The 111,302-nt window shown below is 28.5% G+C and overlaps 10 protein-coding genes and 1 long non-coding RNA gene across 11 annotated transcripts; 9 read left to right on the forward strand and 2 right to left on the reverse strand.

Moving 5' to 3' along the window:
• The first annotated feature begins 398 nt into the window (after window positions 1-398).
• On the forward strand, window positions 399-4,086 carry LOC109798496 (beta-glucosidase 24). The gene is made up of 13 exons (XM_020358812.3): window positions 399-633; window positions 727-796; window positions 889-947; window positions 1,359-1,434; window positions 1,524-1,601; window positions 1,821-1,908; window positions 1,997-2,252; window positions 2,426-2,541; window positions 2,862-3,079; window positions 3,188-3,219; window positions 3,315-3,417; window positions 3,625-3,733; window positions 3,828-4,086. The coding sequence occupies exons 1-13, from the start codon at window positions 412-414 to the stop codon at window positions 4,015-4,017; spliced, it is 1,617 nt and encodes a 538-aa protein (XP_020214401.2). The 5' UTR covers window positions 399-411; the 3' UTR covers window positions 4,018-4,086.
• A 7,927-nt stretch (window positions 4,087-12,013) lies between these two features.
• LOC109798510 (cyanogenic beta-glucosidase) lies at window positions 12,014-16,481 on the forward strand. The gene is made up of 13 exons (XM_020358829.3): window positions 12,014-12,377; window positions 12,505-12,574; window positions 12,852-12,910; window positions 13,506-13,581; window positions 13,690-13,767; window positions 13,882-13,969; window positions 14,057-14,312; window positions 14,488-14,603; window positions 14,873-15,090; window positions 15,199-15,230; window positions 15,322-15,424; window positions 15,915-16,023; window positions 16,135-16,481. The coding sequence occupies exons 1-13, from the start codon at window positions 12,201-12,203 to the stop codon at window positions 16,325-16,327; spliced, it is 1,575 nt and encodes a 524-aa protein (XP_020214418.2). The 5' UTR covers window positions 12,014-12,200; the 3' UTR covers window positions 16,328-16,481.
• Window positions 16,482-23,767: 7,286 nt separating this feature from the next.
• LOC109799161 (cyanogenic beta-glucosidase) lies at window positions 23,768-27,160 on the forward strand. Its single transcript, XM_083062356.1, has 13 exons — window positions 23,768-23,988; window positions 24,119-24,188; window positions 24,299-24,357; window positions 24,489-24,564; window positions 24,659-24,736; window positions 24,839-24,926; window positions 25,022-25,277; window positions 25,434-25,549; window positions 25,844-26,061; window positions 26,175-26,206; window positions 26,299-26,401; window positions 26,536-26,644; window positions 26,742-27,160. The coding sequence occupies exons 1-13, from the start codon at window positions 23,818-23,820 to the stop codon at window positions 26,935-26,937; spliced, it is 1,572 nt and encodes a 523-aa protein (XP_082918482.1). The 5' UTR covers window positions 23,768-23,817; the 3' UTR covers window positions 26,938-27,160.
• Window positions 27,161-32,104: 4,944 nt separating this feature from the next.
• LOC109799160 (cyanogenic beta-glucosidase) lies at window positions 32,105-35,389 on the forward strand. The gene is made up of 12 exons (XM_020359691.3): window positions 32,105-32,313; window positions 32,439-32,508; window positions 32,594-32,652; window positions 32,776-32,851; window positions 32,946-33,023; window positions 33,137-33,224; window positions 33,331-33,586; window positions 33,740-33,855; window positions 34,215-34,432; window positions 34,546-34,680; window positions 34,820-34,928; window positions 35,019-35,389. Exons 1-12 carry the CDS (start codon window positions 32,143-32,145, stop codon window positions 35,236-35,238), a joined length of 1,596 nt encoding a protein of 531 aa, XP_020215280.1. The 5' UTR covers window positions 32,105-32,142; the 3' UTR covers window positions 35,239-35,389.
• Window positions 35,390-39,615: 4,226 nt separating this feature from the next.
• On the forward strand, window positions 39,616-42,008 carry LOC145950742 (uncharacterized). The gene is made up of 2 exons (XR_014428603.1): window positions 39,616-40,763; window positions 41,759-42,008. It is a non-coding gene; the product is annotated as an uncharacterized LOC145950742 (long non-coding RNA).
• Window positions 42,009-45,359: 3,351 nt separating this feature from the next.
• On the forward strand, window positions 45,360-49,675 carry LOC109798497 (cyanogenic beta-glucosidase). Its single transcript, XM_020358813.3, has 13 exons — window positions 45,360-45,527; window positions 45,611-45,680; window positions 46,450-46,508; window positions 46,616-46,691; window positions 46,784-46,861; window positions 46,961-47,048; window positions 47,173-47,428; window positions 47,661-47,776; window positions 48,266-48,483; window positions 48,620-48,651; window positions 48,775-48,877; window positions 48,972-49,080; window positions 49,336-49,675. Exons 1-13 carry the CDS (start codon window positions 45,360-45,362, stop codon window positions 49,505-49,507), a joined length of 1,545 nt encoding a protein of 514 aa, XP_020214402.1. The 3' UTR covers window positions 49,508-49,675.
• Window positions 49,676-56,204: 6,529 nt separating this feature from the next.
• Window positions 56,205-60,429, forward strand: LOC145949156 (cyanogenic beta-glucosidase-like). Its single transcript, XM_029271286.2, has 13 exons — window positions 56,205-56,397; window positions 56,764-56,833; window positions 57,136-57,194; window positions 57,299-57,374; window positions 57,454-57,531; window positions 57,615-57,702; window positions 57,834-58,089; window positions 58,439-58,554; window positions 58,742-58,959; window positions 59,106-59,137; window positions 59,404-59,506; window positions 59,620-59,728; window positions 59,871-60,429. Exons 1-13 carry the CDS (start codon window positions 56,242-56,244, stop codon window positions 60,040-60,042), a joined length of 1,533 nt encoding a protein of 510 aa, XP_029127119.1. The 5' UTR covers window positions 56,205-56,241; the 3' UTR covers window positions 60,043-60,429.
• Window positions 60,430-63,300: 2,871 nt separating this feature from the next.
• LOC109798565 (beta-glucosidase 12) lies at window positions 63,301-68,370 on the forward strand. Its single transcript, XM_029271288.2, has 13 exons — window positions 63,301-64,531; window positions 64,609-64,678; window positions 65,306-65,364; window positions 65,678-65,753; window positions 65,844-65,921; window positions 66,007-66,094; window positions 66,217-66,394; window positions 66,518-66,633; window positions 66,976-67,199; window positions 67,473-67,504; window positions 67,616-67,718; window positions 67,805-67,913; window positions 68,000-68,370. Exons 1-13 carry the CDS (start codon window positions 64,361-64,363, stop codon window positions 68,169-68,171), a joined length of 1,476 nt encoding a protein of 491 aa, XP_029127121.1. The 5' UTR covers window positions 63,301-64,360; the 3' UTR covers window positions 68,172-68,370.
• A 409-nt stretch (window positions 68,371-68,779) lies between these two features.
• Window positions 68,780-78,234, reverse strand: LOC109798367 (linoleate 13S-lipoxygenase 2-1, chloroplastic). The gene is made up of 9 exons (XM_020358601.3): window positions 77,834-78,234; window positions 72,882-73,150; window positions 72,566-72,803; window positions 71,887-72,213; window positions 71,369-71,454; window positions 71,113-71,223; window positions 70,668-70,969; window positions 69,989-70,255; window positions 68,780-69,690 (listed from the first exon to the last, which is right to left on the reverse strand). The coding sequence occupies exons 1-9, from the start codon at window positions 78,189-78,191 to the stop codon at window positions 68,931-68,933; spliced, it is 2,718 nt and encodes a 905-aa protein (XP_020214190.1). The 5' UTR covers window positions 78,192-78,234; the 3' UTR covers window positions 68,780-68,930.
• Window positions 78,235-78,937: 703 nt separating this feature from the next.
• LOC145950775 (uncharacterized) lies at window positions 78,938-82,345 on the forward strand. The gene is made up of 5 exons (XM_083062492.1): window positions 78,938-79,050; window positions 80,641-80,702; window positions 80,806-81,213; window positions 81,286-81,960; window positions 82,053-82,345. The coding sequence occupies exons 1-5, from the start codon at window positions 78,938-78,940 to the stop codon at window positions 82,343-82,345; spliced, it is 1,551 nt and encodes a 516-aa protein (XP_082918618.1).
• Window positions 82,346-91,018: 8,673 nt separating this feature from the next.
• Window positions 91,019-99,536, reverse strand: LOC109798417 (linoleate 13S-lipoxygenase 2-1, chloroplastic). Its single transcript, XM_020358681.3, has 8 exons — window positions 99,080-99,536; window positions 96,420-96,688; window positions 96,103-96,340; window positions 93,109-93,429; window positions 92,944-93,029; window positions 92,744-92,854; window positions 92,368-92,669; window positions 91,019-92,236 (listed from the first exon to the last, which is right to left on the reverse strand). The coding sequence occupies exons 1-8, from the start codon at window positions 99,438-99,440 to the stop codon at window positions 91,210-91,212; spliced, it is 2,715 nt and encodes a 904-aa protein (XP_020214270.1). The 5' UTR covers window positions 99,441-99,536; the 3' UTR covers window positions 91,019-91,209.
• Window positions 99,537-111,302: the final 11,766 nt, after the last annotated feature.

The raw sequence follows: 111,302 nt of genomic DNA on the forward strand, positions 1-111,302 counted from the left end.
CAAATAATTTGAGCTCGAGGAAACTATTTTGGACGTCTTTTAGACATGTTAGGTGAGTTTTGTCCGTTATAAATATTTAGCAATTGTTATATAAAACATTTCATGTCTATACATACGTAATTAAACTAATGCTTGGTAACACATCACCTATGCTTATTGACTTTGCGGTTAAAATGTGTGTGTAACTGTTTTTTCACAGGAAAGTTGCTCTCTCTTTTGAATCTTGAATCTTGAATCTTGAATCTTGAGTCCTCTTCCTTGCTTGAAACATCTATCACATTTAGAAGCAACAAAAATATATACTTTCAAACATTGACCCTTCATGAGAAGCTATTAGTAATCCATGGGACATTTGTTTACCGCCAAAAAAAATAAAAAATAAAAAAAAGGTGGAGGTAGTAACAAGTTATTATGATCCTCTATAAAAGGAACTCATTTGGTGAGAAAGGGAAATGCAATCAAGCAGATATGGCACATAACGTATATATACTTTTACGTCTCTTTCTCGTTGCTCTAGTTACCTCATTGATCACCATAGCAGAAGCCGTTACCCCTACTGAGGAACTAGCTTCGCTGAATCGGAACAATTTTCCATCTGGCTTCATCTTTGGTACAGCATCCTCGGCGTACCAGGTATACATATATACATAGCATAATGTTTCACTTCTTTAATTTTTTAACTTTATTTTGTGGCGTTTGATCATGATTATGCATGTATATATGTAGTACGAAGGTGCAGCAAATGAAGGTGGCAGAGGACCAAGTATTTGGGATACCTTCACCCATAAATATCCAGGTATATATACATATATCTGTTATATACGTGACACCCTTGTCCAAACTTTTTTATACAATTACTGTTACGTTCATATGCGAATTGAAATGCAGGTAAGATAAAGGACAGGGCCAGTGGAGATGTTGCCGTTGACTCATATCATCGCTACAAGGTAAATATATTGTCGATTCTAATTTTCTGCTTTTGTTTCTGCTAAAGTAATATATATATATTATCAATCATTAGTTAAAAAAGTAAAACTTTAAATTCATAAACTATGTTTATTTGCATAATAAAATGTATATATATGGATTTCAGTAAAGATATAGACTACTTAACTAATTTTCTTGTCACGGCACTAAAGGCCCACATCTATCAAATGATTATCGGTTGTAACTTTAGATGTTATATAAAATATATTATAACCAAATTAACTAATTAACAAATTAATTAGACCCTTGGAAATTCAACTAAGAAAGAATTTTTAAACCACGCCCCCACCCCAAAAAAACATGTTAGCATTTTTTGTTTTTCATTGTTTTCAAGTAAAGCCTGTGATGTCTTGTTGCATATTATGCTGTAGGAAGATGTTGGGATTATGAAAGACATGAATTTGGATGCTTACAGATTTTCTATATCTTGGTCTAGAATACTCCCGAGTAAGTCAAGCATTGATCAATGGTTATTTTGGACTTGAATTTATCTGTTAGGATTTTAACAATTTCTCTTCTTTATAATATAACTACAGAGGGAAAGCTAAGTGGAGGTATAAATCAAGAAGGAGTGGACTATTATAACAATCTTATCAATGAGCTAGTGGCAAATGGTTAGGCAAAAACATTTTTATTATTATTGATTTTTTTTTTATATTATGCTTTTTATTTTATTGATTTCTCATATCGATGAGCTAGTGGCAAATGGTTAGGACAAAAACATTTTTATTATTGACTTTTTTTATATTATGCTTTGTATTTTCTTGATTTCTCATGTTAATGATTATGATAATAAATTGAATACTAATTATAATATATCAAACTAATGGTAGGTTTACAACCATTTGTGACTCTTTTTCATTGGGATCTTCCTCAATTTTTAGAAGATGAATATGGTGGTTTCTTAAGTCCTCTAATTGTGTAAGTAATACAATTTAAAATTTCTACTTGAAAGCTCAGCTAAAATATTTATGGAGATAATTTTAAAGATTACACATGTTGAATGCAGGAAAGATTTTCAAAACTATGCTGAACTTTGCTTTAAAGAATTTGGTGATAGGGTAAAACATTGGATAACTTTTAATGAACCATGGAGTTATAGCCAACATGGTTATGCAACGGGGAAAATGGCACCAGGTCGATGTTCTGCTTGGTTGAATCAAAATTGCAATGGTGGTGATTCTGCCATAGAACCCTATTTGACCACACATCACCAACTCCTTGCTCATGCATCAGCTGTTCATGTGTACAAGACCAAATATCAGGTTAATTAATTATTAATTGACAACCTTGTAGCTCTAAAGTTTCTTGAACCGTAACATATTTAATTAATGTTTTAAGATAAGTGTGGAGGCATAAAAAATTAAGGAATATTACAAAAGGGAAATTATTGATAGCTAATTTTTAAATAGTTTTAATAAAAAAATTATTATTGCAGACATTTCAAAATGGTTTGATAGGCATAACCTTGAATTCTAATTGGTTCGTGCCTCTCTCGGATAACAAACTTGATCAAAAGGCTACGCAACGAGCTACTGACTTCATGTATGGATGGTAAGTACTTCTCTCTCAGATCCTCGTGCACAAATCTTACCTCTTCCTCAAAATAGACATTAAATAGTTAAAGTGGTGTTAGATCATTCTTATCAATGTTCAAAGTGTTTTGAAATTGAAGTGCATTGGAAATCTATGCGAAAAAAATTTAATAAAGTAAAAACCATATGTAATAGGCAGGTTTATTTGTGTTTCATTGATTATACTTCTCCAATGGGACACAATTAATAAATCGATAAAGATGCACTCAAACAATGGAGTTACCAAAATTACTACCCAAATATACTGATGGTTTATTTCATTTATTTATTTTATTATAGGTTTATGGATCCATTAACAATGGGAGATTATCCAAAAAGTATGCGATCTTTGGTGAGAACACGATTACCAAAGTTTACAAAGGAACAATCAAGATTACTTATTGGTTCATTTGATTTTATTGGTTTAAACTACTACACCTCTAATTATGTCTCTGATGCATCTCACCAAAGCAATGTCAAATTCAACTATGTAACAGATTCTCTTGTTAATCATTCATGTAAGAACAATTGTCTAATATCTATATATTTATATAAATATTATATATATATATATATGTTGAATTTGATAATTATATAATGACATTTTTTTAATTTTGTGATTGTAGTTGTGCGTGATGGAAAATCTATTGGTCTAAATGTACGTCTGTGGCAATATAAAATTGTGAATATTTTACTAGTTTGGATTTTTTTTCTTCTTAAAAATAAAGATATTTACTTTACATGTTTATGCAGGTTGCTTCAGAATGGTTATACGTTTATCCAAAAGGAATTCGAAACCTTTTACTATACACTAAAGAGAAATACAACAATCCTTTAATTTATATCACTGAAAATGGTAAATGATTGCAAATATCACATTTATTTTCCTTTTAGTGATATTGAAAACTAGTTAAAAATAAATTAATGAGAAAGTAGTAAAAAAAACTTAGTCTATGTTTATAATATATATATATATATATATATATATATATATATATATATATTCAATACATTGAAAAAATAATTATGTAACATAATTTACACTTTTCATATTATTATATAGGTATAAATGAGTATGACGATCCATCACTGTCACTTGAAGAATCTCTCTTGGATACTTATAGAATTGACTATCATTATCGTCATCTCTTTTATCTTCAAGATGCAATTAAGTAAGTAATTTCTTTACATATCTAAAGAGATTATTTTATTCTCTTGCATGGAGCTTAAGATTTTTCTATTTGTTTTATTTCCATGTAAATACAGGAATGGCGTGAATGTAAAAGGATATTTTGCATGGTCTCTATTAGACAACTTCGAATGGCAATCAGGCTACACTATGCGATTTGGAATGAATTTTGTAAATTATAAAAATGGCTTAGAAAGATACCCGAAACTTTCTGCATTATGGTTCAAAAATTTTCTTAAAAACGAAATCAAACTTCAAGAAGATTGAATGTAATAACTTTGCTGTATGACATTCTTAAAAACTTGTATTTGTAAATATATGATAGTTGTTAAGATTTTTTTAATTCTTATATTAGACATTTTCTTATGAATTTGTAGTTCTCATAAATATTCTTATGGATTTATAGTTTTTGGAATTAAATCTAAATACAACATGTTGCAAACTTGTTATCAAAGAAGTTATTGAAATTTATTAAAGTTAAGATATCCTAAGAATGAAATACACTCCAATTTTACGACTATGTAAATATTTATTTTATAATTTGATTTAAAATAAAAAAGAAGTTATTACACTCACTGTGTATGATATATTATGAACCTTAAAAAAATGCAATATTTGTAATATTTGTAATGAACCTTAAAATAAAAATATTTGTAATTTTAAGAATATGAAAATATTTATTTTAAAATTTAATTTAAAAGAAAAAAAGTTATTACATTTATGTGTGTATAATTTATTACAAAGACAATAAATGTTTGAAATTAAAATACAATATTTGTAATGAACCTTAAAATAAAGAATACATTTTATTTTTGAAAAAAGAAAAATTAACTTATTATAACAAAAACAAATCAAAATATTTTTATATTAGTATGAGATTGTTTATTATTGTGTGTCAAAAGTCTTCATATACACATCTTCATATTGGTATATCATATTGTCTATTTTTAGTTAAAATCATTTTTGAATTTATTTTTAATCATCACTTAAAAGATGTCTTATTAATAAAGAAAATTGTATGTTTATAAACTCATTTCCTCCTCTTATAATTAATTTGATTGTATCATAGCAGAATTATATCAATTACAACAACAAAATGATTGTCACAATCATAACATTACTCAATAAAAATTACCCTAAAACTCAATCCAACATCAGAACCAAAGGCTCAGTCTCCACTACTTTGCATACGAGCACCATAATTCTTAGTGTTTTTTGCATATAAGCACAATCCAAAGAATATTACCATGCATATTTTTAGGTTTAGGTTTAATTGAAAATTGCAGAATCTATAAGCGTAAAGAATTAAAATGATTAATGGCTTATATGATAAATTACATTCACTTAATTAAGCATAAAAAGACTTACCCGAATTAACAAAAGTTAATATTGCACAAATTACTTTTGCAACTCAAAGTTACAATTCCATAGTGAAGGTAAAAGTTTCCATACTTCTTATTTGATTTAAGAATCATACCCTTCATTGCCCCTCCTTGAATATAAATGAATTGTAATCCACTAGAAAGAATAAACTAACAAATAAGTTCTGTTTTAAAACACACTTTGTCATTATTTACCCTGCATTCATAATCATTAAGGTACAAACTTCATCACTTATTTATATTCTCCCACACGCATCTTGCTTATTCCCCGCGTTGCTGCGTTTCCATTGTTGTTGATGCTAAACGTGTAAAAGGACTCATAAACCATATAGAAATGGGACAAATTAAATAGGCCCTTTTGAATTTATAATAATTCAATTCTCTGTCTGTAATTTTGCAACCTCTACTATGCCTGCCGCCATGACACACCTTATTTGAAACACTGCCTTGTTTAAAGCTTAATGAATTAATTGACATAACATGTTTATTAGCTAAAACTGAATCATATATATCAATCATAAAAAGTTACTTAGCTAATCATTTGCGTGATGTTAATTAATATGCATTTTTTTTTGTAATACTCTAGCTTTATCAAAACTATATAAGGGGGTGTATTGGTTTAAGATTTCGTAGGATTTTAAAAGATTTTTTTTGAGTGAAAAAAGTCTATTGGTATTCAATCAGGATTTTATGTCACTTAAAAACAATCTAGTAGTATTCAATCTGGATTTTCAAGATTTTTTAAAAAGTCCATTAAAATCCATTGATATTCATTTGAGAATTTTTACAACTTAAAAATAATTCATTGGTATTAAAAAATATAAGGATTTTAAAGGATTGTTGTGTGAGAGGGATTTTGAAGGACTTTTTAGTGCTATCTATAAATACCAAATTCATAAAACAATCTCATCCAAACCCATCGAATTTTGAAGGATTGTTTGAAGTGACTTTTCAAGTGCTTCAAGAATTTTCAAGTGCTTCAAGAATTTTCAAGTGAGTTTTTCATCTTTTTTTTTCATCTTTTTTTTCTATGCTTCTATCTTATCCATTTTTTCTCTGCTAATAATATTGCACTATTATTCATTACTCATATATAATATTGTAGTACTGTTCCCATTCCATTCCCGTATTTTATGAAACTCCGATATGTAAATGATAGTGTTATTGACTTGCTCTATTTTTCTATTCGTTCTCTTTAATTGACTTGCTCTATTTTATTCTATTTAGTTGAATTTGTTCCTTTATATAGCACAAAAAATGCTTGAAATTTCAACTTTTAAGTGGTGATTTTTTTTATAACACACATCAAGAAAAAGAAAAGGTGAAAGATGAAATTGATATCATGATCTCTACAATATATATATATATATATATATATATATATATATATATATATATATATAAAAGATGAATTTGAGTTAGGTTTCTGTTAGTAGAATGAGATGAAAATAGATCTTAGTCGGGGAAGAACCCTCTCAGCATAAAAACTACGATCTCTCTCATTCCCTTAAGTTTGTTATTCTTATCCCTCCTCCTTTTATGACTCAACAATCACTTTATTTTATTTACTATGAAATTTTCTTTTTATTTTTATATTGTGAAATTAGAATTTTTTTATATTTTAAAAAAGAAAATTAACATAAAATATTACAGTATCTAATTTTTTAGGATTTATGGTTTATGCCTTCATTAGCTTTTTTTTTTAAAGGAAATATTATTAAAATATTTGTTAAAATAATTTACATTTATAAATATCATGAAAAAAGTATCATATAATATATAACTAAAATAATATATATATATATATATATATATATATATATATATATATATTCTCTATATCTAAATACTTCCGTTTATAGAAAAAAAATTATATATCTAAATATTTTCTCAATATCGAATATACTGATTTTTTTTATATAAAAAAAAATATATTTTATGTTTCTATATTTCTGTTTTTACATGTTTTTTATAATGGCTGAGGTATTTGATTCATTTGGATAACCAAGATATATTCGATCTTGTATGATTGATGTGCTTTTAAAAATAATAATATAATTTTATTGATTTTCTCTCTTATCCATAATTATTTATATAACAAGTTTTCAACATATGTTGTTTTAGTAATTCAAATGGGAGATTCACAAGGAAATAATAAAAGAAAAGGAAAAAAAGAAAGAAAACTATGAAGCTTAGATCAATGAGGATTATGATGAATTGTTACAATTGATAGTAGACGCTATAAAAAGTGGACTGTGAGAAGACGCTAATGCTTGGAGAACTAGTATATCTATGGATATGTGGGTGAATGCTATTTAAGAGGATAAGATATTATGGAAAATTATTATTATTATTATTTATCTAGACATTGTTATTTTTTTTTTATTTATAATTTTTGTCTTTGAGTCTTTAAATTTGAAAGTATGAAATATTTTTTGAAATCTTATCAAATGTCAAAAATCAACGAAGATTCTACAAAATTCCACAGAATCCATTAAAATCCTAATTTAAAAGTCTTGCAGAATCCATTAAAATCCTGATTTTAAGTTTTGTAGAATCCTACAAAATCTTAAAAGTCATGAAAATCCTGCAAATCTTTTAAAATTCGTAGGATTTTTTTTAACTAAAAAAGTTCTTTAAAATCTTAATCCAATACACCCCCTAAGTTTTAGCTTATAACATAATTAAGTTTAACTAATAACAACAAAATTTAAATTCATTACAACAACAAGTTTCTAGTCCACAGCATAATCGAAACAAACTTTGAGTGCAACAAAATTACATGGTTTTAGCTCATAAAATAGCTAATAACTTTTTGATAAGCTAAAAAATATATAGCTTAAATAAATTTTGTCCTTATACTTTTTCTTAATATATATTTTTAACTTTATATGGATATTTTTTAAAATAATTTTTATAAAATTCTCTCTCTCTATTTTTTTTTATTTCCATCATTGTTATTATGTTATATTTCTTATAGTATATTATTTTTCGTTTATATCCTTATAATAAGTAATATGAATAATTTATTTATAGTTCCTACCATTTTTTTTAATAAAAGGACTAATTCAAAATGAACAAGGTATTACAAAGACTAATTAATGAAAATAGATACATTATAAGGATTAAAATAAAATAATAAGGAGACCACTAGGGTTAGCCTAGTAGTTGAGTTGGGAGGGATTGGGATAATTAGAAGCATGAAGACCTAGGTTCAATCTTTATTACAACTATCTTTGTAATCTTTCCTATCTTTACAAAAAAAAAAAAAATCATTAAAAGAGCACTTTAATTTCTTCTTACAATAATCAAAATTAAATTTGATATATTATAGAGAAAATTATATTTAAACCAAATTTTATTGATGTAAAGAAATAATCTTAAAAGTAACATTATTCTTTAACAACACATAAAACACCATATGTGATATATCAATTGAAGTAAAAACATATCACAACAGATAGAACACCATATATGATATATCAATCGAAGTAAAAAAAAAAAATCACAATAAATAACTTTATTTTATAAATATGTGGTTAGAAGTTTCATTCCGATTAATATCTATATAGAGATTAGAGAGATCGTTCTCTAACTTTAGATTATGTTAATTTACTAATAATAAAAAAAAACTCACACACATCATTCACAATCAATTCACAGTAACAAAATGCGCAGCTATAGGGAGGCGTGGAAAGTAAAAAGTACAAACTGAATTTGGGCCTTTATTCGACGTCGCGTGGAAGAATTTACAACAGGCCCATTTTTTATTTTAAAAATTTGATCTTATTCGTGCTTTATTTTAAGTAATTTTTCCTCATAAAAGTACGATAATATAATATGTGTTCTGTAAAAGGTCAAATGTGACATGGTGAAACTTTTATGATTTTATTAGCCAATAGGTTTTGATTCAAATAAAATCCATTAACAGGTTTTTTACTTTTATTTTTATTTTTATTTTATTTTATTGCTAATGCTGACTTTCAATTCCACATCAAGTATTCTAACCATTTGAAGTACATAGTCAATTAAAATACGCGTAGCTTTTTACATTGATAATAATTTTTTTAATGACGTGTATTAAGAAAGTAAAATTTGATTATTAAAACATGAGATTTTTTTTACACATTCAATAAATTTCAAGAGTTTTTTTTTTTCAATCCATTTTAAAACTCTTGGGGGCATATAAATCAGAATTTAGTTTCTTTTTTTAATTCATTAGTCAACTTTGTGTCTGATCGCACCAAAAAAAAAATATAAAATAGTTGGGTATCTTAGCTTGAATTAATATTGTCCGTTGATATTCTTGTTAGTCACCTACCACTCAAATACACGTATTCAATTATCTTTTATTTAATTGCTGCAAATCACCAAGAAATTTTCAAACATTTTTAAAATTGCATACAATTTCTAATTAGAACGCAACTTTCAGGGGCAGTAGACAATAAATTGAGACAAGGTTTGGTCGTGACTTTCTGCCTACCTAGCTTGAGAATCTATGCAATTGGTGTATTAATCATATACATGGCCTGCACTAGACAATGTTTTAAGAAAATCGTATGCACCGTTGACTAGAAACAACAAAGAAAAATAAATCCATATACATGCATGTATATATATTTGTATCCAAAAACATATATATACATGCATGTATGTTGATTGTATATGGATTGAAATGCTCCTTTACATTATTTGATAAGAATTTGCTTATCAAAATAAATAAATGAAAACCATGCATTAATTTCGTAAGAATTTCCATTACCCAAACTACAATAATTTCATAATAATCAATAATGTAGATGGAAAACTCTAGTTATAAAATTGGCTTTCTATTTTTTTAGTTGATTATGAATCTGAAACCACAAGATATGGAAGTGTTTGACCATTCACAATTTGCGTTGGTCAATTCTGACTTGCTAATATCATCGCAATGGGTTGAGTGAGAAAAAATATTTGGGTTTTTTTTTTTGGTAATTACTTAATATTTGGGTTGCTTGAGACAACGTGAAAACTAAAAAGTTAAAGCAATGAAATCGTTGATGTGGTGATCACGTGGTTGAATTTTAAAATACATGTTTTTATTGGAAAATATTATCACAAGATTCACAAGCTTTCAAACAAGATCAATTCTACGTAGGGTGTATTTAATTGGTATTTTAAAAATGACTATTGTGATAAAAAAAATAAATTGTGTAATATTCAATTGGGATTCGAAAAGATTATATACCTTCTTACTTTTGTATTTTAAAAACTATTTTTTCAAAAAAAAAAAAATCACACTGCTCAATAATTGATTTCTCATCCGTAGTCTATTAATTTTTAAAAATCATTTATATAACAAGTACTATAAAAAACACACAAACAACTGACCAGGAAATAATTTCTCCTTTCTTCAAATCTGTTCTTTTCAAGTGCTCATGGAATACTTTATATATATATATATATATATATATATATATATATATATATATATAGAAAACAAAAATATGCATAGAAGATAAATACTTTAAAATATAGACACGAGACAAATAAGATTTAGAAAATAAAATCCTATTTCCAAAAGCAGTAAATAGATAAGAGTTAAATAAGTCTTATGATATTTAATTAGTACTTTTCAAGGAAATTTTTAAAGATCATGACTAAATCTCAGGTATTCAACCATATGACTTTATAGAAGTAACAAAATGTTTTGGTATTGCCTTCTTGTATTACACAGTATGGACATTCAAATTCTTTAAGTTCATTGGATTGACGAATTTCTGGAAAATATTAACGAAAGAGATAAACATGGAATTAATTGTTGTTGTGTGTTACAGTCTGATTACGTTTGGATATAGTGAATGGTAAAGAAATTTCTCAGATGAATAATTTTGAAAGTTCAATTAATTAGATTGTAACATCGCATTCACGTTGTACCCTTCTGCACTTTTTCCATTTAGTTTTGGATAAGATTTTCTTTAACATCCACAAAATTAGGTTAACCCGGTCAACGAGTTACAGTGGACCTCATCCACAAAGATTTTGACATTTCGTAGTCATGAAGTTTATTTCAAATTTAGCATACCATGATGCTAATGATAAAATTTATTCAATGCTCTTAAATGCTTTATACCTAAAGACCAATGTCAATAAAATTATAAATTTAGTTTGAAATTCTCATTATTTGAAAAATACTTTGAATCCAATTAATTTAGTATATCTATTAAAAAGTACAAAGCTCTGTTAAAGTTTGTTTTCTCTGCTTACAAAATTTAGATTTGACACCTTATATTTAGAATCAGGTGTATATGTTTTGCTACTTAATTAATTGAATTAAACCGAAGTTTTTATTAATATATTAAAAATATTAAATTATTCATTAAAAATTTATAGTAATATCACATAGGACAAGCTTATTAGTTATGTTTTCATGAATAGTTCTTAAAAAATAATAGGCTGTAGGACATCTATATTAATTAGTAATTAATTAAACGCAACTATCAATGAAAAAGTAATTAAACTTAACAAACACACTAACAACCACAAACACATTAACAACTATAACACCAAACCAACAAGTTGCTACCAAATGGTAACTTGTAGGGTTCATCACGTTCAGCACGTTTTTATCAGTCATCAATCATATTATTGACACGGTTTGATTAGGGAAAACGATTGATGATTCTTTCGGTTATAAATATTAAACTATTCTTAATTAGTATTTACTAGCTTAGAAATTAATAATAAAAATGATGAATCTTTATGCAAACGAAATGGGGCATTTTGCATAACATAAAAAACTGCCGCCATATTCGTTCTCAGATTGAATATGTCAAAGGAGACGAACTCGAACCTTTAATATAATTATTTTTTTTCCCACTCTGAACACATGGGATTCCGTGTCTCCTAATCTCAATCTCCAGTCTCCACTGGTAATATAATATTATATTATAATTAATGTTGTTAGCTGGCTAGTCTCACTGTATATATATATAACACATCATTTGTGCCAATCGTGAAGCAATTAACTAATCAGAATCATTGACAGCGAAAAGAAAGAAAATTAAAGGTTAAGCATAATCATAGAAAATGGAATGCAAGTGCAACACCTTTCGCATTGCAGTTGCTTTGGTTCTTTTGATTAGCACGTGGAATGTTGATTGCACAGAAACTGTTGAAGTTGATCCCATTATTGATGTTGCTTCGCTGAATCGAGATAGTTTCCCTCCAGGTTTCATCTTTGGGGGAGGATCCTCATCATACCAGGTATATATTATATATAGACCCTTCTTACATTAATGTGATAAAGTTATTAATATTATAATGTCTATCTCTTCATTTTGCTCATTAGAAATGATCTTGATTGTTGTGCTTGTGATATGTATATATATAGTTCGAAGGTGCAGCAAAGGAAGGTGGTAGAGGACCGAGTATATGGGATACCTTCACCCATCAATATCCAGGTATGCGATGATTATTTGCGATTTTTCTGCACAACTCCAAATTTTGAACTTAAAAATATGCACTTTCTCTATATATTTTTTTAATTTTTATTTTAAAGATACACTGAAGAATTCTTCGAAGAGTATGAAAAAGATATATGGGAATGAGATGCTTGATATGAAAGAGATATATGGGAATGAGATGCTAGATATGTTATCTTTATATGAACTTTGGTTAATATGTTTGTAAGCATATATGATTTAATTTACAATATGTGCATCTTGAATTGATTTGCAGAAAAGATAATGGATGGAAGCAATGGAGACGTGGCCATTGATGCATATCACCGTTACAAGGTATAGTCGCTTCAAATTAAAGTATTATTTTGTCTCTTCTAAAGTACTAAAGAACATATGATGTACATTTAAAAATTGTCAAAGTCATAATTGTTAAGATTATAAGTAGTTGGATTAAAAATGAATTTTCTAACTTTTGAGATTAGTGGTTACTACTTAATTGCACTATTTTAATAACTAATTATTTTATGAACTATAAAATTAAACAGTACCCTCTTGCTTTAGAGTTTAATTTATATACATTATACCGACATTTAATATTTGACTACTTTACTATATGCCATTCTATATATTAAAATATGATGTTATGATAAAGTAATTTTTTATTAAATGTTTATGAAAAAAATATTTTATGGTGATAATATATGAATTAATCCCATAAAACAAACTAATTACTTAAAGAGCAAATTAGATCTTAATTATGTTACGGATTTCGATTAGGTAAACAAGTTTTGGATTCTAATTGAAAGTAAAATAAATGAAAAAAAAAAAAAAAAAGGCTATACCTACAGTCGTGTATTTTATTTTATTTTTATTTAATTTTAATTATTTTGATGCAATATAATAAAATATATGTTATCCATATATATTACAGGAAGATGTTAATATTATGAAGGATATGAATTTGGATTCATACAGATTCTCGATTTCTTGGTCCAGAATACTGCCAAGTAAGTCAAATGTTTATCGACGATTGTTTTATACTAACTTTAACCTACTTGGATTACTGTAATCATATAATTTGATTTGAATTTTTCAATTGATATATACAACCATAGAAGGAAAGCTAAGTGGAGGTATAAATCAAGAAGGAATCGACTATTACAACAACCTCATTAACGAGTTAATAGCTAATGGTAAGGTTTAAACTCAATGGACACAACTTCTAGTTTATTGTTTTTCCTTTTACAATATTCTTTTATTATTAATGATAATCATATACTAATTATAAATATAAACAATATTTGTAGATATACAACCATTTGTAACTCTTTTTCATTGGGATCTTCCCCAATCCCTAGAAGATGAATATGGTGGCTTCCTAAGTCCTCTCATAGTGTGAGTTTTAATTCAAAAGTATTATTACACTTAGAAAATTCAATAACTATGAATATAATTTTGTTGAACATCTATGTCGATCTTCAGTAAAGATTTTCAAGATTATGCGGAACTTTGCTTTAAAGAATTTGGAGATAGAGTTAAGTATTGGGTTACAATAAATGAGCCATGGAGTTACACTAATAATGGCTATGCAAATGGAAAAATGGCACCTGGACGTTGTTCTAGTTGGATAAATCCAAATTGCACTGGGGGTGATTCTAGTACTGAGCCCTATTTGGTTACACATTACCAACTGCTTGCTCATGCAGCAGCAGTCCGTGTATACAAGACCAAGTACCAGGTTTGTTACTTTATTAACATTGTAAATTTGATTTTTTTAGACTTTACATATTCATTATTTTGGATCAATTTGGGTTTTAAAAAACAAAGAAATTATCCAAAATGGTGTTGCTTAATTTTTCTAAATATAAGGAAATGGATAATAATAATAATAGTATTTAATTATTTGTGTGCAGGTATTTCAAAAGGGTTTAATAGGAATAACCTTGGTTGCTAATTGGTACTTACCATTCTCAAATACCAAAGCTGATCAAAAAGCTACTGAAAGAGCAATTGACTTTATGTATGGATGGTAAGAAATCCTTTTTGTCCTTTTCCTTCTTCCTTTTTCATTTTAGTTATATCTACAAAATACACATCATATATTATGCAAAAATCAAAATAATACACATATACTGGGTTTTATATTGCTAAAGATTTTGGTTGAAAATAGTTAGGTCAAGGACTTTAAATGTTTATACAATAAGGCTTTTATAATTGGGCAACTTGTTTTTGCTTCAGGGTGATAAAATTTGTGTGACTTGTTGAATGGAAATTAAGTAAAAAGTTTATTGATTTCAGGTTTATGGATCCATTAACATTAGGAGATTATCCAAAAAGCATGCGAGCTCTTGTGAGAACACGATTACCAAAGTTCACTCCAGAGCAAGCTAGGTTACTCATTGGTTCATTTGATTTTATTGGACTAAACTATTATTCTTCAACCTATGCCTCTGATGCACCTTATCTAAGCAATGCTAGACCTAGCTATTTAACAGATGCTTTATTCAATCCTGCATGTAAGTACTCGATCTACAACATTTTATGGACTCTCTAAACTAATTGTTTATGCATGTTGAGTTTGATCATTGTTAACAATGGCTTGTCTTATATGTGATTGATTGCAGTTGAGCGAGATGGGAAACCGATAGGCATAAAGGTATATGTGTATCCCCACTTTTGTAAATGTTATATATAATTTTAATCCATTTAATAAAATATGAAGCTAACCTTAATTTATATCCATGTAGATTGCTTCTGATTGGTTGTATGTTTGTCCAAGAGGAATTCGTGATCTTTTATTATATACTAAGGAAAAGTATAATAATCCTTTGATTTACATCACTGAAAATGGTAAGTAAAACATATTTATATATGATATTTGAGGAGGGATCCGTTTATTGTAAGAGTAAGTCTATCTAAACCTACTTTGTTCGATAATTCATATTTTATGTCAAATTTCAATAATGCAGCCGTTATTTTAAAATTCTTAATGTATAAATTAAGTTTATAATTTTTTTTAAAAATTTGAAAATTGTTTGATACTTTATTTCATTAATTCAAATCAACCTATAAAATGCTTTTATGATTATTCATCAATTTGAATTAATGAAACGAAGTATCAAATTTTTTAAAAATTTGTAAACTTGATTTATGTATTAAGAACTTTAAATTCAACAGTTGAATCGTTAAAATTTGATGTAAAATATGAGTTGTTGAACCAAATAAGTTTAGATAGCTCTTAGAGTAAACAAATCCCTCCTTATGATATTTAGTTTTCTTGATAGCAATATAGCATATATATTGATGTTTATTAACAATTTGCATCATACGCTTCTTACAGGCATAAATGAATTTAATGACCCAACACTATCAATTGAAGAATCTCTTTTAGATACTTTTAGAATTGATTATCATTATCGTCATCTCTTTTATCTTCGATCAGCAATTGAGTAAGTAGTATTTTACAACTACAAAATGTTTCGTATATGTGTTTTTTCATTCCATAAGTTATATACATATTTCTCTCTTTTAATTTGTTTCCTTCTAATTATATATGACAGGCATGGTGTGAATGTTAAGGGATACTACGTATGGTCTTTGTTCGACAATTTTGAATGGTCATCAGGTTATACCGTACGATTTGGGATGACCTTTATTGATTACAAAAATGGCTTGAAAAGATATAAGAAACTCTCTGCAATATGGTTCAAGAATTTTCTCAAGAAAAAAGCTAGACTTTTTTATTCTAGTTAATATTAAATAATATTGTTATTAGGAGATTCATTTGTTAAATAATTATATTGGTAAATATTTTTTAATTCTTTATTAATTGTATTATATGTGTCATGAGGTCTTATTCGACCTGAAATGAAAAATGAATATATAAATTTGTTGATTTTGTATTTGATTATATCATGTTAAATTATTAATGCGTCGTGTTTCTGTTTTCTCCCTATAAATTTTTATAAGTTGATGAAATTAAAACTCTTTATTTTTTTTGGTTAAATCATAGTATTCCCTAAGCGAAAATTAAGGAATAAAACTTCATCCACTCCTTGAAAAAGGAACTAAGCTACAAATTAATTCGAAAAGGGTACAAATTTTTTTTGCTAGTAATTAAGAAGGCTTAATTATCGCGTCGATTAAAATATTTTATATGAAATCAATTTTATGAAAATCTTTGTTATTTCAAATGCAGTTAAGATATAAAAAAATATATAAATAGGGATGATTCAAATAAAAATACTTGTTTAACCAGAATAATTAATAATAATTTTTAAATTAAAATAAATAACTTAAATTAAAAGATTATAAATAAAATTATTATGTATCGTTTTCATTGTAATTATTTTTATAATTGTTATTATTGTCATTGTCATTACAGCTATCGTCATCACTATCTTTACTATTATTATCACTAATACTATTATCATCATCTCAATCTATTATTATCATTATTGTTGTCACCATTCGTTGAAGTAATAATAATGATAATGAAAGTGATGGGGATAACAACATTAACTTTTGTATTATACGAATTATTTTTAAATATTTTTGTCCAATTTTTAATTTGTAAAGGAGCTTTGCAACGTAAATAAATCGTTGCCTTGGATTTAAATCCAAGTATTTTGCATGTTTCTCACACAGCTTAAATATATGGCAAGGAATTTGGATATCAAGATTCCCCATATGACTTTGGCCCTTTTCTTTTGAAGCTTTGTGTTAATTGTATACTAATGTCCCTTCTTAATTAATGACATGTTTGTTTAAAATAAATAAGTAAAATAATTATTAGCAATTTCAGTAACACTGTTTTATTTTTTATTTTTAGGAAATGATGCTACAAATTTACGAGCATTAGCTTCAAGTTGTTCATCATTTTGTTAATTATGAGGCATTGAGTTGAGATTTATGCACTTGTTTCTTGAGAGACAGAAGTATAACTTGATCATTTGAGAATGTTAGAATTTAATCTTAATGAATTCTCCATCAAACAATTATAAGAATGAACCATAAAAGTTAAATATAATATGAATTAAATTAATAAATGAGTAGTTACATAACTAATAACTTGTATTTTTCAATTATTTTGAACAAATAACATTCTAGTTCTACTACACCAATAAACAATATGTACATGTCTAATGGCACACTCGTAATCTTCTAGTAGTCTGAAGGCCGAATGAGAGTTTTGGACGGATGCTTCAAAGGGGAAGGGTACCTACAAAAGGCACTTCAATGCTCAAGTAAGGACAAACACGAATCTCGATGATAATAAATGAACAGTAACATACCTCGTTTTACGTGACCTAGCTATTTATACTAGTTATAATAGGTCCTGACCGTGGTGAGCCTCCTCTACATTTAGTAAATTAGGTAATACGGTGTTAAATGGCTAATTACGCCTTAATCATGTGTTTGTCCTTATTAACCATGATTGTCGCCTTAATTTTTGTATTTAGTCGTCTCGGCCGTTGGCCGAGCCAAGAGGTGTAGGACCGAAGCTGCTCTTTCGGGTCTCGGCCTCTGACCGAGCCAAGACGTTATCAGGTCGACTAGTTAGGTTACTAACATGGTCGAGTCTTTGATGTCTTGGGCGCAATGTGCCTTCTAGGTTCGGCCATCTCGACTACTGATGTGTCCGAGAGTAGTGGCAAACTAGCTAATGTAGAAGCTCTTGTATTCGTCCATCTCGGTGGCCGAGATGACCAAGACTACTGCATGGAGAATGCCCTTTGTCTCGGCCATCTTGATGGTCGACAGGGCGTCACGTGCCGTTTCACGTAGTCGATGTGATTTTCCCAGTACACAATATAAATAAGGTATAAAGTATCTCTTATTTTCTATAGACAAAAAACCTTTTAAAAATGAAGTTGTGAAAAACTGAACTAAAAATTTAAAATTATAACTTAAAAAAAATTTCATTGAAATATTTTTGCTTGGCAATTTCCTTTTACATGATCGGTAATCATTTTCAATCAGGAATGTGTCATTTTTGTTGTATTACTATTCATCATGTTCACTTGAAGATTTTGATTGAGGTTCTCCCATTACTTCAGCTATCACTAGTGGAAAATCAATATTTACGTCACTATTTTCTCGTCGATCATAAAAACACCCAACGTAAAAAATACGCGGTGACATTTTTGAAATTAATCTAAACTTTTTTATGTTGGACCAAAGGGGATTCAACGTAAAAATTAAAATCTACGTCGGATATGAAGTACAGTCCAACATAGATTTAAATTTTTATGTCAGACCCCTTTTGGTCCGACGTAAAAAAGTTGTTTTATTCCCCCAATACCTTCATCTTTTTCGTGCACGTAAGTGCTTTTACATGTTTTCCTCTAGGGTTTTTTGCTGGCGATTTCTGGCGACAACAACAACAACGGCGACGAAAACGATGGTGAGCAGCAACGACAACGGCGACGACAATAATGGTGAGCGACGATGACAACGACGGTGAGTGGCGACGACAACGGCGGCAAAACCCATTTTTGATTATGAACCTATCTCTTCAATTGGGTTGAAGCATTTAGGAATTTTCACGGATTGAGGTTAGTGCTTTCATGTGTGTGTTGATCTTTTTGTGTAAAAATGTTATTTTACTCCTGCACGCGAGTGTTTTGACATTATTTTCCTCTCCAATGGTTTTCAGCGATAGCGATGATAGAACTTTGGGCGTTTTTCATTCACGGTGCACGACGACAAGTCTCATTTTTTTATTATGGACCTATCCCTCCGATTAGATTGAAGCATTTGAGTATTTTTTGGACACGTTTACGGATTGAGATTATTTTTTTATTTATCTGTCAACCATTTTACGTTGGACGTGGAGATTTTCGACATAATTTTACATCGGCTAAAATACCCGACGTAAATTTACGTCTCTCGCATTAACGTCAAACTTTTTTTTGACATAAAAAATTTAAAATAATAGACGTAAAATGTCTCTTTTGTACTAGTGTATACTCATCATCATCATTATCATCTTCAATCTTTCTTTTTTCTTTGTTCTGTGCAATTCTTTTTAGTCTCTATTCCTCGTACCATGACAAGCTTCACCACAATCCCAAATATAAAAATTACTTCAAAACTATAAAAAGATAATTAAATAAAAATGTGTCAAAAGAATAAAAATAGATATATTTGTTCACGTGTTTTCTCTTAAGTAATTTATATTGCTACTGCATTTAACTCATCAACGTAATAATATAGTTCATTTTTATTAACATTTTTAAATTGCTAAAGATGATTTTCAGATTACATTAGTATTCACATATTTAGCAAACCGTTAATAACTTTTTTATGATTGCTAATAATTTTTTTTTTCCTGCAACTAGATCTTGATTTCCAACTTTTTTTTGGCTTATAAGTTGGAATACTTTAGTAGTGCCCAACTTCTCTCGTAAAAGTTACTTTAAAATTAAAGTTTAAAATTAAAACAAATAAAATTATGTAGTTCAATAATTCTCATTTATTTCCAAAAAATTACTTCAATAATATTCAATATCTCTAACAAATATTAATATTATGGTGCCAAGAAAAATTAAATATTAATATTTGTGTGACTTTGATCACGATTGAAAAAAGCGATCGCCTAAATTTTTTAAAGGAACATCAAAGAAAATTTATTTAGTCAAATAAAAAAATAAATATTTATATAATTAAAATTGTATAAAAAATTATTATAAAAAAATCTACCAACAATCTTAAAAAAAATGAACATATGACCATAGTATAATTCATGCATAATGTTAAATAGAAGAGAGTATGGTATATTATTTTAAATGATTGGAGTCTCAATTTTATTGTTTTGTTAATATAAATTAGAAGTGATTTTGAGAATTTTATTAATAAAATAAAGAATATTTTTTTAAGGGAAAAACACTCTAAAATCCGTTGCTAATTTATATTCAAATGAACTTTTACTCAGTCGCAATATATTAAAGTGTTTATATATTAAAGTATGGTGTTGTGTGAGTGATGATAATAGATTTTGTGAGCCTGCTGGTGTAAATGTTAGGGTGTCAATTTAGATTGGGCTTGTGTGCATGAAATGGGCTCTGTGGCCACTTGCGGTGTAAATTTTCTAATTTGTACCCCTGCGTGTAAATTTGGAAAAATTTCATTTTCGGTTATAGTTAATTGTTTTTTTCTTTGGTAACATTATACTTAATTGTTTTTAATAATAATAAATAAATACTAATTATTCTCCAAAAAACTTAATTAGTCCTGTAAAACAACTTAATTAGTAAGATTGAATAATAAAATATCCTTAGTCCATTTGTTTGTTTACTCTTTTTCTTTTTTTGTAAAAATAATTAAAGATTATATTTTTTTAAAAATTAAAAAAAATATGTTTTTAATAATTATATCAGAAAATATTAAAATTTTAACCAATAAAAACTTTAAAAAATATTATAATACTTTTTAAATTTTTCATTAATCTAAAATTTAAATTATTATTTTTAGTCCTTATTATTAATTAATTACATTTAGAAATAGGTATTATTCATGATTAATGATACTACGTTAGTATATGATATCTATAAAATTTTGCATAAATTATTAAAATAAATGTTGTTTATCTAACTTAAAATTATTGATAGACAAAAAATAAAGATTTTAAGATTTTAGAGGATTAAAAATAAGTAAAAGATATACATGCACTAAAATCAAAATTTACTTACTTTATTAAGGTCAAAATATTTTACAAAAATAAAAAATAATATTTATAAAGAAAAACATAAATGTTTTTTTTATAAAAAAAATAAAATAAAAATTTATCAATTTTATAGTGATTAAAAACATATTTAACTTTTTCGTAATTATAATTTTCTTTCATAATTATTGTTTGTTGCATTTTATTCCCATTAGATAAATATGATTCTGTAGCTAATTGAAAAAACAAATACGAGAATTCTATACATACGTATGACTTGCGTGTTTTGATGCATCATACATTGACCGTTAGTTGAGAACAAATGAAGGTTGGATCTTACCGAACAATATCATTATGGGAAATTTTATGATACCCATTTTATTTGAGAGGGTACCGGTACAGTTTTTTATTTTATATATTCTAATTTATTTGTAATAATATTATTATATATTTAAATAGTTTAATTTTAATAATTTTTAAGTATATTTTTATCTTTTCACTTAAATTTTTTGAATTTTTATATTTTAATTTTAATAATTTTTTAAGTATATTTTTGTCTTTTTGTCTTAAATTTTTGAATTTCTATATTATAATTTTAATAATTTTTTATTTCTATTATTTATTAATTTTTTCTTTTTTAATATTTTATAATATTATTGAAATCTTATAATTTTAATCTCTATAATTTTATCTTATATTTTATTTTATAAGTATAATTTGGGTTATTCATGTTATGATTAAATTAATTTTTTAAAAATCTTTTATGAGTTTACATAGAAAAATGTATTGAAACTCCTCGATGAGGGTACCATAGCAACTCCCTATCATTATTCACTAAAATCCATATGCTATCATATAAACGAAAACGACCGAGTCATACATGGATATGGTTTTTGGTCGTGGGTTGAATAAAATAAACTACTGATTATTTTCCTTAATTTCTTTTAAGAATAAAAAAAACTTGGATTAATAATGAAAAATATTACAATGTCATCTTAAGGTATCATGTATATTAAATTTATTAGTTTTTATAATAATTATCTTAAAATCACAATAAAGATAAATTTTGATTAATTGACAATTAAAAAAATTATATTGACTATACATGCATGTTAAACTCTTCTTTTAACAGATTCTTTTATTATACTACAATTATTCACAAAATAGTTTTATTCAATAATATAATAATTCACACTTAGAGGTTATGCTATATCCGTTACTTATTATTACTATATTTTAATCAATATTTTTTAAATTAGAATTTATAACGCTGTCAGATATTTTAACATATACTCTTCAAAAAAAAAATTGATCCTTTCACATTAGACTTTAACCATTTTGAATTAATTTCACATATTTTTATAATTTTAACTATATTTAATTTTATATGTTTTAGTTTATTTTACCCAAATTTAAAGATACTTATACAATGTATACCTTGTATAATTTGAATTTACATAATTCAAAATGACTCCAATAAGTATCACGCGGTTAACTGTAAATGCATATAGTTAGCAAGTCTCTCCATATGTATTTATAATTTATACATGAACACATACAGTCATCATCAATCTTAAAAAATTATTTAGACAATATAAAATATTTCTTTTTTTGACTGAATATATAAAATATTTCTATAATAATAAATAAATAAATAAGAATATATAATTTCAATGTTGATTGAAAATTTTATAATTGATTAAAGCAATGAACGAAATTAAAAAAATGTGTATGCGTCTAATTGGTAGATAACCTGGCGACTTTGAATGAAGGTGATCGTATTTTAATACTTTAATCAGTCGATATTCAGGTTTGACCAATTCGAAAATTATTGAGATAGATTAAGTAAATAATGTGAATTCATCATTTTAGTATTTTATGAAAGTTTGACTGCTTGAAACTTTTGGACAAATATACGCAGAAGTATTTACCATATAAAATAAAACACTATTCAAAAGCATTACAAACAAACTTTTTAATTGCTAACTATTCGTCATCTTGATCAATATTTTCCGGCTGGTCGTCAATCGTTGCTTGTGCACAAGAGGTGTTTATTGGACACAGATTAAAATTGTGGATTCAAAATTCCTTAAAGAACTATTTTATTATTATTACTATTTTTGTTTTATCCTCTTTCTCTTTTTCAAGTAATTTCGTGTGAAGAACATTATGAGCATTGGGCATACTCTTTTTGGAAACACTGTTTTGTTCGTCTTGGACCAAACAAATTAAGATAATACTATATGATGCCGTAGTAACACGTATTCTTTTGTTAAAAAAATGTCGTGGACAGCCGTCTTTTTTGATAATCAATATTACTGGGAAAATTAATGGCCTAATTAATTGAGAAAAACGTGGGGTAAGTTTGACTGTAATATATAAAACTAGGTAGGCATGAACGTGAAGTGTAGTTGGTCAGTGTTCTATCTAAGTCAACACTAGAGTATATTATATTATATTGTAAACAAATTAATTAACGTCATAGTGAGATAGTTGGTACTCCTTCCTATATAAAGAGGAACTCATTCTCAGAGATAACATCAAACCAAACTAAGACAAACATACCACACCACACAACATGGCATTCAATGGCTATTTCGTTCTCGGACTCATTGGTCTTCTTCTTCTTACTTCTTCCAAAGTTACATGCAAAGAAACAGTTACAGTTTCACCTATTATTGACATTTCACTTAATCGGAACAGTTTTCCTCAAGGCTTCATCTTTGGGGCAGGTTCTTCCTCATACCAGGTATGTATATATATTGCCCTTATTATTACAACACAAACATATATAAAGGGATTAATATATGTTCAATCTCTAGCTATATACTTAATTTATTGCATGGTTTTGATTTTGTTAATTTTTTGTTTATATATAGTTCGAAGGTGCAGCAAGGGAAGGTGGTAGAGGACCAAGTGTATGGGACACCTTCACCCATAAATACCCAGGTAACTAGTTAATTATATATCTCTCTCATTCCCTATACGTATATATATTTGAGAATGAAATACATATACGTGTATATATCATTTACATTTTGCTTATTAATGAAATGCAGAAAAGATCAACGATAGAAGCAACGGAGACGTAGCCATTGACTCATATCACCACTACAAGGTATGTATATATATTTCATTTACTATCACAGTAAGATAGTATTTTATTTATTTATTTTACAATATGAATTATATCTATTTCAAATAAATATATATAATAATCGGTGTTCATAAACGTCAATTTTTGTGCAGGAAGATATTGCGATGATGAAGGATATGAATTTGGATTCATATAGATTTTCCATATCTTGGTCAAGGATTCTCCCAAGTAAGTTTATTGCATACGATAACTAATTTGAACTGAGCTTTGCCTAGTCGGATCATACCATATTTAACCAATTATTTTAATTTTATATCCACAGGAGGAAAGCTAAGTGGAGGAATAAATCAAGAAGGAATCAACTATTACAACAATCTTATCAATGAGTTGCTCGCAAATGGTTAGAATTTAATTAAACTCAATTGATTTCAACTTTTAGTGTACTTTTGACTTTAATTTTATAACATTATAGTCATTATTAATTAAATATTAACAATTACAGGTATAAAACCACTTGTGACTCTTTTTCATTGGGATCTTCCTCAAGCATTAGAAGATGAGTATGGTGGCTTTTTAAGCCCACGCATAGTGTGAGTTTCAATTTTAAAACAATGTTAATTTTTTATGTGCTTAATACATTTAAAATCTAAATATAAATATAATTTATTGAACCATTGATCTTCAGGAAAGATTTTCAAGACTATGCCGAACTTTGTTTCAAGGAATTTGGTGATAGGGTAAAACATTGGGTTACTTTGAACGAGCCATGGAGTTATAGTAATAATGGCTATGCAAATGGACGAATGGCACCAGGTCGTTGTTCTACTTGGTTAAATTTAAATTGCACTGGTGGTGATTCTGCAACAGAACCTTATTTAGTTACACATTACCAACTTCTTGCTCACGCAGCAACTGTTCGTGTGTACAAGACAAAGTATCAAGTAAGTTAATTTTTTTTAACCTTTTAGATGTTTATAGTTAGACTTTGCCATATTAAATTAACATTGATGTTGGATTAGAAAAAAGAAATTATTATAATAAAGATGGTTTTATATTTTCTTTTTTAAAAACTAAATATTTGAATATTATGTACACAGGCATCTCAAAGGGGTCTAATAGGCATAACCTTGGTAGCTAATTGGTTTTTGCCACTCAAGGATACCAAATATGATCAAAAGGCTGCTGAAAGAGCTATTGACTTTATGTATGGATGGTAAGAGTTCCTCCATCTCTTTTGGTTTCTACAAAATACATATGAATTTATTGAAGAAAAAAAATAATACAATGCATAAGTAAAACCTACTAGACAATATCTTTATATATTGGGGTTTCATTATCCTCAACTTTGAAGGCCTCTACTCAATTTTCAAGCCTTAAACGGTGTGCCTTCAAGGGTGTTTATATGAAGAATTTAATAAGGACAACCTATTTATTATTTTCTTTATTTGGGTTTGTGAATGCATGACTTGTTGAACAAAAGGTTGAATTGATAGTTAATTGATTTCAGGTTTATGGATCCATTAACTTCCGGAGATTACCCAAAAAGCATGCGATCTCTTGTACGAACACGATTACCAAAGTTTACTACAGAACAATCCAAACAACTAGCTGGGTCATTTGATTTTATTGGTCTAAACTATTACTCTACAACATATGCCTCTGATGCACCTCATCTAAGCAATGCTAGACCTAGCTACATAACAGATTCTCTTGTAAATCCTGCATGTAAGGACTTTAATTTTTTATCATTCTATCAATTCTTTAAATTGCATATATATAATATTCAATATCATCATGGTTGATAATAACTTGTCTTTAATATTTGTAATTGATTGCAGATGAACGTGATGGAAAACCTATAGGCATAAAGGTATACCTCCTTGAACATGTAAATGATCTACAAGTTCAATCCTTTTGATAAAAAATAAATAAAATTAACCTTTCTTTTTCATAATAATGCAGATTGCTTCTGATTGGTTATATGTTTATCCAAGAGGAATTCGTGATCTTTTATTATATACTAAAGAAAAATACAACAATCCTTTGATTTACATCACAGAAAATGGTAAATAACACTTGTCTATATATGTTTAATTTCCTTTATTGTAAGAGTGTGCATTGTGGCACATAATTTTTAATTTTATGACCTATTGAAAGAATATCTTAACTTATATTTTGTATTATTCTTTTAATTTATAGGTATAAATGAATATGATGATCCAACACTATCACTTGAAGAATCTCTTATGGATACTTTTAGAATTGATTATCATTATCGTCATCTCTTTTATCTTCAATCTGCAATTAGGTAAGTAATTCATCATTATTTATTAAAAAGGTTTATGCTATTTTGTAATATAACTTTAGTTTTTAATTTATTTTCTCTTATTTCATACATGATATAGGAATGGCGCAAATGTAAAAGGATATTATGTTTGGTCTTTGTTCGATAACTTTGAGTGGTCTTCAGGCTACACATCAAGATTTGGAATGATCTTTGTGGATTACAAAAATGATTTGAAGAGATACCAAAAACTTTCGGCACTGTGGTTCAAGAATTTTCTTAAGAAAGAAACTAAACTTTATGGTTCTAGTAAATAATATCATTAAATTCATTTATTAGTGATCATTTTTGTAAGTAATTATTTGGTTTTTATTTAATTATTCTTTTATTCTAAAGAGGCCCTATTGAATTTATAGGGGAAATAGAGATGTAGATCTATTGATACAGAAAGAATAGAACTAACATATTGTTTTGGTAAAGAAATTGTATATGGTTCTACAATTGTGATTTTATATTTTATTTTCTGATTTTGAGTTTGTATCTGGCTAGTATTTGATTACGATCACTACAACAAAATTATCATATAGTGACACACACCGTATAGTAATACTATACATGTCACTAAAAATTACTTTACCCACACAATAACTACAATATATGTTGGTATATTATTAAAAAAGTGTGGGTATAAACTATAGTGACACACAAAATATGTTGTTAAATCTCATCCAAAATCAACACTAAAATTGTGCATAACTATATGTCAAATAAACATATACTTACATATATTGTATCTATAGTGACACTTTTTGTATGTCACTATATGTAACATTTCTTATAGTGCAAACAAGAATGTTCATTTTATGGCCATGCTTTCACCTTTAATTTTCCACTTTTTTCTGTTAAGAATTTGAGCTTGAAAATCTATTGTTTATTATTTAAAAAAGTTTAGAAATATATAGTTGCTTACACCATGGCGGAACATTGCTTACACGTGACGAACTCCAAATGAGATAAGAATGGTTGCTTAATATATAAAAACTTGTGTAAAGAATATCATTGAAGATGTTCTTATATATATAGTCTCGGTCTCTAAAGTAGGTAAGCATTTTATTCCATATCATCACTCTAGATGAATCTTTGTTAATTTTAGCATCAAAGTGACTTTTGTAAGTAACCACTTCGTTTCTCATTGTGTCTTAACCTTACGAAGAGCTTGTAGCCATCAGAAGATCTCCAACCTCAATGCACTAATTGACGGTGTGTTTGAAAAAGCCATAAAAATTATATCATTTTAATAATTAATTGTATAAATTATCGATTATTATTATATGTGATTATTATCTCAATATGATTTTTTTAAATACAATAAAAAAATCAGGTTTTATATAGTAAATCAGTTTAAAAGAAAAAAAGTTGTTGATAAGCTTCAAAATTTTAACTTCTTAAAAATAACTTAATTTTGGGAAAACATACAACTAAATGGATATCCACATTAAGCAGAGATGAAAATAGACCAGATCAGATTTTGAATATATAAATTAGATGTATTTTATAAAATTAAAGCTTAAATTTGATTTATTATTTATTATAAGTTTTTTTTATAAGTTTAGTCTAACCTTTTTAAAAATTTGTTCTGTTTTAGTAGCATATTTAAAAAGCTAACAAATTTATTTTAATATATACACATGATTTTTTTTAATTTAATTTACGTGATAAAAAATATTTTATTATATTTTTATTAAAATTTATATTTTAAAAAAATAATAAAAAAAACTAACATAAGATAAACAACACATGCATATTTATACGCTAACATACACTCACATAAACTGTGATAAAAAAGAGTAATTTATTATAAAAAAAACTCTCTAAATATTCTTTATATTCCATTTGAAATATTTTAGATAATCAATCATAAAGATTAAGGAAAAGCGTAGATGAAGATGTAACTACTAGAAGTTTTATTTTTTATTTCATTCGAACAAAGAATGTGAAATGCAATAAAAAATGCTAAAAATATTGATAATTTTTTGTATTAAAAAATATTTATTTATATTATTAATATATATATATATAATTTTTATTATATAATATAAATAAATAAACTGATCTATCATGTTTAACAGACTTTTTTAAAAGTTTAAACTTGACATTTTTATTAAATATATGTCAAGTCGTAAGTCTCTATTTAAGGTTTGGCTTATTCTCATCCTAATTATTGTGCTTCACTATCATCTTAATTAATACTACTACATTTTTTCTTATTTATAAGACTCAACTTAGAACAACTGATTGTTCCTTTATATAAAATGCAATTCATATTATCTCATATATTAATTATTTTATACTAAATTACTCCCATACATATTATCTTAATTTGATAAAATACATTAAGAGAGTGTATTGAATTAAGATTTTGAAAGACAATATATTTTAATATGAAAAAATCTTGTATATTTTAAAAGACTTTGTAGGAATGTTATAATTTTAAAGATTTTTTTAAAAGACTTTTTTAAACATTGGATTTTAATCAAAACTTTGTAATTCATATTTTAATGAATTTGTATTATAAGATTTTAAAGAATTTTAAGGATTTCATAAGAAAACATGGATTGTAATATTATAAGATTTAATTAAAAGAAAATATCATAAATAATAAAGAAAAGTAAAACCAACAACTTTTTCTATCTTTCAACAAATAATTGTCTTTATCTTTTGAAAAATAATTGATTTTAATGTTCTCCTAACTAATATATACTAATCTTCTATGCATTGATATATTCTCTTTTATGCACTTGAATTTGAATAATATGTTTATAAAATTATAGTCTTCACTAACTAGTAGTATTGAAGATGAAGATTCATCCACTAATTCAATTGAAAATTTATCAGAATGACACTTTTTGTAAATAAAGTTATGTAATGTTACATACTAATATGTCTTAAATAGAATCAGAGGCCCAAACTTAAAAATTATGAAGCGTGATTTAAAAATACTAAATATCTTTTCAATCACATTTTTTAAGGATGTACGACGTAAATTGAAAACTTCATTTTCATTTTGAGGGTCATTACCACAACTTGTAAAGTCTTTTTAATATATGTTTCAAAATTTTATATTTCAATATTAAATTTTATTAAAAATAAACATCTAAATTTTAATAATTTAAAATTTTTAAAAATAGATAATATTTAATAATACAAAAATCATTTTAAATATTTAATAATTAAAAAATAAAATTTGATAAATTATGCATCAATTGATAGAGAGGAACAAGAAGAAGAGATAAATATGAGAGAGATGGATAAAAAGAAAAAGAGATAGAGAAGAAAGAGAGAGAAAGAGAAAGGAAAACAAGAAAGTCGAGAGAGAAGGAGAGAGAAAAAATACAAGAAGAAGAAAAGATAAATGAAGGAAAGGAATAAAAAGAAGAGGAGAAAGTGATATAGTGAAGAAAATAAGAGAGAGAAACAAGAATGACGAGAGAATGAGAGAGAAAAAAGAATATGAAAGAAAAGCTTGTAAAGTGAGAGAAAATATTTAAGAGAGAAAAAAAAAAAAAAAAAGAGTAGAAATAAAAAGGTAAAAAAGTCATACAAAATCTTAAAGATTTTGGTGAGATTATTTGATGAGTGAATTACATGTAATTATGTTAAAGATCTCACAAAATTCACTATTCAAAATAATATATTGAAATTTCTATATTTTTGAATATCAATATACTTTTTTAAAATAAAAAAAAAGTCTTAATTAATTAAATATTATTAGATTTTGACAAATTCGTAAAAAAAGTTCTGATTCTTTCAATTGTATACTATTAGATTTTGACAAACTCTTAAAAAATCTTAATTTATCTTAATTGAATATCACATAACTCTTTTTTTATTTTATAGAAATTCTAATTTAATACACCCTTATAAATAGAAACTTTCTAAAGAACATATACTGTAATTGATTATAAAAAATATGAAAAATAATTAGGAGAGGAAAATATTATTGAGATGTAGAAGTTATATACATATTAATTATGAAAGAGAAGTAATATAAAAATAATTTAAAAATATATATAAATTAATAAATTTATTATTATCAATTAAATTAACTAGTTTTCTTGATATTAATAAATTAGGTAATTAAATTTTATAGGAATATTATAAATAAAAAAATATTACAAGACATAAATGACCCGGGAAGGTCATGTAAAAGAGGTTAATTCACCTTGGAATTCCTTCACAATAATCATTTTCACTTGTTTAACATCTGGCTTGCGTAGATATATGTATATATCAGAGAATGGAGTTCTGAGTTCTAACACTTGATCTTAGGGACGACGTTATCCGTATGCTTCAAATCATATATTGAAGAATTCAAGTAAGTTTGGAAACTAGTTCAACCATTCACCATTGGTGGATAGTGCATCAAACAGTTGAATATAAGCGTTACCCCAAAATCAAATCCAACATTACCAAAATCAACTAAGATATAACTAACCTCAATTAATCAACTTATGTTTTGCCCACCAGCCTCACATGTATTCATCACACACAAATATATATATATATATATATATATATATATATATATATATATATATATATATATATATATATATATATATATCATATTTGAGTACTTATCATACTTGAGTACTTGCTTCATCGTTTTAAATGAATTTTCATAAACCATATTCAGTTAAATTAAAACTTTATATCACAAGGAATCAACTTTTTGGAAATATTATAACTAAACATGTTATTTTTAGTTATATTACAAATTTATTTAGTTATCATATTTTAATATTGTTATTAATATTTGAAAATTAATAGAATGAACTTAAAGACTAAAGAGATCAAAAAGAGATACAGTTAAGTATTTGTGTGCGTGTGAGATAGATATTAAGTGTTAAACACAACTATATAAATACTTGAATTTAGGACAAATTAATTAAACTAAGAGGTGTATATTTACCAAAAAAAATGTCGAGAAGAATTATAATCAACTTTTAATTAAAAATATTATTTGTTCTTTAGATTAATATTTGCCGGCTGGTCCTAAATCGTTTCTGGACAAAAAACAAATGCAGATCCAAAATTCCCGTAAGAACACTTTCTTTTTTCGTTCTCTTTCTTTTCCTTGTAACTTCGTGGCTGAAGAAATTTTCAAAACTGTTTTGGTGTTTGACCATACATACACACAAATTAGGATAATATGATGACCAGATTGAAAGTTTTATTTTATTGTTAAAAAAATGTCGTATATAGGAAAGACGGCCGTCTTTTTTGATATTCAACTTAATGGAAAAATGGTCAAAGAAAAACGTGAGAAAATTTATTAATAATCCACCAAACAAGGTAAGCATCAAGTGGAGTTAGTCAGCGTACTAAGTCAACAATTATTATCAAATGAAGAACGTGCCTAAGAGTGGTGGTAGTTGGTAGGTACTCCTTTCCTTCCTATATAAAGAGGAACTCATTCTCAGTCATTAACATCAAACCACAAACATACCACACCACACATCATGGCATTCAATGGCTATTTCGTTCTCGGACTCATTGGTCTTGTTCTTCTTAGTTCTTCCAAAGTTACATGCAAAGAAACAGTTACAGTTTCACCTATTATTGACATTTCACTCAATCGGAACAGTTTTCCTCAAGGCTTCATCTTTGGGGCAGGTTCTTCCTCATACCAGGTATGTATATATGTTGCTCTTCTTTATTACAACACAAACATATATAAAGGGATTAATATCTGTTCAATCTCTAGCTACAAACTTAATTTATTGCATGGTTTGATTTTGTTAATTTTTGTTTATAGTTCGAAGGTGCAGCAAATGAAGGTGGTAGAGGACCAAGTGTATGGGACACCTTCACCCATAAATACCCAGGTAACTAGTTAACTATATATCTCTCTCATTCCCTATACATGTATATGTATATATCATTTACATTTTGCTTATTAATGAAATGCAGAAAAGATCAACGACAGAAGCAACGGAGACGTAGCCATTGACTCATATCACCACTACAAGGTATATATATTTCATTTCCTGTCACAGTAAGATAGTATTTTTTTTATTTTACAATATGAATTATATCTATTTCAAATAAATATATATAATAATTGGTGTTCATAAACGTCATTTTTTGTGCAGGAAGATATTGCGATGATGAAGGATATGAATTTGGATTCATATAGATTTTCCATATCTTGGTCAAGGATTCTCCCAAGTAAGTTTATTTCATACGATAACTAATTTGAACTGAGCTTTGACTAGTCGGATCATACCATATTTAACCAATTGTTTTAATTTTATATCCACAGGAGGAAAGCTAACTGGAGGAATAAATCAAGAAGGAATCAACTATTACAACAATCTTATCAATGAGTTGCTCGCAAATGGTTAGAATTTAAAATTAATTGATTTCCATTTTTAATGTGCTTAATTTGACTTTAATTTTATAATATTTCTTTATTGTTGATAATTAATATTAATTAAATATTAACTATTACAGGTATACAACCACTTGTGACTCTTTTCCATTGGGATCTTCCCCAAGCATTAGAAGATGAATATGGTGGCTTCTTAAGTCCACGCATAGTGTGAGTTTTAATTCTAAATCAATATTAATTTTTTATGTGCTTAATACATTTAACATATAGATATGAATATATATAATTTATTGAATAATCATATATTGATCTTCAGGAAAGATTTTCAAGACTACGCAGAACTTTGCTTCAAAGAATTTGGTGATAGGGTAAAGTATTGGGTTACTTTGAATGAGCCATGGAGTTATAGTAATAATGGCTACGCAAATGGACGAATGGCACCAGGTCGTTGTTCTACATGGTTAAATTTAAATTGCACCGGTGGTAATTCTGCAACAGAGCCTTATTTGGTTACACACTATCAACTTCTTGCTCATGCAGCAGCTGTTCATGTGTACAAGATTAAATATCAAGTTAGTTAACTTCCTTTATCCTTTAATGTGTTATAGATAGACTTTGCCATATTAAATTAACATTGAGATTGAAAATGAAAAAAAAAGGAAATTATAAATAAAGGTTGCTTTATACTAAAAAAATAACTAAATACTTAAATATCATTTCTCCAGGAATCTCAAAAGGGCATAATTGGCATAACCTTGGTAGCTAATTGGTTTTTGCCTCTTAGAGATACCAAATATGATCAAAAGGCGGCTGAAAGAGCAATTGACTTCATGTTTGGATGGTAAGTTTTCCTACCTTTATCTAACTTTGGTTTTACAAAAATGCATGTGTTTATTGAACAAAAAGTCAATAAATAAAAACTAGAATGCACAAAATATGCTATTTATTGAAAATATACCAATAAATAAAAAATAGAATGCACAAGTAGAATATGCTAGACTTTACATTGATATATTGAACTTCATTACCCTTATCTTGTGAAGGCTTCTACTCATTGCTTAAGCCTTAAATGGTGTGCCTCATAGGGTGTATATATTAAAGATTTAAATAAGAGTAACCAAGTCATTATTTTCTCTATTTGAGTTTGAGAATGCATGACTTGTCGAAAAAAAGGTTGAATTCATAGTTAATTGATTTCAGGTATATGGATCCATTAACATCCGGAGATTATCCAAAAAGCATGCGATCCCTCGTGAGAACAAGATTACCAAAGTTTACTACAGAGCAAGCCAAACAACTTATTGGTTCATTTGATTTTATTGGTCTAAACTATTACTCTACAACATATGCTTCTGATGCACCTCATCTAAGCAACGCTAGACCTAGTTACACAACAGATTCTCTTGTCAATCCTGCATGTAAGGACTTTAATCTTTTATCCTTTTATCAATCCCCTAAATTGCATGTATTCAATATCGAATATCATTATGGTTGATAATGACTTATCTTTAATATTTGTAATTGATTGTAGATGAACGTGATGGGAAACCTATAGGTATAAAGATTGCCTCTGATTGGTTATATGTTTATCCAAGAGGAATTCGTGACCTTTTATTATATACCAAAGACAAGTACAATAATCCATTGATTTACATCACCGAGAATGGTAAATATATAACACTTATTTATATGGATTTAATTTTTGTTATTACAATAGCATGTGTTGTTGTTTATAATTTTCAATTTTTATATCTTATTGAATGGATATCCAAACTTATAATTTACATTATTCACTTAATTTATAGGTATAAATGAGTATGACGATCCTACGTTGTCACTTGAAGAATCTCTTATGGATACCTTCAGAATTGATTATCATTATCGTCATCTCTTTTATCTTCAATCTGCCATTAGGTGAGTAATATTGTTATATTTATATTAAATGTTTGTGTTATTTTGTCATACATAATTCTTAATATATTTTATTTAACTTATAAATGATAGGGAAGGCGCAAATGTGAAAGGATATTATGTGTGGTCTTTGTTCGACAATTTTGAGTGGTCTTCAGGATATACATCACGATTTGGAATGATCTTCGTGGATTACAAAAATGACTTGAAGAGATATCAAAAACTTTCTGCACAATGGTTCAAGAATTTTCTCAAAAAGGAAACCAGACTTTATGATTCTATTGTAAATAATATTATGAAATTCTTTTATTAAATGATTATAATTGTAAGTAATTATTTAATTATTAATTTATTATTCTTTTATTCTAAAGAGGTCCTATTGGACTTAGAGGGAAAAATAGAGATGTAAATGTAATGATAATTGCTGATACAATAAGAATGAAAGTAACATTTTGTTTGGATAATTAATTAAATGTTATTTATTTTTAATTACATTTGTTAATTTACTGCGCCTTAGATCGGTGGATTTTGTAAAGGTTGTTAACATTAAAATTAACTCACTCTGTTCTCTTAGTGTGATAGAAAATAGAAATTAAACGAAGCTGCAAGCTGAAGAAAGAAAGATGTACTAATTGAATTTAAGCATATAAATATATTCTCATGAACACTAGCTAACACATTATATATCTCTATAACTTTTGGTGTTCTAATTAATGTTTTGATGTGAAATTTAATCCATGGGTTGATCATAATTTGATTATGTAACTTAATTCTAATGCTCAATAGAATGGCTTCAGTGCTTGATTCTAATTTCTAAATGATAGTATGATATCATAAAATCAAATCTCTTTGTATTCAAGGTGAGAATGAAAATGGTCGGGTAATATATGTATTCAAATGCCCCCTCAAAGATTTTTTTTCTCTAAAACAAAATTTCAAATTCCTTTAATAAATATTTTTTTTGAAAACTCTTTTAAAACTTCTAAAAAAAATAGTTTAATTATCTTTATTTTCGTTGAATCGTTAATTAAAATTTTCTCTTTTTTGACCATTTTATAATAATAAAAAAAATCAATGTTATTGATAAATATCGAAGATTACGTTCCAAACTTTTAATATTAATTGTACAATTATATTAGTTGATTTTATTGAGTTTATAAAATAAAAAATTATGATTTATTAATTTTATTTTTTGATTTATCTTTAAATTTTTATAAAAGAGGTGAAAAATTATTCTATATAAAAATTTATACATCAATACCAATAAAAATGATAAATAACAATTAATGAATTATATTAAAGATAAATAGAAAAATACAATCTCATAGTCTTTAATAAAAACAAGAAATGAAATAAAAATTAATGTTTTATAAAAAATTATAAAATATTTTATAAAAAGAAACGTTAATTTTTTATAAAATGTACCATATAATAAGAATATGAAAGATTAATAAATCAATATAGTAAATACAATTAAAATAATAAATATTATATTTGATCTTCGATATGTAATATCATTATATCCAATTGAATTAGTGACAAAAATCAATAAACATATATATATATATATATATATATATATATATATATATATATTTAATATATATCTATTGTAAAATCGATATTAGGATATAAAATTATTTTTTATTTTTATTTTTTAATTGACCATTATTATATCTCCCGAATGTTAAGAAAAAAGATAAGTTTTCATACCTTCTCTATATATAATTACTCACTACAATTTAATATTCTATCTATTTCAACTCCTTTATTTAAAAATAATACAAAATTTTAAGTTTTATTTGAAATTATCATTTATATTAGTGAGAGATACATTTGGTTCTCAAACATTTTAATTGAGATTTTTTTTATTAAATTGCATAATCAAAATACATCAATCCAACATATCCAACGTTTTCCAAGATTTTGTTACCCTCAAAATGCTCACACTCTTAGCCAACGTAACACATATCATTAATCCCATGCATGTTTTCCCTAAACCATCGATCACCTTAACCTTCATATATATGCTCATGCATTTATTATATATAGCATAACACACTTCACCAACTTTTTGCGCAAATTAATCAGTAACCATCGATCATCATGTATAAACATATTAGTGAAAGCTAGCTAGCTGCCACAACCACGTTCTACTTGTCTTTTCCTCTATTTAATTAATGACACTAGACCATGTGCATCCGTGGCAGCTTGTCACTTACGTAGACTTAATCCACCATTGTCTATTTTATTAGTCATTATGAGTTTAATCTTTGACTAGCATGTCTTTTATATATATATATATATTACAAAAATGAAGAAGTGATACATAGACTATTATTCTCTTTAAATTGCTTTATATATTAAATTACGATATAAATATAAAAAGAGGCTGTTAATAGTAGTGAGATTCACGCAAATTAATCGATTTATGATTTATCCTTGTGCCCGAGATACACTGATTACTGAAACGGAACGGTTTTGACAACAAAAATTCATAAGGCTTGCAGTAGAATACTTCAGGTACCATGTCACAATTCTTCTTACTATATTGATAGAAACTTTTAGTCATAAATATTTCTTTTCCCTTGAAAACATATATAGGGGACTTTTAATTTTAGTCATTTTTTTTTAATTCTGTCTTTCTAAATTTTGTTTTGTTTAATCTTAGTATAATTATATACCATTATTTATTATTTATATTAATATTTACCAAATGGTACAAAAGAAGTTAGACAAAAAAAATGTGCATTCAAAATTCGCCTCTTTTTTTTGTCATTTTTCTTTTTTCCACGTAACCTCGCGTGTAAAGAACATTATGGGCATTCCCTTTTTGACCAAACAGATTAAGACAATTAATATGAAGACATAGTAAAAGTTTTATTATTTTATTGTTAAAGAAATGTCGTAAATATGAAAGACGTATGGCCGTCTTTTTTGATATTCAACTTTAATGGGAAAATTGCCAAAGAAAAACGTGAAAAATTTAATAATATATAAAGCAAATTACACTCATTACCAAGATTTCTTTTTAAAATTGTAGTTAATACTCTTTTATAATTTAAAATTACCATAAAATTCTTTAAAAGTTGAACAAATATTATATCAATCTCCACTAATTTTAAAGATGCATATCATGTGTGACCTAGACGTAATTTTTAATAAATTCTTCCTTTCTTAAAATGTTCTTATCTTCTCGAACTGACCAACTTCTACACTCTTAAATTGAGCCAAGACCCAATCCTTTTCAGAGTGATTTTTATCACCATGGATGGATGATGCTGGCCATCCATCCATTCTCATTTGTCTCGTGAATCAGATTAGAATTCGGCTCCCATCTATCACTTCTTTCAGCAATCTGATTAACCTGCATTTTAAATCTGAAGTGTTAATTTGGAAAGTAAAAGTATTAGTCACTGTCTATTATCATTGAGGACACAAACCTATGGTATTTCTCCATGTCTGTTATGACTTCAACTATTTGATTTATTTAATGATTTGCCTTCAGCTTTGGCGATCCAATAACTACCTATAAGATCATGATATCCCGCAGAAAAACTCACAAATCAATATCACCCAAATGACATTTAATTAAGTCAATTCATAGCACAAAATACATTCTTCTTTGAAGAAATCAGCAACATACAAGTATAGATGTCCATGAATGATAAATGATAGCAAATATAAGAATAGAAAAGTGGAAACACTAGAAGTAACCTTGCATGGGTTGCGCAGAAACTGCCTTGCTAGAGTTTCAACCTCCCTTGGCCATGTTGCACTCCATATTCACGTTTGCTTATCTGGTCGAATCTGGTATTCAAATCAATAATGTAACTAAGCTATCACAAAAATATGATACAACAGTGGTTCATAAATTTCTTTAAAACTAAATTTGATTACAAATGAAGAAAATAGTAATGAATACAAAAACGTTCCACTATTAAAAAATTTGATTTGTTTTTAAAAAAAAACTGAACTGATTTACTTTATAAAAATAGTTTGGTTATCCTATCCATTTTGATAAAGTAGATCCGTTTGGTTCAATTTTCATAAAAAAATCAATTTATATATGAGGATAAAATGGTTAACTGTATCATACTAAACTAATTTAATTTTAAAAAAATTGATCCATATTTTAAAGATTAATCCACTTTATGAAAACGAATCGATAAACCAGTTCACTTTTATAAAATAGATTGGTTCAGTTTAGTTTGAATTTTTTAAAAATTTGATACATGAACACTCTTAATAATATGATTTTTTCCCAAGGTTCTTATTAATTACTTACAAATCTTTTCACCATGTTTCACAATTACAAATGAACAATGCAAATGGTAGAAGGAGGCTAAGGAGAGGGAAAGGTGGGTTGAGCAATTAGAGAAGATGAGAATATTTTAGGGAGAGAAATTTATTAAAAGTTAATGTAACATCTATTTAATTTTTAAAAAGTCTTACCGGATGTCTAAATTATAAAGGAGTATTGAACGTAATTTAAAAAAGATGCAAGAAGTACAGATATAATTTACTCATATATATATATATATATATATATATATATATATATATTGTTTTATTTATTTTGAATTTTTTAAGAATATTTTATTCAATATTTAATTTTTTTTTTGTAAATTCATAATAATGAATTTTATATTAAATAAATGAATTTATCAAAGTGAAAGAAGGTTAAATTGATGTGGCATCTTTTTACTTTTCAAAATTTTGAGAATACAAAAAGTTGTGATGGTTTGGTATACTCAAATTTCTTCTTTAGTTAATTTTAATTTCTATAATAAAAATTAAAATTAAAGCATTTTAATGGATTGACTTTGATACACACCTTTATCAATTTTATATTAAGACTATGAGCTATGACAGCTTAGAAATTTCCAAATTTAATAAAAATATATTTTAATTAAAAATTTTAAGTCATTTTTTTATGAAAGAATTATGTGACGCTAATTTTTCATTGCACATGAAAAATACATAGGAGTAGGAAATCATTCCCGTCGAGTAAAAAAAGAAAATAATATAATAATAAATAATTTTAACTTTCATTAGAATAAAGTAAAACACTTGTTAAATAAAATATATTTAATTGTTTTAGTTAATTTTTATTAATTTGGATGAAATAAATATTTTAAAAGTTACATAATATATTCAATTACACTTGTTAAACAAAAGGAAGATCAGTCCCTGTGATTGAATAGAAGAGTCTTACTTAATAATTATTGGCCAAATGAAAAAAAAAACTATAAAGACTTTGTAGATCAATTCCGAGTTGTTCTTAGTGCTTGTTGTAACACCTAAATTTTTATTATTTTAATGGCATTTTCGTAATTTTAATAAAGTTATAGGGGTATTTTGGGTTCTGGAACGGGCCGTTCCAAAAGTGGAACGGGCCGTTCCAAATGTTGAAAATGTGAGGTTTTTGTAGTCCCAGAACGGCTTTGGAACGGGCCGTTCCGGTATGGAGAACGGGCCGTTCCGGAAGGAGAACGGGCCGTTCTTCTGAGATTGAGAACGGGCCGTTCTGGTTTTTTGGGAACGGGCCGTTTCGATTTTGGAACGGGCCGTTCCAGTTACAAATTTTGCCCAGATTTGAAGGATCCGGAACGGGCCGTTCCGAAATCAGTACGGGCCGTTCCGGGTGCGTCAGATTGCCTATAAATAGGGGCAGGGGGGGTGAAATTTTTTATACAGAGGAAGAAAGTGAAATTTTAGAAAGAGAAAGAGAAGAGAGAGAGAGAGAGAGAGAAAGAAAGAGAAAGAAAGAGAGAGAGAAAGGAAGAGGGAATCCAGAGGAGGAGGCTCTGCCTAAGTTCAGCTCCGCTTATCCAGGTAAGGGGGGGAGTGAGAACCTCGCTCAGGGGTGTAGGGATAATTGTTGGATAGTTGTTTGTCGGATTGGCCCCCAATCCTTTGTCGTTATTCTGTTTAATTTCTATTTACTCTACTTTGCTTTTTTGTTGGAGGTGCCGTTGTTCTGTCTAAATTTCTATTTACTCTACTTTGCTTTTTGTTGAAGGTGCCGTTGTTCTGTCCGATTTTCTATTTATTCTACTTTGTTTTTGTTGAAAGTGCCGTTGTTCTGTCTGATTTTCTATTTACTCTACCTTGTTCTTTGTTGAAAGTAATAAATGAATATGAAATTAATGTTAATAATAAATGAGTTTTAATATGAATAAGAATGCTCTCTGGATCTCTGTGAATACCTATGCGGACCTTAAGAGGAGTATTGATGACATGACCATGTGAAATATGGACAAATGACATGAGACCTAAGAATTGACTATTGAGACAAACTATGATTATGAGACTATGACAAATGAGGACATGATGTACTAAATGAAATCATGTAAAAAGTTAAATATTGAGTCAATGAGATTATGATGGTATGACATGCATCATATGCATATATTATTCCAGGTGTGCCGCTGAGGCCGCATACCAGTGATGTAACATGCTAACAAGGTGTATCTTAGGGTCACCAGTGATGTAACTTGTAACCAGGTGTACCTTAGGGTCACCAGTGATGTAACCAGGTGTACCTTTGGGTCACCAGTGATGTAACCAGGTGTGCCTTAGGGTCACCAGTGATGATATGTGAAACTTCCTTATGGCGCCACATGCATGCATTTATAAGTCAAGATCATGACATCATTGCATGATAAATGAATATATATGTGATATTGATGATGTATGTGTATTATTTATAAGTGACTTATATTTGTTGTGTGTGTGAGTGCTATCTAGCCTTTATTTCTGCACCTGAAACTGAGTGAGATGTTTCTCACTCCCTTGTTGTTTTTGTATATGTTTAAATTATGTTGCAGGTGATCAGCATCATGAGGATGTTGGTGATGAGGCTTAAAGGCTTCAATTGGGCATGCTCTGATAGGATGTGACATCGGGGCATAGTTATTTTAGTTTAATATGTTATTGTTTTTATAACTTTAGTTTCTCTTCTTTTGTAATTTCTAACGAAGAAATAACGTAGATAACATATATAATTCAAGGAAAATATATGTTAAGAATTGTAATTTGAACGTTCCTGATAAAAGACCAAGATGTACATTTTTGTTATATTTTTATTATATGATTTGGGAGTATAAATTAATTCCTAACCAGGAGGCACTGCCACCTTTACTGGAGTTAATTTATATTTCCTTTATTATTATTTGTATATATATGATTTCTTGTGTTTTACACTAAATTGTATTGAAAATCTTAACTTCTTTTCTTTTATAATTTTTACACTGGAGTTATGATTTATGAGTTACGAATGTGAATCTTCTACCTTGTTATATTTGAAATATTTGTCAACTATGAAAGATTTTATTTACCCAAAAAGAAGATAAGAAATATTTTATTGTTACATTTGTTGTATATTAATAACGGGGTAGAGGGTGTCACACTTGTGATTCTTGAGTCTATAGTGCATATGTAATAGATGCTTCAACTTATGCAGGTGTGTTTGAAGCTTGGACTTGTGCAAACCTCACCAAAAACCACATAAGTAATAATCCATCAAGACTAAATAAATAAACCTTTATTCTTTTTAAAATTAACTTATTTCCACCTTTGGGAATTTCCTTGTCAACAATTATTTTCCCCTTACAAGTCCTTTCATTGGGACAAAATTTTTCACATTTCTTACACTTGATTGTTGTATGTTGACTTTGTTGAAATACAAATAAGGTTCCACATAAATAAAACAAGAGATGAAATAAAAGTTTATAAAGCATATGCATACTCCATTGATTGAGAGATCTTTTGGAAGAAGTTCAAAAGTAAAATCGTGAGAAATTAGACAAAAAACAAATAATATCTTACCATTGTGGAGTTATGTGTAAAATAAATTGATAAAAATAACAAGTTATAATCCTCTCCTCTTAATATAAATATATTCTCTCAAACAAATCAACAAAATAATCCTAACAACGATGAACAAATATACTACTATGTATTAATGACTACTCAAAATATGCATACCTATAGTGAATGTAAACATAATCTTCTACAACATAATTATTATGCCACATGCAAGCAATAGCTTGACAAGTAACAACAAGGAATACCCGTCAAATCCCATCTTCTACAAGAACAGGAATGCTCACAAATATTTACCACATATCTATTTGTGTCTCTTGACACTTCAAAAAGAGAAAATCTATCATCTTCACACCAATTTGGACTCCATCCATCAAAATTTTGTTTGTTTTTCTCAAGCAATTGATGAATGATAGGAAATATTTTACCTTAACACCTAGATAGGAAATATTTGTTGTTCTGTCAATACATACAATGTTTTGACATACTAACCCTTATATTAAACATAGAATCCTTCAGAGGCCTTATAACCATCCTAGACTTGTCATTCTTCTTAAAGTGTAGATTTATCTTCTACACCATTGCATATTCCTTTATTACTTCCTTTAGGACTTTTTTTGTGTGTTGAAAATCAAGCCTACCTCAAATCAAACATTAGAGTTATTTATAGGCATTTTAAATTTAGAAAATTTAGGTATTTCTTCCTTGTCATCATCATCACTTCTTGGAGGAGTTTGTAAACAATTAGAATCTCCATCTTCAATCTCAAAATTAGCATTTGTTGTTGGCTCTAGATTTCTAGATAAGGTAGTAGCTCGTACACCATTACTAGCCCCTTCAACACTGTGATTGACATCCCCTCCTTCAATAGAAGAGGATATTGTTTTCTTACAACCAATTGAATTAATTGTGTTTGGGGAAAAACACTTGTCCACTCCCATTTCTCATCATAATCACAATCATCCAAAATATCTTCATTATCAACCTCCTCGTCATCATTTGTTACATACAACATATCTTCTCCAATTTTATAATTATCTTCATTTTCAACTCAAACCTTAAATAGACCTCCATCTTATGACTTTTCATTTTCCTTATCTTCACTAATAGAGTTACCTTCAACATTATCAAGATCAACAATTTCAACTTCAACTGGTGTGTTTGTTAGATGCTCTACATAAACATCAACTTCTTCATAACCTTTGACGTCATTAGCAAACTTCAATGTTATTTGAATATAATTTTTTGAACATTTAAATATTAAATAATTTGACATGTAAAAAGTTAAATAATATATAATTAATGTTTAAGTGAAATTTATTTATTATCACATCATTAACTTAAAATGTAAATAATGATAAATTGATTGTGGGACTAAAATTGTTTATTATTTAAATTTTTGAATTAAAATTAATATATTAAAATTGCTCTTATACTATATTAGGTGGACTAAAATTACAAATAATAAGTCTAAATAATATTACGAAATTCATTTATTCAATAATTATATTTGTAATCAATTGTTTTATTTTTATTTATTTATTCTTTTACTCTGAAAAGGTCCCAACGGACACTTTTTTTTTTATTTTATAATTCGATATATCATTTATGATTAATTATTTTTGTTAATTTATTGCGTCATGTGTGGAGATTTTGTGAAAGTCACTCTCACTATGTTCTCATTTCATGCGACTATAAAATAGAAATAAAGGGAACTTGCAAACTATGAGAACTACACCAATGGGTCACTCTTATATTAAAAAAAATTAACAAATAAAAAAATGCACTGAATTTAAACATATAAAATATATCCCCAAGAATACTAGCATAGTAAAATTTAATTTGTGGGTTTATCTCATTGTAATTGTGTAGCTTAATTTGAATTTTTATTAAAGTCTTTTTTTTTTCTCTCTTTTCTTTTATTTTTCTTGTTTTAGAGTCTCTGTCATGTTACTTTTTTTTCTTCTACGCATGGCAAGTGTACAAAGTTAAACAAACAGTCAAAATTTAGGATTTATTTTCAAGGAACTTACTTCAATACTTAAACATATATATAACACATTAACAATAAATAGGCAATGAAAAGTGAATGTTAAATTGAAAAGAAAAAAAAAAAAAAAAAAAAAAAGAGGATTCAAATAGCTTCTTACAGAAAATAATGAAAAGTATCACAATTCAACAATTGAAAACTCTTTCTTTTTTCTGGAACTTTAATCAAATACTTAGAATGCAAAGGAAAAAAAAAATTAACAAATAGATTAAAATATGTAAGAATTAGATTGTACCTACATCAACCTTAATTATATAAAATCAGAATCACAGTACCATGTTTATATCCTTAATCTTAACACCAACCCAATAAATCACCTAGAGAATCCTTGATTGGTAGCGAAAAGCAGTTGACATTGCTGCGTCGATGCTGAAACGACCTTGTCTTTATCCCGTTTTCAGATTTACATAAAAGGGAACGAAGATATTAGTAATAAAATTTCCTGAAATAAAGGAAGAAGCAGATTTTATTTTTATATTTATTCCAATAACAGATAATAAAAGTTTATAAAGTGATAGAGGGGAACCACTTACATCACCTTCACTTCGTAAGTTATGATGAAGATTGCATTGAACATGTTTCCGCTACTCTGCATTTTGTCTCTTTCTGTTACCTCATTCACTCTTACCAACGCCGTTTCGCCCATTCTCGATGTTTCTTTTCTCAACCGCAGCAGTTTCCCCAAAGGCTTTGTTTTTGGAACAGCATCCTCCGCATACCAGGTGCTTGAATTTTCGTATTCATTTATTGTGTTATTGTTCTCAATTAGTATTCAGAAGATAATGGACATAATTTTGCGGTGTAGTATGAAGGTGGTGCAAGGGAAGGTGGAAGAGGACCCAGTATATGGGATACTTTCACTCATAAGTACCCACGTATGTCTCTTCTCCACACTATCTTCAATAGTAGTATTATTCATTTTTTGTTTTCAAATAAGACTAACTGGTGCTTCCTTCCGACCTATAAGAAGAAAAAAATACTTAAAAGTTTTGGACTCAAATATAAGCTGACAAATGTGATTAAGGATATTTTGGTAAATGAAGTATACATTTTATATGAGATCGTGAAGAATAAATGTATTTAACTATCTTAATTTATGTGAAAGTAGTTATTTTTGTTTATGTATAGGTTCTAAGAGTACCCAATATGGCCCTTTTAGAATAGATAAAGCAAGAGAAAAAAAATAGTACCCAATGAGTGTGGATCACTTGGCATCAAAGGTTTAGCATGGGATGGGGACTTGGGCTTGGTTTATGCATAACACATCCTAAAGAGTACTAAAACAGACAATAATTCAAATGTGGTGACCATAACAATGTCAATGTACTTGAGGTTGGAATAGTACGTGTTTGAATTGCACTAGCTTGATAGAATTTTTTGGACCGGATTCATGGAGAATTCTATAGTTGATTGAATAATATGATTCTACCTGTGTATAAACTAGAGAGCTCATGCAGTGATAGAGAGTCTTCTAACAGTCATCTAACTGCTCATCTGGTTAACATCTAACTACTAATTAACCAAATGAGTACTTTGCCAACTGTATGAATTGAGTATGTTCTCTGATACTTGGTAATGGTATAAGTAAAAGTTGACTAGTTACATGTATAATTTCTGCTTACTTGCCAATGAAATGGCATGCAGAAAAAATAAAAGATGGAAGTAATGGAGATGTAGCAGACGACTCATATCATCGGTACAAGGTATATGTGGTTTTAATAATAGCACTACATAAGTAGTTTTTATAAGAATGAAAAATATAAGTATTATCATTATGAAAAGTCATGGTAGACTGGTCCACATGTTTTAGGAGGATATTGGAATCATGAAGCATGTGAATTTGGATGCGTATAGATTCTCCATTTCTTGGTCTAGGGTACTACCAAGTAAGTCAAGTTTTATTGATACTCCACCCAAAAAAAATTTCTAAGTTAGTTTATGTAGTAACTGTTATTAACTTCTTATAAATTATTTGCAGAAGGAAAGCTTAGTGCAGGTGTAAACCATGAAGGAATAAACTACTACAACAACCTTATAAACGAGCTAATGGCTAATGGTGATAATTCATTAATATTTACTTATTTAACTCTTTATATTGCGTTACTATCATATTCACATGGTTGTTAATCTTAAATAATCATCGTGAACCAAGCAGGTCTGCAACCATATGTGACCATTTTTCATTGGGATGTTCCCCAAGCCTTAGAGGATGAGTATGGCGGGTTTTTAAGCCCTCACATTGTGTGAGTGACACCAATTTCCACCTAGAGTTATATAATTAATTGATAAACATTGTTTCAATATGGAGGGAAAGTTTTAGTGAATCTAATGATCTGATAATCATATATAATTCATTTGAGCATGCAGAGATGATTTTAGGGACTACGCTGAACTTTGCTTCAAGGAATTTGGTGATAGAGTAAAACATTGGATTACTTTGAATGAACCGAGGAGTGTAAGCAAGAATGGCTATGCAACTGGCAGGTACGCACCTGGTCGGTGTTCTGATTGGCTAAGACTAAATTGCACAGGTGGTGATTCAGGAACTGAGCCTTATTTGACTTCACACTATCAACTTCTTGCACATGCTGCTGCTGCCAAACTGTACAAGACCAAATATCAGGTCCTATGAACTCTTCACCTATTTTAAATCACCAACTGTTTTTCAAACCGATGAATCTTTATGTCCTGAAATGGAAATAACAGGAGACTTGAACTTTTCTGATTGAATGGTCATAGAGTACAAAAGGCACGCTTAATTTCTTTTTGGTGAAATATCATGCTTTATTTTCATGTAAAATTATTGAATGTTGTTAGTAATTAAATTGCCAGAATATTTGAAAATGTGTATGCAGGCATCTCAAAAGGGTTTAATAGGGATTACCTTAAATTCTGACTGGTATGTGCCAGTTTCTGAAGAGAAATCAGATCAAGATGCTGCACGTCGAGGCCTTGACTTCATGTTTGGATGGTAAGGTTATACTCGCGTATTTATAGCTTAAAGGGATGGAAAACTGACAGAGACTATTTGTTTTTGAAAAATATGATCATGGCTTGATTGATGGTATACTACATTTAAAAAGAAGATTGTGTACCAACAACATTATATACATATCTGTGTATTTATGTGGTCTAATTGTAGCTGTAAAGCATTCCGCATTGTTAATCACAATTAGTGGATCATACCACTCTGTACTTGGTACTTGGTACTCATCTTTATGTGAGGTGATTTGTGCTGTTTACACAAAGTATATGTCTTCTCAGAAACCTGTATAAAAGTGAAGGTAAATTGCATATGAATTCAAATTCACTCCTCGAATTAAAAAGAAACTTACTTAAGTCTAATCAGCAGCCAGCTGGATTCAAATGTAGTGATGTATCATTTGTACTCTTAGGAAATTTGAAAAGAGTGTTTCAGTACTTCTTGTTGATTGCATCTGCATTTTGCATTTCTGGTTAGGTATATGGACCCTCTCACAAAAGCTGAGTATCCAAAAAGCATGCGATCTATTTTGGGAAACCGGCTACCACAGTTCTCCAGAGAAGAAGCCAAGCAACTTAAAGGATCATTTGATTTTCTGGGCCTAAACTACTACTCATCCTTTTATGCTGCATATGCACCTAACCAACGTGGTGCCAGACCTGTCCTACAAACTGATGCTCTTGTTAATGTTACAAGTAATTATCAAGTTGTTTATATGCTTGCACTGGTTGCTTCAGTTTTAATGAATGGCCAAACAGAACTGAAACCAAACTTGTTGTACTTACCTTGAATTATACATGAAAACATGGTTTTTTTATTTTTCAATGACAGATCAGTACAACGGCAAGCCCCTTGGTCCAATGGTATGTATTTCATCATTTCATTGGCACCTACATTACCTATCAATGCTTTTCTTTTGTTACTTTTTCCACTCCAAAAGATCATATAAAAAATATTTAGAGAACTCTTTTTATAATAATTTGCAGGCTGCTTCTAACTGGTTGTGCATTTATCCACGAGGATTTCGAAAGCTGTTGCTTTACATCAAGAAGCAATACAACAACCCTGTAATTTATATAACTGAAAATGGTAATACATCTGTCATATTATTTTTTTCTCTCAGATAGTTCTGTGCATACTAATGAAAAAAATACTAATGAAATCTAACAAAATTAATTGATAGGTTATGATGAGTTTAACGATCCAACATTATCTCTTAAAGAAAGCCTTGTAGATACTAACAGAGTTGATTACTTATATCGTCATCTTTATTATCTTCAAACTGCAATCAAGTAAGTAATGCTTTATCAGAAGTGCCTCTCTATTTATTGATCTGCAAGTATTATGCATCTTACTTCACAGTAGTATTAATTTTATATTTGTTTTTCATACTTTCTTTTTACATTTACCTTTTATAGGAAAAGGGGAAGATGAGTTTCTTTCTCCCTTTTTTATCATAAAAAGTAAGTGTGAAAGGGTAGAAAACCAGAATAGGAGTGATTTTTTTGGTTAATTTGTTTTTGTTCACTTTTATTTATGCATGGAAGGGATGGTGTGAATGTAAAGGGGTATTTTGTATGGTCATTGTTGGATAACTTGGAGTGGGACTCTGGCTATACTGTGCGATTTGGACTCGTTTTCGTGGATTTCAAAGATGGCTTGAAAAGATACATGAAACTCTCGGCACATTGGTTCAAGAATTTTCTCACTAAATCTTAGTTAGACATATATATTCAGCATGGTTCCAAGGAAAATGAGATATGAAATTGCTATGTGTATCCAAGTACAGTACAGGTTCCATTCAGCAGAAAGCTTGCTCTTGGTTGGCAGAATTTGCAAAAATAAAGAACCTCATTTTTTTGGAGCTGCAAAAATCAGTTCCAATCACTTTGAATTTCCTTTCCTTTTTATCTTTTTTTTAGTTTTGCTGAAAAATGGTTTTTGTTTTACTTTCGTTCCAATATAATATGAATTTTTAAAAAAAAAATGAATAAAGTAAAATAAAAATAAACAAAAAATTGAGACAAAATTAATTAAATGTGTAATTTTTGTCTCTAAAATAGTATGTATAAATTTCGGTTCTTAGATTGAGCAATTTTGCTCCTAGTATTACATCATTTGTCTTGTCAAAATGTTAATGTCACACCAAATTTTTTTTTTTTGATAAGCAAAAGAAATTAATTAAAAGGAGTACAAGGGGTACTCCAACCCATTACAGAAGATTTCAAAACCTAATAAAAATTACGAAATACACAAACGTGGGCTAAAATACCAATTAGAGTAACTAAAAGAACAACCAGGGACAGAACTTTTAATCCACTTCCATGACCGCATTTTAATATTGTCCAACACTTCCTTGCAATCCATTACACCTTGCTGGAAAATTATACCATTCCGATGAAGCCATAGTGACCAAATTACAGACACTCAGACCACTTTAAAACACTGCTTGAATTTTTTATAAATACCAAGATTCGTCCAATATAGATAGAGAGAAGTTAGGGAATTTGGAAGGACCACCTCAACCTCCAACCAATTGGCTACAGATAACCAAATATTAAAAGCCATTGGGCACATTAGAAAGAGATGAATAGGGTCTTCTATAAATAAAGAGCAAAGAGAGCAAAGGTTATTTTCCACCTCCACACCACGAACTTGTAACAATGATTTGCAAGGGAATGCATTCATGAATACCTGCCAACAGAACACCAAGCACTTGATCGGAGCCTTGCATTTCCAAAGACTTTTTGTGACTAGAATAAAATCTGAAGAATATGAAAGTTCTCCACCCATCGAGTGTTGCAGCCAAGAGTACGCACTTTTCACTGAGAATACACCATCTTTATCACAAATCCATCTCCATTGATCTTGTTTAGAAGAGAAAATTTGAATTTCCTGGAGCATTTCTATTAATGTATTCACACTTCCTTCTTCATGGACAAAAGGTTCTCTTCTCCATTTAACCTGCCACAGCCATGTAGATCCCTCCCAATTACCATTATGACCCACCATTGACAACGGATCAAAAGCAAAGGAGTACAAACGAGGAAAGACATCCAACAAACGTAAACCACCTATCCACTTATCCTCCCAAAATCTGGTTGAAGACCCATCACCAATACAACGTTCAATCTTTTCATCCAACCAATAATTTCCTTGTTGGATCACCCAAACTATATCCTTCCACCACCAAGAATCCCTCTTATCCACATTTGGAGTCTTAGGAAAGGACTCAATGCACCCATACCTACCTTGAAGAACCTTAGCCCATATCGTTCTTGGAGAGATCATACACCTCCACACCCACTTCCCCAATAGTGCCCAATTGAACAATCTGACATCCTTGATTCCTAGTCCACCCTTATCTTTTGACTTACATACCGTTTCCCATTTTACCCAAGGTATCTTTGATCCATCTTTGACACCTCTCCATAAGAAGTCACGTTGGATGGCCACAATTTCCTTAATCACCGAGTTCGGAGCTTTAAAAAATGACAAAAAATGGATGGGCATTGCGTTCAAAACTGCATTAATTAAGGTTACCCTCCCCCCAATTGACAAATACCTATGCTTCCAAGAGGATAGTCGTTTACGTAAGCCATCCAATATAGGTCTCCAAGTAGCCAACTTCCTAGGGTTTGCACCAAGAGGTAATCCCAAATGCTTAAACGGTAGTTGACCCAACTTACAATGCAAAAAAGAAGCCGCCAACTCAGTAAAATCTTCCCCGGAGTGAATACCAACGACGCTACTCTTGTGGAAGTTAATTCTCATACTAGATATTAACTCAAAACATCGCAATATGGCCTTTAAGCACCACAAATTCTGCATAGTAGCTTCTCCAATTATCAGAGTATCATCAGCAAACTGCAAAAGAGAGATTAATGGACCTTCTCCACCCAATTGTAATCCCTTAAATAGATTCATGTCTAAGGCCCTGGTCATCAACAATCTGAGGCCTTCTACAGCAATTAGGAACAAAGATGGTGCTAATGGATCTCCCTGCTTTAATCCCCTACCAATAGTTACTTCGACCGTGGGACTCCCATTTACGAGTGCTGATAAGCTACCCCCACATACACAACCTTCCATCCACCGTACCCATCTCTCATCAAAACCAAACCCTCTGAGCATATACAACAAGTAATCCCACTCCACAGAGTCATATGCCTTTTCATAATCAATCTTCATAACAAAAATCGACTTCTTATATTTCTGAGCATAATCAATAGCTTCATTCGCCACTAAAACACTATCCAACATATGTCTACCAGTAATGAATGCAGACTGATTCTCTGAGATAATTGATGGAAGAATATCACGCAATCTATTTGCCAAAACCTTAGAAATAATTTTATACAGACACCCAAGCAACGAAATAGGACGAAAATCAGTCATACCTTGAGGGCAGGGAACCTTAGGGACCAAAGCCACAAAGTAAGACAAAAGAGCCTTTGGAATCTTGAAGTAAGTATGAAACTCAGCAAGCAAATCCATCACCTCCACTTTGATAAGGGGCCAAAATCTCTTCAAGAAAGCAAAATTAAACCCATCAGGCCCAGGGCTTTTATCACCATCGCTCTCCCTAATCAAACACCACACTTCTTCCTCCGTAAAGACACCAACTAACCTTTCATTTTGTGCATTGGACAACACAGGAGAACCATCAAGTGACAATCGTGGTCTAAGCCAACTCCTTGCTTTGAAATGCTCATCAAAATAAGACCTCACACCCTCTTTCATGTCATAAACCTCCTCTACCATTCGGTCGCCTATCTTCAAAGCAATAATCTGGTTACGTCGCTGCCTTCCCCTGATGCAAGCATGAAAGTATTTGGAATTTAAATCACCATATTTACCCCATTGAACTCTCGCCTTTTGAGCTAACAAGCTTAGTTTATTCCTCCGAGTACACCAAATACCATCCAATAGCTCCTTTTGCCTAATCCTTTCTGAGTTTGTAAGAAAGTAATCTTCATTCTTCGCATCCAGCTCCTTTAATTCATTGGTCAGACTTTTTATCTTAGAATCCACATTACCAAAGACTTCGACATTCCACTTCTTTAGTGTATTTTTAACATTCAGGAGCTTTCCTTTTAACCTCTGGGCAGCCCATGTACCTGAGACCTGTTTCTCCCATGCAGACTTGACCACATCCTCAATACCACTATGTGAAAGCCAACAATTATTAAAACGAAACGGTTTAGGTCCCCAGTTTAGTACCTTATGTTTCAAAATCAATGGACAATGATCAGATACATCACGTGGGATGACCTCCACAAATCCAGCACCCCAGTGAGCACTCCAACTTTCTGAGACCAACACCCTATCCAACCTACTCATCATAGACCCATCACCTTTAAACCAAGTATATCTCTTCCCAACTAGTGGTATATCAATTAACTCCATATCTCTTATAAACGAGTTGAATTCCTCCATATCCCGTACACCGTATTCATCGTTCACCCCTTTTCTCTCATCTTGTCTTCTCACCGTGTTAAAATCCCCAACTATACACCATAAACAACTCCCAAAACCACGTTTAGACATGATAATCGCTTCCCACAACCGCCTCTTATCCACCAACTGACAAGGAGAATAAACATTCACCACAACACACCTATTTGCATTGTCTCCCCATTGCAAGCAAACTCCATGGAAACTAGAACCAGAAAACGTAAACACCAATTTACCTCGATTAGAGTTCCAAATAGAAAGTAGACCGCCACTCCTACCTTGTGAATGAGAAGCAAGCCACTCAAACTCTGAAGATCCCCATAGCTGAGCACAAACAGCACGATCACACCTCTGTAATTTAGACTCCTGTATGGCAATAAAATCAAGTTCCTCAGCTCGTATTAGCTCAGATATACGACGCCTTTTTACATCACCCCCTAAACCACGACAATTGAATGTACCAATTTTCATTGCATAACCGAGGAACCCCTTTTAGCAATCGCCACCATACGATCCCTGAACTCTAGTGAAATAAGTTTTTGTCGCACCTCATCTTCATTCCCACGCACCTCCATTCCAATACTCTTACAGATAGAAAGAATATGATCAGCCATGGCTTCATCATTACGCCGTTCTAGGTCTGCCCCTGAGTTGACGCCTTTAGACTCATTCGACGAGGCCACTTTAGATGTCACCCCATCTTCAACAATCTTTTCAGACAGAAAATCTCCAGACATTGACGACGAAACTTGAGAGGCCCTTTTTTTATTCTTTTTCTTTCTTGCTATTTTTAGTACACTTCTCATATTATTCCTTACAGTTGGCTCATTAGTTTTGGCTTGAAGGGTGTTAATTGACATCCCCCCTTCCCTTGTCTCAATACACCTCTCCTCTTCAACTGGATGAACGGTAGTTGTAGTCACCTCAACTGTAGCTGTATTCACCTCTATTTCCACCTCTGTTCGCACCTCTCCCTCATCTCCCATCACATCACCCCCTATATTAAGCACTTCATTCTTTTTACTCACCCTCCTACTCATATTGCTAATCAATTCATCATCCTCATCTAATGTCACCCCTTCAATTGCATTAAAACTTTCCATTACTAAATCTTTATTTATAGTAGCTTCCATAGAGGATTCTGATACTTCTTTCACTGTTTGCTCTACCCTCTCAATACAATTCCCACCACTATCATCGTTGCCAATCCTCGATGTAGCCTCACCACTCCTGTTTTCTTTAATCATTGACTCCAAATTAATCGTTAAAACCTTCGTTTGTAGTTTCTTTTAATTTTCCAGTGCACCAAAAAAAAAAATTAATCGTTAAAATTTTGATAGCGAACTAACAATGGATTAACATAACTCAATTGGAAATATGTGAAAGGCCAAAACTGCAAAAATTTCTTAGGAACAAAATAATGCACAATTGGAGAACTAAAAGGATTTAAAATAAATTAATTCATAATATTATTTTTATCTACTGTACTAGAATAAACTCAAATCTCTTTTTTGACACCAATCTCTATTATTTGCTTTAATATTCTTTTAATTGCATGTCTCTATCAAAATTTTATCAAAAAGAGGGTCACACAATTTGGACGCTTGCACCTAAAGTTTTTGACAATTAAAGTCACAAACTAAGAATCAAGAAAGTAACAAAATTAGAAAAACAACTAAGTGGCTTTCAAAATCGTACACAAAGGTACCCAACACTTCCCTAGTTGTCAAATACCTTCGATGATTAACGGTTGATTATTATTTAAGCTTTTTTTGACCTAGTAATAGTAAAACAGTATCAAAAGTTTCCCATTTAAAAAAAAATTGATCTAAACCATTTTATAAAAATCGATTTGATTACTTAAAACGTTTTTTATAAAATGAAATTGTTTAATTTTTTTTTAAAAAATTCAACTTTTTTAAAATGGTTGAATTTGAGGTAATTTCATTATCTAACTTATATATAATTTTCTTTTCAAAAAGCTGAATCGAACCGCTATATAAAAGTGTTTCAATTAATTAAATTGTTTTTATTCAAAACAAAATTAATTTATCAAAATATATAAATTTGATTATCTAACATTCTAACTTATACTAATATATAATTTTTCTCAAAAATCTCTCAAAAAAAATTTTTTCTCAAAACAAATAAATTTTTATGATTTAGTTGAATTTGATTTTCTTTTCTTTAGATTCAATTCAAATTTTTTTGGCACACTCCTAAAAGTACTTGCATTAGAAAAAAAAAAGAAGAAGAAGAAGAAGAAGAAAAAAAAAAAAAGAAAGGGAACAACATATAAAAAGTTCCAATGTCGTTCCTAAGATTAAAGTGACTTGTAGTATTCAATAGTTTTTACAATAATTGATTGATTTTTCTCTAATATATTAGTTAAATGAGAAAGTACATTTTCTAGCACCTTGCTTGAATTTTGATGTGTCGGAAGCTTAATTATTTTGCATTGTTTTATTAGTTACATGTAATATGATTCCTAGAAACATACCAAAATCAATCCCTACATATTCTTGCCTTTTTCTTTTTCTTTAAACCAGGAAACATAATTAAAAGGCTTTCTAATTAACATTGTTTCCATAATGTATATTCTTCTATGTAGATTTTATACTATACATTGGTCCTCACTTGAAATCATTGAATTTGATAAGAGATAAGAGACGGGTAAGTTACTAGTTACTAGTAACATATCCAAACCAAATAATTGGTACCACTTGATACGGGAGAATTCTTCGTAATTTTGATATAAAACAAAAGAACAGCTATAAAGAAAATTAGTCTTTGATTGGCAACGAAAACTCCGATTGATGTTGCTGTGATGTCTCAAGTTCCAAATTCGAACGCGTCAATGAGGCAATGGCCTTAGCTTTATCCCTGTTTTCGGATCTAAAGAAAAGTGAATGAAGATTTAGTAATAATAAAACTACATATATATAAGGTGGTAAGTGTTAGAGCACGATACAATTAACTTCACTTTGGAAGTCATAATGTTTCCGCTGCAGTGTGTTTTGTCTCTCTTTGTTACCTCATTCATCACTATCACTCATACCAACGCCGTTTCACCCATTCTCGACGTTTCTTTTCTCAATCGGAGCAGTTTCCCCGAAGGCTTTGTTTTTGGAACAGCATCCTCCGCATACCAGGTATGTACATTACATAATCAACCATAAATCATTCCATGCATGCTTTTTCAAATAATTATAATGTTAGTTAATAAATTTACACTAAAAGACCGCGTGCAAAGTCTTTATATCGTTTTTCAAACAATAAAATGGAATCCAAAATCTTATATATCAAACTCCCCACAGCTAAATCGATACTAATTAATGAGTTAAATAATATAAAGTTTTTACAATTTATTAATTTCATAATATATCATATTAATCATTATTAGTAGTAGTATTAATTTGCCAATTAATTTGAACCATATTCCGATTTTGGTTATTGTGATCAATTACTGCTATATGTGTATTGAGACACTAAGATATATAGATAATTTTTTTGTGTAGTATGAAGGTGCTGCAAGGGAAGATGGAAGAGGACCGAGTATATGGGATACTTTCACTCATAAATACCCACGTATATCTCTCCTCTAAAATAATTTATTTTTGTTTTCAAATGCATGGCATGTGTTTTCTTAAGGTTCATTTGAAAAATTAAAAAGATTCATTGTACTATGTGTATATAATTAGATGTTTCCGACTACCATAGCATGTTCTTGGTCTCGATCAATACTTACGTGACAAAGTAATCGAATTTTTTATTTTACAATAAAAAATTAATTATATTTGATTTTGTGTCTTGTATAAAATAATTGGGACTATAGTAATCTGGGCTGTATGTAATAAATTTCACTTATTTATCAATGAAATGGCATGCAGATAAAATAAAAGATAGAAGTAATGGAGATGTAGCTGAGGATACATATCATCGGTATAAGGTATATGTGGTTTCAATAATAGTACAACATAAGTAGTTTTTAAAAGAATGAAAAATATAAGTATTATGAAGAGTCGTGATAGAATGGTTCACATGTTTTATTAGGAGGATATTGGAATCATGAAGTACATGAATTTGGATGCTTATAGATTCTCCATTTCATGGTCTAGGGTACTACCAAGTAAGTCATGTCAATTTTTCTTTGGTTAGTGTTCCATAGTTGCTACATTACTTACTTCTTATAAATTAATCATTTGCAGAAGGAAAGCTTAGTGGTGGTGTGAACCGTAAAGGAATAGACTACTACAATAACCTCATCAACGAACTACTGGCTAAAGGTAGCAATTTGTTAATTTTTTTTATTTTATTCCATACATTCTATATGGTTGTTAATGATAGATAATATTTGTGAGTAATGCAGGTTTGCAACCATATGTGACCATTTTTCATTGGGACGCTCCCCAAGCCTTAGAGGATGAGTATGGAGGTTTTTTAAGTCATCAAATTGTGTGAGTGACACCAATTTCCTCCTGGAGCTATATGATAATAAACTGATAAACATTGTATGACTACTGAGGGAAAGTTTAGTAAACTGATAAACATATATATATATATATATATAATTCATATGAACATGCAGAGATGATTTTAGGGACTACGCAGAACTTTGCTTCAAAGAATTTGGTGATAGAGTGAAATATTGGATCACTTTGAACGAACCGGGCTCTGTGACCACGTATGGCTATGCATATGGCGACCAAGCACCAGGTCGGTGTTCTGATTGGCTAAAACTGAATTGCACAGGTGGTGATTCAGGAACTGAGCCATATTTGGTTGGTCATCATCTACTTCTTGCTCATGCTGCTGCTGTCAAAGTGTTTAAGACTAAATATCAGGTCCTCTCTCTATTCTTGAGCTGTTTTATATATATCACCAAATGCTTTTTAGACCCACCAATTAATGAATTTCCATGTGAGAAATTTGAATAACACGAGACTTGCACTTTTCTAATTGAAGGTTTTAACAGTACAAAAGCCATGTGTAGCTTCTTTATGGTGAAGGACCATGCTTTAGTTTTATGTCAAATTATTTAAAACATGTTTGGGTATAAATTAGAAGTGTTTTTAAGAGTTTTTCTATTAGAAAAAGTTTTTCATTTTTAGTTATCAAAAGTTTTTTTAAACTTACATTCAAACATAATTGTTTCAAATTAAATAGCCAAAATATTTGAAAATGTGTATGCAGAAATCTCAAAAGGGTTTAATAGGAATTACCTTGGATACTGACTGGTTTTTGCCGGCTTCAGAAAAGAAATCAGATCAAGAAGCTGCACGTCGAGCCCTTGACTTCAGCTTTGCATGGTAAGCTATTCATGGCTTAAAAGGGAAGGAATACTGATACCGACAGAGAGACAACTTTTATGTTTGAAAGTATGATCATGGCATGATTTTTGGAACACTACTCCATTTAGTAAGAAGAATGTGGACCATGTATGTGTGTGTTTATTACTTATTGTTGATTGCATCTGCATTTTGCAATTTTGGATAGGTATCTTGACCCAATCACAAAAGGTGAGTATCCAAAAAGCATGCGAGTTTTGGTGGGAAACCGGTTGCCAAAGTTCACGAGAGAAGAAGCCATGCAACTAAAGGGGTCGTTTGATTTTCTAGGCATAAACCACTACTCAACATCTTATGCTGCCCATGCACCTCACCTACGTGGTCTCAAACCAACCCTACAGACTGATTCTCTTGTTACTGAAACAAGTAAATATATATCAACTTGTTTATATACATGCACTAGTTGCTTCAGTTCTAATGAATGCCCAAACACTACTGAAACCAAACTTACTATACTTTCCGTTTAATTATACATGAAAACATATTTTTTTGTTTTTGTTTTTTAATGACAGGTCAGATTGACGGCAAGCCCCTTGGTCCAATTGTATGTATTTCATCGTTTCATTGGCTGCTATGTTACATATCAACGTTTTTCATGTTAATTTTTTTTTTATTCCAAAATTCTTATACGTTGATTAACAGTGATATTTTCTCTAACACACTAATATTGGTTAAAATTTATTAGAAATAACAAATTTTAAGTAGTTTCACAGTTTAAAAATTCATTAAATAAAATATGAGAATTTCTAATAAATTTCAGCTATAAGCATTTCTGATGTCGAAAATATTGAGAACTCTAATAATTTGCAGGCTGCTTCAGACTGGCTATGCGTTTATCCACGTGGGATCCGAGAACTGTTGCTTCACATCAAGAACCAGTACAACAACCCCGTAATTTACATTACTGAAAATGGTAATAGATCAGTCATATTTTAATTTCTCGGATATTTCTAGGTATGCCGTAATATAGGTCAATGTTTGATAGCAAAAGTAAACTAATTAAATTGTAACAAAATTAATTGGCAGGTTATGATGAGTACAACGATCCAACACTATCACTTGAAGAAAGCCTTATAGATACTAACAGAGTTGATTACTTATATCGATATCTTTATTACCTTCAAATGGCAACCAAGTAAGTAATGTTTTATTAGAGGAGCCACTATCTTTTTATTATTTACAAGTTTTGTGCATTTTAATTCACAGTAATATTAATCCTATATTTGTGAATTTCTTTCTCCCTTTTTATTATAAAAACTTCTGTTTTTGCATTGAAGGGATGGTGTGAACGTAAAGGGATATTTTGTATGGTCGTTTCTGGATAACATGGAGTGGGACTCTGGCTATACTGAGCGATTTGGATTAGTCTTTGTGGATTTCAAAGATGGCTTGAAAAGATACATGAAACTCTCCGCATATTGGTTAAGGAATTTTCTCAGTATATCTTAGTCAGATATTCAACATGGTTGCAAGTAAAATCAGATATGAAATATATGACTATGGAGCAAAAGGAATAACCAGCACTATGTGGTTATCTTGAGTTCAAATGTAGGACATGTAACTATTGAATTGAAGGAAGAATTTTCTCACCCATGACAATTATAGTAAGTAGGAGAACATTAGAAATCAGAGTAGAAATTTTATGAAAGCGTTATTAGCATTTCCTTTGTCCCGTAACCAAGGCCACAGTTCGTATGAATATACTTCATGTTCCATTGGGAAGCCAAAGAACTTAAGACCATTCATAATGAAACAACTCCACTTGGGTGCTTCCAATGGAACCCACTTGTACATATTACTTATTTTTACCCTTTTTTATACAAGTATCTCCAAGCACTTCATTTTTATAATGGAGTAACTCTCTTTGATGCTTCCAACACCAAAAAGTTTAAACTATTATATTTTATTATGAACTTATATATTAATTTATAATACCTTATTTATTTATTTATAAATTAATTAATTTTACAAAAAATAATCAATTTTTTATTTTATTATTATTTAAAGAATTTTTTGGCACAATAAAAAAAAAGTAGTAAATTTATTAATAACTACTTTTGTTAAACCATGAATTTTAGAAATTTGGATTTGTGGGTTGGTGATAATTTGGTATCAAATTAAACCATGGATTTTGGTTTGAATCCATAGAATGAAAAGAAGTTGAAAATTTTTTGAGAGTGATAGAGAGAAATTTGAGATGTTTAGTTGTATAATTTTTCTTTTGAAAAACCCTTATTTATATACAAATGAAAAAAAAAATTTGTTGCATTTACAACGGTAAAATAAAAAAAAAATTTTAATATTTGTTGGTTGATTTGCGCATTATCAGTTAAAGCAACTTTTTTCCAGGACTAAGAAGTAACGTTGCTTTCTTGAGAGAGTTGTTTCATGAGCTATCATTGTAGATGCTCTTACGATAGTTAAAACAAAAAAATTCTCTTGTAAGCATATTTTGAGATTTAAGTTTTTAAATAAAAGCAAATTAAACTTATAGTAAAAATTTTTATTACTATCAGTAAATATTTATATAATTAACCTACAACTTATTTTTCTTGGAATATATTGCAGATGAAAAAAAAACATATGTAATGTAAGAGAAAGTTAACTAATCAAGTTTTTCTATGGAGATTAGTCATGAATACACTATACATCAATTACATGATTATTCAAGATATTTATACTATTATATAAGTATAAATTAAATATAAAAATTGAAATTAAAGAGAAAATACGAAAATAACATTTTTAAAATAAATAAACCATGTGTATTGCACATTAATTAGGAGATTGTCAATTAAGGATTTTAGAGATGACATAACTTGTGAAGATTAGAATCTATCATCTTTATTATAAACTTCATCATTTCAATCACTTATGATGTGATACACATTAAAATAAGGAGAGTAATAGAAGACAAATGTTTAAGTTAGTGGATAATTTTTTTGTTCTATTTGATAAATAATGAACAACATAAACAAAATAATATTAAATTTATTACAATATCTTTTTTAATATTATTATCATAATGAATTATTATTCTCTTAATGAACAATAAACACAATAGTGACAAGAATTATAATAACGAAAATAATATTAGTGGTGATGATATTGATGACAATGATAACAATAACAAAAATAATGAAAACAAAAGTGGCGGTGGTCAGTGACAATGGTGGTAGATAGCAATAGTGGTAGTGATATTTGGACGATGATAATAAGGATTGAGATGGTGTTAGTACATCACCATGATAATAAATGTTTTTGTAATTACAAAAAGTTGTCTCATGATTTATTACGTAACAAAAAGTAAGACTTTTATCTCATCCTTCTTCATTTTTTTATTATGTTTTACTTAACGTTAATTCAATCCAGGTACTAAATGGATAGGTTTCGATTTACTGGTCATACCAATAAGTCACTAGTTGAACAATATAAATCGATATATAATATAATGTTTAAAATTTTAGATATTATATACTTTGTTCCATTTTTATTATTGTACACTTTTAACTAAATAACATAAACAAATATAAGTAATTGTTCAATAAATTTTTATTTATGATATATCAATTTTATCTTTCTTATTTATTAATAAATTTTCATGAGAGAGGTGAAAATATTACTATATATGAAAACTTATGTATCAATCCAATAAAATTGGTAAATGACAATTTGAGAGTTTAAGAGGTGAGAGAATATTTATTTCTCAAATTCTCTTTTCATTATCTAAAAATAAGAAATATACATTCTCACAATCTTTAATAGGACAAAAAAATGAAAAATACAATTAGTAATTTATAAAAGTTGTAAAGTATCTTATACAAAGGTTCACTCATCTTCTTCTAAGTTGTGCCTTATAATTAGAATCAAAGGGAATATATATATTTTTTGTTACATTATAACAAAATATTAATAATGGTCTAACGAAAATCCACAGTTTCTAAATGTGCATTTAGGTTATAGTTAAATTAAGTTGAAATTAACTTTTCAAACCAATTTTTTTATAAAAATAAAAAATAAAAAATCATACCCTTCTAGTTAGTTTTTGCTTCAACTAAGGTTTGTTTGTAATTTACATTTAACAAAATGAAAAAAAAATTTGTCAAACATGTTAACACTACATTCGACCAACTAACTAAAGTTACAAGCTGCAAACATGTAATCAAACATAACGTAAGAAGTTGGAAATGTTGGATTGCTTCCCTTATGTACACATTTTTAAGTTTTACAACTCTTATCTTAAAACAATTTTATAAAAGCATGCGATCAAGGTTGATCTTGACATTTCATAGGTTCTAAACAAAATGATAAAATATTGATTTGAAGTGTTTATTTAAATTACTAATGACTAATCCTCACCAAAAAAAACTAGACTTACTTAAGAAGATAGATTCTAATATCATTCAAACTAATAACTTGTTGTTATGAGTCCTTATATATAAACATTTATAACATAAAAATATACATGATTCAATTAAAAATAACATATTTTATTACATTAAACAAATAACATAATATAAACAAATCTATAAAAAAAAAAAAAAAAAAAAAGATGTGTTATATTTTTCATTCAATTTACTTTTATATTATCATTTATTATAAAATATTATATAAATATGATGATCAAAAGTGATGCATCTCTAAATTAAAAGAAACAAAATTGAATAAAAATTTTAAAAGACAAATCCAACTTGAAAAACTTTAAAAGAGTGTAAAATCATATTTTATTCTTTCATATATACGAATATAATACATAAAAAATATTTATAATCATATTACAACTTTTATATTTAGATATAAAAATAAATATAAAAAGACAATAATTTATTTTTTAAAATAATATAAAAAAAATTATATCACAATTATATAATTTGTTTTTTAAAATAGACCTCTTTTAATGATGAACTCGAGATGGTTACAATCCATAACAAGCGCAGAGGCAGAGGCAGAGCCTGCATGGTGCATGCAGCAGCTAGCACTAAATGCCAGACCACTTTGGGAAGTTCACAAGTCAGATGCTTGGATCACTCGCAAACCAAGCTTTCACCCATTTAATCTGGTTCCATGCTCAGTTGCTGACGCCATCATTTTTGCATTTGTATTTTTTAATTAAGGAATAAGGGGGTTTACATATAAAAACTCCATTATTATTATTATACTCTAAAGTATAAAAAGAAAGGGGGTTCACTAATACATCTTTTGCATCTAGTTTATACAAAGATTGGTAGTAGCAAATTGAACCTAAAACTTAATATTAGGATTTAGGATACACACACCCTTTGGAATCCAACGCTTTCTATCTTCTCTCTCACAAAATCATCCCCACCAACAAATTCTCCTTAGCTTTGCATTTTAAAGTTTTCACAATCTTCCGTAACTGCACAAATCCACAACTGCACTCTTTATAAACAGTCCTCACATGAATGAGTTAAGTTACACTTGTCAAGCTGCAAAATTATCGCATAACATCAACTTTTGGAAAAGTAATTAACTGAAAAGTTATCTTTTCAGTTTTTTTTCTTCCTTGAAATTATTTAATTCTAGCTTTTAGCAATAGATGTCAATGCCTCTCCAAATATACAAGTAACTTGTTATCTTGAAGGATATTTTTAACCAATAAAAGGAGATTTTATTGAACATCGAATCTTCCAAGCCATCACTCTTCTCTCTATCATGTTGAAGTCATAGTTTTCTTATTGACATGATTTATAATTAAGTTTCAGATACACTTACACTTATTGTAATCAAACAGTTACACATTAAGGGTATGGCATTCAACGTTTATCTATATCTCTTTCACCTTGGTGTCTTCACTCTTGTTATAAGCTCTTTGGTTACAATCACCCAAACTGTGGCACCTATTCTTGATGTTTCCTCTCTAAGTAGGACTAGTTTTCCTCCAGCTTTCATCTTTGGCACTGCCTCCTCTGCCTACCAGGTGTGTATATCAGTACTGATATAGTTGTAAGCATGCATGTGTGTGCGCGTGTTAATTAATTTGTGTGGATGATGCAGTACGAAGGTGCTGCAAATGAAGGTGGCAGAGGACTAAGTACTTGGGATACCTTTGCTCATCAAAATTCAGGTATAACTATTTATTGCTTTCTTTATCTGATTATACCTTGCTTAAATCGGTGAATGATTTGGAAGATAAAAAGATACTTGATTCAACTGTTCCGGGTTTTTTATTTTATAATTAATAACAGGTGGAAATTGAAAATTTTCCTCTATCATAAATAAATATTTTAAAATCTTTATTTATTTTAGTTATAAGATTGGTTAAAAATTACTTAAGCTCAGTAAAAGTAAATTGTGCATACAAATGTTATTTGTTTGTTAGTTTAATCATAATTTGTTTTTATCTTTAATCAGTCAAAAATTAGTTAGTTTTAGTATTTAAACACTTGTTATAAGATTTTCGATGTGTAAAACTAAGTTCATAATCTAAATATATCACATCAATTTTTCTCCCTTTTGTATGTGTTAAGTTACAAATTTTCTAATTTCAATATATTATATTTTTGCTTGGTCATATACCTCGTTTTTTATGTTCTATTTTCAACAATAACCATATTGACAGCAAAACTATATTGTGGCAATCCATGTTAGTTTAGCGATTGAGAAATGTGAATTATGTGTTAGTTTAAAACTTGGTGTAATATGCCCTGTCTGTTGTCATGTATCTGTTTTTTATTGGTGTAATTGCAAACAGAAAAAATATTGGATGGAAGCAATGGAGATGTAGCTGTTGATCAATATCATCGCTATAAGGTACGATCTAAACGAATATTGAGATCTTTTCAGCACTCTGTCTTGTTATATATGTAAGCGTGTTCATCAACTTATATTTAACTGTTCAAGATAGTGTCTATTAGGCACATCCAATAAAAAGTTTAAGATACAGCAAATTAACAACTCTAATTAAGAACATGCTCATTCATGAATGACTCTAAACAGTATCACATTAGTATTTTTGCCTTTACATGATGTAATTTACAAGGGACCATAAAAGGTTATCATGTGAATTACTTGCAAGGAGCTCTAATTTTTCTGTTCACTATCTTTTTATCAAACATGTTAATAGGAAGATGTTGGGATCATGAAATATATGAATATGGATGCTTACAGATTCTCCATCTCTTGGTCAAGGATATTGCCAAGTAAGAAAAAGTTGGATTTAATTCCATCCTTATGAGTTTCAGCTGCTAGAATCTTTTGCTTACATTAACCACTCTGATAAAAATATTCAGAAGGAAAAGTAAGCCAAGGTATAAACCAAGAAGGAATCAAATATTACAACAATCTCATCAACGAGCTTCTGGCAAATGGTCATTATAATCCATTCTGTATTCGTATATCACTGTATATTCATGGTGTTAATCATATATATTGATGGGAATTACATTAATCAAGGTCTTCTTCCATTTGTGACCCTTTTCCATTGGGATCTTCCTCAAGCCTTGCAAGATGACTATGGTGGCTTCTTAAGTCCTCATATTGTGTAAGTGACAGGACACAAATTTTTATTCAAGCTAGTTAGAATATTAGCAATTAATTATAAATCAATGTCTTCCTATATAAATTGAATTTTCTACAATGTTGAACACACATTTCTATGTGCAGAAATGATTTCCAAGACTATGCAGAGCTATGCTTCAAGGAATATGGAGATAGAGTGAAGCATTGGATTACCTTTAATGAACCATGGAGTTACAGTATGGGGTCAGAGCCCTACATGAGCTCACACTACCAACTACTTGCTCATGCAGCTGCTGTTAAAATTTATAAAACCAATTATCAGGTGAAGTACTTGAGAACCTTGAACATCTAACCCTTTCCTATTCATGATCCAATTTGTTAGTAGTGGACATTTTATTCTGTTTTTCATTATGAATGTATAAAGAGTTAACTTAAATGTGAGCAGGCATCTCAAAATGGTTTGATAGGCATCACCTTAAATTGTCAGTGGTTTGTTCCATTCTCAAATGACACATTAGATCATCAAGCTGCCCTACGAGCTCTTGATTTCATGTTTGGATGGTAAAGACTACTTAGAACTTGTTTAGATAAATTTCTCCAGAAACACTTTTTGAAAAAATTAAATAGAAAGATAAAAAGAAATAATTTCTTCACAAAATAAAATTAATTTATATATTAGTTAATTTTTAAAAGGTCTCACATATAATTTCTCTAAAAAAAATTACAAATTAGTTAATATATAAGCTAATTTTATCTTATAGAGATGCTGATTTCATTTTTTCTACTAATTTTTTTCTCCTAGAAATGCTTCTCAAGATGTTTATCCAAACAGACACTTAATTCTATTCAACTATCTCTTTGTTACTGTGTTAGTGTCTTGTTTCTTAATTGATTTGATTGCAGGTTCATGGAACCACTTACAACAGGGAATTATCCAAAAACCATGCAATCCTTGCTGGGAAGCCGATTACCAAACTTCACTGAAGAGCAATCCAAGCTACTTATTGGCTCGTTTGATTTTATTGGACTCAATTACTACACCGCTAATTATGCTGCCCATATATCCAATCCAATTAATAACACGAGCAATACTAGCTATTACCAAGATTCTCGTGTCAATGTTACAAGTAAGAATACCTTTCTTAGAAATCTTGATGAAGAATTATACATTATATACCCTTTTTCCTTTAAGGGGAAAGCAGAACTGGGGCAACATAAGTTATGACTAAGAACATGCGAGAGTAATAGAAAATCAAAGTGCACAAGTTAATTAAATTGAAATACCTTACTGGATAATTTCATTTTTTAGAGGAATTAACCTGTGATGCTGCTTTTTATTTTGTTCTTCAAAAAGAAAACTGTCTTTGATGAAAAAAGTTTTCTGCTATGACTTATGACAGCTGAACGTAACGGGACACCTATTGGACCAAGGGTACGTAAGATTCTCCTTAATTTACTAAATATGAGGCATTTGTGTGTGTACCACATACGTTGCATGATTTATTTATTCGATGAATAACAAATAGACGCTATTTCTACGCAGGCTGCTTCATGTTGGCTTTATGTTTATCCAAGGGGACTTCGAGAACTATTGTTGTACATCAAGATGAAGTATAACAACCCTGTAATTTACATAACAGAAAATGGTAGTACTTTAATTGCATGTGTAGAATTATTGTTTTCCTGTTAATCAATTTAACTACTAAAATTATCATATTTTACTTAATTATAGGTATGGACGAGTTCAATGATCCAACCAAATCACTTGAAGAAGCACTCATGGATACTTATAGAATTGATTACTTCTATCGCCATCTTTATTATCTTTTAATTGCGATCAAGTAAGTGACTCCATCCTCTTTGCTTATTTCATGATTTAAGTTTATGACTTTGACTCTATTATTATTTGTTGGATTTTGGTGCTTAGGGATGGGGTGAAAGTACGAGGATATTTTGCATGGTCACTTCTGGACAACTTCGAATGGAATTCTGGCTACACCTTGCGTTTTGGAATTAACTTGGTCGATTACAAGGATAATTTGAAAAGATACCAAAAGCTCTCTGCCCATTGGTTTAGGAGTTTTCTTCAGAAGTACTAGACTTGTTGCATGATGATCCCCTATAGTTAATAAAATGAAAACTTGGTCATTAGTCAGCAACAAGTTTAATTTTAGGTTTTTTTTTTAAATTACAAGCATCTGGGTCTGTGATTGTTCTATACTTTCCATGGTGTTCAGTTTTTGTTAACTGATATATTAGGATTCATGGTATGAATGAAAAAGGATGTTTATTTTTGGACATTGTTGAAATATTTTGAATGAGATTATTATGGTTGCGCAGTAGTGCTGTTTAGTATTAATTCTGTGCATTACGAGAACGAAAGATACTCAGAAATATTCTCATTGGTTCAAGAACATCCTAAAAGAAACATTAGTCAAATGTGTTTATGAAAATTCTAGTTGAGTCTTGGGATATGCAAAAAAACTTGAACTAAATTTTTCCGATCCAAAATGAATCGTTTATAAAAACTGAACTTTTTTAAGAAAAAATTCGAATAAATCAATTTTGTAAAAACAATTTGGTTCAATCAATCTATCTTATAAAGTAGTTTGAATTGGTTCGTTTTGAAAAACCTAATTTATGAGTATAAATTGGTCTGATTAAAAAATATCTAATCTATTTTTAGACAAAATCAAACCGATTCAGATTTGACTAACCAAATTGAATTTATAAATGGATGGTCTAAACCGTGAACAGCCCTAGTTGAGGCACCATTTTATGTGACTATATAGCTATCTTCTGTTTAATATAGAAAACCCATATCAGTCTTGGCACAAACATAATATCAGTTTGTCAACTTAAATAGATATGCTACAGGGGACCCCCATTCCAGTGACACCTGGCTTTGAGAAGGGTTTCAAAAGCTCATATGGGACAATGCCAGCTCCATTTCTGTTCTTCAAATTAGTATTTTCATTCCTCTCATCAATCAGTGTTTCTAGTTTCTTCAGTCTCTCTCTAAATCTTTCAAAGGCAGCTTTTATGACGGGTTCTTCAGCCCATGATGGTTCCACCTTTTCCCCTATGTACTCCTCATCTGGTGAATGAGTTGACAGTATATCCAAGACAGCCATGACTCTAGTTGCTTGAAGTTGTGAGGGAAAGCACTTGAGAAGTGCCCTTTCAGGCTTTGCAATGAACTTTTCCCACTCTTCTTCTGTAGGGTCCTCTGAGGGCATTTTGGTTCTGGCTATTGTAGGCCTGTTAGGGAAGTATCCCCCATAAGCATATTGCCCAAAGTTCACTGCTGCATGGTGACCAGAAGTTACCCATATGATTGTATTGAGGATTCCAATGAGGTCTTTTGGGGTCTTAAGAATTGGCCACCATGGCTCATCTTTTTTATCAGCATGGCCAGATGTTCTAATCTCTGTCCACCATGCTTGAAGCTCTTCATCTGACTCCACAAGACTTGGTTCAGGATAATAGTTGTTGACATAGTCAGTGACCCAAAGCTTTATAGCGTCCCACAGAAGGAGGCCATCGTTGGCAAAAGGATAGTCTTGGATGGTTAGCCTTAAGCCATGTGGAGCAAATGGATCTTCCACAGCCATTCCCCTAAAAATTAAGGAAAATATATCAAACTTAGGTAAGTTAGAAAGAATTAAAAATTGTTCATCGGCATCCACTTAATATACAATTATTCATGTAAGAAAAATGCTACCAAGAGATTATAGTCAAGTAGGATACGTATTACATGGATATTGGCTGAGATCATAAAAACGTAATTATTATCTAAAACTACATATTATATAAGAATCATTCCTTTCTAGATATGAAATGATACAAATGTTGAAAATGTATCATTCCATGCAAATATTCATGCAGCGTGTGTATTTGAAGTTTACAAGACTACCTTCTAATCAGATCCGCAGGTAGAGCCTGCGTGTCAAAGCGCCATTCGAGAGCATAAGCAGCGGAGCTAATCTCTAAGGAGTACTTTCCTGGTGCGAATGCGCTCTCAATTGTACCATCAGCATTAATAAGTGCTTCCCGTGCAAGAGCGTTAATCTCCATTGTGTAACGGAAATGAGGGTGTAGCAATTTGTTTATGGGGTGCATCTCACTAAGTTGCCTGTTCGTTGCAATAACATACGGCTCTGTCACGCAGTGAGTTCTTAACCTACCAAACAAGAACAACATTTAATGTTAAACATAGGAACTGAACATAATTCTAATAAAATGTAACTTAGAAGGGTGAGATAAGAAGATAGAATAACTATATTTTTTCAATTAGAATTAGAGTTTCATTTCATTAATATGTGTAATCTTGATAGTGACAGTCTTTTCACGCTTTTTTTTCTGACATTCTTTTTATTATTTTGCAATTTTCAATAAATTTCTATCAATAATAAAGAGAATGTTTTTAGCATTCTTCAATCCTTTACTGCATACTTCCATGATGCAGATTATCGAACTATTTTGATTGAAGAATACGAATAAGATCAAAAGAATTGTACATTTGTTTTCAAGTTTTTTTCTTTACATTGATTGCTTTTGAAGTTAAAATGGTTGTATGAGGTATTATTGCATACCAATGACTAACAAGTTGGTGATAGCCAGAGTCATGTGCAAGAGCATGAGCCTTGGCTATCCTCCAGAGCCAAACACTTGTTGAGTGCCAAGAAGGGGTAAAAACTTGCTTCCATTGGCCCTTTCCATTTGTTGGTGGTCGAGTCAGCTCAATGGCTAGGGGTCTCAGTGTCCCCTCTGGATTTAGAAAGAACAAAGTTCGTGATCCATAGAGTGTTTTCCCCTTGAGTTTGCGTACTTTGTTGACATAGGGTAAAAGTATGTCATGGTAGTCTAACATGAACAGCTTCTTTTCTTTGATCGCCTGCAAGACCATTTAGTTAATTGCTTATATTAGTAATTTATAATCTAAATCCCCAACAGAGAAATGAGTTTGTGCTCAAATAATAATTCATATCACATCATTGAATTAATACTTTGGAGAAATTTAATTAAAAAGATTTTAACCTTTTCCACAGACATTATGCCTCCAATCTCTTTATTGATAATTTCTGAAGTGATTGCTGATTCTGCTGGACCATATATTTCTGGGTCAAGTTTACTCTTCAATGGCCATTCCTGCTCAAGAAAGTAAAGTACCTTCAACAACTCATGTGTCATAATTTCTTATACGTTGGTCTAAAAAATAGAAAAAATATTGGACTTTCAATGAGTTAATTTTTAATTGAAAAATTAAAATCAGTGTGTGTAAAATAATGCATACCTTGACCAATCGTATGCTACATGGGTTGAGACCAGCAACAGTCTGTCTAGCAAATTCCTCATCCCTGAACCAGAAAAACTTGTCCCCTGCAAACCAAAACATAAACGTTTATGCAATTTGATCAAGGACTCATAAATATAAGAGTTTAACTTGATCATCCATTTAATCGCTAGGATTGCCCTAGTAACAGGAAGTTGAAATAATATCTACATAATTTTAAATTTTAAATTTAATTTCTACTAAATTTGATCATTCATTTTATAATTAGATTAAATTTAAATAGGATAAAATTTATATGCAATATTACAAGTGTCGGTGTTGATATCCAAGTCAAATTGGAATTGGAAAATGAAGGATTTCGTTGAATGTTAACTGTATTATTAAAATAAAATTACTATAATAGGAGAACAGTAGTGTCATTCTATATCTATGTTTTGTCAAATTCAATATATATATATATATATATAGTATGAATAAGTGAAATGAAATAATGGATTGAGAATTGAAATGTGACATACTGTTCATCGTCTCTGGGGTCTCAAATCGAAGCACGTGTCGTCCCTCGCCAGCAATGGATTTGACGAGTCTGGGCATGATGCTTCCTAGGAATCCCTTGTCGTTTTCATGCTCAGGAGGTAAGTCAAGTCCAATGCTGAAGAGTGAATCTATGTCGTGGAAGAACGAAAATGGAAGTTCCTTTTCCTTGATAATTTTTCCAAGAGAAGGAAGCAATATTAGCAACACCGAGTGTAAGGTCTTAGTTGAGAACGTGTGCTGCTTCACCTCTGAGAAGCACTCATCCCTTGGAACGTAAAAGTGTCCAATTCTTTTCTCCGACAATGGATCTGCAATCCACATTACACATGCAATTAAGCCTCAATTTAATCTTTAATACATTTATCTATCACTGTTCAAGAGTTTGGTATGACCATTATAGATGACTAAGTTTTTCATATAATATTTGATACAGTTACATATTCAGAACTCAAACATGAGACTACTTGTTAAGGTTTATATTTTGATGGATAATCAATCATAAATAATCTTATTTGAATTGAATAACATCATTATGAATGATAAAGTTGTCTCTTTGAATATTTAATACAACTGCATACTCAAAACTTTGATATGATATTAATGAGTGTTCTTTAATATGTTTTGATGGATGAGAAATAATAGGATATAAACATTACAAACCTGCTTCACAATGTGGACGACCAGTTCGACAACGTCTAGGATAAGGTCGTTCTTTACCTCCTAAAGGAGGTCTCTGAAGTTCAAGACTTTTATCAGGATCTCCAATGTCGTTGTATACATCGTAATCGTATATTCTTTCAAAGCATTTGCGTTCTCCTACTCCATTGCCTCGGAGATTACTCAATTCTTCTTCTCTTAGTCTTCTTAAACCACTCGGTGTATCTCGTGGTAAGTAACACTACACCAATTAATATATAGTATCACATTTGTGAAAATCATATAACGATAATTGTATTATTGCATAGTGTCTACGTACCTTGTTGGAAAAGAAGATCCTTTTGGTTGGATTATCGAACTTAGAGTGAACCCAAGAGGCACAATCAAAATGAATAGGACCCTCGGGAAAGCCATCGAGGAGGATGGTTTCAAGGAACATCTCTTTGTGATGCTCATTCTCAACGAGAACAGCACCAATTCCTCCAAAATCATTTGGAACATCAAATTTTGTTACATAATTAACCGAGTCCTTGCCTTGAACTGTTTTGTGTGCATATGCTTTAAGCGTTTCCTTCTCTAGTCCCGTCACTAAACCCACAATTAATCACGTAATTGTAATCATAATTTATCATAATTATTTTAAGAAACACATACACAATGTTTACGAGAACGTGTTTAAGTAATTAACTTGATTAAACATTCGTCAAAAGAGAGAGTATTCCATAAGCACTCAAGTTCAAGTATTAGCATTTGAGTAAGCATCTTAAAAAAGCCTTATTCAAATTAAAAGAGAGTAGATTGGGATGTTTGATAAAAGGTTTTGTTTCTAATTTGAAATCCTGTGAGAAATGCATCTTATAAAGGGAAAAAAGAAAGTTTGAGAATGTCTAATTAAAAGATTTATAGATCAATAGAATTAAAATTTTACTTTCCAAAGTTAAGAATTTTAATTTATAGATTTACAAAACAAAATATTAAAATCATTTAATAATTTTAAAGAAATAAAAAAGTAATTTATATTTTTAAAATTATCCTTATTTAAAAAATTACTTTTATTATTTTTCTATCATCTTAATTATCATTTTAACATCTCATTAATTTCTTTATCTGCCTTAATTTCTCTTTTTCATCCTTCTCTCTAAATAATGATTTCATTTTTTAGATAATATTTTTTCAATACTTTCTCAATTAAAAATATTTATTTTCAAATTAAAAGGTTCACAAATTTATTTGCTAACAATATTGTAAAATATTCCATATACAAATCATTACTTGAATAAGCCAGTGAGTGATTCTGTAAAAAGAAAAATTACGCTGTTAGTACATAAATTGTTTACTCATATACTAATATTTATTGTACAACTCGTTAATATTGAAAAATGGAAGAAACAAATCTTATGAAACTGTAGAATAATTAAGCATGATAATTAGAAATTAAGAATAGACTAAAAAATGAGTTTAATTAGAAATATCAACCGATTATGAATTATGTTTGATATGACTTTTTTAGAAACCCTATTGTCAATTAATTTTTTAACAAAAAATAATTATTGGCAAAAATCAGTAATAATTCACACGAATAACATGATTAAAAAAAATAGATTAAAAAGCTATAAAATTGGTTAAAAGTCGGTTTTTTTTAAAAAAAAAAAACATTGCAAAAGAAAAATCAATTTTGAACAGATTTTTCAAAAAAAAATTGAAACAGTTTTAAATAAATAAGGCCTTATGTGTGAGATCTAAATATAGATTAATATTTTTTACTGTTTATTATAAATTTTTAATATATAAGATGCGTAATATATTTTTATATTTTATTTTAATTTAATATTTCGTCCAATTTTCATAAATTTAAATAATTCATTATTAATATATTATATATTATTGAAAATATATATGTTATTATTATCGATTTAATTGTAATTATATTATAATTAAACTAGTGAACAGTAGTGCATATCTTTAAAGAAAGAAAAAACAAAAAGACGACAAAGATTTTATTGTATTACTTAAGTATAAAGGTGAACCACCAACACAAAATAACAAAAAATAATAAATTACATGTTGTTTCTAGGGGTGAGCATAAATTCCGTCCCCGACCGAATCCGAAGTGCCCGCAGGTAAGTTCCTTTGTGCGGCCGGTTTTTTGCGGTTTTTCGGTTTTTCGGGTTTGTTAGAGTCGGTTTATTATGGGTTTTGTTGGTCGGGTTCGGATTAAAAAATTTGAATCCGTAGATATCCATACCCGACCGACCCAAAATAATTCAAAGGTGTATATTTATTCTTTTAGCACCGCGAGAGGAACCCTAGCCGCTGCTCATGAAAGTGACGAAACCTTCTCTTCTTGTGCTCAGAAAACCTAACCACCGCCGCTCAACCTCAACGCCCTATTAAGCTTGTTCTGAAGAACAAACTTGTCCTTGATTTCAGTGGCGACCTTGAGGCGGTTCAGAAGCTCGCCAACATTCCCACCGCGTCCTTCCTTGTGTGTCGGAGATATAAAGCGAGTGCACCGGAAGACTGGGGAATGGGTTGAGTAAACTCCCCTGGGGCCGGAAGGGAAGGAGGTCCTCATACGGAGTCGCACACTTACTTGAGCAGTGTGGAAGACTGGGGAATGGGTTGAGTAAACTCCCCTGGGGCCGGAAAAATAACAGACGAAGCCTTGATTTTGGCCATCCACTTGAAGGCGTCGTCTAGGGTTTCGGCGTCGGTGAAGCTCTGGAGGAGGTGCTGGTAGCGCTCGAACTTGCGCTCGAATCCGACTAGACCGACCCGATTAATCCGAGACCCGACAAATCCGAACCCGATAAACCCAAAAACATTGTTAGGTCGAAAATGGGTTAAATTTTTTTTTGGTCAGTTTGGATTGGGTTAAATATTTTTTACCCGAACCCGTCCGAACCCGACCCGTGCTCAGGCCTAGTTGTTTCCCATTGACTCTTGACATATTATTGAGGTGATTTTGTGATACATATAACATGTTTTGCTGTCCTTAACTAACTTTACTTGGGCCCGTGCTTGTCACATCTCGTTTTCAATTCGACTTTTCGTAGGTATCATCATTTTTCACTGTCTCTCACATTCTAATTATTACTAACATATCAAGATAAATTATGTTTTTAATTATTATAATTATGATATTTTCCAAAAAAAATATTATTAATTTAACTTTTTTTTAAAATAATGTAACATTTATTTTAAATATGTCAAGTCACTTATTTTAAAATAATTTTTTTACAGGATTTTAAAATTTTAAAATAATAGTCAATATAACATAATGTGTGAGAAAGAGATTTGTTAATATATACATATTTGTTTTTTTAAAAGGAATATAGTTGTAAGTTATAGTTATGATTATCTTTAAGATACTAACATAAATTCTAATAGTTTTATTAATTAATTTATGATTTCTTTTTTCTGTAATTTTTGTTTTGATTTTTAAAGTTACATATTTTACCTTTATGGTGTGTTTAGGAAAAGAAAAATAGAAGAGAAAGAAAGAGAAATGTGGAGAAGAGAAGTTAAAAGATGGAGTGTCTTCGGTAAGAGGAAAGAAAAAAAAAGTGTATTAAAATTTAAATGGACTCCACCGTAAAGAAGAAGAAAAAAAAATCCCTTAAATATGAGGGGAAGTGCGTAAAATTTACTGTTGCTACGACATGCACTCGTTGCTGTCGGCGTGTTGCTTGACCTCCATAGTTGTTTCTTTGTTTATTGTTTGATATATAGATATTCAAGGAATATTAATTCACTTACTCTTACCCTAAGTTAAGTTTATGTTTGGTGAAGGTGATTTAATAAAGAGAGGATGAATTAGAATAGATTTTAAAAAATATATATATGTTTGTAGGAAGTATTTAAGGAGAATTGTGAAGAATTAAAAATGAATTTCACTTCATTTTTTATATCTTCTTTATTGAAAGATTCTTGTGGATTTTAGAAAATATGTAAAATCATATAAAATGAAACATTAATTCTAATTATATAATAAAGTGAGGGTAAAATAATAATTATAAATACCAAAATTCACTTTATCTCTTACTTAATTTTACTCTACCAAATAACTACAAATTATATTTTATATCATTCAATTTCTTACCTAATTCTTATAAAATTAATTCTCACATATTCTCTCTTATTCTCTTCTATTTCTTCCTCTCCCCCAAAACAAAGTCTAAAAGTAAGATTTGGTAGACTTATTTCATTCGATACCTGATGTTTCATTTCAAATTTCAACGATCTAACTATTGAATTAAAAAGTCTAAATACACAAATTAAGTCTATGAATTTTTTTAAAATTTATAAATTATTTAGTATTTTGTTTCATTAATTCAAATTGACGGATAGTCATAAAAATATTTTATATGATAATTTGAATCTATATAATGAATTATTCTATAATTTTTAATTTTTTTAAAAAACTTGTAAACTTGATACATACATTAAGAATTTTTAAATAAAATCATATGTATTTATTTTATAATTAACAGTAATAATAAAATAAGTAGATCTCTCTCTAGATAAAAAATAATATAGTTTTTATAATAATAGGAGCATTTTTATTTGATATTTTAAATAAAATCATATGTATTTATTTTATAATTAACAGTAATAATAAAATTTATTTATAAAAAATTAATTTAGACTCTATTTCTCTTTTATTTATTTTTTACTAAACAACTTTTATTTCTACTTTATACTTTTATATTTTTTTTTACATTTTTCTTTTCTTCTTCCCTCTTTATTTCTTCTCTTTACCAATATTAATAAAGAAGCTGCACCTTGGTTTGTAAATAAATAACTATTAGCAAGTTTAGATTTTAGAATATGAGTTAATCATTCATACACTGTCAGTGTAAAATTTTTTATATTAATAACCAATCATATCTTTTAAATTATTTTATTTTATTATTATTTTATTAAATAAGCAACTGACATGACTCTTTTAAAATATATGATTAGTTGTCAGTTAAAAAAAACTTTACATTGACAGTGTATAAATGATTAACTCTTATAATAGAGTTAATCATTCATACACTATCATTGTAAATTTTTTTACACTGACAACCAATCATATCTTTTATATTATTTTATTTTATTATTATTTCATTAAATAAGTAATTGATATGACACTATTAAAATATATGATTGGTTGTCAGTATAAAAGAAATTTATACAGTATATAAATAATTAACTCTTAGAATATTAGTGCATGCTATTGTATGAGAAGTTATATTTGTAGAATTAAAAGAAAGTAAGATAAGATACCTGGATGAAGGTGAGAACTAAGAAGCTCGAGGAGGAGAGATTTACCAAGCAAATCAGTAATATCGTCGATTCCTCGGTCTAAGCGGAGACTAGAAAAGAAACCAGACGCAGTTATTTTTACCTTAACTATGGCTGTAACCTTCACTGTGCTCTTCTCTGTTATCGAATCTGTGCCTGTCAAAGTTGCACAAGCGTTAACGTTGCGAGAAACCAACACAAGCTGTTTTTGCCTCTGCACTTTCTTCCCCAACCATACTGGAAGAGAAACAGATGCACCACTCACACTCTGAACAAATGGCCTCTGCAGAAACAACAGCCTCTCCTTGCTGTGTTGTGATTGATGCAACTTTATCATCATCTTTCTCCTCCCCTTATGTTTTATGGCTCAAAATATGCTAAATAAATAACCTATCTTTTTATATATATAATATATTTTTTCCTCCGTCCTTTCCTCTCTCAGCTTTATGCTCCTCTTGCAAAACAATTTTTAACCAATCTTAACATAAAATTAGTAAATAAACATGTAAAAAAAACACAAAAATTAAATATAATTTATTAATATTTTTTCTAATTAAAATAAGAAGTTTACCTCAATTAATATATATTAATTAAATATAAATATATATTATTGAGGTGAATCTTCACTTTTGGTGGAAGGATAATACCAACCTCATTTATAGAAGTGTGGTTATCCTTTTTTTCATTAAAAAATTATATTATCATATAATAATAATAAAGAAAAAGTCTCAGTTAAATGTTAAGCTATATTTTATTTTAAAATGACAGTCATATTAATTACATGAAAAAGTTGTAAAAATATTTTTAAAGTTAACTATTTAATTATCATAATATATATATATATATATATATATATATATATATATATATTATTGTTAATTTTCATAATAATGAAATGATTTGGCGTGAATAATTTTATATAATCAAGTACTGATAAAACATAATTTGATATAATGAAAGTGTTGTGACGTAATGACGTAAAATATCTTTGTTACTACGCACTGACATAGAGGATTCAGATTGGTTAATAGGCATGTGAAAAATAATTATTGTAGTTTGCAAATATGTTCTGAATTCCTTACAAATATGGACTGTGTAGCTATCGTAACTGCACGAAATGGGAAAGGCTGGTTTACGGTTTACCCTTATGTGGTGGCCATGTACGGATTAAAAGCTTATGATGTCATGAGTGATGCCGTGTTGGTCGCGACGGCTACAATATCACTGCCATTATTTAGGCTTTTTTGACCAAAGTGAGATCGTTGACCAAGTTATTTACGTAAATGGAGTTGTTTTAAATTTATTTACGTCTTTGGGGCTGTTTATAACGGTGTCGTTCTGGGTCATAGCGACACCAATGCCACGTAACTTTTTTTTTTTTTTGCGTACGAATGGCTGGAATGAGCCTCAACAGTGACGCTATGGGCTGGACCAACACAGTTTGTGAGTCAACAAAGCTGGTGTAGCCCATAGCGACACCATTTAAGAAAAAAAACGAAAAAAACTGAAATAATTTAAATGTAACTTTAAAATAATCAACTGAGTATACTTATTATATATTTATAAAAAAAAATTTATTTAAAAACGTAATTTTAAAAAATAGATTTAATTATTTATGTAAGTGGCGATGTGGCCTATAGCGACACAGAGTCGCTGTGCCCACAGCGCCACTAGTTAATTTTTTTTTTTAATTATTAACTTATTTTGTTTGGAAATTTGTTTAATTTATATTTAGCACTTAAATATTAATTTGTAATTATAAAGTTTATTTTTCTGTAATTTATATTGTTTTTGTATATATATTTTTGTCCTTTAAATAATTTTAAATAGGCGCTGTGGCCTACAGCGACTCTTAGTGTCGTTGTGGCCCACAGCGCCACTAATTAATTTTTTTTTTTTAGTTATTAACTTATTTTGTTTGAAAATTTGTTTAATTTATATTTAGCACTTAAATATTAATTTGTAATTATAAAGTTTATTTTTCTGTAATTTATATTGTTTTTGTATATATATTTTTGTCCTTTAAATAATTTTAAATAGGTGTTGTGGCCTACAGCGACTCTTAGTGTCGCTATGGCCTACAGCGACAATATCACTATATATACCCCCCCTAGCTACGTTTTTTTCACAGTTGAAATCATATACTTATTAGTTACGTTTTGGTTGATTTAAATCTCTGAGCTAGTTACGTTTGTTTCTGATTCGGTGAGTATAATTTTGTTTTTTTTAAGATATAAATTGTAGGTATTTGCACTAATTAATTTTTTTTGGTTGCAGATATTATGGATAAAATGATTGCTTATATTTACACTGGAAAGATGTATGAAGGTGCTGAAGGTATAACATTTGATGGACCAAAAAAATGAATGTATATTAAACGAGGTATCACTTTGGATATATTAAAGAGAAGGATTCACAACAAATTTAATCTTAACTCAAATCAAGTAATATTATCTGTAAGTTACAGATTTTTAGTTTCACAGGGTGATAACAACATATATTCTTCATTGAAATTGAGTGACGATGATGATGTACAATGCATTATAGAAGCATTTCAGAGCCAGAATGTGATGCCAATAATGGAATTATATGCTGAAATAGGTATGCAAGAATCTTCTACTTTTTCATTAGAAAATTTGTCAATTCAACGATCACCTTTGATCACAAGAGATGAAGATGAAGATGACGATGAAGATGAAGACTATCATGTTTCATCATCATATGAAAGCATTGATGAATCGAATGAAGATGAAATTGATAATTGTGAACCATCTGATGATGAGGTGCAGCCGGGATGTTCTTGTTAATAGTCCAATGGTTGAACCAATTTCAATGTATCCACCTACTGAAGGTAACATTGGAAAATTAAATTTGTCAATAATTTGTTATTTGTTTAAAATAAATTGTTGAAATTGATTTTATGAAAATTAATAAATTCATTATTATTAAAATAGGTGGAAGTCAATTTTGGGATAATTTACCCCACTACACTAACATCAATTGGAATCATCCCGATGAAGAAGATATCCAAGGGATGGATGTCTGTAGTACTTGGTCAATTGGGCAAGATTTATATGTGGGGTTGGAGTTTGAGAATAAAAATGCAGTTAAAAATGCAGTCAAGCAAAATGCAATGAAAATGCATCAAAGTTTTTATTTGGTTGAGTCGAAAAAGACTAAGTGGGTTGTTAGATGTCCAAATGTACATGATGGATGTGGATGGTACATGAGAGCCATTGAGTCAAAGAGATCTGATAAGTGGACAGTGACTCAGTGGGGTGGACGTCATACGTGTTTGAACATGTCTTTGTCCCAAGATCATGCTAAGTTAGATTCTGAGTTAATTGCAACATTCATACAAGGTAAGTTCTGCAAAGTTTATAGTTTATATTAATAATAATTTATGTTAGTGTTTACTAATATTTAATATGTAGGAATGGTTAACCAAGATCCATCAATCAAGATTAGTCTTATCCAAGAGAGAATAACATCTCAAACTGGGTTTAAAATATCTTATAGAAAGGCTTGGATGGCGAAACAAAAAGCAATTGTTAACGTTTTTGGAGATTGGGAAGAATCGTATGCTTATTTACCTCGATGGCTGCAATACATGAAAGAAATTGCTCCAGGGTCATTTTATGATCTGTGTCATGATGAGTTTTTTGTTGGTAATCGTTGTCATCGTGGTTACCGTCAATTTCACAGATTATTCTGGACATTCAAGTCGTGTTGTGATGCCTTTAATTTTTGTAAACCGTTGATACAAGTTGATGGCACTCATCTATATGGCAAGTATCGAGGTACATTGCTCATTGCTACAACTCAAGATGGTAATAACAACGTTCTTCCTCTTGCATTTGTTGTTGTTGAAGGAGAAACATTACTTGCGTGGTCGTGGTTCTTGTCTCATTTGCGATTACATGTTACAAACAAAGAAGGGATATGTTTAATATCTGATCGACATCGTAGCATTAAATCAGCCATTGACAATGAGGCAATTGGTTGGAGACCGCCAAATGCATATCACAAGTACTGCATTAGGCACATTGCAAGTAATTTTAATACTCGATTCAAGGATGGGAAACTTAAACAAAAGCTTGTGAAGTTAGGTACGTATTGTTATTTTAAAATTTTTAATCATTTGTAAATATTTTATTGTGCATTATTTATAATTTGTGCATTATTTATAATTTGTATGCAGGGTATACACCATGTAAGCACATTTTTCATCGCAATTTGCAAAAGTTTTGTGAATCTAACCCTGATGTTCAAAGGTGGATAGGAGCTATATCAAAAGACAAATGGAGTATGGCATATGATGCAGATGGTCGAAGATATGGTCACATGACAACAAATTTGTCTGAATGTGTTAACAAGGTGTTAAAGGATTGTAGAAATCTCTCTATCACTGCATTAGTTCGGTCGACGTATACCAGGTGCGCTGAGTATTTTAGTAATCGTGGTAGTCGTGCTTCAAAATTTAAATATCATTAATTTTAAAATAATTATAACTAACACATAAATTATTTAATTCTATTTAAAATTCTAATAACAATAAACATTACAGTAACTATAACAATTAATCAATTTAAATAAATTATAAATTAAAGAAAATAATAAACATTTAAATACCTGAAAGCTTGAATAAATCTGCAACTCTGGAGAAATTCACAAAATAAAAATTACCCTGAAATAAAAATAAAAAATATTTAAACGTTTAACAAAATTTAAAAGTAAGTAAATAATTTTTAAATAAATTAAACAGATAAATAAAAAAATTAAAACTTATCTAATGCTCTCGAATGCAACAAGTCTGGAAACGAAAATGAGGGGGGGGGACCATCTGAGATATAATCACTATATATAAGTATTTTTATTTTATTTTTTTTTACTGTTCGAAGCCACGTGTCCAATTACTACTGGTTGAATCAGCGGTAATTTGACACGTGGTCACTGTAATTAATTTCTCAACCATCACCTGTGTCGCTATGGCCTATAGCGCCACAGTGTCGCTATAGGCCACAGCGCCACATTATTTATTTATTAATTTTTTTTAAAAATTATTCAAAAAATTGATTTTTATCAAGTTTTATTTTATTTACGCATATCATAAAAATATATATTTATATATTTACCTATTTCTGTTTTTTTTTATTTTATACATTTTTAATTTTCTATTTACGTTATTTTTTTTTTTAAAAAGTGGCGCTGTAGGCTACAGCGCCACTATTTTTCTATTTTTTTTTATAAAAATTATTAAAGAAATTGTTTTTTATCACATTTTATATTATTTACCAATATCATAAAAATATGTACTTATAAATATTTATCTATTTCTCATTTTTCTTTATTTTATACATTTTTATTTTTGTATTTACGTTTTTTTTTATTTAAAAGTGGCGCTGTAGCCTACAGTGCCACTATTTTTCTGTTTTTTTTTAATTATTAAATAAATTGTTTTTTATCACATTTTATATTATTTACCAATATCATAAAGATATGTACTTATAAATATTTATCTATTTCTCATTTTTCTTTATTTTATACATTTTTATTTTTATATTTACGTTTTGTATTTTTAAAAAAGTGGCGCTGTAGCTTACAGCGCCACTATTTTTCTGTTTTTTTTTATAAAAATTATTAAATAAATTGTTTTTTTTTATCACTTTTTAATAATTAAAAATAATTATTTTTTTATATATGTGTCGCTTTAGGCTACAGCGACTTTATTGAAGCCGTTTAATACCGCTATGGGTTGTAGCGACACTATTAATATGGCTTTCATGGCTTTCCTGAAGTGTAAAAAAAGCCACGTGGCATGGGTGTCGTTATGGCCCATAGCGACACCGTTGTAAACAGTCCCAAAGGCGTAAATAAATTCAAAACAGCCCCATTTAGGTAAATAACTTGGTCAACGACCCCACTTTGGTCAAAAAAACCCATTATTTAGGATCCAGAGAGTAGGAAGTAGGAACCAACTAAGGGTAAATCAGGAAATACAAAGAAAAATAACAAAACAGAAAATAAAATAAATAAAAAATACAAACTTCGTTAAATGAGTCATCTTAACTAGAGTTAATATTTCTTCATTTTTAAACTAAAAACTCCAAAAAGTTAATTTGGAGTGATTTTCAATTATTAATTGGACCACAACTATGTTGTTTGTTTCTTTTCTTTCCTTTTCCTTTTTCCGGTGGGGTTTTTTTTTTATTTTTTATAACGAATATATCCCGTCTGTTTGTATTCTGTGATGCATCCTTTTCTTCCTATGGACTGTACTGTGTACAGTATGATTATATGTTCCTTAGAATATTGTTGGTATATTTTAAAAAAATGTTGAGTTATATTTTAATAAATATATTTTTAATTTTTAACAATTTAAATAAAAACAAATAAAATAAAAATTACAAGTGTGATGAAAAAAACAACTTCCTATATTGTCATAGAAGATCAATTATCTAAGATTTAAGATCGAATTTGATTTTTTTTTTTCTATATTTTATATCCTTTAATATGAATTTTGTAATATTGTAATTTTTTGTTAATTATTATCTTTTAGCAATAATTATATGTTGTGGTGTTCTAAGGTGTGATATTGGGAAACTCTAGAGGTTAAGGAATTCTTAGTAGTCTTTAAATATTTTACATAATTTTTTTATGTAAAGATCTAATTTGATTCTAAAAGAATAATTATATAAGGTTTTTTTTTATAACTTAAGTCTCGTAAGCTCATTTCTTAAAAATCTTTAAAAAGGTACTAGAGAAATAAGCTTTGGAATGCTTATTTTTCTTCTTCTTTCTAAACTTTTTAAGCATGTAAGATCTTTATTAGGAGAGATGAGAGGGTTAAAATATAATCCTTAAATTAATTAAGTGAGAGAAAATTTAGGGTTTAATCAAGTGAGAGAAAATTAATCTAAGAGTTATATTTTAACCCTCTCATCTCTCATAATAAATTCTCTCTCACTTGATAGACTCCATATATATATATATATATATATTTATATATTTATATATTTATTTTTGCTGTTTGAACTTTGAATTTCTTTGGAATCCGCTAACACTTTGTTCACAAAACACTTTGTTAGGTGGCAGAAGATAATGGGATAGAAAGTGCATCGATGTGATTTCTCTACAATTTCAAATAAAACTGAAGGATGTGGAGTTATAAATGCGGCTTTTAAATTCATAAATTTAATTATAAAACATTAATTTAGTATGTAATTAAATAAATTCAACGAATGAGAAATCTGTGCAATTTCACAATCTGAAAAGGCATAAGATGAACATTTTCCACTTTGGTATCTTTAATAATTGGATAAGAGTCATGGTCGATGATCCTTACAAAGTAGTGAGAGATTTTGCAAATATTTGTTTTCTCTCTCTAATTAATCATGAATTAGCTAGGAAGACTTTCCTTTGCCATTTCCACTCTAATTGGTAAGAAATTTGGGAGACAATTTTTTCTTACTAATTCGTGATTTTCATGTAATGATTTATAGATTTGGTGTTCATTTAGTAAGAGTGAAACATGGAAGAGAGATAGAAAAATAAAAGGTGTTTAATACAATAGAAATTGAGGACAAAAATATCCAAGTCTCATTTTTATTTTTATTTCTATTCGAAAATTGAACAATAATCATGTTTCATTTAGAAGAAAGGAATCAACTACAATCGATTGTCACGTGTGGATGAATTTGAAAAAATTGTAAAAAGTTAAATTATTTTGATAATCAATTATACTTATAATAGATTATAGTTTAAATAATTTTTTATTTAGATAAGTTTGTAACGATTTTGAAATATTTGATTTCATTTACATGCAACAAAAAATATTTTTATATTATAAATTAGTATTTTGGCAAGTTAAATGATTATTATTATTATATATATATATATAATATTTATATATTATATTTAAAACATATAAATTATATTTAAAATTTATATAAATAAATATTTTTAAACATAAATTATATTTTAGATTTATGATAAATATTTATATTGTAACATGAAATTATTTTTAATTATTGATAATCTATTTTATAAAATATTAAAATTTAACCCATAAATAAAATGTGAATTATATAAAAGTTAAAATAAAATTTTAAAAATCTTATAAAAAAATGTCTAAAAACTAAAAATATTCCTATTAAAGAAAAATCACCGAATACGTTTTCGTGCAAGATATCTAATATATTAAATAAATATGAGTGGGTTTAAAAAAATTATTGACAAATAATCATATTTTCAAATTTTTCACATTCACAAAAATGACTTATTTTCCAATAAAAATAAAGTTTACAAATTTCGGCTAGTTTTCTAAACAATTACCTTACTCAAATCAAACACTCATAAATTTACTCTATTTTCAAATATTTTATATTTTCCCTATTTGCATGTATTCCTATTATTTCTCACATTTTTTATTCTACCAAATACACTATAATATTGGGAAAAAATAATGCAAAGAACGTGAAACTAATATTTTATGTAATTTATCTACTATTAAATATTAATTATTATATCATCTATTCAATAATAAATTGTAATGTTAATGATTAATAAATGAATAATAAAATTAAAAAATTACCAATTTGCCATTATAAGATAATTAAAAGTAAAATTGTCTTTTTATTTTTTAATTATTTTGGAGTCTGTTTTATACCGTGAACATGCTTGACAGCTGCGTTCACAGTCTGAATCTGACACACTTTGAATTTGATTTGATTACCCTTTTTTTCTTCTGACAACCATCACGTGGCCATAACTCACGAGAGTACGAGGAGATTAAATTTTAGTACAATATTTTTTTAAATAGTAATAACTAATACTCACACTAATCCTTAATTTTTAAATATATTTTTTATATTAATATTTGGAATTAAGACTCTATTAATTAAATTCCTCAAATACATGTCCTTAAATATAATTATATACTATATTTTTTTTAAGTTTTATACTAATATAATTAGTAATTTAAATTTTTAAGAATTTATTTGATAATTTATTAATTTCACATATTAAAACAGTAACATTTTTTAAATTTAGAAATTAAAATAGGTGGTTATACTTAATATATTTTTCATAAATATTGTTAATTATTTTTAAAAAGCCCATTTTCTTAAAATATAGATGTCTCATTCCAGTTTTTATGAGATAATTGTTATATTTAAATCACGGATATTTTTTAGTGTTTTTGTTTTTTTTCATTTTTACTATCAATTTTTTATTGTATGCTTTCTTATGATAAATAAACAACAAATAAGTTTTTTTCTTTTAAGTTGAATTAGTTCAATACTGATATAATTATATTTTTTTAAAATAGAAAAGATTATAAAATTGATCGTAATGAAGATTGATCTTAAGTCTTTATATCTCAATCACTAGGTTAACCCCAGTGATTTTACACCAATATAATTAGTGATTTTATACCAATATGATTATATGATATATAAGTAAGTATTTTTTTTTCTCATCGGTAAAGTCACGTTTTAAAAATGTAAATTAATTTTTAATTATTAATTTTTTATCATTGTGTAAATTATATTTATGGATAAAAATAATAATTGTCGTGTTAAAAAAAATATCAAAATAAGTATCAATATAGTGTTAATTACTTTTTTATCTGTCCCTATTAAAATTAATTAAAAAGTGATTGTTGAGAATTAATTATAAGACTAATTTTATAAAAAAAATTACATTTATTGAATTTTCTTAATTTATATAAAACAACTTAATTAGGATGACGCTTATAAAGAGTAATGTTATTTAATTTAGGATACTAATAATTTAAATTAAATTAATTATATTATTATAAGTATATAATTTAATTGAGTAATATAATTATTATAAAAGTTAAAAATATATTTAAATTTATAAAAAATTATATTTTTAGTCCATGTACCGAAATATTGCTATTGAATTAAATATAAATTTTCATATACATTTTTTTTAATCTTTTCAATTCTTCTTGTCATTATAAATAAATATGCAGGCTTGTCTTGTTTGTGAAATGACTATTTTTTAAAATTTTAAAAATATTAAAAAAAATGTATTGAAAACATGACTAACGTGATGGGAAAGGAGTTTTAAAGGGCATGAAGGAAGCTGAGATGACAAGTTCGTACTTTGTACCTCTCTGGCCAACCATTTATTTGGAAGATACGAAAAAAACAATAGGGATAGGGACTAGGAAGAGATAAATTACATAGGTGTAAATTCAATTTGGTGCCACAAAAAAGTATATATAATAAATTGATATAGGTGATGTCGTTACTGTTCAAAATTTTATATTACATTATTACTATTCTTCATTTATTAAAAAAAAAAAATTTCTTTACCACAGGAAGTTCACAATGTCCGTGTCTATTAATTATTTTAAATATTAAAATAGACAATAGTATTGTCTTTTTTTTTTTTTTGAAATTGACAATGGTTATCTACTTTATTTATTATATTATTTTTAAAAATATTGAGGTCAGATTTCTTTAATTTAGAAAGAGAAAAATTTTGAACTAGTTTAATTATTTTTTGTTCTTACCGGGAATCCAAGGTGGGAATGATCTACTGGTAAGATCGGTGAGCCTCCTTCACGGGTACGTTGATGCTCCAAGATGGGAGTGATATCTGCAAAAGAGACTCCGATGCCAAAGTTAGTTTTTGTGGGAGTATGAATCTCGTATAAGTAATGCACGTACCTTTGTGTGGATTAGGGTTTTGTTGGGCCTTGGACCCGACATCAGTTTATGACCTAATTGGATAGCAAGTCGATGTCGCCTAGCGCATGTCCGAGGTCACTCCGCGCTGTGATGCCGAGGTCGAGCTCGACATAGCGGTACGAATAGTACAATTTTGTTCAAATTATCAAATTATTCAAATAGGTGAAGTCCCCTAATTTTTACATCGCACACACGTGGTACCATGTTGAGGATGAGGATGGAAAGAAAAAATACTAACAAAAGAAAACAAAGAAAACAAAAAATAAGATGGTTTTTACTTAATAACTGAAGAAAAGTATGAATTTTCTTTTATTTAATTTAATAATAATGAGAAGAAGAAAAAATAATTATCAAATGATATATTCTTAAGAAAAAGAAATAAAATATAAAAACATGTTCTAAAAAATTAAAGTTGTTAAAATGGTCATGTTGGTAAGTGATCTTGTAAGAGAAAACATGTTTTCTCTCTTATTTTAATATTCACTATAACAAAATGTATTTTTAATAATATTAGAAAATATTTTTAAATGATGAGTAAATGTTATTGTACTATCCAATTCAAATAAATCGAGCCGAGCTGGCCATGAATTTGATCCTATGGAATTAAGCTTGCCATGTTGGATCCAGGATATCTCTTAGGCATCAATCAATCAAGGAATAATCCCCATACCATACTTCTGAGAATCATGAAATATATTAAAGAGCAACGCATCAAAGGTAATATCCCCTCCATTAAACACCACGCTCAATCACCGGACATATTCACAAATACCGTCCAATATTATCCTCTAACATCGTACAAAACTAAAAACCACTTATATATAGAAATACAAAGTATCTCTAACCTAGTCCCTCTCTTAACCTCGCACACACACAAATCTGAGTTCTCCCATCTCAATAATCTTACACTCAAAATTTCTTAACTCTTATGCCTTAATAAATAAATACGGACTTTTAAGTTAATACGCAATTTTTGAACAAATAAGTTTTTGTGCATTAACAAATAAATACGAACTTCCAAGTTTTTATGTAATTTTTGAACAAACAAACTCTCATGCCTTAACAAATAAATACGAATTTTCAAGTTTGTATTATGATTCCAAGCAAATGAGTTCTTGTACCTTAACAAATCAACACAAACTTTTGAGATTCAAAACTTTTGAGCTCTCGCACCTCTACATTCGCAAACCTCTAAGTTCACCTATGACTCTATGGAGACTTTGAGCTTCTAGGCTCACCCACCTTTACTAAACTATCGTGTTCCTTACACATTCACAATCATAACTACATACTTTATGCCACTACAAGCCTTCAACATGTCAAAACTATATCATAAACAATAAATCAATATATGCGAGTACATGTTTGACAAAGTATGATTAAAAATATCGCTCAAACAACAACAAAAAAAATTTGTTCACATATAAAATACATGCAAATTCTCAAATGAAAATTTTGTTAACCATATGATCATCTAATCTTTTTCCAACGGCTTCAAAATTAACAACTTCCATACGTTGGCTTTAGCCAAGAGCCCAAGACATCAACACTCAGAACTTTATCAGCAACAACAACTGCAACTACAAACTTTTCAAGAAGCGCTCACTCTACAGCCATAATCACCACACCCACTCAGATTATATATCAAAATTTATTTTTCTTAAATTTTACTCTATAATTATATATGTGTCATTTTTTTACTCGATATGAGAATTCAATATTGAAAAATAATTAGAAATAAGATAAATATATTTTTTACTAGATGTTAGACTTAATTTTGAAAGGCAATTATAAAAAATAATATTGAGATAAAAATGTTATTCTACCTATAACAACATTTTTTAAAAAGAATGCTACAATAGCCTATATTAGCTTAATTTATAATAACATTTTAATAAATATAAGTAGATAAATATTATCAAAAATATTAAATATGATTATGATTATCTATACTTATTATAAAATGGATAAATTTTGGTAATCACTCTTTTAGTTTTCATTTTTATATTAGATACTATTATCTCTATGTTTAACAATCACCTTTTTTCCAAATTCATTCAAAAATAAATACATTAAGACACAAAATGTCTCTTCATCTACTGGTATAAATTAAAATAATTTAATCTGAAATTTATTTTTTATAATTCCTCACTTCATTATTTTATCTTAATATTTAGGCTTTTCAACCAGCACAGTACAAATATAATTATTTAAATCAGGTTTTGTAATTAATATAAAAGATAAGGTTTCATTTATGATAAATCAGTAATAGCGTATTCAATATAATTTAAGAAAAACATTTTCATAATGCATTCACTAGTAATATATAGATCTGAATTAGTCTTTTTATTTTTTCAATCAAATTTTCTTCCTGCAGATTAACTCAAAAATTAAACTCTTGTTGATATACTTGAATAACGGACCTTGTTGGTATACTTCGTAGAGGTTGAGAAAAATAATAGACGTGAATAGAATATGTATAACTAAAAAAGTGTCTAATAATTATGAGTATTGCAGAAACAAATTAAGGAAGCAAAGTAGAGATGAATAATGGCAGATTCATGGTATCCATCACGATGAAGAGGACACAAACATAGACATAGACATAGACATAGAAAAGGTACGTAGGTTGAAGGTTCAAATAGATATACTATAAGGAACTCCCTTAGCCGTAACACCAGGCTCCGAAGTGGGCTTAAGAAGCTCATAGGGCACAATCCCTGCACCGTTCCGGTTCCTCCTAGACTTGTCAGCATTCCTCTCATCAATCAACCCTTCAAGCTCAATCAACTTGCCTCTAAACTTCTCAAACGCCGCCTTCACAAGAGCGTCCTCCTCCCACGCCGGCTCCACCGTCTCCCCGAGATACTCCTCGTCCGGCGAGTGGTTCGACAGAATGTCCAGCACCGTCATCACCGTCGTGGCCTGAATCTGCGACGGAAAACACTTGAGCATAGTCACCTCCGGCTTCTGAAGAAACAGCTCCCACTCAGGATCCGAAGGATCCTCCACCGGCATCTTGTTCCTCGCAACGCTAGGCCTGTTCGGGAAGTACCCGGCGAAGGAGAACTGTCCGAAGTTCACCGCCGCGTGGTGGCCGGAGGCAGTCCACGCAATGGTGGTAAGGATTTCGATTAGGTCTTGTCTTGTTTTGAGCTGCGGCCACCAGGGTTCGTCTTTCTTGTCGGCGTGGCCAACGTTGACGATCTCTTGCCACCAGGCTTGGAGCTCTGTGTCGGATTGGATTGCTCCGTTGTCGGGGTAATAGCGGTAGATGTAATCGGTGAACCATCCTTTGAGGGCGTCCCAGAGGAGGAGGCCGTCGTTGGCGTAAGGGTAGTCTTCGACGGTTAGTTTGAGGCCGTGAGGGGCATTTTGGTCTTTGACCGCCATGCCTCGGTGGATGAGATCTGCGGGGAGGGATTGGAGGTTGAATTGCCACTGTTTGTCGTAGGCGATTGAACTGAGCAGGATGGAGAACTTCCCCGGAGTGAAACTGCTCTCTATTATTCCGTTCGCGTTTACCAGCGCCTCACGCGCCAGCGCGTTGATCTCCATCGTGTAACGGAAGTGCGGGTGCAGTAGTCTGTAGATCGGGTGCATCGCGCTCAGTTGGCGGTTTGTCGCCAGAATGTAAGGCTCCGTCGCACAGTGTGTTCTCAGCCTGCAAAAGGAACTGAATTTATCAGCGGTGGCGCTTTGAGTTCAATTTTCACTAATGAGAATGTGTCAGTGTAACTTATATACTATATCTTGGACTTATTTACAGCTGATGTGGAAGTTGGAGTTATATACCAGTGGCTGACGAGTTGGTGGTAACCGGCGTCGTGGGCGAGGACGTGGAGTTTGGCGAGCCTCCAAAGCCAGACGCCGGTCGAGTGCCAGCAAGGTGTGAAGACTTCCTTCCACTGTGGCTTTCCGTCCATGGGTGGACGAGTAAGCTCAATAGCCAGTGGTCTTAACGTGCCTTCGTGGGTTAGGAAGAAGAGTGTTCTTGATCCGTATAGTGTTGTGCCTTCAAGTTGTCGAACATCCTTCACTAATGGCAACAGCAAATCGTGGTAGTCCAGCATGAAGAGTTTCTTCTGTTTAATGGCCTGCACAATTTCAGACGTCAAGTTTTAAGCAAGTGATGTGTCACGTACGTACATGTTTTATTCACTTTGATTACCTCTTCAACCGTAAGGAATCCTTTAATTTCCTGCTCAATTATTTGGGTAGTGATGGCTGATTCCGCAGGGCCATAAATCTCGGGGTCTAGTTTGCTTTTCAATGGCCATTCCTACATCAGAGCGATTAGAAGAAATGAAAAAAAGGAGAAGGTGGGCTACAAATTAAAAGATCGAAAAGAATTATATATAGTTTAATTACCGTGACCAATTGGATGCAACAAGGGTTTAGACCCGCAAGAGTTTGTCTTCCAAATTCCTCGTCTCTTAACCAAAAGAACCTGTCCTCTGCATTGGAAACGAAGGTATAGCAGTGATAGTGATTAATTAGTAAATATAGAAGATGATGAATTAATATATATCTTACTGTCCATGGTTGCGGGAGGGTTAAAACGGAGAATTTCCTCTTCAGTATCCCTGACAAACTTGACGAGCCTAGGCAAGAGATTATTGAGAATGCCTTTGCCTTTGAGAGGAGGCAAGCTAAGGCCCTCATCGAAAAGATCATCGATGGCGGAGAAGACAGGGAAGCCAAGATTTTTGTCAACAATCCCTGTCCTGATGGTGGGTATGAGTGCATGCAACGCAGAGTATAGGGTCTTTGTTTGAAAAGTAAGTTGCTTTACTTCAGAGAAGCATTCGTCTCTAGGCACATACACGGAGCTACTTCTTTTCTCCGACAACGGGTCTGTTCAAACAATCATAATTAACTCATCACCCACTCATCGGATACAAATAACTAAATAAAATACCCACTTATAAAAGACAACTATATTCTAATAATTAAGATATCTTTTAGATAATGATAAAAATAAAAATAGATTCCAACCACAATATTCTTGTTTCTTATTTGAAGGAAAGATTGTTGAAATATAAATAAGTCTTAAGCTCAAAGTGAACAATATCTCATCATTATAAAGTTATGTATAAAATAACTCTTATAAAATATCAATATTTTCTTATATAAATATCATAAAATAATTCTATTATATATAAAATTCATCTCTTTTTATATTTCATTATTCAAATAATTGAGAGATCTTTAAGTGATGATTAAAAGTAAAAACAGATTCTAACGACAATATCGATCCTTGTTTGAGAGGAGGATTATTAAGATTCAAACAAATCTTAAGTCCAAAATAGACAATATTTCATCATTATAAAATTACGTGTAAAATAACTCTTATAAAATATCTCTTTATACAAATTTCATAATATAACCCCGTCACGATTTATATATAAAATTCATCTCACCCTATACTCCACTGCTCACCATGCCTCCAGTTGCATTCGTTTTTATATGATTTGAATTGCTATATAGCATGAGATCATAACAATGATACAAGTTCAGGTGACTTGTGGTATTGGAGTTCTTTTGAGACTACTTCGATAATCATTTTACAGATAATAAAAATTGTTTGAACGATATATAACTTAAATTGCAATTTACTTTTATTAAATTTTTGTATTTATATTGAATATATTTATATAGTTATTTCATTTTTATATATATAATATAGAATATATCTTCAAATATTAGTAGACTTATGATTTTAAGTGATTAATTATTATCCACTACTAAGATATATATATATATATATATATATATATAAAGATAATAAATAAATAAAATAATAAAAACAAAAATAAATTTATTTTTATGTTTAGATTTTATTTTATTTTTCCTCTATTTCTGTATTTATTAAATAAATTTTATTTTATTTTATTTATTTTTGGTTTTACATTTCTTCACACTTTAATATCTTTTTATCTACTTTTGTTTTTATTTATTCCATCTTTATCAAACACAATACTATTAAAATTGGTGCCGGACATTTTTTTAACTTATTATTCATTTTAATAATTGGGATTCGTGAGGTTGAAAATTCAACTACACAGTACAGTTATCTTAAAATATTTTTTTCTTAATTTTTACTTTATTTTATTTTATACAGTACTCTTCTTTTGTTTTCTTTTGCACTATTTCGTGCTTTCTCTATACAGATCAGAAGGAAAATGATACATCCATGCTATATTTTCGACCCACCCAACGTATCCGTTAAGAAAAATGCTGTCGAAAGTCGAAATTTCGTCCGAATCATTAAAATATTATTATTATTTAATAAATTTATTATAAAATAATAATATTTTAATGATTCAGACGAAATTTTGACTTTCGTTTCGGGTAACGTAGCAATGCTCATCCGTTAATGATTTAAATCTAATAAAAATTTTACTGTATTTCGGTTGCAATTCTTGGAAAAGATGGCATCACTGAGTGACACTCAGATCAGAATTCGTGTACGGGTGCTGCAGTTAATATTTAACACATGCTTAATTAATTAACACGTGCTTGGTATTATTTTATCTTCTATATTGATTACATTTCAAATTTAATACATATACAGGTTTTTCATTTTTTTTATTAATTTTTAATTACATCTTTTAATTAAAAAATACAATTAGGACCTTGATGTTTTATAAATTTTTATAACTATAGCGGTTTGAAACGTCATAAACTTTTTTATAATTTAGAGATTTAATTAAAAATTCTGATTATTTCATAAACTTATTTTTAATTGAGAAATATAAAACCATATCATGGTCCATTCTTGTAGATTTTGTACAGTTGAAAAAACAAATGCATGAATGCATGCAGTGATGTAGGTATACAGACGGGACTAGTCATGTCATGAAGCAGCTGGGGCTGCGATTGTGTTATCTTTTTGTCAGCACAACTAAAATAATGTAGTTGAATATTTTTTGAGAAAAAAAAAAACAAAAAAGTACAGCAAATTATTTAGAAATGGATATGAATATATTTTTAATCATTTAAATTTAAAATATTTTTTAATTTAAAATTAATCTTTTTAAATTCTAGAATTTTAAAAAAACATTTTAAATCTTATATTTAAATTTTATTAAAAAATTTACTAACATTATTACATAAATTCTACCAATTAATATTTTTATCAATAAAAATATCACATTAAACTTGACCGGAGGATCCACTTGATTTACAAAATAAAAAGGTACCCAAACAAGTTAAATCATGTAACTAAGTTTGGTGCGAAACATAATTGAAAAAATATAAGTAATTCATATTCGTGGCCTCTTTTTATTTTATTTTGTTTTATTTTTTAGGGGATTTCATAATTTGTCTCCTCTCCATCTTAGGTGAATGAAGACATGAGTTATGTAGCATGATGATTGATGAGTTCCTTTTGTGACATTAATGTAGGTGACGCAGTTGTGGACCAGGTAAAGATTAATGACATTGACATGTACCATAAAGTATGAATTCGTGGTTAAAGTATGATGATAGACATAGTGATAGTAGAGGTTAAAGTATGAGATGTACCTTTGTGGGAGCGATCCCTTCCCGTTCTGCAACGCCTTGGATAAGGATGTTGGGAGCCACCGAGAACGGGTCTTTTGAGTTCCTCGCTGCTATCTGGATCTCCAAGATCGTTGTACACATCGTAATCGTATATTCGCTCATGAACCTTCCGTTCACCTTGCCCGTTCCCCCTTAAATGTTCCAGTTCCTCTTCTCTTAGCCTCTTCACTCCTTCTGGTGTTTCTGATGGCAAATATGACTGTTTCATCAACACGTACAATAATTAATCATCAATCCTATTATCAAACTTAATTAAAAACCCTAAAAACTATTCCTACCTTGTTGGAGAAAAACACCCTCTTAACAGGGTTATCAAACTTGGAGTGAACCCACGAGTCGCATGAAAAAGTAACTGGACCCAAGAGGAAGCCATCCAGAACAATGTCCTTGATGAACATTTCCTTGTGATGCTCATTCTCCACCAGAATAGCCCCTATCTCTCCAAAACTTTGCGGCACTTCAAATTCCGCCACGTACTTAACCTCTTGTGTCGATTGATGCGTCTTTTGGGCATAATCTTTTATACTTTGCTTCTCTAGTTTCGTCTCTTTTTATCAAAAATATATATATATATATATATATATATGATAGTGAGACCAGATAAATTCAACATCAATCAAATCGTATTTCTCAATCTTCATAGTGCAAACACGCTAATCAGATAGTAACAGACAATCTATATTGCTAACTCCGTATCTAGCAGCTTTTTGCCATGTTCGTTTTTAAGATAACTTCTACACGGAAACTCTCAATTCAAAAAATTATCAAACGAAATATAATCTTTTAAATATTTTGCCTAAACTCACTTCTATTCTCAAACAAAAGGTTTGGGTAGGGATGTCAAAAAGGTTTCAGGAGAGACGTCGATGAGTGAGATATCAACCACACACTCCCTCTAATTCACAATTCTATAGGGTAAATATCTATTCCATATTTATTGAATATATATCTACATATTTTTTTTTAATATTTACCAATATTTATAAATATTCATAAATATTTATTAAAAAATAGTTTACAAAATATTTTAATTATATATTTTAGTTATTTATAACAAGTTTTTTTTTTATAAAAAATTATGAAAAATTTTACATAATAAAAATTTAAAAAATATAACTAAAATTTAAATAAAATCTATATTAAAAAAATTTGAAGATTATAAAATTAAAATTTAATTATTCTTCATAATTATACTAATAATAATAATAAATTGATTTAAAGATTAAATTTTAAACATTGAATCATATAAGTTTAAAATTTAAATAATTATTATTAAAATAAAATATTTTAATTAAACATAAATCAAAATAAAAATAATAAAATATAATATTTAATTATTATAAATTTAATCAAAATTTAAATAAAATCAAATTCATACAAATTTACATAAAATTAAATTCATATTTAAATAAATTGAATATTAATGAATAGGATATCCACATATATGAATATTATAATACTTGTACCTTCCTTATCAACATGTAGATATAAAAAAATATATTTATGTATCCATTATTACTTATTTGCAATATTTATTTTCTATTAGTTACAAATTTTATCCACCAACAACCCTAAATATAAATTATTTCATTCTAGCGAAATCTACTAGATTGACTCAAAAGAAGCAAGTCCTCTCACGCCTTCTTTTCTACACCTAAAATAAAATAGCTTTTATATATTTTTAGAGTTAATCACCTATACATTATCAGTGTAAAATTTTTTTACACTAACAACTAATTATATCTTTTAATTGTGTCATGTTATTATAAACACATTTACTTTTAACAGTGACATGATACAATTAAAAGATATAATTGGTTGTCGGTATAAAAAATTTTTACACTGACAATATATAAGTGATTAACTTTATTTTTACTATTTCATTAAAAAAATATTTTTTTTTTATAATTATTTACTTGTGAAAAACTGAAAAAATAGAAAACACATTAAAGTAAACAGGTCCTAAGGAGAACATCTATCTTTTTTACTTTATTGTTTACTGATAATTACAAAATAATGTTATATTATTTTCACCTTAGTTCAGTTTTTTGAAATTAGAATAAAAATAACATTTTATTATTTCAATAATTTCCTATACCAGCATTTAAATTTTACATTTTTTGCAAAAATTAATAGAAAAAAAAAAGTTCTCAAATTGAAATGGTCCTCCTTAATAAAAAAAAATGTGGTCCTCTTTATCACTTGACCAATACGAATAGACTAAGTTTTAGCTAATAAATTCGAAATAACGTGTAAAAAAATCAATGTCAATTTCAAAATTTTATTGACCTTTTTTCTTTTTTCTTTTTTTTTGATAAAGAAGAAATATGACGAAGAAACACTACAACAAAATTGTCATATAGTGACACACACTCTATAGTGACACTATAGATGTGACTAAAAGTTATTTTTACCAACACAATAACTACAATATATGTTGGTATATTATTAAAAAATGTGGGTATAGGTTATAGTGACACACAAAATATGTTGTTAAATCTCATTCAAAATTAACACTAAAATTGTGTGTAACTATATGTCAAATAGACATATACCTACATATATTATATCTATAGTGATATTTTTTGTATGTCACTAAATGTAATATTTCTTGTAGTAAAATAAATAAATAAATAAATAAATAAATAAGAGTAAATATAGTGTATTATAATATGTCTATAAGAAATAAATAATCACAATTTTGATGTTAATTGATTCATTATGATTTTATATTTAAAAAGGCTTCACAACATATTAAAGAAAGAAAAAAGGGTATTTGTTTATAAGAAATTATAGATCTTGTAATATGAGATTTTTAGGTAGAAGAAATAGGTTGGTTGAAAATAATCCTTGAAGATGAATGAACATGTTTATGAAATATTTATATTTTCAGTTGTTTAGCTTGAATAAAAAGAAAGTGATAATATTGAGTTCTTACTTTCGTCAAGCTCGGCACTAAGAAGCTCCACGAGAAGTGATTGACCGAGCAAATCCTTGATATCATCCAACCCTCGGCCTAAACCAGAACTCAGTTCTGAGAAAAACCCACCAACCGTTGGCTGAACAGTTATGGTGGCTTTAACCTTCACTGCTTTGCTTTCAACTTCCGTACTCACAGCCACAGCTTTGATGTTGCTCCTGTACCCATCATGATGAGTAGTAACCCTTTTTTGCTTCCTTTGCTTTGGGAACCATGATGGCCTTGACCAAACCTGTAAACAAGGGTTAGTAATGCAAGGCTTCTGAAGGATGAGATAAGATCCACTTGAATTTGATACATTAATTTGTTGCATAAGCATTTTCTCTGCCTCTCTATCTATTCTACGCCTCCTTTTTCTTCTTTGCTTTGTATGAGTTGAGTTACTTATATAAATACATCAAGGGCAAAGCTACAAAAGGAAAATCATTAATTTAGGGAAATAACATAGAGTATGTATCAATTATTACGAAGTGGTTTTACTTTATTAGTGTTATCTAGCTGGAGTATATATTTAGTTGTATTATATGTTGTAAAGAGCATTTCTGTACTCAAAAATAGTTTATTTTAGTAAAAAAAATATATGCAGTCTATTAAAAAAATCTAAATTTGAGGTTAGAAAGAGAGGAAAAAAATAGAATAATAATATTTAGACGGTCAAATATTTCAAAACACCTTGATATACGCCTCTGTTCATCACGTCATATATCTATTAATTTGTCTATTATTATTATTATTTATTATTTTTATTTTTTTATTTTGTATTTTATTTTAGCATATTGATTGTCTGAGAGATATTGTCTAATGTGATATGCATCCCGTTCAGAAAGTTAAAGAAGAATAAAGAAACAAAATAAAAATGAGTCGCACGAAAAATGTATTTATTATTATCCATAGAAAAGACAACTACTGGCTACTATTCATGCTTGCTCACTTCTATGGAATTGGTGGGATTAGGTTTAGGGGGGTGAACTTGTTGCTTAAATCCAACTTGTTTGATAGAAAAATTCATTTCATCTTTCATTTTAGGGAGTAAAATTACATTTTTTTAATTATAAATATCTAAACACTACACTTTTTTTTATACTTATTTTAAAATATATAATTTTTTCTTATAAATAAATATAGGATATATTTGAATTCATAATTTAGATAAGACTTTTAAAAAAATACATTTTTTTTTACAATTTTAGTTCTTTTTAACTATTCACAACTAATTTTGGATATGTTTCATATACTATTCTAAAATTAACAATAAAAAATTATTCTATGTTCACATGACATAACTTTTATTTGTTAAACATTATTTTTATCTTTAAACATTTATCTAACTTATGTTATTTTAAAAGATGAACAATATAAATAAATTATAAAAAGTTAATAATAAAGGTTTTTTAAAATTTATTTTACCTTCTAATAGTTGATTAAAAATCAATATTTGATATTCGAAATTAGTTGTTAATATACTATGAATTAGTATTTTAGTATGTGCATTTTACAAATTAAATGATTATTTTATATAACTAAATTTTATAATAAATTATATAAATAAATAAATACTAAAATTTGAATATATAAATTATATTTAATATTAGTATAAATAGATATTTTAAACATATAAATTACATTTTAGATTTATGATAAATATTTTATATTATTAATAATTTATTTAAAATATTAAAATTTAATTTATAAATAAATATGATAAATAAAAGCTAAAGTAGATAAATAGTTAAATGAATCGTTAGAAATCTTCTCATCAAATATAAGTCTTTAAAAACACTCTTGTACAAGATAATTATTCACTTTTGTTCACATTTTTTGGGATATGACTCTTCTAAAGTGAGAGAACTTACTTTAGAGAATAAAACACTCATAATTGTTGATTGTAAATTAATCGTTAAGATTTATGATAAAACTAATTTTTTGTAAGATAAAATCTAAAATTAATTATAATATTAAATCATATATTTTTTTAATTAATAGTTATTTTCACTTTATTCTCTAAAGTATAGTTTCATCACTTTAAAGGAGTTAAAACATTTTTTTAGTCTTACTGCTTTAAAGTCGACAACTAAAGACTAATATTCGTTTATGTAATATGACTAACAATAATTGATTCTAAAAGCACAGGAACAATTGTCCATATTCTATGATAGACCTTACAAGTGAAAAATAATGGATGAAGCTTAATTAACCTTCACATTTAATATATAGGGTGAATTTAATTTATAAATAAAAACTAAATTATATAAGTAGTTAAATGTACCCCTAAAAACTTTTTGTAATTGGAGAGAAGTTCTCAAAATGTTATCTTTTGAGACAAGTTTCTAAAAATGTTTTTACACAAAATAGTTGTTTATAATTAAAGAGATTAGTATTTAGACTAGTTAATGTACATGGTAATTGTTTCTTTTATAATTAAATTTATAATAAATATTTTTTAATATGTAAATTATGTTATACTTAAAAATTGTAATAAATATATCTAAAAAAATTACTTTTTTATCTTTTGTGAAAGTTTAGAGGAATATATTGGAAATATATTTTAAATAGTCCGAGAGTATAATTTATGTTAAAAAATTGATATTTTTCTGGGATCTAAACATGGAATGGTTTTGGAGAGAATTTGGCACGATATTCATCTGGCATTCATTGTTTGTGACTTGTGTTAGGTCTATTCAGGATTGGAATTTACTCAAATAAATGACTCACCTAAGCTTTTGAGCTGTAAGCCTGTAGTGTAGTCTGTAACTCTTTTTTTGGTTTGCAACATTTTCGTCGGTGAGATAAATGTCTTTGTTTCGAAGTACATTATAATTGCTGGACAATTCAAATTTTTTTATTTTAAATCTCTAAAATTTTAAATAAAAAAATATTATGCCTTAAAAATATTATTTAAAATCAAAATATTTGTACTTATTTTTTATATTTGATTTTGTTTTTAAGATTAAAATATTAGGTCAATAAAAAAAGTTTTTGAGACGAAGAATCACTAAACTTATAAAATGAGCTATTGTCTTAAATGAGAGAGAATGATATGTATGAAGGAGAATTTATTAGGTTTCGTCGTAAAACTTGTGTTGAAGGTTTTCAAATTTCATTCCTAAAACTTGTTAGGGGGAGTTTTCAAGTTTTATCTACAAAAGTTGTCAGAGGAGTTTCCAAGTTTCATTTGCCAAACTTTTGAGAAAAGGTTTTTAAACTTCATTTACAAAACTTAAAGGAATGATTTTTAGAAACATACTTTGAGATAATGAATGTCTTTTGTAAATGTAAGCATGAGAGTTTAACCAAGTTAATTAAATAAATTTTGTGTGTGTTTTTTGTTTCTTTATAACTTTAACTTGTTTATTTTCTCCCTCATCCTTATGCATAAAAAGAAAATGATTTTTTTTCCTATCCCAATAGTGGTGCCAGAACCCATAGTTCTTTCAACTTGATGACGTGACACTTGATTATTGAAAATTAACATATACAATGATTCTAATTAATACTCGTGGATTGGAAAAAAAAATAATATTGCAAAGTAAAAATGTGATTGAAGATGATTTTGACGAACATCCATGACAATAAAGAAGATAACACTATAATAAAATTTAGTATTACCGACAATTATTTAATGGCAATAAATTAATTGCCTTTATTTTATTATTTAATAAAAATATTAATGATTATTATATAATTGTTACTAAAGATGTATTTACATCACATCAAAATTTACTATTAGCAACAATTATTTGTTAGAAAAAACTTAAGTCCCACATCGACTATAAATAAAATAATTAAAAAGTATATAAGTTAATGATAACTCTCACCTTACAAGTATGTGTTTATACGGTTGAGTTAGGTCTATAACTTACTATTCTAAGTTGGTATTTAGGAGATAAGATAATTAAAAAAATTAAAGAATATATACTTAGAAGATAACCTTCATCTTCTAAGTCCCACATCAATTAGAAATAAGGTAACAAAAAAGTATTTGTACTCATCTTACAAGTCTTACACTAACTAGAAATAAGATAATTAAATAGTATTGTAAATTTTTTCTTAAACTTTTAGCGACAATTTTAAATGCCAGTAATAAATGACACAAAAAGTTGTACATTTTTCCCGACCATTATAAGGGTCTTTACGAGCATGTAAAATAATTGCCAGTAAATATTTTAGCGACACTGCATGCAATGACTAATGTGTGAAATGCCGGTAAAAGATTTTGTAACAATATTTTTATTGCCACTAAAAGTCATATTAAATGCCACTAAAAGTCTATTTTATTGTAGTGTAAAGTTTGAAAATTTAATTAGGGAGAATTGTTCGAATAACAAATTTCAAATTTTCAGTTTCAAATCTATAATATATTGACCATATATAGAAATATATTATTTATCTTTATGATACTATTTAGAATTAAAATATTTGTACTTATTTTAATGATTTATTTTCTTTTAAGATTATATTGTTCTAAACGAGAGAGTCACATGAAAGTGCGTGTACAAGTTTTTTTCATAAAAACCTGTGTTGGATTTTTCAGTTGCATCCATAAAACTTGTAAAGAAAGGTTTTCAAGTTTCATTCACAAAATTTATGCAAAAAAGTTTTCAAGTTTCATACAAAAATTTTGTGAGGAGGAGTTTCTAAATTTTATCTAAAAAACTTGTAAGAAAATATTTTCAAATTTATCCACAAAATTTGAAAAGGAAAAATTTTCAAAAACATAAATTTAATGTCATTTTTATTTTCATAGGACATAATGTTCTCTCATTCTTATGTATAAATAAACAAAAAGATTTTTTTTAATATGAATATATATTAAGAGATTATCCTATTATTTTTATCACCAATAAAACTATTTTCAACAAAACCATAAACAGTGACAAGTATGGTCCCTCATTCGTAGATGTGATGTTAAGTATGATCCCTTGTCCGTTGATGTGATGTTCCGATAAACATCCGTATAAAATATCCAATTCAATTAGAGATGTGCTTCAAATTAATATATATATATATACACGATTATTTTATAATAAATTATATTTATATTTATTTTACTTAAAAATTTATATTTTATATTAAATTTTTTTAATAATTTAACTGTTAAATTAAAAACTTTTAATACATAAATTAAGTTAATAGAATTTTAAAAAAATTTAAAATTATTTGATAATCTCTATTTCATTAATTTAAATTGATGGATGATCTTAAAATTATTTTATATATTTATTTAAATTAATAAAATAATATCAAATAACTTTTAAAATTTTAAAATTTTTACATATTTGATCTATACATTAAGTATTTTTAATTCAACAGTTCGATTATTAAAATTTAATATAAAATATAAGTTATTAAGTAAAAGTAAGTCTAAATAGACTTACTCTTGGAACAAGTGGATCTCTTATATATATTAGTTATTCACAATAGTACATCTATATTAAATTTTTAATAATCTAACCATTCAATTAAAAATACTTAATGCATAAATCAAGTCTGCAATTTTTTTAAAAAATTGAAAATTATTTTATATTTTGTTTAATTAATTCAAATTAATAGATAATGATAAAAATATTTTATACATTAATTTGAATATATATAACAAAGTATTATTTGATTTTTAATTTTTAATTTTTTTTTTAATTAACAACTTGCCAAGTCATTAAACTTACTACAACATAGTAACATCGCAGCGGAAAACTAAAAGTATGTGCTACTTTAGGGTTAACACACAATAATATTTGGACATTCATACAATAGTATATGTATTGAGTGAAGAAAATATAAAAAGTCCTTGCCAATTTTGACTTTAAAACGTAAATCCCCTTATGACTACCATTAAATCCTATACATATATAAATATATACATTTAGCACAAAATACTGAAATTACGAGTCATAATATTGATCAAATGTCTCTCAACAACTGCTATATTAGAAACAACACAATAGAGACACAAAAAGTCATCTTTAGCATGTTTATCCACCAAACATACCTACCAACTTAATTATGTCTAACTTTTATACTAAACATGTTTATCGCAATCCAACTACATGAAAAGAAAGGGTAAACTTGTGAAAAAAAAACAATATATCAACATATCAACACAACTATGACTCAAAACCCAATCCAACAACTTGTCACAAGATACAACATCAATTTATAACTCAAGATGTCAACTTAAAAGTATCAAAACAATATAACAAATTAACATCAGGTTAGATGTTCAAATTTAAGCATAACATTAATAGGAACAACATTCTCTTAATCAACTAAAAATAACTAAATAATTGAATCAACTTCAATCACAACTTTCAGCAACTAGTACAACTTATAACATGTATAGCAATCTCAACATAACAACTTTAATCACAACATAAACAACTAATGCGTCATCACATATATCAAATTATGAAGATTGCATACAACTAAGGTGAGCATTAATTTTAACTAGGTAGACCATACTGAACTACAACATTTGACATATCTCAACTTAGTGTTAGGCCTCATAATGTGCTAGGTATACAATTTAATTTGATTTCTTAGGTTTCATCACTTAAATTAAGAAGTTTAGTATTACTGTTAGGATAAAATAATTTGGTCATAGGTCTACCATGACATTAGTCTACACCACTAAGCCTCCTATGAGATTAGTTCATCAACTACCCTCCAAGTATTACACCCCTTCACTACTAGGTTAGAGACTAAGTCCTTGACTCGATTCTTTACTCGATTGTTCACTTTATACATGTATGCCTTGACCTTACCCACATATGGATATCACATAAAATTTAGAGAAGACAACTAAAAATAACTTACTCATTCAAAAGTCAACTTACTTATTGAAGGGTTTCAACTGGACTCTCGGAACATTGAAACATATATCTACACTATGAGGTATTCTAATTTTGAAAATATTTTTACTCCCCTATAGTTTTTATGTATCATAACTAAGACATGTATTTAACCCACATGTCTACAACCTAACAAATTAAACAACTTTAGCAGCATGCAACTTATACAATTTTATCAACTTTCAACTTACAAATTCACAACATATTTGTCAACACTCAACATATCATCATTCAACTGAACAAACAACTTAAAAAAACATACATCCTATAACTTAATCAACTTCATCAATTCTCATCTATAAACAACTTTAAATATCATCATACTTCATCATTCACATCAACAATTCATAATATTTCAACATTAAATAACTTGGGACATCATACAACTTAAGCAACTTACCTCGATAAACATCTTGCAACAATAGACATCTTAAGCAATGTGTGCATCTTTACATATCATCATACATTACCATATGCTAAAAGGGAATTAACACATATCATTTATAACATATAATCATTAACTAGCATACAACGACAACTTCCACATAATACAACACAATTAGGGTTCCACTAATCCAATCAATCTCATCCTTATCTCACATGAAATTTAAAAAGGTTATCTACAACTCTTATGAAGACTTTAAGTTTTAACTCCATCATTTACTATACTGAAAATCATAAAAATCGTTATAGTTTAGCCTAAAGTTGATAGCTTAACCTTTGTTCACTAAAAAGGTCATAACTTGAATTTTAGACCAATTTTTTAGGTGATTTCAAAATTATTGGAAAGACAACATCTATGACTACAACTTCCATGTAGACAACAAAGTCTAATTCAAAAAGTATTAAAAAATATAAGTAAAGGACAACTTAAAAATTCATGAACCTATTGTTTCATAAATTACTTATTATTACAATGTACTAAAATATATTGTTATATATAGTGGATTTGAATCAACCTCTTTATATTAAATATGAATCTCTTTTTTGAGGGAGTATTTTTAGGATTTTTTTTTCAATAAAAGAGTTTGTAGTAATTTTTTTAATATCTTATCTAATTCGATTTTTATTTATCATAATTATTTATTAATTAAATATTAATGTTTTAAAATAAAATTATTAATAAATAAAAAAATATTTTTTTATAATACAAATTATTTATCATAAATCTAAAATATAACTTATATGTTTAAAAATATTTATATACTTATTTTAAATATAATATATATATATATATATTCAAATATAGTATTTTTATATAATTTATTATAAATTATAATTATATTATATATAATAAACATGTTTGCATATTACACATACTAAAATACTAGTTTAATTATTAAAATAAATTATTTTTATGTTTATATAATTTAAAATGCGAGTATGTTTAGAAAAAAAATATCATCAATAATAATATATAAAGAAAATATATGTTTTAATGTAAACATTATTATTTTAGAACATGTACACGCATTTTAAAGAAATTTTTGATATTTATAAATTACTTTTTAACCAATTACACTTTTTAAATTACTGTTCATTCTACCAAAATTAATTACTATATATTTTTTTAAAGGAAACACATAGTAACTCTTTTCTTGTTAGTTAGTATTAAATAGGATAATATTATTAGTGGAAAAAAATAATTAAAATATTTTAAAATTGTAAGAACCTAATTAGAAACTTTGAAAATGTAAAAGTTTGTTTAAAAAAGTACAGTATAACATAACTAATTTAACATGGTTACTGGGTAGGTGACAGCGAAGCAAACAGTCTGACACACTTTGATTCCAAGGTTGTTTACCTTTTATTTTTGTAACAAGTATCACGTGGCATTAAATTAAAAGGAATCCTATTCATTCTGAAAATATATCTGAGCCATTTAAGAAATTACACCTATGAATATTGTGTTTATCATAACCTTTTTGCAAATGAAGAATGGTTAGGGTTGTCCCACAGTGTGCCTCTCATGTCTCATCTCATGACCATACTATTGGTAGTTACTGTGGTCAAACTCACACAACAACATGCATGTTCATTGCTAATTGCTCAACTCTTATCCATTCATCATGCCCACCAACACAAACCACATATATAATTATAACTAGATTCTTTTAATATTTTAACTATTATAGCCTTCTGTTTACCTATTAAAAAATTATAAACTTATATTAAAAATAAATTTAAATATTTTTTTTTTGGTCTTTTAAATTATAAATTTATTTTTAAATTCTCAAATTTAAAATTAATTTTTTGTCTTGTAATTTAAAAATTTTGTTTTTATTCTTTGTAGGAATATGTCAAATATTGTCATATAAAATCTACCTGCTAATGTTTCATTAGTAAAAATATAATATTAAATTCAACTATATTATATACTTATTTTTTTATTTTCAGATATCTTATTTGTGATCTTCGAGATTAAAATAAAATTTTTAAAAATTATAAAATTAAAAATAATAATTTTAAATTTGACAAATCAAAAATAAATTTATTTTAAACTTAAGAGATTAAAAATATATTTAAATTTAAAAAATAATTTATAAATTAAACATTATTGAACAAGGTGAGAAAAAGGGAGAAGAATTGAAGGCAATTACGTTTCTTCATTTATTTAAGTATTTAACACGTGCAATGTGTTGGCGTGGACCACACTGCAGAGTTGAAGTGATAGCCTTCACGTGATATGTACCAACAGCCAAAACAAATTTTCAAAGGTGAAAGTGGGCCCAGTAGCCCACTAACTATCGATCTATTCATCGAATTCTCGTAAAAAAAATCTAGCTATTTTTTATAACTTTACGTAAATGACAAAATTGATAGTTTCGATGGATTTTTAACACATTTTTTTTGCATACAGAATAGAAATAAATGAAAAATATGTAAGTAAAAAATTGATTGTTTAATTTAAGAGAAATAATAAATAATAATTAAAAATAGATATTTTTAATCAAAATGTACAATTTAATTTAAGAAAAATGGTTGGCAGTAAGAAAACCACCACAAAAAAAAATAAATTTGCACTTTTTAAAAAAAAATTCGAAAAAAAATAGTAGTAAAACATCTGAATTTGTCTTTAAAAAAAGTAAAAACTATTTATTTCATTAAAAAAAACAGTTCTTTTTTTAACAAACGAGCTCATTATATAGTTGCGAGATCTCTAGATACAAATTATACAATCAGTGGTCAAAACAAAAGGAAGGTTCCAATGAATATCTTTTGGATCAATTGCACGCAGATTGGTGGACAACCACAAATATATGTTTGGGCCTCACTATTTACACTTTTCTTCTCTCTCTTTGCACCGTTTTTTATTTTAAACAATAATATCCTTAACTTAAATTACCTTCCACTCTGTATTTAGATCAAATACATAATGAATATTAATTATGTTAAGTTAATTTTCGTAAAATTACCAAAAAAAGAGAGTTAATTTTCGTAAAAATTATATATAAAAGAGGAACACAGTATTTTATTTTCACACACTAGTGTGATATTGATTAGCTTGAGCCTAAATTTTTATGGATTTATTTTTATCCTCACCCAAAAAGTTTCATAATAATGAAGTCATTATGTATATTTATAATTCATGTTTTTCCTTTTTCTGTTAGATATGAAATTCTGTTTGTCTCCCAACAATATTGAGGTTAGTGAATCCTTCGTTCTTATGATTTTGTTTTCATTTTGTTGGACGCAATATTTTTATAACAAATACGTCCGAAATTCTTTAAATTTTATTTCTTTCCTTCTTATAAAACTAACTCTTAGAATGAAAAAGACATCATGCGTTTCTTTACATTGTTTTTTGAAAAATATAAATAAAACAAAAAAAAACAGTTTTTATTTTATTTAATTAGAATATGATAGTAACGTAGTTTAACTGTGTTATGCTAGGTTGGTGTACAGAAAACAGTGCTATGCTAGGGTAATGAAAATATATTTTAAGCATCTTAGTTTAAAGATTATTAAGGTTAGGTAATAAACGTTTATAATTGATAATATAAAATAATTTAAATTTCATTATAAATGATAAACAATTAATAAAATACTTATAATTCACGTGAAGTTCCATGTTAATGTAAAATCTTCGAATTATTTATTTATTCAGTATTTTGGAAAGTAAAAATGAACTGGGCCTGCATTATATTTATATTACCGTAATTTGATGGAACATTTACCACTCTACTTCAATTTCGCCCGCTTTTAAAAAATTTCCTTACATCCAACCTCTTTGCACGTGCTCCTCGGGATCATGTTTTAAAGTTGGTTAATTTTTTTTTTTTTTTTTAAATTTGTTAAAAAGAAAGTATGATACCGATATGTTTTTCGTTTTAAATGGTCTGTATTATTTTTCAACGTTAATGCAATATTTTTTATGAGACTACATGTGTACCATTTTTTTGATACGTCTACATGTATCTTTCATAGATTCTCTCCAATAATATTATCATTTAACTAGATCACAGTCTTTTAATAAGTTTTATTAATATAATACATGCTTATAATAAAATAAATTTTTTTAAAAATTAATAGTGAGATCTGAATTCTGAAGAGTTGATAATTTCAATTTTCTTTCACTTGGGATATTCTCTTTTCTTTGTGGATACGTGCATGTGTGGGATACATGTAAGATTTTGGTTTTCCATGCTGCTGCTTAGTGATATGGCAGTATGTCACCGTTACATGTGCGTGAACTTCAAAGAACACACGCGGCACTTGTTCATTCCATTTTCATTTTCAAACAAATTCTAGTTTGGTTTGAGCAATTGTGCAAACTCTCTCACTCTTTCTCTTTCTATGATAGTGGTAGTTCGAAGCAGGTGAAGCAGGTGATATATATATATATTGTGAGTCGTTTAGTTACTATGATGATAATGTTGCCCTGTTGTAAGATGAAAATATTTTAATACGATAATGTTAATAAGTTGTATGTTAGATTTTTTTCACTAGCATATTCTATATTTTCCTTGTGGTGGGAATTGCGATGATCATACTTGATATGAGAATAAAACAAGATTAGTAAAATGTCTTGTGCAGTTGAAGGGTAGTCACACTGGAGGTAGTTAGTTTTGGGTTGTAGACTACTCTTATGTAGTCAGATTTTTCTGTATAGATACTGATCGACACTTAGGTTTATTTTACAATTGGTATTGTATTTTGTATATATTGCGTATATATTTGATATTGATTACTAGTTGTAACATGAACTCTAATTTTAATATATATTATTTAACCTTTCACTATGTAATAGTTGTTCAATAATAAGTATAGTAGCATATCAGGTCGTTATAATGCATATCAATAACATTGTTATAAAAATATTTAATTAAAATTTA

This window comes from Cajanus cajan, chromosome 8 (assembly GCF_000230855.2).
Source record: "Cajanus cajan strain Asha chromosome 8, NIPB_CcT2T_4, whole genome shotgun sequence".
Lineage (NCBI taxonomy): Eukaryota > Viridiplantae > Streptophyta > Magnoliopsida > Fabales > Fabaceae > Cajanus > Cajanus cajan.

Excerpts from the sequence above, each read along its gene's own strand:
- LOC109798496 (XM_020358812.3), top strand. The coding sequence starts at position 412 with ATGATCCTCTATAAAAGGAACTCATTTGGTGAGAAAGGGAAATGCAAT. Across the intron at positions 1,602-1,820 it reads CAATGAGCTAGTGGCAAATG|GTTTACAACCATTTGTGACT; the intron begins GTTAGGCAAAAA and ends AACTAATGGTAG. Across the intron at positions 3,080-3,187 it reads TTCTCTTGTTAATCATTCAT|TTGTGCGTGATGGAAAATCT; the intron begins GTAAGAACAATT and ends TTGTGATTGTAG.
- LOC109798510 (XM_020358829.3), top strand. The coding sequence starts at position 12,201 with ATGGAATGCAAGTGCAACACCTTTCGCATTGCAGTTGCTTTGGTTCTT. Across the intron at positions 15,091-15,198 it reads TGCTTTATTCAATCCTGCAT|TTGAGCGAGATGGGAAACCG; the intron begins GTAAGTACTCGA and ends GATTGATTGCAG. Across the intron at positions 15,231-15,321 it reads GGAAACCGATAGGCATAAAG|ATTGCTTCTGATTGGTTGTA; the intron begins GTATATGTGTAT and ends ATATCCATGTAG.
- LOC109799161 (XM_083062356.1), top strand. The coding sequence starts at position 23,818 with ATGGCATTCAATGGCTATTTCGTTCTCGGACTCATTGGTCTTCTTCTT. Across the intron at positions 24,358-24,488 it reads ACTCATATCACCACTACAAG|GAAGATATTGCGATGATGAA; the intron begins GTATGTATATAT and ends ATTTTTGTGCAG. Across the intron at positions 26,207-26,298 it reads GAAAACCTATAGGCATAAAG|ATTGCTTCTGATTGGTTATA; the intron begins GTATACCTCCTT and ends ATAATAATGCAG.
- LOC109799160 (XM_020359691.3), top strand. The coding sequence starts at position 32,143 with ATGGCATTCAATGGCTATTTCGTTCTCGGACTCATTGGTCTTGTTCTT. Across the intron at positions 34,433-34,545 it reads TTCTCTTGTCAATCCTGCAT|ATGAACGTGATGGGAAACCT; the intron begins GTAAGGACTTTA and ends AATTGATTGTAG. Across the intron at positions 34,681-34,819 it reads GATTTACATCACCGAGAATG|GTATAAATGAGTATGACGAT; the intron begins GTAAATATATAA and ends CTTAATTTATAG.
- LOC109798497 (XM_020358813.3), top strand. The coding sequence starts at position 45,360 with ATGATGAAGATTGCATTGAACATGTTTCCGCTACTCTGCATTTTGTCT. Across the intron at positions 46,692-46,783 it reads TTGGTCTAGGGTACTACCAA|AAGGAAAGCTTAGTGCAGGT; the intron begins GTAAGTCAAGTT and ends AATTATTTGCAG. Across the intron at positions 48,484-48,619 it reads TGCTCTTGTTAATGTTACAA|ATCAGTACAACGGCAAGCCC; the intron begins GTAATTATCAAG and ends TTTCAATGACAG.
- LOC145949156 (XM_029271286.2), top strand. The coding sequence starts at position 56,242 with ATGTTTCCGCTGCAGTGTGTTTTGTCTCTCTTTGTTACCTCATTCATC. Across the intron at positions 56,834-57,135 it reads TTTCACTCATAAATACCCAC|ATAAAATAAAAGATAGAAGT; the intron begins GTATATCTCTCC and ends AATGGCATGCAG. Across the intron at positions 59,507-59,619 it reads AATTTACATTACTGAAAATG|GTTATGATGAGTACAACGAT; the intron begins GTAATAGATCAG and ends ATTAATTGGCAG.
- LOC109798565 (XM_029271288.2), top strand. The coding sequence starts at position 64,361 with ATGGCATTCAACGTTTATCTATATCTCTTTCACCTTGGTGTCTTCACT. Across the intron at positions 64,679-65,305 it reads CTTTGCTCATCAAAATTCAG|AAAAAATATTGGATGGAAGC; the intron begins GTATAACTATTT and ends AATTGCAAACAG. Across the intron at positions 65,922-66,006 it reads CAACGAGCTTCTGGCAAATG|GTCTTCTTCCATTTGTGACC; the intron begins GTCATTATAATC and ends ACATTAATCAAG.
- LOC109798367 (XM_020358601.3), bottom strand. The coding sequence starts at position 78,191 with ATGATGATAAAGTTGCATCAATCACAACACAGCAAGGAGAGGCTGTTG. Across the intron at positions 72,804-72,881 it reads GGATCTTCTTTTCCAACAAG|TGTTACTTACCACGAGATAC; the intron begins GTACGTAGACAC and ends TAATTGGTGTAG. Across the intron at positions 72,214-72,565 it reads TCGTCCACATTGTGAAGCAG|ATCCATTGTCGGAGAAAAGA; the intron begins GTTTGTAATGTT and ends TGTGGATTGCAG.
- LOC145950775 (XM_083062492.1), top strand. The coding sequence starts at position 78,938 with ATGGACTGTGTAGCTATCGTAACTGCACGAAATGGGAAAGGCTGGTTT. Across the intron at positions 79,051-80,640 it reads GATGTCATGAGTGATGCCGT|CCGGGATGTTCTTGTTAATA; the intron begins GTTGGTCGCGAC and ends GATGAGGTGCAG. Across the intron at positions 81,214-81,285 it reads AATTGCAACATTCATACAAG|GAATGGTTAACCAAGATCCA; the intron begins GTAAGTTCTGCA and ends TTTAATATGTAG.
- LOC109798417 (XM_020358681.3), bottom strand. The coding sequence starts at position 99,440 with ATGCTTATGCAACAAATTAATGTATCAAATTCAAGTGGATCTTATCTC. Across the intron at positions 96,341-96,419 it reads GGGTGTTTTTCTCCAACAAG|TCATATTTGCCATCAGAAAC; the intron begins GTAGGAATAGTT and ends TTGATGAAACAG. Across the intron at positions 92,855-92,943 it reads GTTGCATCCAATTGGTCACG|GAATGGCCATTGAAAAGCAA; the intron begins GTAATTAAACTA and ends GCTCTGATGTAG.